Below are 144,179 nucleotides of genomic sequence, written 5' to 3'. Positions count from 1 at the left end.
TAACTTTAAACAGTTACCAACACTAATAAAAGTGTATCACTGAAAATTTCAAATTTATAAAATTACTATCTAGATTTGCAACTTAGAGTGTGACTTCCTTTCTTCAGTTGCTTATTTTGACTGAGAAAAAGAGATACACAGAAGCCCATTCTGATCCTTTAAACATTTAATTTAGCATTGTAAGGTAATTGGCAAGCATTTAAAATGAAAATGGGCATTTTAACCATAATTTTGGTCATTTTGTCTTTATAATGTATTTAAAATTAAATCATCAACAGTTGCAGTTTTGAAGGCTTTTCAAATTGGCACACTATTTACATAGCACATTTTATAGGACAAAGGACCTTTTATATAGATGAATTGGAAATAATTTCTCAGTCAATAAACAAAGACTCTTTTAGTACATAAAATAAGAAAGTACATAAAGATTCATTCTATGGTATCATTATTCACCTCTCTAATATGGATGTAAAGAATACATGTAAATTAATGTTTGCAAAAGTTTTCTTGGTAATTAGCCTATAAAAAATAAGACTAAAGCAGCAACATTAATTGCCTAATCCTCAATGTTAAACTCAGAGTTTGCTTGTGATGTTGACTATGTCTCATTGTACATGTAGATAACAGATTTAAAAGACAAGACTTCCCACTAAACCAATATGGTCTCATCCAAGTATTCAGGAGAGTTAGTGCCCAAAACTTACTAAAACTAGTAAATATTTAGCGATGACCTTGATCAAGATGAACTGTACTCACATATTAACATGTTGAATTGTAGTCCCTCTGTATACCTACTTATTTAGGTTTTTTTAACTTTTTAATTTTTATTGTAAAGGTGTTGTCAGAGGGATTACAGTTATATAAATCAGGTAATGAATAATTTCTTTTTGAACAGTATTATCTCTTCTTTTGTTTCCTCCCAGTTTTTTTCCCTCCCAACCCCTCCCAATGCCACAAGTTGTATAGTTCATTTTCAATATAGTGTCTAGCAAGTATCACTAAGATAAGAAAAAATTGTTATTAAGGAAACTGTGCTATGACATTATTTGAGCATTTGTGTAGTTTTGATTATTTTTTTGTTTACTGTGTCTATGTAGATAGTAGACAAGTTAACTTTTCCTTCTGGAGTACTGGATTTCTAAAAAGCAAAAGAATCATGATTTCTGAATTTTTTGTCTTCACAGAAAAGCAGCATACAGTATCTTCTCAACAATGATTAATTGGATAGCCAAATAATTTTTCTGATAAGAAAAGCAATTTTGTACACATGTCTTATATGTCTTTCCTGAGAATTGATATTTTGAATAATAATTCATCTTCATTTGTAATTTATTATATTCATATACATAAGCACTGCCAAAAATATCCATTTTATATAATAATATGGATAGATTGTTTCGTGTTTAATGTACTTGGGTTTCCATATAAGATTTCCGTAAACATTTAATTCTACCTATAGAACATTTTAATGATTAAGAATATTAATAGATGATGTAATTTTTATGATACTTCTCCTAAAATTACATATTGATAAAGATTATATCAAATATGTCTATTAAGTTCCTTGGTTGATTTACACTAATTTCTTTTTTTGAAATGTAAAAATAAAAATCTCATTTTGACACAAGAAAATACCCAGGATCCTTAGGGACATAAATGTAGTAATTTTTGACAAATTCTATTAATTCTGCTCCATGTTTATATTAAATTTTCACTATTTTTAGGACTGCACTAGCATATTATTTAAGGTAAGTTTGGAGCAATGAGAAAGCACTGGGTTTAGAGTTTGACTTGGCATTTCACTAAGATGTCCTTGTCTGCCTGGCAAGCAGATGACACCAGGCCTCCCTTGAGATTGATTTGCATATTATCTACTATTTCCATGCTGAGAAAGCACAGACATTCTCCTGACTAATAGACATTTGGCAACTTCTATATGCAAAAACACTAAAATAGGCACATAGGCATCTTTCTTTTAAAATTCATTGTGAGGATTGTCCTGAGTCCTTGCCAATAGTTAGATTAAACACTGAGCAAAAGCACAAGAAAATAATCATTTATCATTTCACTTATTATTTTAGGAAACTAAGAATAATTTTACAGTATGACAATATTACAATTACATTTGTTTTTAAGGCAACAGTAGAAAATAACTTGAAAATATTATATATATATATATATATATATTTACCATATATATATTTAGGTGCCATAGATATTTAAGGGAAAATTGCTACAAGGGCTAAATATATTTGCTTGTGCCTGTTACTATAACTGAGAGAGATTCCCAAAGATATAGAGAATAAATCTGTGCCAAAAACAAAGGGAAAAAAAACAAACCTCAGAGAGTACTATTTGAAATGAAGAATTGAGGAATTGAGAGCAGAGAGCAGATGTGGTATAATGTTGAACATCTGTAGAAATTTGAATATTAACTGAAATAATGATAATTACTATTTTAGGATATATATTTTATGTGCAAATCATCTTTCCAAGAACTGTCATTAATAACTCAATGCCAAACAACTTCAAAACATTGGTTATCCTAGTTGTATAGGTGAAGCTTCTTTGCAAAGAGACATGCTAAGAATAAAAGGAGTAATTGCAGGATTCTGGACTGAAACCCTGATTGGTTAATATAGAATAACTCTTTCATCTTAACAATTCTGCTACTAATAACGTGAATCCTCCTCTCCAAGCTCACTTCTCTGTAAGAAATACCTATTCTTCTGTACAGAACTATGTTATTTACAAGACCAATATAGATCTTCTAAGTCCATTATAAGAACAAATAATAAAAGTGGTTGTTTCTAGTTTTATTGGGCTTCCATAAGTGTTTGCTCTTACTTTAATGTGTGTTAGTATGTAATTTCAGTGGATTTGTTAGGGAGCATATGTGAGTGATTGCTTGATCTTTACATTTGTGATTAGTAGTTTGTGTGTGTGTGAGAGAGAGACAGAGAGGGAGAGAGAGAGGGAGAGGGAGAGAGAGAGAAGGAAAGAGAGAAAGAGAGAGAGAGAGCACATTGGTACTTGAACTTAGCCCTTTGCTCTTCTCACTTGTCTTGTCTTACTTCAGGCTGATGCTCTACCATTTGAGCCACTCTTCCACTTCTAGTCTTTTCCCTCATTTTCTCCCACTTTCCCTCACCTGATTCCCCTCTGCCCAAGTTGTAAAGTTCATTTCCAACATAGTTTCTTGTATCACTGTTGCATAGGTTCACCCTTTGTCCTTTGTCTCACCATTCCCCAAATCAGATAAACTTATATAAAAAACAAAGGGTACCTGAATCAAAAACAGTGACAGCAGGGGTAAACCAAAGGGGGGGGGGACAAAGAAAAAACAACTGCATACAGTACACAAAGAATAAAACAACTTCTTGTTTTTATATCTTGTAGTTCATTTCAATTAGCATCATTTATTAAGGCCATATGTAAATGGGATTGAGCCATTGTGATCCTCTTCTAGAACTATCCCTAGATATATATTGATTATTACAAATGAGGGAAACCATGGAGCCCATGTTTCTTTGGGTCTGGCTTACTTCACTTAATATGATTTTTTTCCAAGTCTTTCCATTTTGTATATATACCACATTTTCTTGACCCATTCATCCACTGAGGGGTATCTGAGTTGATTACATATCTTGGTTATGTTAAATAATACTGCAATGAACATAGTTGTGCTGGTAGCTTTAGTGTGAACTTATTTGAGATCATTTGAGTAAATGCCCAGGAGTGGGTTTGCTGGGTCATAGGGAAGCTCTATGTTTAGCCTTTGGAGGAACCTCCAGAGTGGTTGAACACGTTTACATTCTTACCAACAGTGTAATAGTCTTCGCTTTAGCCACATTCCTGTCAGCATTTGTTATTATGATAATGGCCACTTTAACTAGGGTGAGGTAGAACTCAAAGTTGTTTCCATTTGCATTTCTTTTATGTCCAGAGATGTTGAACATTTCTTATATGTTGGCCGTTCTTATTTCCACTTCAGAGAAGTTTCTCTTTAAGTCTTTATCCCACTTAATAATGAGGTGGTTTTTTTCTTTGAGGATTTGTTTTTGTGGTTAATTTTTTGAACTCCAAGTATAGTTTAGATATGAGTCCCTTGTCAGTTGTATAGCTAATGAAATCTCCAAATCTGTGGGCTTTCTATTTATCTTGCTAGCTATGTCCTTTGCCCTGTAAAAGCTCTGAAGTTTATTGCAATCTCTAAGGGATATTCAGTCCCTATATTATACTATTTAGACTTTGTGAACCATGGTTTATATCCCTCTTATTCAACTGTAGTACATAGTAAGCCATAAATACTACAACTAATACATGATTGTCTTTAGACTTTACTTACAAAACCAATGAAGACAAATTAGTCCTATGGAGCAAGTTTGCCAATCTCTGACTTAAATGGTGTTTAAACATAGTAAGACAGAGATATTATATTTAAGTTTTATATTCACTTATTGTATCACTGATACACAGCTAGATAAAAGTATTATACTGAGTCTTATCTATAATGTTACCATTTCAGTTCATTTGTTAGGTGGAGACAGCTGCATTTCAACCTCGTAAATTTTCACTATTGTTTTATTTTAGTTTATTTAGCAAATTTCAATTATATAATAACAAACTCAGCAACTCCAGTGGCAAACACATATTATATATGTTTGATCAAGTTTACACTAACATTAATAGAGAAATACAGCCGTCTTTAATTTATTATTCCCATGCAAATACTTCAAATCCTACATAAGACAACTGCAAAACGAGGATTTCATACACAAGTGTCAAGAACCATTTTGGCAAGTGTAATTCTATGTAAAAGTGAATTTCTGGGGAAGACTATTACATTTAACTGGCAGCTTGACTATGAGCAGATGATACAAATGCAGAAGGTGCTGCATAAATTTCTCATTAAAACAGAAACATGGATTTTTATGTGAAAGCAATTTAATTCCATATTCTGGTATCTACAGTCTGTTTCTCAGTAAATATCAAGTTTGCAAAGAGAAATATATATAAGTTTTGCATGAAAAACTAAAATTATATGTTTGAAAAACACTTCTGAAACAAACACTGAATGTTTCTACATGTAAGATGATGTTTTGTATAAACAATATTTATTCTATCTGCATAAATTATATGTAATCTCATTTGGCAGTGATATGGCATTATGTTGGATAATTTCACTTTTTTCTAAATTAATCTTAATTCCAAATCTTGGGCTTCCTAACACTTAAATGTTCTTTATGCCAATGTAACAAAATTTGCACATGGACTAACTTACTTTTCCTGATCCTCTAAATCAAAATTTCCTTATTTATATACACAAACATACTCACTATGAAATGTGAGTTCTAATTAACATTAGAACACTCCTCAACATCTCAGATTTCCTCTCAATTGCTTTGATCTATTTCTACAATTTTAAGAAGTGTTATTCTCACCATAAAATCACGTCTTTCAACTGGTCATCATTATTACCTCCTATAGCTTCTATTTTTAACTCATCATCAACTAATATCCTTCTATGTATTTCAAACACTCAAAGTAATATAACCATATTAATTTAGCTGTAACAGTTATGTAGATGCTGCCTCTGTTTTATGTCATGACTTTTAGTTATAGTGACTATCCATTTCCCTTACTTAAGACACAAGGACCATCTCCAAATTATCTTTACACATGTAGTATATGACTGTGGTAGGTCATATGGCAAAGGAGGGTTAAGTTTAAAGATAGAGTTAAGATTGGTAGCCATCTCTTTAAAAATTAGAGAGCATGGCCTTTATTATCTGGCTTGTGCCCCACTATCTGATTTCAAGTCATTAAATAAGAAGATATGATTGAAGATGAATGGTCAAAGATAGAGATTTGTTTCCTTTAAAGATGGGGGAGGTGAATGATGAGGCCAAAAATATCAAAAGAACAAATCCTCCTAGATGTGACTGGAAGGGCCATAACTCACAAAACTATAAGTTAAGGAATTTCTGTTTTTAGATCACTAAATTTGTGGTAAATTTATGGTAATTCATTTGAGTTGGAAGAAAGAATGAATATGGCAATTGACTTTTTCTTTATTTCTGAGATTTAAGTTTCTATGGCTACTTATACAGAACTGTGGAAAATATTCTATTAATGAAATTTGTGAAAGGTCACCAAGTAAATTAAAGTTTCAAGAGCCAGGATACAGAATTGGATACAATAACCAGATACTTTCATTTTTGATAAACCTGACTAGCTCTTAGAATTTGTTTATAAAGTGAAAAACGTTGTACACGGTGATACCCTCTAGTTGCTAAACCTGCTTCCTCTATTACATTTTCTTCTAAATTTTAGAAATAGTGAAAAAATAAACATTGAAAAAGTGATGTAGTATGTATAAAGGGAATAGAAAGGTGAGGGTTATTTATGAACGTGATTCCATTTATATACTTTTATAAAGCTTAGTTTTCTCCCTTTATCCTGCTTTTGAATTTGGAAAAATATCATGAGATAAATAAAACATATTCAAGAGTGCAAATCTTGTCAAAATATCTTTTTGTTTCTCTGAGACCTAATCATGGACTCCTAGGAGTGAGAGGTAGAGTTCCGTCAAATACCATTGGAAAAATAAAGCACAAGAGGCCATTTTATTTTTTAAACCCTCTGAAGTCATGACCTTCTACTTTCTTAGCATCTTTTTGAAGCTTCAAAGAAATGCTTTCTGTGTATGTTCTTCTCTAACTGCTCTGATGGGAACACTAGTCTCTATTTATTCCAGCTCTTCTAAAAGCAGGAGCACCTTTGACTCTATTTAAAAAAATAATGAACAATCAAAGATTTTCATATGCACACTTTCCTTCTGTGAAGTTTACAGGGACAAGCAGGTAAACTGGCAATCTCTCACAACAAAGACTTAGAAGGTGATTGGGAAAATAATCTTTTACTTTTCATACACATTCTTGCTATGTGAATTTTTAACTTTTGTGTAATCATGACTGCACATAGAGTTTGCGGCCTATTTTTTCACATCTTTAAGCTTCTCTAAGTTTCAAATAACTTGTGGACTTATTCCTTATACTTGTCCATTCTAATTATAAGGCATGATAATTTATCTTCTAACTAAAAATAGAGACATCACAATTAATACGGCTAGAACATTGCCAGAGCAAGAGAAATTAAGGAAAAAGTAATTTTAGAAAATGAAAAAGGTTGCTTGAATGTACGTCCACTATGTTTTCATAAACTTAGTGTCGAAATTTTAGAAGATGATGGATAGTTTATAAGTAGTTATTTTCTTAACTTCATTGTCAAACCATCAAAAGTGAATGCCTTAATAGCATCAACCATAGACTCATCATTTACCCTATCATACCCCAAGTTCGTATCCCTAAAACTATCAAGATTGCCATTTCTATAACTTTTTTAACCAAAAACCAAAAATGATTAATAATCTATATCTGCTTTAATTTCATGTAAACAGAAGCATTTTGTACAAGTAATTACCTGATAAAATAATATGGGGGCTCATTTATAAAATTAGTTTTTTTGAGTGTTTATGCCCTGCCTAGAATTAAATTCTATTAAATCCTATTAAATAATTTTTAATCCTATTTAATAACTTCTTAGATTTTTAATATTTTAATAGAACTAATTGTACCTACCTCACAATCTCTGAGAAGACTAGATAAGTTACTATATATATATATGTTCCAGTAGTTACTGACCTCATAGGTTGTAAACACTATATATAAATACTAAGTTTTAAGGTTGTCCAGTTTTGTGTATCAATGAATATGGTTAATACCATGATTAATGAGACCCAAATTCAGAGGGAAAGGCCTGGGAGCAGACAATTAATAAACTAGTAAATCAACAATTGATATCAGGTTAATATAAAATGAGTAGGTCTGGGCTGGGAAGGTGGCTCAGTGGTAGAGTGCTTGTCTTACATACATGAAATTCGATTGGGTTCAATTCCTCAGCACCACTTAAGCAGAAAAAGCTGGAAGTGGTGCTGTGGCTCAAGTGGTAGAGCACTAGCCTTGAGCTGAAGAGCTGAGGGACAGCACCTAGGCCCAGGGTTCAGGCCCCATGACTCTCCCCCCACTCCTCCCTTCCCCCGCCTCACAAAAAAAATGAGTAGGTCTGAGTGAAGGAAAGCCTAATCAAACAATTTTGGTGGAATGTTTAGGGAGGTTGTGAAACAATGATAGCTTATCTTGCATGCAGACTAAGGACATGATAGCAAATGTATTCCAAATAAAAGGAAAAAAATGAAGTCAAATACTCTTTGAGATAGTGGGCTGAAAGGAGATATATAAAATACTCAAAGGGACTCTGTTACTAATATAATATAGTGTCCCTTCCTATTGATTGTTTTAGTTACTTGTAGACAATTATGGTTCACAAACATTAGATAGCAAAAAGAAAGAGAGACACTGAGACAGAGACAAGGGGAAGGACATTCATTGAATGTGACTCATTCCATGGTAAGGACCTGCTGTGGTTGGGAACAAGCTATGGAAAGCTCTGTTCTGTGCTTGCCAAACATGTGTGGCCATGGAATTTTCCCCAGTGGAGCAAAGGAAGTGGTGGCCAGCAAAGATGTTGTCTTGAGGAACTGAAAAGGTAGAAATCAGTTCAGGGCTGTCAAAGTCTCTAAGGGTATCTGTGCAGTTGGATGAGGAGACTCTGCATGTGAGATTCAAGGGTAGATTTTTGTCAAAGGACTAAACTTCAGTTACTTAAGTAAGAGTCCATCAGGTCTACTAGAGAACAGTTGCAGTGGGACTGAGAGCAGAACTGAGATACAACTAATCATATACTTTGTGAAACTTTCTAGTACCAGCCAATTAGGTGGAGGGATATTGATGAGCCTCCTCTATCTTTCAGATAAGACAAAATCGACAAGACTTTAACAACAAAGAAAGTTTTTAGAAAACAATTTCCACAGAAGGCCAGATAGGAAATACTTTTGCCTGTGTGTCATGAATTCAGTTTTCCCGAACCTTTATTCAGAAGATTATCCTCAACTGAAAACTGCAAAATGGAACACTAAGCTCTAAAACTGTTCATAATTATCAGTCTAATAATATAGTGTAAGAATTATGCTGTATTAGAATAAAGCTGAAGCAGTCCATTCTTATAAAGAATAAAACTATTGGAAGAGAAATAAGTCCCACACACAATTAAGCTGCCTACCAGGAAGAAGTCAACATACATTAAAGCATGAAAATATGTTTCATAACTCACTATAATGTATTGTCAACAATGTGGAATGTAACATAGAAAATATGTGTACAAAAGCAGCTAAATGTGACCCATAATCAAAAAAATGAAGAAGCCAATATAAACAGATGCCTATATTATCCAGATGTTGAAATTAGCAGACAGGAATTTTAAGCATCTATTCTAAATATGTACAAGGACTTAAAAAGAAGGATGGTCATATTGAATGAACATATGGGAAATCTCTTGTCAAGAAAAAAATTACTATTTACATAGTTCTGATTTGAAATTTGAGATAGAAAATATACCAAAAATTTCAATGGAAGGGACTGCGCTGAGATTAGAGACAAAGGTTCAAAGGTATAAGAAAAACAATCTATAAATATTATCTTAAAAACATCACAACTGATTAAACATACTGAAAATGAATGGAGGCAACATGGTAAATAGGTCACTTATCAATCAGTCAATATACCTGAAATTTGGGTTTCAGGAGAGGAAAACTTCATATTATAGAATCATAATACGTATTCAAGGAACTTTTTAAATCATATTTTTATTATCGTTAAGTATATGTACAAAGGAGATGCCAATTAACAAAAAGTTTAGGTATATAATGCATCTTGATCAGTGTCACCCCTTCAACATTCTCACCCACCTAACCCACTTGTTGCTCACTTTTCTTAATCTTGTAGGGTATATATCAGAGTTCTTGACTTCATCTCCCCTTCTCTTCAGTCCTCTATACCTCTCTCTTTTGTCTCACTGCAGTCCTTTTTGAGGAACTTATGGGAAAGATATAATTCTCAAATAATGTGAAAAATATTTGTAACAGAGATGTGCTTCCTGGTGAACTTCACACAGGAATGGTACAAAAGAAGGCATGTGTGGAAATATCATAACAAAACTTCTGAAAAGCAAAACTCAGAAAACTTGTTAAAAATCAGAGAAAAATACCTATCAGAGGGAAACCATGATACAAATGATAGCTCAAAATTTAACGATGATGGGAAAAGCTGGGCTAACTATTTTGAAGGATGAGATCTGAGGACTGTGGTTTAAATCTAGTCCAAGTAGGCAAATCTGTGAGACTCTTATCTCCAATTAAGAACCACAAAGACAGAAATGAAAGTATGGCTCAACTGACAGAGTACCAACCTTGAGTGAAAAAGCTGAGGAACAATAATACCGAGGCCCTGAGTTCAAATTCAAGTCTCAGTACCAACAACACACACACACACACACACACACACACACACACACATACACACACACACACACAATGAAGACCAAAATGTAAGATTATGGGTAATGTGAAATTTTCACAACCCCAAGGAAAGAAATGATAGATCTATGAATTCAAAATTTTATATCTTCAGATGACATCCTGAGAATTGATGTAATTTAATAATTAAGATTAATGGGAGGCAAAATAGTTTAATGTCTTAAGTTCTATACTGTGAAAAGATTTTTAAGAAGAAAGAAAACTTGATGGAAAATAATATCTAAATGAAGGAATAAAGAACAGTGAATATGAAAATATATACTCAAATATTAATTGCTTATTAATATTTCAACAGTTATATCATCTTGTCTTCTTTTCATATCTTAAAAAATAGAATTATACGAAGCCAGCTAAGATCAAGTCCCCCAAAACCTTTCTTTTCCATTCATTGAAACCAAAATTTCTGAACAAAACACAGAGGAACTCCCTGTGGAATCTATAAATAATAAGAAGCTGCATTGGATGAAGGGGAAAGTTAAGGTTTGATAAAAACAATGTCCATAGGAGTGAGATATCCACTGAACTTTCATTCTCTAATCTCTATTGAGTCTTGACCTCAGGGCAGAATATCCATATCAGCATAATTAGGTAAAAGTTTTAAGCACCAATTTTATGGCCAAAGGAATTTGGCCAAGAAATCTCTGTTAACTACAAAAATAAATGGAGCAGTATCTATTATTGATTTGATATTTCTTTTCTATTTTCCCCTCCCAGATTTGACATAAAATCAACCCTTCTCCCAACAGTTTTCCCATTAACATTCTAACCTTCTCTTTTAAGGAACAGAAGAACGAATGAAACCCAGAGAATGTAAAAAGATGATCTTACAAAGACAACAGAGACTGCAGTGAAATTGAAAAAAGAAACAATAGAGAAAATGAATCAAAGGAGAAAATGCCTTGCTAAGTAAATAAATGGGCAAAATTAAGGAGAAGTACAATTACTATTATGTAGAAGGAAAGAACAAGATGTCTGGGTGTACATCTATAATCCCATCACTTAAGAGACTAAGGGAGGAAGATCATGAATTTGGGGCCAGCCTGAACTACATAGAGTGATCCCGTTTACAAATAACTGGAAAAATGGAAAAAAAGTGGAAGATACTTTTTATATGGTGAAGAAATAATGTGGAAATACTATACATTTATGTCCACAATTTAACAACATAGATGATATAAATCAATTTTATAAAAGATAAACTATCACAATTTTTCAAGAAACAGTAACAGATATCTTCAACTTATTAAATTGGAATTTTTATTTAAAAGATTTGAATAAAGTAAAACTGTAGGGCCAGATGCATTTATTGGGAAATCCTACAACTCATGTTAGTGATATAAATTCTACACCATAACTTACAGAAAAAGAAGTTGGCGGCATATACCCCAGTTTGATTTATGTGATACTAAACAAGACAAAACTATTTCAATAAAACTACTAACAATCCTATCTATAAATACAGGTATTTAAGAAACTGTATTACTAAAACAACTATTATGAGAGAAGAATATATCACCAAAAATTAAATATTTCAGGAGATCATGTCTGACTTAGTAGTCAAGTAAAATTTGTGAATAAATTTCATGATATCAAAGTCTATAGGTTTCTTTCAATTGATGGATAAAAGTTAATCTTTCACATGCATTCATGATAAAAATTTTTATTTGAATTTTATTTTTCTCTATAATACCAAATTTTTTTGACATTTTTTTAAATTGTGAAAATACCGTATAGAGGGGTTACAATTACATGGGCAAGATAATGAGTACATTTTTTTTGCCAGTTCTGGGGCTTGAACTCAGGGTCTGAGTGCTGTCCCTCAGCTCTTCAGCTCATGGGTAGCACTCTACCACTTGATCACAGTGCCATTTCTGGCTTTTTCTGCTTATGTGGTGCTGAGGAATTGAACCCAGGGCCTCGTGCATGAAAGGCAAGCACTCTACCACTGAGCTACATTCCCAGCCCCATGAGTACATTTCTTATCAAGCATTGTTGTCTCCTCCTTTGTTTCCCCTTCCCATCTCTTCCCATCTCCCACCCCTTCCACTTCCCCACCTCTCCATTGAAAAGGTGATGTACAAACTAGTTACAGTTACATAAATCAGGTAATAAGTACATTTGTTTTTTAACAGTGTCACCCATTCCTCATTTTCTCCCAGGTTTTCCCTCCCCACCCCACCCCTTACCACAAGATGTATAGTTCATTTTCAACATAGTCTCTACTGAGTATCACTACTGCTTTTGTTCCACTGTTTCTGTGCTTCTTTACCCTCATAAAAACAGATAAACTTACAGTTAAGACAATGTACATAAAAAGAGCAGCGAAGGATGGGAAAAAAACACACAAAAATCAAAATAGCAGAAAACCTTTGGATTCCATTTCTTGGAGTTCATTTTGAGAAATATCATTTTGTATGATAATATACACATAGCTATTGAGTCTTGGAGATCCTCTATTAAGAATATCTTCTTTTGTTCTCATTGCGAATGCCTACAGTCCTGTGTAATTTATCATGTCCAAGTGTATGTTTTGTCTTTTACCATTCAGTGTGTTTACTTGTAGATTTTTTGTATAACTTTTTATTGTAAAAATACTGTACAGAGGGGTTACAGTTACATGAATAAGGTAATGGTACATTTCCTATCGAGCATTGTTACCTCCTCCTTTGTTTTTCCCCTACCATCCCTTCCCTCTCCACCTCCCCAACTCCCCTCCCTCCGCCCCCACAAAGTTGTAAAGTTCATTTTCAAAATAGTGTCTTGTTTTCACTGTGCCTGACATCTTATATATACATTTTTCTAATTTGGGGAGGGAAAAGGAAATAACAAAATGCTAAAATAAAGACCCATTGTAACAATGAGATGTATTGTAGATTTAAAGGCATATTCTAGTTACCACAAATGAAAACCATGCAATCTGTGTTTTCTCAAATCTAGCTTACATTGCTTAAGAAAAATTTAAATTTACAAGTCTTTCCATTTTCTTATGATTGGTACAATGTCTTTCTTCCTGATAGATGTGTAAAATTCCATTGTGCATATTTTCTTGATTTATTCATTCATCGAGGAGCATCTAGGCTGGTTCCATTTCTTGGCTATGGTAAACAATGCTGCAATGAACATGGTTGTGCTGATAGTTTTAGTGTGGACTTGTTTGTGTTTCATTGGATAAATGCTTAGAAGTGGAATTGCTGGGTCATAGGGAAGGTCTCTGGTCTTTTGAGGAACCTCCATATTGCTTTCCAGAGTGGTTTAACAAATTTACATTTCCATCAAAGTACAATAGACTAGAATAAACTCTATGGAGAGTGCAACTAAGATAATATTTTAGAAAAAGCCAAAACCCAACAAAATAAGTACTGAGAATTGGATAACTGCAAGGGGGTGGGGCAAGGAGAGAAGGGTAGAAGAAGGAATAGGGGAAATGAATAGAATTGAAGCAAGAATTCTTTTTTTATGACGTAGAACTGAGAAAAATAAGGGAATGGATATGTCAAAGTGGGTAAAGATGTTGAAGGGATGATGATGCCGAACATGATGTAGTGTATACATAAATGACAAAAATTGAGTACATAACCTTCAAATTAAGAAAAGTGAGGGAAGGTGTGAGGTCGGAGATGTAAATGAGAATGGTAAATGGGTGACATCGATCAAAAGGTACTGTATTCATAAACTGATGTTAAGTGACAACGCCTTTGTACAACTACTTAAAATATATATAAAAGCAATAAAATAATAAAAAAGAAGAAACAATAAAGAGTGCAGTCAAACACTTGTTACTTCCCTGTGACAATCCACAAATGGGAAAATAACAAGAACTCTCAATCATTTCTATTGGTGAAGCGAAATGATGTAGCCAATTTGAAAATGAGTTTGGAAATTTCACTTAGATCTAATTGTACACCAATCAATAATAGAACATACATCAAATCAAAAACTTTATGGATATGTTCATAAAAATATGATTCAATTGGAAATCATCCAAACATCCTTCATTGAGGTTAAGCAGTTAGTGGTACATGTGTATGGCAGAGTACTGCACAGAGATAAAAAGGAAAAAAAAATATCAGCTTGGTGAATAATTAATAAATTATTAAATGTATTATAATAAATAAAAGACTCAAAGACTATACTTGGAATGCTTTGCTTATATTATTTTCTTGACAATATTGTAGAACATTTAAAAATCATTTGCTGTCAAGGACTTTGAATAGGGTTGGAGACTGTAAGGTAGGAGGGAATGAGGAGGCTTATAAAACTGTTTTGTATCTTGATTTGTATTTATTTGTATTTACCTCAATACAAGCAGCTGTCAGAATCATAGGACTCTGGAATCAAATACAATGAAAAGAGGTGTTATATCATGGGGGAAGAACATACAAAAGAAACAATAAAGAAAACATGATACTTTATAAATACAACATATACAAACAACAGCAGGAAAGAAAACTACTTGTTTCCCTATCTTGGGGCTCATTTCACTTAGTATCATCTTACATGTTCATATGTACATAGCTTTTGACCTTTTCTGTATAGTCTTGTTTGTGATGGTTTAGGTATATGCCCCAAAGTGGGATTGCTGGGTCATATAGGAACTCTATGTAAGAGTCTTTTGAGGAACCTCCATACTACTTTCCAGAGTGGTTGAACAAGTTTACACTCCCACCAACAATGCAGTAGGGTTCCCTTTTGGTCACAACCCCTCCAGCATCTGTTGTTATTAGAGTTCTTGATTATAGCCATTCTAATTGGGGTGAGGTGGTATCTCAATGTTGTTTTGATTTGCATTTCTTTTTTTTTAAATTTTATTTTATTTGTGAACATGCTGTACAGAGGAGTTACAATTACATGAGCAGGATAATGCGTACATTTCTTACCAAGCATTGCAGCCTCCTCCTTTGTTTACCCTTCACATCCCTTCCCAGCTTCCCCCCTCCCCCCCAATCCCAATCCTTCTCCCCCCCTTCCCCCCTCCCCCCCCCCACCGACGTTGTAAAGCTCGTTTTGGACATGACAACTTGTACTTCTCATTGTTGCAACAGGTCCACCTGTATCCTTAAACAACTGGTTTTTCCCCATCTCCTCCACAAGTTATACTGACATCAAATATAGTGAAAGCAGGGGTTATACTGTGGGGGAGGGACATACAAAGCAACAAAGAGATAATCTTATAAATGCGTTAGAAACACAGGCATGAAAGAAAAAAACATTAAAATACACATCTAAGGGTTCATTTTCCTGACATCACATTATCTGACCTTTTCCGCTTGACTCATACATATACTAGATATTACAAATAAGGGAAACCATGGATGATTTGCATTTCTTTTATGGCTAGAGAGGTTGAGCATTTCTTCATGTGTCTATTGGCCATTCTTATTTCCTCTTGAGAGAAGTTTCTCTTTAAATATTTAGCCCACTTATTAATTGGGAAGTTGTTTCTTTGAGGATTTGTTGTTGGGGGAATTTTGTATATACATTTTTCTAATTTGGGGAGGGAAAAGGAAATAACAAAATGCTGAAATAATATACAGGTTGACCTATTGCAATAACATAATGTACAAGACATTATGTTGTGGAGGAAAGGGACGCTAGGGAAAAAATCAAAAGAGGAGGTAACAATGCTTGATAGGAAATGTATTCATTACCTTACTCATACATCTGTAACCCCTCTGTACAGTATTTTTACCATATAAATATATACAAAAATAAGAAAAGAAAATAAAAATAATGAGGGCACAGATCCTAAAAAAAAACTAAAACTCTATATGAAAATGTGATCCTCACCTACATAATTAAACATGAATAAAACCTAATAGAAAGACTTCATTGATAAACACCTTAATGTTAAGAAGCTAGGGAAATAATTAAATTGCACTTAAAATAGTAGAAGAAAGTGATGATAAATACTAGATTAAAACAATAAAAATAGGCAAACAAAAGAAGAGCAATTATACCAAAAACTGATTTTGAAGATTAGTATATCAGTAAGATCAGTAAGAAGGGAGGGAGAGAATATAAGTACCATTTTGAAAAATAAATCAGAAAAGAATGCCACATATCAGAGAGATATTAAAGGATGAAAGCAAGTATCAGAAACATGTTTGTTGCAGTAAAATTTTAAAACTAAAATGAAATTATATTTTTGAAATACGTAGTTTACTGAAGCTGACACGAGAAAAAGAAAATGTGAATCAGCTTCATTCATAAACAAATTCAATAAATTTTATCACAAAATAAACTTCAGCGTCAGATAGACTGATCAATTTTAACATTAAATACAGAAGACCCATTGCAATAATGAGATGTACAAGACGTTATGTCGAAAAATGAACTTTGCCACTTTGGCAGGGGGAGGGAGGAGGGAGGGGTGGAGATGGGAAGAGATGGGAAGGGGAAACAAAGGAGGAGGCAACAATGCTTGATAAGAAATGTAGTCATTACCTTGCCCATGTATTTGTAACCCCTCTGTATGACATTTTCACGATAAAAAAAATTAACATGCCTATTAGAAAAATACTAAGTATGTTTTAGAAAATGAAAGCAGCGTGTTAAAATTAATTTTATGAGGTGAATAATCCTTATACCATATCTAGCCATAAAATTATAAGAAAATAGTATTATTGTATGGGCCAGATGCTGTGGGTCTATCTGTAATCTCAGTTACTGAGACATGGAGCTCAAAAAGTATCATATCAAGGCCAGACCAGGCAAAAAGTTAATGAGATCCATCTCAATAAGTAAGTCAGGCATGGTGTGTTGTGTCTGTAATAACAACTATGTAGGCTGGATAAATAGGAGGATAACTGTTTGAGACTGTATGTGCCTATCTGAAATATAACCTAATGTAAAAATGGCTGGAGAATTAGCTCAAGTGGTAGAGCACTTGCCTAGCAAGCTCAAGGCACTGAGCTCAAACCAACACCAATGGGAAAAAAAAGAAAAGAAAATCATGTTATAGAACAATACCCTTAAGAAAAATGGATGCATAAATTCTTAAACAATGTTTTCACATGAAGTACAGTAATGTATAAAGAGAAGACGGTATCATGACATAATGAAATTTATGATTTGATCTCCATAACTCATCATAACAAAACAAAGGGACTATCTGAAAAGAGTAAGAAAAAACTATTTTCAACAAATTCGTCATTTAAGTGAGATAACAAAGAACAGTTTAATAATGATATTTTGAGCTATGGCTTTTTATACATAATTCTTTTTCTGGCTTTAAAAATTTGTTCCTAGCCTAGTGTTCTGAGATTTTTAAAATAAATTTGTTTATTAATAAAAGCATAAAACAGTAAACCCCTGATGCCCTTTAAATTAAAAACGGCAGGGAGAAACACTCAAGTCAAACAGTTTTTTTGTTTTCAATTCTAGGTTAATATAATCTAGTAGAGCCATCTGCAATTAAAAAAAAAGATTAAGTTGGAAGCACTATTGTTATGATAACAAGCTAGTAAAATACCAAATGTTGGATACTTGTTATTAAGACTTTTGAACACTTACATCAGGTCTAGTTAAGAAATGAAAATTTAAATTTAACTCAATTAATTTAAGTTCAAAACTACTTTCCTACTGTCTAGTATGTCATGATTGTGGAAGCAAATATCGGTTTTTAAACCCAAATTTCCCTTCTTGCATATTGTATATACATTTTTCTAATTCAGGAGGGGAAGGGAAATAACAAAATGCTGAAATAAGGATACAGGCTGACCCATTGTAACAATGAGGTGTACAAAACACTACATTGAAAATGAACTTTACAACTCGCTGGGGGAGCAAGAGAGAAGTTGAGGAGGTGAGGAGGGAAGAGATATTAAGGGATAAACAAAGGAGGGGATAACAATGCTCGATAGTTACTCATGTAACTGTACCCCTGCTGTACAGTATCTTTACAATAAAAGATATATATTTTAAAAAGTGTCATACAACTTTTTTTTTCTATCATGATAATTTCTAAAGCATTTTCCTATATATCTATCTAGGGCACAGAAAACAAACAAAAAGATTAAATGTTATTTGTACATAGGTATTTCCACACACAACATATATCACTGATGTATGCATGTGGGTATTTGGTGCTATGTTTGTGGTTAATTGAATTTACTCAGAATATTGGATTTTCTTTAGAAAAACCAAACTATTTCCTTTGACTTCATGTCTCCCTCATTCTCAGCTATATCTGTCTTCAATGAACCTGCTAAAGAAACATGAATTTAAGATGAATTTAAAAACAAAATTCATTTCAAGAGAAGTGATTTGCACATTTGGTATAACTGTTCTTGTGGTTTGACTATGGAACATTCCCTGTGAGCTCATGCATTAATCTCCTGGACTCTGTTGGGTTCTGCCATATGGAGTGTTTCTACAGACTTTATAGGGGGTCAAGGGTGAGTTAGCCAGAAGAAGTAGGCCAATGAGAGGGCATGTTTTGAGGGCATGTATCTTGTTTCATGTCCCTCTGTCTCTCTCCTTCCTATCCTTGTTGAGGTGCAAAGCCTTTACCATCTCTTCTTCTACCATGACGTTCTGCCTCACCATGGGTCTGGAATCAGCAGAGGCAGGAAAACTGAACTGTCAGGTTTGTGCTCAGAACACTAACCCTACTGCTGGTAACACTGGTTTCATTCCAGTGACATGTTTGTTAAAAAAGAAAAGTGGAAAAAAATTAAACCTATTTGTTTAAAAAGTAAATAAATCAGGAACAACAAATATATTCCTATTAGGGGACTGAGATTGGAAGAATAATGGTTAATGAGACCCACTCCATCCCAACCAGCTAAGAGCTGGACGTGGAGGCACATGACAGTCATGTTGTATAAGAGATGTTAAGTAGAAGCATCAAAGTCTAGAACAGCTTTGAAACAAAACAATAGAGACCCTGGTGGAAGAAATAATGAATGATAAAAGGCCTGGAGATGTGGCTCAAGTGTTACAACAATGGCATCACAAACACAAATCTGTGAGTTTAAGCTCAAACTTTGCCAAAAAAAAAAAAAAGAAAGAAAGAAAGAAAGAAAAGTTAAAAGAATTGAAGTAATTCATGAAATTCTGTTACTGTTTTGATTTTCGTTTTCTACATTTTGTTATAAAATATCCTTAAATTATACAAAGCACGTCTGTAAAAATCTATAATATGTCTTTTCCTGCTTATTGTATAATGAAAGTGAATGCTTCAAAACATATGTTACACAGACTAACTTCAAATGCCTGCATCAAAACTTCACATTTTGTATCAGGTTTCCAAAAGGTCAATGGTCTTCTGGAAATCATCAACACCCGCTGAGTTTCTTGTCTCGATGTGCTTAATACTCAATGCTGTCAAAGGTGGCCTTTAGAGAGTTCTGACCTATCAATAAACGGGCCAATCAGCTGGAGCCTTGGAGGAGGAAGTCACTTGATGGGCAGGTCTGAAACAGAAAAAAAAGAAATCCTTTCTCTTCCTCTTTCTTTGAAAGATTCTTTATATGTCAATTTTCCACTTTCACTTGAAAAAACAATGAACAAAGAAGTGAATACAATAAATTCAGCAATTATAGTCATTATCCTCACTCATAAATTAAAAGTCTTTAGAACTTACCTCTCAGTCTAGTCTGTTTTACATTATTCATTAATTTGAAGTGATAGAAAGGAAGCATTAGAACAGGAAAAAAGAGGGGAGTTGATTTGCATTTTGTGTTCTTTAATCATATTGAAGATGTCACTGTCACCATTTAAAAATACCTCGGTTATCAAAACACATTACCTAAGGTGGTAGGTACCTTAAGGAAAATATTCTCTATATAAGAAGATAGTGGCTTTGTTTTGAGACTGTGTTTCATATACTGCGAAGGCTGGTTGTAATTTTGCTATATAGCATAGTCAAACTCAGACAATCCTACCTTGGCTGCTCTAGTGCTTGGATTACAGGTATGTACTATCAAGACTAGTTTAAAGCTGGTACTTTGACAACCATCTTTACCTTAATCATCCTTGGTTTATTTTCTTTAAAAAACATTTCTTCTCTTGCTAAATAGTTTTTTATTGTTTAAATTTCTTTCTTTTTTTTTTTTTTTAATATATGTGTCCTGTCCTTTGGGACCTCAGAACTGTGTTTCCAGTTTCCTCTAGGCTCTTGTGTACAAGGTGTGCCTTGTTCAGCCAGCTCTGAGCTCTTCTGCTTTTTGGATCCGTTTTTTTTTTTTTTTGCAATCTATTTCTTTCTTTGTTTGTTTGTTTGTTAGTTTATTTTATTGTGAAAATACCGTACAGAGGGGTACAATTACATGGGCAAGATAATGAGTACATTTCTTATCAAGCATTGTTGCCTCCTCCTTTGTTTCCCCTTCCCATCCTTTCCCACTCCTCCTCCCCCCTCACTAAACATGTAAAGTTCGTTTTTCGACATAACCACTTGTACATCTCATTGTTGCAATGGGTCTACCTGTATCCCTATTTAAACTATTTTTTTCCCTTCCCCTCCACAAATTATACCAACATCAAATACAGTGAAAGCAGGGGTTATACTGTGGGGGAGGGACATACAAAGCAACAAAGAAATCATCTTATAAATATGTTAGAAATAATCGCATGAAAGAAAAAAACATTTCAATACTTACCTTGGGGTTCATTCCCCTAACATCAACTCATCTGACCTTTTCTGCTTGTCTCAGACATATACTTGTTATTGCAAATAATGGAAACCATGGGACCTATGTTTCTTTGTGCCTGGCTTACTTCACTTAATAAAATTTTTTCCAAGTCTTTCCATTTCCTAACAAATGGGTCAATGTCATTCTTTCTGATGGAGGCATGGAATTCCACTGTGTATATATACCACATTTTCTTGATCCATTCATCTACTGAGGGGCATCTGGGTTGGTTCCATATCTTAGCTATGCTTTAATATTGTTGAGAGCAATATAATAAAAAAGAATTACCTTGAAGGACAGATGGAGACACAACCTCCAATAGAAGCAGGGAGCCATTGAGGACTTGAGCAAAGTAGAGGATACAGTTCTGTCAGATTGCTTGAGTCTGTTGAAATCTGCTCTCATGGGTCAGATTCTGGTTGTCTAACACATTTGCTAAAAAGAATACTGTGTTCCTGTACTGACAAACTGAGGAATGAAGACAGTGGAAGAGGTGCTTGAGGTTTGAAGGAGGGAAAAGATTTCAAATAATGGTATTGTAAGGGAAGGGAAGGGGAACAACAGAATGGTGAGACAAAGGACAAGGGGGAAACAATGCAACAGCGATATACACAAGACAATACGTTGGAAATGATCTGTACAACTTGTGGGGGGATTGGGAGGAGGAAAAGTAGGAGAAAATTGAGGGAAGGGGTAACAAGGTTGACAAAAATGTACTTATCACCTTACTTATGTAACTGAAACCTCTCTGTATATCACCTTGACAATAAAAAAGTAAAATTAAAAGAAAATTCAACATATAAAAAGAAAATATGATATTGGATTGGTTAATATTTTTCAGCAGTTATTTAAACACTTTGTTTGGCTCATCTGTATTTCCTTTCCACAAATCCAGTGAGGGACAAAAGTTATGTCTGTATGGGTCAATTAGATGTCCTTTTTCTCATTATTCATTCTTTCATGCCACTCCGAATAAAATAAAACTCATAAGCTGGGAAGGTTTTTACATGCCTGTAATCCCAGTACTCAGGAAACTGAGGAAGAAGAATTACATATTACATGCCAGCCTGAGCCAATCACAACAACTTACTTCCTCCCAAATCAAAGACACCACGCAGCCTTGGGTTTGCTTCATCGTTCTCTGCCTTATTGATGTCTGATTTCCCAGCTGGCTTCTCACATACACCTGGGTACATGCCTGGCTTGATGTAAGTAACCACTCTTTAATGATCTGTTATTTAAACTTCCTTATAAAATAATTTAAGAGATAAATGTGTAAATAATAAATAAATAAACACACACACACACACACACACACACACACACATACACACCACATTGTTTTGTTGTTGGCAATATCAGAATTTGAATTTAGTACCTTACATTTGCCAGGCAGCCAGTCTACCATTTGAGCAATACCCTCAAACTCATTTTGTTTTAGATATTTTTCAGGTAGAGACTTTGTATTTGTTGTTGTTGCTGCTTTTGGTTATACCAGAGTTTAAACTCAGAACCTCGCACTTTCATGGCTTACTTTTGTTTGCTCAGCTGGTGCTTTTCTACTTAAGCCATGATCCTAGAGCAACGTTTACTAGTTATTTTGGAGGTAAAGTCATGTAGACTTTCCTGGACTGCCTTTGAACTGTGATCCTCTTGGAGCACTGGCTCCTGAGTAGCTGAAATTGCAGGCATGAACCTCTGTAGCTCAGCTATGGTCTTGTTTTTGCCAGCACTGACCTCAAACCACCATCCTTTCTGCCTATGATTCCCATGTAGCTGGGATTACAGGCAAGAAGCATCACACCCAATCCCAAACATTCTCAATCTCATTCCTTAGCCTCTTCTTAATTTGTTTAAACAATTATCATTTTCTGATATATCATATCAAATAACACATAATTTTTGTTCCATCAGTCTATCTTCTAAAGAAGTATGTAGATAAATGAAAAGAATTTTAATTTCCATTCCTTGAGCATCTTTCAAATCTTTGTACATTAAAGAGCACAGCCTCAAACGTTCAATAATTAAACAAATACAAAATCCCTACCTGAGATATAACTAAAACAAAAGAAGGTGAGCGGATGGGAAGGGGAAACAAAGAGGAGGCAACAATGCTTGATAAGAAATGTACTTGTTATCTTGCCCATGTAATTGTAACTCCTCTGTACGGTATTCTCACAAAAAAAAAAAAAGAGGGTCAGGGTGTTGCTCAATTGGTAGACTGGCTGCCTGGCAAGTGTACGGTCCTAAAGTAAAATTCTGGTATTGCCTAAAATTCTCAGACTTTTTCTATCACAATACCTAATTAATTATTTTGAAAAGAAATAGCTCATTTTGTGTTGCATCTTATTTGTATATAGTATACAACTGTATACGATGCTTCATGTCTATATGTCTATGTGTGTGTGTGTGTGTGTGTGTGTGTGTGTGTGTGTGTGTGCGTGTGTGTGTATTGATGAGGTAATGCATTTTATTAAAAACATATCACATCAAATGTGTTTATTAGCCGGACGTAGGTGGCTCGTGTCTGTAATCCTAGCTACTCAGGAGGCTGAGATCTGAGGATATGGTTTAAAGCCAGCCCAGGCAGGAAACTATTATCTTAAGTAAACCACCAGAAACCCAGAAGTGGTGCTATAGCTCAATTGGTAGAGGGCTACCTTTGAGCTGAAGAGCTGAGGGACAGCACTCAGGCCCCATGACCAACCAAAAAAATGTGTTTACTAGGAACCTAACACTACCTATCCATGTTTTGATGATATTATTCTATTTAACATTCATTTTACTTATTTTCAAATGAAAATATGTTGAATAAATATGGTGATGCTCTTCATTCTATTTCTTATCTATTTTAATTTTCTTGTAATTTTATCTGTGAATCATCTCATGTTTATGTTTGAATTAATATGTGAATGAACTTGGGAATGTTATGAACATCTACAATTTCTGAGAACCAGTGATAAATTTTTTTATTCACGAAATATAATCAGTTTATAGAAAAAAATTGAACAGGAGCTAAATTTTAAAAAAAAGCTGCGTGATGTTTTCCATGCATTGAAAACACAAAGGGCTAAGTGAATGGATAGATTATTAGATACTGGAATGAAGGAACTAAAGTAGTACAAGCCTCAGCTGGTAAAAATTTCACAATTTCCTTCTTGTCCCTGCAGAATTTGGCATAATTACAGATGTATAGTGTTCACAAACTTTAATACAGTCCACTAAAAATTTAATTCTAGTTCTGAATCTCTATGCTTTTAGAAGTTTATATTTTAATATTGACTAGATTACTTATTTTCTTTTAGAATAGTACTCCTTTTGTTTTTTATTAGTGTATATTAATTGTACAAAGACATTTCATTGAGATACTTTCATACATGTATATAACATCTTTGATTTGTCTAGTTATTTTCCAGAAAGAAAAATATAGGTTGTTTCTCTACCAAGGAGCTCTCAATTTAGTGGCCTCAAGTGACCTCAAGTAAATCCCAGGCCAGAGATGGAGGGCAGTATGTTACAGCAATTGCGTGAGCCAGAGCATCTGTAATTTTTGTGACAGTTTCCTGAGCCTTGCCTCCCACTGGGCACCCAGAAAGAGACCATGACATCTGTGTATGCAGTAAGCTGTGTTAGAGAATCCAGACTTCAGAACTGCAACACGGAAGATCTACATTTTGTTTCAGAGGAAGCTGTCTCTACCCCTCAACTCTTTAGAAAAACCTGCCTTTTGGCTCTGAGACACCCTGTTTCTACTTTTCAAGATGGTTGTCTGGTTTAGAAACTGAAAGCCACAATTAAAAGTGCCAACTCTCCATTGTAGGTACATATTAGAAATATTCCCTTGATTCCCTTGATTAGAATATTCCCTAAATTCTGTCGTGAGAACATTTTTTTCTGTTGTTACTTTCATAAACAGCCTGCTCTTCTGTAAGAGAAGTTGAGAAGGTCTCTTGCACAGACTAAGATTGAATAGGAGATTTAAAATAGTAAATCTGGGCTTGTTCATTTCAAATTATTTGATTAAGTAATTCATTCCCCGAAGAAAAGTTCTAAAAAGCATTTGTTCTACAATTTAGATCATCTTACTGTTATTAAGGCAATCTATAACTCAAAATAAAGCAATGTATTCATATTAAAATTCAATGTCCCTGTCAGTTCTCGCACTTAAATGGAAACCATAGCAATTTGAGGACATTAAGTACTTTAATGTTGCACTGGTCTTACATTTCCTTGGTGACTGATAAATTTCTCTGTATTTCCAGTGACACCTTAAGAATCTTTGGAAAGAGATATTGTCCCTTCAGAGGACAAAGGGGATTATTGCTTAATATTGAATGTAATATGCTTTTAATACCTAATGTGTCACATTGAACTGCATCATCATTCTAATAATGATGGAAATAAAACAAATTGAAATCATTGGCATATATTTTGAACCAGACACAATGTTAATAGGTTTGTTTTCTTTGTTCTATTTTATACTTATTTTGTTTTGCTTTTAATTTGTTTTGGTGTGTTATTTTAGCTATTCAAACTATGGTTTAATAACAAGGTTTTTAGATAAATAGCAGAACAGCCTCAACTTTCTGGAAAAATCATGTACTGTATTACAAAAAGGCTAAGAAATAGACTTCAGTTGGGCGCCAGTGGCTCATGCCTGTAATCCTAGCTACTCAGGAGGCTGAGATCTGAAGATCTCAGTTCAAAGCCAGCCTGGGCAGAAAAGTCCGTAAAACTCTTATCTCCAATAAACCACCAGAAAACTGGAAGTGGCGCTGTAGCTCAAGTGGTAGAGCACTAGCCTTGAGCTGAAGAGCTGAGGGACAGAGCTCAGGCCCAGAGTTCAAGCCCCATGACCAAAAAAAAAAAAAGAAAAGAAAGAAATAGACTTCAAGAATGTAGGTAGAAGTCAAGTGGTGGTTGTTTGCATAGAAAGCATGAAACAATGAGTTCAAATACATATGAATATATATACGCGTACATACATATGCAAAATATACCTCTATATACATATGTATGATGTGTATATATGTATACACGTATCTATGTATATATATACACATCATATATACAACTACATATATGCATGTATGTGATGTGTGCATATACATATATACATATAAACATGTATACATATATACACATATCATATATGGGTTAAGATATACATATATTGCTAAGCAACCAAGCAACCAAAGAGAGAAAATGTAATCTGCTTCTAGAAAGTACAATTTTTAGCATGAAGGCATAGCCTACACTGAGGACCTCTATATATGTGCAAAAATTTATCTTGACGTACCTGACATATATTTCTAAGGAAACAAGGAACTAAGACTTACAAAGTAAATTTCTCTGTTTCTGGATTTCTTGATGCTTTACAATAATTTTGTGTCAGGATGTGGGAGACATTGAACACTTTTCAATTAATCTGCAGCAGAGATCCTGTTTCATTAAAGTTCACTTGTGTGAATTGCTTTGGTGTTAATACTTGCTAACAGATTGAGCTATGGGTGCAGCAGATTTTAATGAAACTCATTCCAAACAAATCCAAATTCCCAAAGCATGAATTAGAAGGTGATGAATTACTTCATGAAAATAATCTTTATAAAACCATTTACTAAAAAGTTAATCTATGTAGGTATATCTTCTCTTAGTTTTAGGATAAATTTGATTTTACCTAATGTTATGTGCATATACAGCAACATTTAGAAAAATGTATCTTTAATTCAATGAATTTATTAATCTTTGTAGATAATGAAATTTACAGTATCATTCATTGGTCCTTAGAAAAATGTTTGATACTAATCCCTACTTTTGTATCTGAATAAAACTGAAAGTTAGGTATCTTCTGAAACTTACTCAATATTCCTTTTTTCTCACTTCCTCTTTTATATTCTTATATATCATTTTCCCTGATTGCTCTATGTTGGTTATTCAGACACCTGTATACTTTAAGGAAATATGTACTTTTAATTTGGTAGCAAATACATTTAGAATTATTAAAATTATGATGATCTAATTTGAACATTTCCTCAGGATTCCAGGGTTCCTTTATTTTTTTTCAAAAAAAAAATTTTTATTGTGAGAATACCGTACAGAGGAGTTACAATTACATGAGCAAGATAACGAGTACATTTCTTATCAAGCATTGTTGCCTCCTCTTTGTTTCCCCTTCCCATCCCTTCCCATACTTCCCCCTCCGCCCACCCGACCCTCTCCCCACCCCCTACCCAAGTTGTAAAGTTTGTTTTCGACATAACGACTTGTACATCTCATTGTTGCAATGGGTCCACCTCTATCCCTATTTAAACAATTTGTTTTTTCCCTTCCCTCCACAAATTATTCCGCCATCAAATACAGTGAAAGCAGGGGTTATACCGTGGGGGAGGACATACAAAGCAACAAAGAAATCATCTTATAAATATGTTAGAAACAATTGCATGAAAGGAAAAAAAGAAACATTTGAATACTTATCTTGGGGTTCATTCCCCTAACATCAACTTATCTGACCTTTTCTGCTTGACTCAGACATATACTAGTTATTGCAAGCAAAGGAAACCATGGAATCTATGTTTCTTTGGGCCTGGCTTACTTCACTTAATAAAAATTTTTCCAAGTCTTTCCATTTCCTAACAAATGGGGCAATGTCATTCTTGTCTTTGTATTTTCCACCATTGTTGCTCTTGTAAATTACTCTTTTCCTGCTTATAATCCTTCTACAGTGTCATATTTCATCCTAAATTTCATATAATACATTAATGTAATAATTATATTAATCAATCAACTATAACAAAAATTTGATTCAACTGAAAAAAATTCTTATTTATAATTGAATTCTATCATTTATTTTGATATGTATTTATATGCTTTTGACTTCTATTCCATTGAGATTTTTAAAGATAAATATTTCACTTTTCCTTTTAAAGTAGTAGTCATTCTTGTGATTAATAGAATGCACATTTTCATATAAAATATGCATATATTTATGCTTATATTTTTATTAAAAATGTGTAACTTGATCCTTTTCTTTAGGTTCCAAGTATTTGCTAAGCTACCCTTGAATCTCAAGTCTCTTTTGTCTCCTGATTAGTTGGAATTACAGGTATGTGCCACAGTACCTGGCTAATGGCTTCTTATACTTATTGCCAGAATTGAGAATTACCTTCCCTTTACATTTTTTAAATTAATAAGCCATGTTCAGAAATATCTGATTTTAAAATCTTATGTTCAGTATATTTGAATGAGGTACTATTAATATTTAGATTTTTGTTCTTGTTGGTTGTATTCTTTCCCTTTTAGTACATAAAGCCCAAACTGACAAAACATTTTCTTATAGTCTTCAGGGACTCCTACTAAGGAACACAGTTTTCTTTTTGGTTCTTCAATTTAATGTTTCAACTATTTTACATACTAATCCTATTTGCTTCCATTTATTGCATATCACCCATAGAGTTAAAACTTTAGCCCAAATAAAGAGGGAACTTATTGATCTCTTTTTAATACCCTAATGTTGATAAGAAGTTGTCTATCTTCAACAGGAATAAATTCACATTTCTACCAGCTCAGATTATTGTTTTTTTAGCTACTGATTTGTCCAATGGAGTAAAGCCAATTGTGAAAATGACTTATTTCAGCTCTATAGAAGAACTAAATTACTTATTCTAGGTCTTTCCTTATTCCTACTACAATGATGCTGAAAAACATGAAAATGTAATTAAAATAAAAAACATTTATCTTCACTTATCTGAATCTGTAAAAAAAATGCCAATGACTATGTACCATTATGTGATTTATTAAATTAATAAATTTTCTGCAGGATGAATAGCAAAGGATAGATGAAGTAAACTAGAAGACATTTCAAAGAATAATTCCAAATTTGAAGCAAAACAAAAAAATTAAATGGAAAATATGTAGGAGATCACTAGGAATTTGAGGGCCAAGTGAACTACCATCTTAGATATGTAATTGTAGTTTGAGGAAGAAGAGGAGAAAGATAGGGTACATTAACAGTATTTGAAGAAATAATATTCTAGGTCATACATTCAAATGTTTTAAGAATCTAATCATAATGAAGTAATATGTTACAAATAAACATAGGATGCTTGTCAAACAAAACAGGAGCAAATGCTTATCAATGAACAGGCTGTAAAATGCTTACCACCTTCTTAAGAAATGTCTAGCAGTTGAAATGTATGAAAATCAGAAAGTGATAGAATAAAATCACTATGAAAATAGATGTGCCAATTAAGACTTTATATTGAAACAACTTTATGTGAGATAAGCTTATATTCAGACCACAATGTTGACAGAATGAATCTTTCAGATTTTTTTCAGCTAAAGGAAAATGATTACATTAATACAGGAATGAAAAATGAAAGAAAAAATATGTAAATAAATATAAATGAAGATGCTCTTGTTAACCAATACATTCAATGACTCATGCATAAAAATGTTCAATACAGAATGTGAAAAGTAATTTAAATTTTTTCAATTTAGTATTTTTTCATGCACAACATGAACATGTTTGTAATTAGTTGAATATAAACATTAATTTGTAAAATATTATTTTAATGAGTTAATATTGAATTAATGAAAACTAAATAATAATGAAAATCAAAATAGAATCTATATTTGATTATTGCAACAGACACTAAAATAGACAAAGATGTAAAATAGACACACAAAAAGAGAAACAGGATAGAAATTAAAATGTCATTTATGTAATATAAAATATCAAATATTAAAATTTTTATTGAACTGTACATTAAAAGTTTGTATTGCTTCTTAAAACACTAAATATAAGAATTCAGAGTGTTTGAAAATGAGAGAAATTTTAGAACATACTATGAGACCAAAATTACACAAATTGGTACAGCTATACTAACCAGACAGCACAAAATTAATATAAGAAATATTGGACATAATGGTATACTACATAATAAGAGATTGCAAGCACCAGGTGAATGCAAAGATTATAAATAGATATGGCCCTGGAATTTTAATATACATGTTTATAACATAAAGAAAAGGAAATACCAGTCAAATTTATAAATATTTTGGGGGTTATTAAATGACACATGCAGTGAACTTCGCACAAACAATAAAAGTACATTTATGAGTCCCTGGGTTCTATCACCAGCACTACAAAAACAATAACAAGAATAGAAAAAATATATAAAACCAAACAATTAAAATATGAACTAACAATCTTACAGAACTATGCCCTAAAAGACAAAAAGTATATTTATTTTGTGAGCATATAATATAGCTTTTATGTATACATTGAACCATAATATAATATAAAAATTCAAAAAATTAAATAATATTTAGGTTATTTTCTGATCATAGAAGAATTTAACTAAAAATAAATAATGTACACATAATTATAAAGTCTCTGTTACAAAATAAACCATACACTCTCCAAACCCATGGATCAAAGGAAAAAATTCTTGAGAGAAATTAGAAAATATTTTAACCAAAAGATATTGAAGACATTTACATAACCATTTATGGGAAATAGCCAAAATGAGACTAATTTATATCCCTAATACATTAAACTTATAGCCACAAGTATATGTAAGAAGAGAACAAAGATTGAAATTAAATGGTTTAGGTTATTTTAAGATGCTAGGGAAGTTTAGGTGACCAAGTTATAGAGTTTAAATAAAAGAGACAATAAAGACAAAAGGACTAAAAGAAGAAAATACACTGAGGACAATAATGAAGTGAAAATATCTTTTTTTCTTTCCATATATATATTTTTTTATAAAAATCCTGTACAGAGGGCTTACAGTTACATGAGTAGGGTAAAGAGTACATTTCCTATTGAGCATTGTTGCCTCCTCCTTTGTTTTTCCCCTACCATCCCTTCCCTCCCCCCACCCTAACTTCTTCTCCCTCCAACTTCTCCCCCCCCTCTTCACCTACCCCCATCCCCTGTTCATTTTCAACATAGTGTCTTGTATATTTCTTGGTTACAATGGGCCAACCTGTATCCTTATTTAAGCATTTTGTTATATCCCTTCCTCTCCCCAAATTATAAAAATGTATATTCAAGATGTAGGACACCAGAATTAGGTAAGTGAAAACAGGGGTTATACTGTGGGGGAAGAACATACAAAAGAAACAAGATAATCACATAGTGCATTATAAGTACGTTAAAACCAATAGCAAGAAAGAAAAAAACACTGTCTTGGGGTTCATTTCACTTAACACCAGCTTATATGGTCATATGTACATAGCTTTTGACCTTTTTTGATAGCTTTTGACCTTTTTTGCTTGTCCTAGGCATGTAATAATTATTGCAAATAAGGGAAACCATGGGACCTATGTTTCTTTGGGCCTGGCTTAGTTCACTTAGTATATTTTTTTCCAAGTTTTTCCATATACCTTACGGACATAGTCACTACATCTGATGAGCTTTGAGCAAAACATACTAAAAAAGAAAATATACATAAAACAACATATATTTTAAATTTTGTAATGTATTACTAAAATCCTCTCAGAATAAAACCTTGTGGCACTGTGAAATACTTTCCAATATTTAAGAAAAAATCAAGTCAAACATAGAATTGTTGTTCTATTTTTATATGTGTGTTTGTTAGTGATAGTGTGTATATGTGTGTGCTCATTTTATGACATATGCATTGTCTCCATATGAATATTTAATCTGGTAATTTCTGTATTTCTAAGCAATTGTCTTTCACCCAAGCAAAACCCAGATGTTCATTAAATTCCTGCAGAAAAAGCTGTGTCTTCATTTGTAAACCCACGAGTCTCTTGTGGACAATTGGTTTTAAATGATTTTTGTTTCAAAAGCACTCCAATTTTTTTTTTAAAAGAAGAAACAAGGGTATATGTGTTTTGCTATTTTTACTTCAGTTTCTATTTGTTCTACTTTTTCTTTAACAGAAGCATTCCTGTGTCCAAAATTATTTCATTGTATCTGCAAATGGAAGACAATCATTTCTTTTGGGATTTGAGTTCATGACATATTTCTTTCTTTATAGGTAGTGTACAGGAATTAAAATGGCAAAACTTGAAAATATTTAAGTCATCATAGAAATTCTAGTTGCAATGGTATCAAAAATTGTATTCCAGTTCAACTACTTATTTACAGATTAATAAATCCTGGTTCAGATAGAAGTATAATCAATTTGTAAACTATAAACAATTTGTAATTTAAAAAATTGTCAAGAGGAGTAAAGTCTTAAATTTAGGAATCTAGACTACTTTTTTTTTACTTCCCTGTGCTTCCTCTATGACCATCACTTTACTTGTAAGCAATGACTGTGTTTTAGTATAGAAGGCTGTATGTGTGTTGACACACTAAGATTTGTATGTAACGATACTACTGCTACAACTATAGTCAAGTGATATTCTGATAATTGAGTCATTGAAATTTGTCTTTCAAGCTTTCTTCCTTGGAGAATATCGTCTTCCTGTCTTTTTTGTAAAATGGAATCTCCAAGGAGATTTTTAGGTTGTCTAACATGCACATAAAATGATTTAAATATTATTTTTAAATATAAGTATATCATTAGGGAGAACAAGGTTAATGAGAAAATGCTCAGAGTTTCTTAGTGCCAGGATCACTGCAATCTAGCTCTTTCTGCAAGGTGCCAATTTAGTGCAGATTTATATTTAGCTTATCACAAGAAGCATTCTCAAGACTTTTCAGCTTTTACAAGTTCAGTATCTCTCAATACCAAAGCTTATATTGCCAAACCTACTTCCTTCCGATATATACAGCGAGAGGTTTGGAGAATGGTATGCTCCGCATAAAATGCAGTTGGAGCACTAAAATAAAAATACTTGTTATTATAGAAACTCATCAATAAATTAGGACAAGACAAAAGCACATCAAATGTATCTGGCATCTGATCTTCTTATTGTTGACAATAATTAATATTAACTATAATGAATAAATTGTGGATATTTCAGCAGCATTTTATTTCCAAGAATGCTGAATGAGACTATCACTAAGAACACATGTGCCTATACTTTTTATTTAGAAATTCATTCCACTTTCCAGGTTTTAGATAAAATATTTTGGAACTACATATATTAATTTTGCATTTTGTATAACTAATTGTATTGTGAAAGGAAAAACTGAGAAATTAATTTATAACACTTATTAAAACTTTTAGGAATAGATTCTACATTTTAGGGAAAACAGGTGTCCTTTGTCCTTCTAAATCTGATGTACCTCACTTCACATGATCTTTATTTCCATCCATTTCCCTGAAAATCTCATAATTTCATTGTTTCTTAAGGATGAACAATACTCCATTTTGTATATATTCTATCCATTCATCAGTTTTTGGTCATCTAGGTTGCTAGTTACTGCTAGTGATGGTGAATAGGGCTGTAATAAACATGAGTGTGTTAGTGTCTTTCCTGTATCCCCATTTAAATTTCTTTAAACATGTAGTTGTATTTTTAATTTTTTGCCGAATGTCTACCTTGTTTTCCCTTGTGGTTGCACTAATTTACACTACCACCAATAGTGTACAAAGCTTCCTTTTCCCTTATCCTCACAAGCATTTGTTGTTCGTGTTTTTGATCCTGGTCATTTTGTCTGCAATGAGATGAAATCGCAGTATCATTTTGATTTGTGTTTTCTATGTTAAACATTCATTCACATATCTTTTTGAATAGCATATTAGTGTGAGTAGTTATATAATAAACTTTCATTGAAGGATTGAGTGAATGAGTGAATGAATGAATGAGGCAAAATTATGAAGGACAAGATAAGGTGACATGAAAGGGAAAATCAGAGGTTAATATATCAGTAAAATAAGAGGTTTATATACACCACCAACAAAAACCCCGACTTCCTGGTTTTGAACTGTGTAACACATTTAACACTATTGGATAATATATTATAGTTAAGAATAACCTAGAAAAGCTATGTTAAAGATAGATGCATCTTGTAAATACATTTTTCTAATTTGAGGAGGGGAGGGGAAATAACAAAATGCTGAAACAAGGATACAGGTTGACCTCTTGTAGCAATAAGTACAAAACACTATATTGAAAACGAGCTTTACAACTTTAGGGGAGAAAGGGTAGAGGGAAGTTATGGTAGGGGCAAAACAAAGGAGGGGGTAACAGTGCTCGATAGGAAATGCACTCATTGCCTTACTCATGTAACTGTAACCCCTCTGTACAGTATCTTTACAATAAAAAATTTAAAAAGAAAGATGAACAAATATTATTGACTTAAAACAAAACTGTTATTTATACATTTATCTGTTCATTTATTTATGTTTTTGTCTGTAATGGAGTTTGTCTTTCTTTGTTGGCTGGTGCTCTACCATTTGATCTATACCTCCAGCCTGGCTTGTGCTGGTTGTTTTGGAGATGAAGTTTTGTGAACTTTTCTATCAGGTTGTCTTAGTCTTCAACCTCTTGAGTAGCTAATATGACAAGTGCAAGCCACCAGTGCCCGACTGAAAGTTTTTATTCTTGTTTGTGCTATCTGCTCATGGTGTATTTATTGAAAACTTACTGTGTCTAAATTTGGAGAAAGAGGCTATGTTCCAAAGGTTCAAAGCTAGACTTCTTAGCAGCAGAGAAACCAAAACAGATGAACAAACTCTTTGCATCTATGCAAGCAATAAATACTAAGTAGACATAATAGTCTTAAAAACCTTTATTTTCAATGAATAGTTTTACAGACTTTGCTTTGACAGAACAATTGATAGAGAAATATTTTTAACAATCAAATGAAAAGATAAAATATTTAAAAACATTAAATATGCATTCACTTTTTAAAAATTCTGATTTCTTTTGGCTTTGGATAATTGGAAACAAATGGATTTTGTAAGGAAAAGGGGCAGTGAGCTTATTATAGTAAATTCAGATTAAGAATAAAGTGCAATCTGAGAAAGTTTTGTGGAAGAAAAAATACAGACTTCTATGAAGATGTCTAGGACTTGCTATTGTATTTAATTTTAAAGAAAAAAAAGAGATCAGACACACAGCCTAAGGTAATGCATTTGGGGAACTGAGATTGTGTGTTAGCCTTCATATACATAAATCTAAGAGAGCAAGATAAAACAAATAACATTTAAAACACGTGGAAGCATTTGAACAACTTTACCCCCAGTGAAAATCCTATCAGAGTAGACATGAGGTAAGACAAATGAGGCTTCTCTCTCTGCTTTGAATAGCAATATGAAATTAAGGATGGGATAATTTGCTATTCATGGAAGTGATTTTTGCTTTGAAATTTACTCATCTGCTCAGAGACGTTAGACAGGTAATGCACTCTGTAATGTGGTCTTTAAAATGCACAGTGTGACTGGCATGGTTTAAACACAACGTCTAGTTGCAATATCACCCCAAATTATCCTAGCGGGGAAAGCCAAGGCAAACCATCAATTTTGGCTCCACATGTATTCTAGATACAGAAAAAGGGATAAAATTGGCTTCTTTTGTGCTCTTGACTCCTTGTCTTTATGAACAGGGAAATTGTGTAGTTGGAGATTTTAGTTCACAGAGAGCCTGGTAAGAGGAAAGCTGTAGGACTTAGGCACTTCCCAAGGAAAACCTGGGCTGCAAAAGGATCCAACAGTCCTCCTGCTTAAGAGGATGGGTGGAGATAATAAGGTAGGAAGAGATTGTTTTAAATAGTATGCTCCAAGTATCTGACCTCTAGGAGAGGAGAGGGAAAACCTGAATATAACATGCTTCTAGGAAAGATTAAGTTGACTCTTCAAATAGTGGTTGCTCAAAAGTTTATCAATAAATTTTCAAGAGTTAATAAGGAGAGATTTTTTCAGTTTTCCATCTCTGTAACCCTGTGATCTTCAAGACGCCGGTTAAAGAACCCTCAGATTCTTTTCCCTGCAAAGCAGAGCTAGTGTCTGAAGATCAGAGAATAAGATCAGAAGATCACATGAGGTCTCTCCTCACCTGAGGATGTGTGGTTTTATGATCCACAGAGGCTTTTTATCTTTGTTGGGGGAAAAAGTCATATGAACTATAATGACTTCTTAATCTTTTGAAATTGGACCACTTACTTCCTCCCTATATGTCTAACACTGTTGTGCAATGGTAGCTAGCTCTGTCCTGAGTTGGGGAGATTTAAGGACCCCCTAATCAGTAGTGGCTGTTAGGTATTTATTTCTCAGGATGTATATAAGTATTAAATGTACTACTGTATCAGAATTCTTAACCAGCCAAATAGTTAACTTATTAAATATTCAACAAGTATTCAATAAGTCGTAGCCTGATGGGTATACGGGTATTCACCGTTGAACTGATCCACTTTCTTAATGATGTTGTCAGTCTTCCTCATCATCTGCTTAAGTTTCATATAATAATTTCCTGATGATAGTGAACATTTTCCTAATTTTTTCCGTGTTTGACCTCCATTGTGCATTTTATTTCTATCAACTTTACTTCTTCTCTATTCAATAACAACATTTCTTGTACTCAAGTTAAGCATCACTCACCAGATGCTGTGAGAAACCTGTGCAAGAGCTCTCCTTGGATTTCTGATGCCTGCTTTGCTTTCCTAATGTCAGAGGTCACACAGACCTCTCTATTGAGAGGTAATGGAGATTTCTGCCTCTGCTATCTCCAGTAAAACATGTCCTTCACCTTACAAGTGTCTTGCTGTCTTTAGTGGGGCTCTTAGTTGTCATACTTTCTGCTTAAAATTGAAAATATTCAGAATATAAGAGCCAAATGAAAATACTATCCTTAACATGATTACTACAGTTTGATTTAAGGAGGAGGCAAGTGGACAAAGCCCTGATGATACAGATGGAGAAAACAAGACTGAAGAGGAGAATAGACTGGGGCTGAGCCAATGCTGCTGTTTCCATTACCCTTCCAAATTTTTCATTTGGAAAACTGAATAAAGGTAGAGAAATCAGTTGTGTTCTTAAGGACTCAAGTTTTCAAGGCCTAAATCCTATCAAAAAATTATTTTTACTTTATAAGAACTAACATAATCACTTTTTATTACAATCCAAGTGTAAACTCTTCCCTACATTTTTAGTGGAGTTATATATTAGAGTAAGTGGAAAACAAGTTTGTGTTCATCATATAAATTTAGCAAACATACTATTTGGTGTTAATGAAAATCTGACCCTAGGGAAAGATGCTGTAAATGCAGGATTCTTTCTCCAGACAAAATAAAAGAATAGTTATTGTAAAAGCAGCCACATATGCATGTCTGAATATAAAGGGATTCATTTGTGATCATAGATGTTAAATGAATATTTGTCATAGTTCTTGTATTATGATCATCTTCTTTAGAATGTGTGATTTGTGCCATCATTGTTTTTGTTTCTCTCTCATGAAATTTTGCCCTCTAAGTGTATTTTTGTCATTGCATAGATGATACTGCTGGTGATCACCAAGCAATTTTGGGATATGAATTCATTAAAATATTTTAATAAAGATGGAGAATATTTCATTTTTAAGTGTGTCCTAAGGGTTCCATAGGGACCAGTAGCAAACAATGAACTAGCAGAGGAGAAACTCAACATAATGTCAAACAGTGCAACAATACAAATAAATTACACAGGCTTCATCTTTGGTTATAAGGAGACACAAAATCTTGAGCATCAGTCTGGCTATGTGGCCATGGGAATTGTGTGTTCATGGGCCCTATGTGGGAAAGGTGAAGATCAGCTTTGTAATTTAATTAGAATATGTAGTGCATTTTCAGCCATTAGTAACATGCATGAGTTGTTTCCAAAACTCTCAAGGACTCTTCTTGACCTTTGACAGTAATAACAGGTAGACTAAAACTGGATGCTTATGCTGAGTGAGGAATATGCTAGCACTTTGCATGAGATATCTCATTTACTCTTAGAAATCTCCCAAAATACAAGTTATAATATAAACCTCATATTATAAAATGACCTTTTTCAAAATTGAAGCCTAAAGATTCTATCTTTAGATAACAAGAACACTTAGAGATGGGATTTCAGCTCTTGACTGTGTAATTTGTCCATCCTCAAATCCACTGACCCTACATCTTTCTCTATAAGAAATCAAATACACAGATTTAGATGTAGGTATATATGTTTTTAAATATGGTATATTGATCAAATAAGTAGTATGCTGATCTTTTATTTTTTTATAAACTTCAAAAAGATATATAAGGGGGTTATAATTTAATTCATCCATCTAAGTTTTCAGTGATTCTTGATAAGAATCACCCCTTCTATTATCTTCTCTACCTGTTTGTTTCCTATCCCCCCACTCATAACTCATATCCCACTTCCTTGATCACATGTACACTGAGTATTCTTGCCGTATGTATTTTCATTCATCCACCCTTTCCCACCCATTCCTCATCCTTACAATCTTGTTTCAGTTTCCTAATATTTTTGAGAGTTTTTTATTGTCAACGTGATATAGAGGTGTTACAGGTACATAAGTAAGGTAATAAGTACATTTCTTATCAAAATTATTACCCCTTCCCTCATTTTTCTCCTACTTTTTCCTTCCCCCCAAGTTGTACAGATCATTTCCAACATATTGTCTTGTGTATATCGCTGTTGCATTGGTTCCCCTCTTGTCCTTTGTCTCACCATTCTGTTGTTCCCCTTCCCTCCCCTAATTCAGATAAACGTATATACAATAACTGGGTAACAAAATCAAATACAGTGACAATAGGGGATATACCATAGGGGGAAGAACATATAAAAGAAATAAGAAATCTCATAGTACATTAAAAATAACAACAAGAGGTAAAAACCTTTTAGAGTTAAGAAATAAGAATAGCCAATCTTCGATGTTCAACATCTCTGGCAATAAAAGAAATGCAAATCAAAACAACATTGAGATTCCATCTCATCCCAGTTAATATAGCTATAATCAAGAAATCTAATAACAACAGATGCTGGAGGGGATGTGGCCAAAAGGGAATGTGACTACGCTGTTGGTAGGAGTGTAAACTTGTTCAACCACTCTGGAAAGCAGTATGGAGGGTCCTCAAAAGACTCCACATAGAGCTCCCTTATGACCCAGCAATCCCACTTCTGGGCATTTACCCAAATTACCACAAATAAGGCCATACTAAAGCTACCAGCACAACTATGTTTATCGCAGCATTATTTACCATAGCTAAGATATGGAACCAACCCAATGCCCCTCAGTAGATGAATGGATCAAGAAAATGTGTGTGCGTGTATGAATTCTATGCTTTCATCAGAAAGAATAATACCACCTCATTTGTAAGGAAATGGAAAACCTTGGAAAAAATCATATTAAGTGAAGTAAGCCAGACCCTATGGTTTCCCTTCTTTGCAACAAATAGTATACATCTAGGATAATCTTAGGAGATGAGCAGAATAGCTCAATAGCTACATACATCTGACCATATAAGATGATGTTAAGCTAGTATTTATTTTATTAACTGTTATCTGTTTGAAAGGTTTGCTCCATGGATTTCATTTCTGTATGTATTATACTTGTCAAATAAATCATGTATATAAGCATAAGGTTCTATGTTTATTATAGGGAAGGTTTTTTTTTATCTAAGATCATCATATGGTTGAAAGCATAAATTATTTATCATTCTGGTCCTAGAAAACTTTTAATGCTTTTGAAAATTTTATTTATATTACTATAGGTATGTTATAAACAGAGAAAGGTTCTAAATGAATCATTTGTATTCATGAGGTGAAAAGTTCTTGAGAAATGCCTTTCTCTGCTTTTTTACTCTTTTTGTTGTTGTTTCCTCAATCTCTAGAGAAGCCAATGTCCTTCTGAAATGAGTGTGCATTCATGATTATGTCACTCCCTGGCAGCCTTGTTTTAAATTCACGTTTCCTATTTGAACATCTTCCTTTGCCTCCATACTTAGTCTGTGCTCTGTTCAATGCTATTCTGGATCTCAGTAGAAAACATATATGCATTCTCTAAATTAGCCATTAATGTAGCTACAGAAATTGCTGATAAGCAATCCCATAACATTTTGAAGGCCTCTTTATTTTAAAGGTAACATTTGTTACATTGAATTAAAGCTTTCATGAAGGGAGTAGAAAAATCCCTCATTTTTCTTATTTTTAAACTCAGGATTATCAGACTATCTTTGTGATATTAGTTATGTAGATTTTGAATTGCGTTTTCATTTTGTAATATTGTGAGATGAAAATAAACATCCTCAACTAGTGTCATCATATTCACCTTTACTTTAAACTGGGGATTTTTTCTCCTCTCATATTTGTTTCTCCAATTCATATTTGATATTTTCCATATGGTATTTTCTAAGTTCTATGTGAAAACATTATTCTGTCTTTAGGATAAAAGATATTCAAGCTTTGCCAAAAACTAAAAGAAGAATATTCTCAGGCTGCCATTTGTCTAGCACCACTCACTTCTAATATCATTAAAGCCCTTCAACAAAGGACATACAATCTCAAAAACATTGATGCGCTATCAATTTATGTTTTAAAAAATGAACAGTACACTCAGTGAATCTACAGTCAGATATTTGATTTTTTCCTTCCTGCAAGTGCCTCATTATTTCTAAATCTGTCTCTGGATTGAAGATATGCAGTGAAAGCAGAATTTTCTACCTTGTCTATGGATGATAAGAACTAATGGAAATAATAGAGACTTATGAAAGAAAGATGCAGAGAATATAAGTTGAATTCAGCTTAGGACTGGTAGGATTGTTACTTTGTTAGCTATATCTGATTCTAATGCAATGCAATTTTAGTTCCTCTGTCAATGATGAATATGTTCCCTTTCCAGCTTTCAAATGACAACAGAGTAATGCTGACCCAGAATAGCATACATATGATGCTGATTCATGACAGCAAGCTCTGTACCCTGACCCTCTTGATCACACAGAGAGAAGGCATGAAGGACAAAGGACTCAAGTCAGCCTTTGAACAATCTATTTCCAAAACATCTATTATATAGTACGACCAAAAAAAAACTTGATTGTAGAGACAAACATAGAATATTCATACTCAGTATTGGAATAAAGGTAATATAGATTTTCCTCTCTATACGAATGGATAAATGTTGGATATTATGCATTAACTTTACATTATGAATGTGTGATAAATTACTTTAAAATTGATTTTAATATTCAGTTCTTCTATCCAGGTTTGTCAAACTATGAATCACATTAATTCTGTAGGCTTATTTGAGCTACTTAATTTACAATCTTTGTATTTTTTCAGAACAATCAAATTAATATTTCAACAGAAAGTATCGAACATTTATTCTGACAGATTCATATCTTATGATGTTAAACCTTAAGTGATGAGTGATGAGTAGGTCTTTTACTTTTTACTTACTAGAAACAGATAAATGTATTTTACACTGACCTAGTGTTTTGCAGAACAATTTGCCTCTTGTGGATTTACCTTATCACTTTAAAAAAGTAAGTTTAGTATCTTCACACATGTGTGTATTGTCTGGTCTTCAGAATAGTATGGAGTTGAAAAGAAAAAAATTAATAATGGGTCTCTGTAAGACAATGGAATCTTCTGTATTTGTTAACTGAATGATAGGTGAGCTATTTCCAATTCCAACTGCAGTCAGTTTAATTTATTCAGTTTTATGCTGAGCACAAATCTTTAGCTCCATCATTTTGTAATATCACTATATGTCTTTGGTGACTCTATCCTGCCACCAAATAAGCATGAAGGATAATTATTCTAGAGATTTATTGATATGTTGATGCAAGGCAGTTGAACCAAAGCCCCACTTTTGAAAATATAAATGCAGACTGGAGAAAACACAGAAATAATTCTAAGCAAGAATCATCAGTTTGAACTCTGGGTATACATTATTTAAAAATATGCTTTAATTTATTCAATTTCCATGCAAATCAGCTTTATAAAATCAGAATTGGTATAAGGAAAACAAGAGCACACAACAAATACTAGCACTTCTAAATTGTTGTTTTATATCTTTGGATTTTGAAATAAACTCATTTGAAACCATTTCAGCCAGCTCATATTAAAATGTTATGGGATGACAGAATACTTTAAAAAGTATGTCACTAAATTGTAATTACTAAAATATACTTCCCCACTGACTTTTCTTCTTGTGGCATTCGCAATGGAAGAAATAGTGGATGGTTATAATCTAAAGATAGGCATAATTTAATCATTTATGAAAACAAACTTGTATCAATTAAAAGCAAAGCCTGACCTATGACCTTAGTAGGATGTACTAATTTTATTACTTATAAAATCCAGTGTTGAATTGCACTGATCTCTTGCCAATGTATTTCAATTTACTTAAAAAATGTTAATTTTCTCAGATTAATGAATAAATGAGCATATGTTATTATAAATACATCTGTATTTCATTTAGGTTTCCTTAGTTTGTACGTAATATCCTTTCTCTGATGCTGGATTTCATCCAAGAGACAGTATTATGTTCAGTTGTCTTCTATCTGTAGCCGCCTGCCTGTATTAGTTTCTTGGACACTCCATGATTAGATGACCTTGGTGGTTTCACATGTAGATAGGTTCTAGTTAGAAATAGAATGTTTTCCTTATGTTAAACTCAGGTTATAAGTTTGAGGGAGGACAATCGTAAAAAATAGGTCTTTTATCACATTATTCCAAAGGTACATATTATTAATGTGATTTATAATTGTTAACTATGATCATCTTGCGCAGGTGGTATTTCTCAGATATGTACATCAACAAGTTAGTCATTTATTAGTCTTTCCATGCTGTGCATTCTAGAAAGAAGTTACTAGGTCATTGTGCACAGCTCACTTTTTATGTTTTTATTTTCTTTATATTAGTTGTATTGGGGTTTTAGATTTGTTAGTCAGAGGCTCTGCTACTTGAACTATATCTCAGTTCCTTATTGCTTTAGTTAATATTCAGATAGGTACTTTGTTTCTTTTTTTCTGCTTTGCTTTTGCTTTTTCAGCTTTGGGCCATATTTATCTACTCTATTCCTCCCACATAACTATGAACACAAGTACACACCACCATATTTGGTTGAAGTTTTTGAGATGGGATCACACTCAACTTTTTTGCCATCTGGCTTCAAACTGCTAGCTTCCAAATCTCTGCCTCCCAAATTGCTGAGGTTAAAGCTGTGAGTCACTGTACATAGGCATGTTCTCCCTGCTTTAAGAGGGAATATGAATATTAATATAAAATTATTCTATAGGAGATATCTGTCTCTTCTTCCACGTGTTACATTTGGTTTGTATAATTATTTAAATTTATGTAAACTTGTGGATTTATTTATTATTCAGTTGATCTATTACTGCTTTGTTCATTTTATCCTGTCAATTCTTTCTAAATTTGGCCATTGAGAAATTTCACATAGATGCGCTGTGCCTTTGACACACACCCAGCCATCATGTAGTTTATAGTACCTTCTGACTTTCTGCAACATCCATCAGTATTATTTTAAGTAGTTGTTCCCACTCCTAGAATCAGCCATTGCAATAAGAATCTATTTTCTTTTAGTGGAAAAGGGTATTGTAAAGAAAATCAAATTCTTCTGGGTGCTTGGTGTGCTCGTTGCTATGAGGTTTTCTTAGATTTAAAGATACTTTTGTGTGAACAAAACAAGGAAATAAATAATGTGTTAACAAGCTCATGTATAGACACATTCAAATGTTTCTGCTTATAATTAACTTGGATGTGTTTTATAATAGACCTTAACACATATTGATGCTTCCAACTCTAATTTGTCATGAATCAGGGTCGCTCCTCCCCATGACTATGTGTACGAAACTCAGCTCCAAACATCTGCCATCCATTTAATTGACTGTAGAATATCCATATCCATGTCCAGCTGTATCTAAACTGATAGCCCACAGTCTCTTTGCACCAGAATAATATTTTTATGTACTTTTTTCTTTACTGATTCAACTGCTTGCCAAATGACTTAGAAGGTATCCTTTGTTCCATACTTCTTTTCATAAAGTTGTTTCATATTCTTGTTTTATTGCTTGACCACACTTTCCCTTTGTTGTAAGATTTAACTAACCTCCAAAATATTTTTATATTTTCAATTCACAGTACTAGAGTTTGAATTTAAGACCTCATACTCACTAGACAAGTGCTGTATTACCTGAGCCATGCCTCCAGCCCTTTTAGCTGTAGAGTCTCCTACATTTTGCCTTTACCAACCTCTGACTAGGACCCTGCTAACTATGCCTAGCATATAGTTACATTCACAGACATGAGTCACCATGTCCAGTATTAACGTTGACTTTGTTCTGTAAAGTTCTATGGATTTTGACAAATGAATAATATCATATCCATATTATTACAGTGTGCTACAGGCTGGCTTCACTAGCCCAAATTTATTTCATGTGATTCTCTTAATTCAACATTCTTGGCATCTCTGTTTTTTCACTGAATTCTCTTTCCCCAAATGTCATATAATAGAAAACAAACAGTATACATCAAATTGGTCTCTTTGGATTAGTAATGTTCATTTAAGATTCTATTGTGTCATTCTGTGGCTTTATCACTCATTTCTCTTTACTGCTGTAAAGCTGCTCATTTTATGGTGGTATAGCTTGTTTCTTCATTCACCTCTTGAAATATATTTTGTTTCCCCAGCTCTGTAGTAATTTTAAAAATGGCAGTAATAATAAGGAGTTTATGTACAGACAATTTTTCTGTGTAGAGAAGTTTTAGATGAAAACATTAGCCAAGAGTGTTATTGTTAAGTCAGATGGTAAACCTACTCTTAGCTTTTATAAAATAAATTTTTAACAGTGTATCCCCCTGTCATTTTCTCCCACTTCTTTTTCCTCTTAACTACCCTTCCAACAATTTGTAAAGTTTATTTCCAACATTGTGTCTAGTGAAGGTCACTGTTGAATTGATTTACCATTTGTCCTACCATTTCTGTGATTCCCTTCCCTTCCCCAAATTAGATAAATTAATATATAAACCAAAGGGTACAGAAATCGAGAACAGTGACAAGGAATAAACCAAAGGGTAAAAATAGAAAAAAAAAACTGCAAACATTACTATAAAAACCTTTGTTTCACCAACTAATTGGGAAAAATATTTACCAGCAATATATCAGACAAGGGGTTAACATCCTGTATATACAGGCAACTCAAGAAACTAATCCCTCCCAAACCTAACAAACCAATTACTAAATGGGCAAGGGAACTAAAGAGGGACTTCTCAAATGAAGAAATAAAAATGTCAAAGAAACACATGAGGAAATGTTCATCATCCCTGGTGGTGAAGGAAATGCAAATAAAGACAACTCTGAGATACCACCTTACCCCAGTCAGAATGTCCCACATCCACAAATCAGCCAATGACAAATGCTGGAGGGGATGTGGAGAACGAGGAACCCTATTACACTGCTGGTGGGAATGTACACTTATACAACCACTTTGGAAAGCAGTCTGGAGGGTCCTTAGAAAGCTAAAGATTGACCTCCCTTACAACCCAGTCATACCACTTCTAGGCATCTACCCTGAACAACAGGAACCAATATACAAGGACACGTGCACCTCCATGCTTATTGCAGCACTGTTGGCAATAGCTAGGATATGGAAACAACCTAGATGCCCCACCACAGATGAATGGATCCAAAAATTGTGGTATCTATACACAATGGAATATTATGCAGCCATTAGAAATGACAAAATAATGGCATTTGCAGGGAAATGGATGGAGCTAGAAGGAATCATGTTGAGCGAGGTAAGCCAAGAACGAAGAGACAAACAGTACATGGTCTCCCTGATAAGTGGATGCTAAATCCAAAATGTTAGGTGATACGACAAAACTAACAGGATTTAAGAAACAAAGAACTCCCACTCATCTGGTTGAACCACTACCAAATATCCCCACACTGCTGATCACATATATGGTATATAACATGTGAGCACCGTTATATATTACAGACTGTGATAGACAATTTGCTCCAGGAAAGTTAGAATGAACTTGTGACTTTAAATGAGCATCATTATTCCACAATACTGTGAATTTCTGGAAATTATGTAATCACTTAATCACAATCAAAAAAAAAAAAGAACCTGGGGAAGGGAGGGAGGGAGGGGATGGTAGGGGGAAAACAATGGAGGGGGTAACAATGTTCAAGAGGAAGTGTACTCATTACCTCACTCATGTAACTGTAACCCTCTGTATAGTATCTTCACAATAAAAAAATTAAAAAAAACCTTTGTTTCCATTTCTTGGAGTTCATTTTGATAAACATCATTTTATATGGTCATATGCACATAGCTATTGAGGTATTGTGGTCCTCTGCAAGAATATCTTAGACATACTCTAGTTTATACAGATGAGGGATACCATGTAGCCTAGTTTCTTTAGTAACAATGCATGAGACAAAGGCCTCATATCTAAAATATACTTAGAGCTCAATAAATTAAACCCTCCAAAAACAAATCTTCAAAGAAACAACAGCCCCATTAGTAAGAAGGCTAAAGACTTAAAGAGAGATTTTTTTGATGAAGAAATAGGAATGGCCAATAGACACATGAAGAAATGTTCAACATCTCTGCCATTAAAGAAATGCAAATCAAAATGATTTTGAGATTCCACTTCACAAATTTAGAATGGTCATTATGAAGATAACTAACAATAACAGATGCTAGCAGGGATGTGGCCAAAAGGGAACACTACTGTTGGTGTGGATGTAAACTTGTTCAGCCACTCTGAAAACAGTATGGAGGTTCCTCCAAAGACTAAAAATAAAGTTTTCTTATGATTTAGCAATCCTACTCTTGGGCATTTGCTGAAATGACTACAAAGCAGCCCACGCTAATGCCACCAGCACAACCATGTTCATTACAGCATTATTTATGTTAGCTGAGATATGGAATCAACCCAGGTGCCCCTCAGTGGATGAATGGATCAAGAAAATGTGGTATAAATGGAATTCTATACCTCCATCAGAAAGAATGACATTGTCCCATTTGTTAGGAAATAGAAAGACTTGGAAAAATTATATTAAGTGAAGTAAACCAGGCCCAAAGAAACATAGGTTCCATGGTTTCCCTTATTTGCAATAGCTAGTATATGTCTGAGACAAGCAGAAAAGGTCAGATAAGTTGATGTTAGGTGAAATGAACCACAAGATAAGGACTCAAATGTTTTTTTCTTTCTTGCTATTGTTTCTAACATATTTATAAGATGATTTCTTTGTTGCTTTGTATGGCTCTCCCCCACCGTATAACTCCTGTTTTCACTGTATTTGATGATGGTATAATTCGGGGAGGGGAAGGGAAAAAACAAATTGCTTAAATAGGGATACAGGTGGACCCATTGCAACAATGAGACGTATAAGATGTTATGTGGAAAAATGAATTTTACAACTTTGGTGCAGGGTGCGGGGGGAATGGGAGGTCAGGGATGGGAAGGGAAAACAAAGGAGGAGGCAACAATGCTTGCTAAGAAATGTACTCATTACCTTGCTCATGTAATTGTAACCCCTCTGTACGGTATTCTCACAATAAAAAAAACTTAAAAATAAAAAAAAGGAATGGAATGCACAATGGAATTCTATGCTTCTATCAGAAAGAATGACGTTGCCCCATTCATAAGGAAATGGAAAGACTGAAAAATTATATTAAGTGAAGTACTCTTACTTTTTAAGCAACTGCCAAAGTCTCTTACAAAGAACTGAACATCCAGCATTCCTATCAGAAATGAGTGAAAATTCCTTCTCTACATTTTGAATTATTATAGGTATTGTCGGTGGTTTGTTTTAGCCATTTTAGTAGATATTTAAGGATATCCTGTTGTTGTTTTGATTTGTAGTTCCTAATTAAAAGTGACATTTAGTTTCATCAGTCATACAGTCACTTACCATCTGGAAACCTTTAGTGAGGTATCTGATTAGACCGATGGTCACTTATAATTGTGGGTTTTTTATTCTCTTATTGCTGAGTGTAGGGAGTTCTGCATTATTTTTAGATACTGGCCTTATATCTTATGTGTGTTTTGAAAAGATCTCTCACAGTCTGTAGCTTATTTTTCTTCATTATCTTAACACTGACTTTTTCAGAGAAAAACTTTTGATTTTTATGAATCATGCTTGGAATAGTCTCTGTGAAAACGTAGTGTTCCGTAATAACATGCCATTTATTCAGTAAGTAGGTATCATAATAATTTTTTTTGATGAAATGAACCAGAAAGTTCCAGAAAGAATATGGAGAAATTAGCTCTTACTGCATTGCCAGGGAATATAAAATGTAGTCAACCATGTGAAAACTGTGTGTTCTTCAAGAGATGAAACGTAGAAATAAATATGATTTAGTAATGTTTCTACAGATAAATGTGTAGATAACATATAGAATATGCATGCAATGGAGTAGTATTCAGTTACAAAAAGGAATGAAGTACTGATACATGCAACAATATGAAGAAGCACTGAAAACACAAGAGACGGTGCCCATATTCTGAGTTTAATCCCTAGTACAGTCACAACAATAAATTAAAATAGAAATGGAAAGGCAGTTGACTACTATAATGAAAGCCATATTTAAGAGACTCTATGTTGAAAATTAACTATACAACTTGTTGCAGAGGGGGATCAGGAGGGAAATAACTAGGAGAAAATGAAGGAAGAATTGACCCTGCTCAAAAAGAAATGTACTCATTACTTGACCTATGTAACTGTAATGCCCCTATACATTACATTTACAATAAAAATAAATAAATAAATCAAATAAAAAGTATCTTTGGAGCCAAGCAGGGTACACCTAGCAATTCCAGCAACTATGAAGCAAGGTTGGAGGATCATAAGTTTGAGGCTAGACTCTGCTACATAGTGAACTCAGTCAAAAAACAGTATATTGTCATTTTGAAAAGTTTACATATTATTCTACTGATTGATTAAATTAGTACCATAACAATAAAGGTTTCTAATTCTAATTATTGAAGAATATGACTTTTATAAATTACTTTTATGAAAGTCAAGCCAGTTCAAAGTGGAATTCTTTCAACTATCTTAATAAGAAAAGAACATTATGTATTTTATGTTCAGAGTAGTCAAAAGACATATTAATTTCACTTCCATTGGAAATGTGGAAAAATATTTTTAGGTTGCTGGAGGCATCCTCAGTCTGGAATGAATAAACCATTAAGAATTAGCTTTAGTATTTATTTTCCTCTAGCCACATCAGACCATTTTCCTCACTTAGTATATATCATTGAATCATCTAAAACACTGCATTTTATCATTTGGATGCACAGGTGTGTGCATTAGAAAACAGTGGAATAGAAGTTACTCATGACAAATCCTGCAGGCATTGGAAATGGTTCTAAGCACCATCCTCAGCATAGCCCCACAGAACTGCAGCCCTTCCTATAAGGTGAAAGATACCTCATTAGTGAATTGGTCTTAGTCATTTAATTCATTGCCTGTTACTTTTCAAAAGCCATGCAGATGATCTTTGTTAATTAACACAATGTTGACAGAGAAAGATTGATAGTGTTCTAAAGGGGACGATCTCACCATGTATGGAGAACAGTGAGGATTTTTTCATGAATGCCTAAGAATGTCTACATTAGCTTTGATAATAGGAGTGATAACATCTAGATACATCTGACATTCTTAACAATGAAGATCTCAGGACTCCTTTTTTTTAAAAGAAATATCTTCTATAGATTTTTTTAATATTCCAAATTACTTTTACCATGTTGGGTCTAAAGAAAGCTTCACAGAGCTCACTTACCTCACTTAACTTTGTAATGTGTTGTCCTTGGGAGAATTCCATGAGCGACATTGGTTTTGCTTGCTTCCTGCTCAGTGCTCCTTTTTTTTCCTCTCATTGATTTTCTACCTTGACCTAATTTAAACCACAAGGCCATTAACAAAATGGTAGACTGGTTTCCTTGTTACGATCTCCATAGTCAATGTATTTAGGAGCTATCTGCTCTGATCTGAGAGCTGAATAAAGTCAAGGACATTTTTTCCTCACTTTCCTCTTGTATCCAGGTATCATGATAGAAAATGAAAATGTAATCAAGTCCATAATGTTCCAGTACTATTTAGAACAATAGTCATTTCTTTCTCTCATGTATATCTGTTCTTGCTCCACACTCTCAAATGTTTGAGCTTTCAATCACTTACTGACATTCTTCTCTTCCTTTACTAGAGAATAAAAGAAAAATTGAAAAATTGTAGGTAAACACCATTTTCTTGATCAAGCTACACTTGAAAAATATGGCTTATATTTCTGAGCAAACAGATATTTTCCATTGACATTTGCACATCTATGGCTTTACCCACCAAATTGCATGTGCTCCTTGAATAAAAACTGATTCCACAAGAAGAAAGAGCTGAAGCTGGAACAATATTTGGAGCCAAGTTATAAAATAAGATAAGCTTTGTTGTCTAGTCTTATATTCTTTTCACCTGACAGAAGCACCCAATATAGAATTTTGCACCCTCACCATTACATTTCAGTGATGTGGAAACTGTGCTGACTTAGTTGGATATGAGGTGATGATTTCTATTTATGTATTTAAGCCTTCATCATACAGAGGCAGAGTGACTCTCTCTTTGACCACATAGCATGCAACAATTCAATTGATTTCTCACAAGGCATTACAAAGAAAATGATGCAAGGTAGAAAAATAACAACCAACACATCAAGAGTGACGGCAAGCTCTCAGTTTGTGTTGATTAGCCAAAAGCAGAACAGAACTTACTGAACATAAAGGATTGAGAAGAAAAGATGGAACACCATTTATCCACAATATCTCTCCACACTGTTGAATTAAATAACAAAATCCTGATGTACATGCCACATAGGCAGGAGTAAGCAATGATGAATTGTCCGGTGGAGGATTGTAGGCAATTACAACAGGTGTTGTCAGTAGAACCTGTTTCCTGCTTCTAACACAGCTGCACATGCTCCTGGCACACATTTTGAATCTGTGTCCCTCAAACTCAATATTTTCATATAGCTTGGCTGTAGATCCTGGCATAACTTTGCATAAATCATCAATTTTATTCCAGCAATAAAAGGCCCAAGTGTTAACAGCAAGCATGCAGATGCACGTTTGCCTAGCCAAACACACTTCCTGGACCACCAAAACACCGCAGCTGCAGTCATTGTGTGCCATTACCAGTGACAATCTGTAAATCTTAATCTGTTAAATGATGGCACTGTCACAAGTTGATCCAAGGTAAACATTTGCTATTTCAATTAGCAGTAGACAGATCTATACAAATATGTTCCTTTCTATACCTTAATGTGAAAGTATTTACTTAAAAATGAATAATTTATAACTGATTTAACAATTATTTTGGTAACTCTTTCCTTGTGTTCTTTGCTCATAAAAATGTTTTATTTGGGAAATAGAAATTTATTTTGAGTTCAGTGACTTCTGTTAGGTCCTGTTTTAATGTATTTGTTGAACCATAGTTCTTGAAGGCACAATTTGGGAGTTATATTGCTTTTTCTACTTGAAATGACTCATATCTGCTCATATTCTATTAAATAACACTTTAAAGAACAGAATCTAATAATATAAATCAATGAAATTTTACTATATATATATATATACACATATACTGTGTTAGATTTTGATAAGTAGAGAAACAATAATTCAGACACTACTCTTATACTAGTTTAGAAGTATTTGTTAAGTAATTTGACACCAAGATAGCTGAAAAAGAATATTAGTAAACTGCAGAAAAAGTCTTTATAAATAAGTCTTTAGTACTCATTTACACAGGTATACTTTATTATTATTTAATAACATGAAGATCTATTATAACTTCATACTTCTTATAAATATTTATGAACCTGGTATATATTACTTAAACCTGGGATACAGTTCTACCTCCTGAGCCTTGTATTCATTTTAGAATCTGCCATGATTATTAATGGAACTTTGATATAGATAAAATGCTGTTTTTATAGGTGTGCCTATAGCCTACCTACAAAAAACTAAATCAGTGGAGATTTAGATTTGTTTTAATTATCTGATTCTGACTTAATTGTATCTAACAAAACTGTGACCCTAGCTGCTGTGGTTTAGGTTTGACCAGGACTGAGGGTTCTGTTTCTAAAGTCACTCAATTCCTTTAGGCTAGAGGCTGTTGGACGTGCATGGGCTTTCAATTATGGCGGATGGGATGGACAGCCTCCTCCAGGACAGTGGTCCATGATAGAGAAATCAATGGCATAATGCTTCATTTAGGAATCTAGCTGAGCACTGTCACTATGGCCCTCCTTATTCATTAAAAGTGAGTCACTAGTTCTAGCCCACTCTCAAAGACGTGACAGAAATTTTGTCATATCAACTCACACTAATAACTAAAGACATGTTGGCAACTCATAAATGGGATAACTGTCTTTCAGAAAGCTTTTGATAGCAAATTTACATGAAACTTCATTATGTCTTCAGCAAAGTCAACCCAGGAGAAGAATATAAATCATAGGAAGATAAATTTAAAAGTATAAGTATCTAGAGGAAAGAATGATTTGGGGCTACTTGGGAACTTACAACCATATATACTAACAAGAATAAAGGATATTTATCCAACTATTACATAACTACACCCAGAGTTCATAATAGTCATAAGGAAATAAACTTACAATTAAACTAAGCTATTTGTAATAGCAAATAATAACAAACAGCATGCTAGAAGTCAAAACCTTTCAAGAAATTGTATTTTGTGACTTTCAGAAATATTTCTATAATTAAAGGGTTAATAATAAAGATAAAGGTGAGTATATGATAACAGCCACATGTGGTAGTAAACACTAAAAATATTCACTATTCAATCCTCCATAGATCCCTGGCAGTCAACAATACTGAAAGACAAAGCCAGTATCTGCTCAATTACCTGAAGGAATATAGCTTAAGATAAATTTGCAAACTATATCATCATAAACCTAATGCTTTGTTCCATACCTGGGTTGATATTGTGATTGGGGATATTTGTTATTCTAATTTCACCATGCCAACTCATATGAATAACTAAGACATGTGGAAACTCATAAGAGAAATAATTGCTTCAGAAAAATGTTGGTATCAAAATCACACAGAATTTCATCATGTCTTTAGCAAATTAGGCCCCAAAAACGAATACATAATTAACATTGCTTTCAGACTTCTTTATATATGGTTCACTCTCTATACCTGATGCCTGTCCTTGTTTTGAGATGCTGTATGCAGAGGCCTATTTTGTTCATTTCTCAGAGTTGGCCACTAACACCTTGGATCAGAATGGCAGTAATCAATTTTGAGACTGGAATGTTTATTTGTCCCTAAGATTCCCTTAAGATTTGAGACATCTCTACTTATATGCATACATAAAATAAATTAGTAAATGTTTATTAAAAATGGGAGCAATAAAGCCAGGCACCTGTGACTCACGCCTGTAGTCCTACCTACTTAAGAGATTGAGATCTGTGGATCACAGTTCAAAGCCAGCCTGGGCAGGAAAGTCCATGAGACTCTTATCTCCAATAAACCACCAGGAAAGTGGAAGTGGTGCTGTCTTTGAAGTGGTAGAGCTCTAACCTTGAGCTGAAGAGCTGAGGGACAGCACCCAGGCCCAGAGTTCAAGCCCCATGACCAACAACAACAACAACAAAAGGAACAATATTATTCTGTGTGCCATGGGGATTACAAAAAGTCTGTGAAAGCCAAAATCATAGGCAAATTGACAAGCAAGCCCTTGACAATGTAAGGTTAGCTAGCTATCGAGTCATCATGAACAATGTGTTAAGAGCTACAGAAAACAAAAGGTAGGACACTTGTGTAATCAGTACTCTTCATGTTTTTTAAAAGTAGGTCAGTGTATGTATGATAGTCAACCTTAAGATCATATTATAACTTCTTTGTAAAAAATCTGTGATTACTGGGACAAATGGAGCTCAGTATTTAACTTTGCCTTTTTCACCCTTAGTATTTTATTCATCATTGATAGCTCAGAATGACTAAGGGTTTAACTGCTCCAAATCAAGTGTAAGTAAGTACCTGCCAATTATGTACATCATAAACATTAAACAGATTTGCCATGTCTCTGATTATATTATGAATATTTTCCTATTTTCATCAGCTTCAAACAGCTGTCCAGTGAGCATAATGTAACTGTATTGGTGAGAAATTAAAACTATAATTGTTGCAGATGCTGTGGAAGAGGCCATGTGAGGATATTAGACACTGTGAAACAAATGATTGTTCTAAAATGGCTTTTTGGTATCTGTATTTTTATTGTGCTTAATTTTTAGTGTGCTTAATTTTAATACCTAGGTAAACTGATGTAACTGTGTATGCTGAATCTGTTAGAAAATAATAAATCAAATATTTTTTATTCTTTGTTGAATTGTCCTTCACATTTTTTTTCAAGAGCTCATTTGTTTGGTCTCCTATGATAATTCTTCTCTATATACTTGAGGCACATGTTCATGTTCACATGTTCATGTGAAACTGGCAATGAATAAGATGGTTACAGAAAAAATCGATTCCTCCAAAATGTTCATTAACCTTCATTTCCAATTTATCAATGCAATTATATGATACATACAAATGTTAAGCTAATACAAATATGAATGTCTATTGGCAAATATGCCTGAAATTTCTAACCTATTTAAACATTAAGAATTCTTTTCTTAAAAAGGTAGACTTGTTTGTGTTCTTCCAAGGAGAAAAAAATACAGTGTCATATATTTATTTCAGTCAGCAAGAACTTTCCGAACAGAACACAGTGGAACTGAAGGCGTGATGAAGTATTCAGTCTTAAAAGTTCCTAGACAATTTGAAAATGTCAGGATACACATTATTCTGTTTATATTAAACAACCTGTCATCCCAGGGCATTTCAGAAAGATAATGGTAAGTTTCTGTTTGGTATTTCTAATGTTGCCTCTGCATTTAACTCATAATGCACTTCCTTCTCAACCAGAGTCTGCATTAATATATAAATATGTTCTTTAAAAATTTGCACTGTCCTTTAGTCACATGATGTTATTAATGTTGACATCAAGAACAAGCTAATACCAGTGTCCTACAACTCAAACAATAGTAGATAAAAAATGAAAGACACACTTAAAATGACATGAAGGAAGGTTAATGCAAAGATTAAATGGTCTCATAGGACATGCACCATCTAAACATTGGCAGTGTGAGAAGACATATGTTAGCTATACTGAAAATATCTCATCTGATAATATAAACAGCCTTGTTTCAACTGAAGCCTTGGATGCTCATTTTTTAATTAGTCCCTTAGAAGGTCATAAATGTTTTGCTCTAATTGGGACATGTTACTATCTAAGCACTGTGGAAGGAAACAGAGCTCTTTAGAACATGACACCTATACTCGTTAAACTGTGATGACTGGTGTTCAGTAGAGACTCAAGGTAAACCAAGATAGCTACCCAGCAAATAAAGCAATATAGTAGGCTTGAAATGTTTCTGAGAAATAGTATTAAAATGAATGTGTATATGTGGTCAGTGACTGGACTTTTAGGAAAATGATATGTATGTCATAAATCAGGGAATATCTTCTCAGAGAAGGTATCTTCTCCTAATGGGTAATAGATATCCTGAATCATTTTGTAGGTAAAATACCCCAAAAGTAGTTAAGATATTATCAATAGCATTTGGAAGACGATAGATATATCTATAACAAAGCAGGGGAGATAAACAAGAGAGAAAAGGAAGTGAAAACCAGGATTCAAATCTGGTTCCAAAATTGAAGTTGTTTTGATAGCTTGTTCTAGGCATGGAAGAACATAGAGCCCAGGAGTGGATTTTTGCCCTAATTAGAGCACAAAATTATCTTCAGCTTTCACTTAATGCTAAGAATTTGGGAGTTGCAGACTTCAAAGCAAAAACTATTCAAAGAAAGGATTTTAGATTTTCTCCCTTTGCTGTGCAAAGATTTCATGTTTTCCTTTGTAGGCAGCAAAAATAAATCTCATCTAATAATTATATCCATAAACTAGCTCTCAAATAGTTTTTAGAATGAAGATACTCTCTGTGTAATAAATAAAAGTGATAAATAAAATTCAGATGATCAATAAACTTAATAATCTAGGGAGTCTGTGAGAATTAGAACAATGTCTTCTCAGTTGAGTGACTCCTCAAACAAGACTACAAATATTACTGAGTAGAAGGAATTTGACTGCTGAGGATGAATGTTGAGATTACATATGAAAAACAATGAAAGTGGATGATTCTGAAGCTCATTGGTGGAGTGCTTGTCTAGCATGTACTTGAACCCAGATGCCCTGAAAGGAAGAAAAAAAGGGAGGGAAGAAGGGAGGGAGGGAGAGAAAGAAAAAGAGAGAGGGAGAGAAGGAAGTAGGAAATGGAAAGAGGAGGAAAATTTCAAATAAATCTCAGATTAAATAAAATCACCTTTGGGAAAAAATACTTAATTCTATATAAAATGCAAGTGCTTTCTATCAAATTTGAAACCTAGAAGTAAATTTCGGATCATATGCTGAAATTGGAGATACTTAGTATGCATAAAATCATAAAACTAAAGAACATTAGAAATTAAAAATAACAAAGCTAAAATCTCAAGATGATGGAGTAATGATACTGATAACAATACCAATCATAATATTTAATGCTTATGTAGTGCATACACATATGTTCCTCATTTTTTATTTAAACAAAATCACTTTTTAAATCTTTTATTTCCATATTTGCTGCACATTTTTTTGTTTGCTTTGTTTTGTTTGTTGGTGGTACTTGGGTTTTATGTGTTTTGGGGATTCATCAGAGAGGTTAATGTACATTCTGTGTGCTATGTGCAATGCTCCAGAGAAACTACATGAAATGATTGATGTAATCCTTCAGATCCCTTACTAGAATTAGCAAGGGAACTTTTATCTGGTAGCTAATGGCTCCAAACCCAGTACCAAAACAAAAATACCTATGCAATAAGAAAATTATTTAAAAGATACTACTTATACAAGCAATAAAAACATAAAGTAATAAATTAATAAAAATATGAATACTTTATGGAGGCAGTTATAAAATATTAATAAAGTTTAAATACACTGTGTAAATCACTTAGCAAAATGTACATAGATCTCTTTGTATTTTCACAGCAAGGCATCTCTGGAATCCAAACTGATAATATTATGATAATAATGAGAACTGGAGAGGTTCAAACCTGTTATCTCAGAAATCTAGGGGCTGAAGGCAGGGGAATGGAGAATCCAAGGCTAACTCATGTTTCATAATTTCCCAAAAAATATATAAAAATCTTCTCCACAAATAAATATGTATATTAAAAATATTCCAATCACAAATGTGGATAAAACATAAATAGGGTCTCTACAGAAAAGTAAATTCAGTAAAAATGACAAAATAGCAAAAGATTTTGAATGTTCTAGTATATTGCCCCAGAAAATAAGAAAAAACACTGAAATATAAGTTTCAGCAAATCAAATTAAAACAAACCTTTAAAAGTGAGAACTCATAAGATGCAATCCTCTCACTAAAAAACTAGACAAATGATGTATAGTTATGCAGTATATTAAAATAATGTCAAATATATGCTATTGCATATAATGGAGTAGATATGTATATATGGAATTTATGTGTATGTATCTATGTCCACATACTCACATGTCTTTCTATAACTATACATCTATATATCTACACATCTCTATATAACTTTATATATATATATATATATATATATATATATCCAACTAAAGAAGTTAAATACACTCTGCAGTTATCAAACAGAACAGATAATAAGAGGATGTTTGATTAATGCTTCAGAGATTTTATTGTGTTTTTCTATGGGATACTTATGTAGAAGAAAGAAGAGTTGTTACTCTCTCATGTAATACTGGTTCTTACATTCTTATAAAAAGAAGCTGGCCATTTTTCACAGTGCGATCACCTACTACATTCAGGCTTACACTCCCTACCCTCAGTATGTAAAAATGTAGCCAAACTTGCCACCGTGTGAATAGACATTTTCTGTTATGGTCATATAAGTGAACTTCAAATTCATACCACATTTATTTGTTAATGTTTAAAACTGTTAGAAATAGTTCTAATTTATATGAGTGGATGTCATTTGTTCACTATTTTTATGCCATTATTCTTTCAGTAATTAGACTTATGGCTACAAACAATAACAACAGAGTGAGATATGTAGGCACAACTGTAATCCCAGTTACGCAGAAGGTAAAGGTCAGAATATCGCTGTCTGAGATAAGCTGTAGGCAAAACATGAGACCATATCTGAAAACTTACTAATGGGGACTGCTGAGAGAATGGGTCAAGTGATAATGTACTTGCCTAGTAAGGTTCAAGGTCCTGAGTCAAACCCCAGACTGTGGAGAAAGAAAGATGGGGAGAGACAAAGACAGACAGACAGACAGACAGACACACACACACACACACACACACACACACACACACACACACACACACACACACACACAGAACAACCTGTAGGGCCTCAACATACTATTGATATCTAATAACATTTTCTCCATAGAAGGTTTTTAATTCAACATTGCTTTGTAGCTGTCTGTGAACTTTCTCAATAGATTTCAATTACCCTAAGTTTTTTCTCTCAATTTTGTCATTCAATTCCAAGCTCCCAACAACAACACAAAACTATCTCATGTACTTTATGTTGTACTTCACTCTTTGTAATGGTTTATATGTATTCAAGGACTAGGTTTTGCATATTTGGGCACTAATTTAATAAGTCAATCTACATGCCATATTGGCTGTTTTCAAGCTCGTGAAAATGAATTGCCATTTAATGAGTAAGTTCAGATTCTGCTACACAGAAACATCTGGAAATTGCTTTCTGAGTCTCTTCTCCATTGTTAGAAGTCTGCATTTTGGTTTTTATCTTTATTCTCAAAACTATATAAATCAATAATGAAACATTATTATTTCTCCAAATCTTACAACAGTCTTTAGAAAAGCATATAAGACCTTAAAAAAATCATTCCTTATTCTTTTAAACTTTGACTTACATAGTTTGGTTGCAATTGCAATAGTCTGAGTGTAAAATATTGGTTTATATCCTTAAGTGCTTAAGGAAAATATATTAAAGACAAAGTTATCTTGTTGGCTGTGTACAGAGTTGTCCATAATAATTTCCCATCTATTTAGAAATAATAAAGTGGGCTGGGAAGGTGGCTCAGGGGTAGAGTGCTTGCCTTGTATGCATGAGGCCCTGGGTTCGATTCCTCAGCACCACATAAGCAGAAAAAAGCCGGAAGTGGCACTATGGTTCAACTGGTAGAGCGCTAACCTTGAGCGGAAGAGCTGAGGGACAGCACCTAGGCCCAGAGTTCAGGCCTCAAGACTGACAAAAAAAAATAAGTAATAAAGTTATGCACTGGTGACTCATGACTGTAATTCTAGCTACTCAAGGGGCTAAGATCTGAGGATCACAGTTCAAAGCCAGCCTAGGCAAGAAAGTCTCTGAGACTCTCATCTCCAATTAAGTTCTAATAAAAGCCAGAAATGAAGCTGAGGGTCAAGTGATAGAGTGAGAAAAACATCTGAGTTCAAGACCCAGGACTGGCATACATACAACTGCAGAAATAATAAAACAGCTAATATAAATAGAAATAAAGTTCAAACTTCTGATTATACTATACAAGTATAATACTAGCATATAGTAAGTACTCTGTACTTGTAGACTTGGTATCTTTTGATTCTATCAACTATGAATATAAAATATACTTAAATGTCTCTGTTCATCTGTCCTGAAGATGTACAGGCTCTCAGGAGGGGGTCACTGCTGCATAAACAAGGCAATATCACAATTATAAACACATCCTTTACATTGTATTAAGTATTATGAGAAATGTGAATATTTTTAAAGTATATATGTGTATATGTATAGATTACACACAAATATTGTACCATTTTATACAAGGGACTGAAAATGTATAGCTTTTGATTGTGCATGGAGTAAGAGGAAGAAAGTAGAAGGAGGGCTGGGAAGGTGGCTCAGTGGTAGAGCGCTTGCCTTGCATGCTCAAGGCCCTGGGTTCGATTCCTCAGCACCACATAAGCAAAAAGAAAAAAGCCGGAAGTGGCGCTGTGGCTCAAGTGGTAGAGCACTAGCCTTGAGCTGAAGAGCTGAGGGACAGTGCCCAGGCCCAGAGTTCAGGCCCCACGACCGGACCCAAAAAAAAAAAAAAAAAAAAAAAGAAAGTAGAAGGAAGCTGGACCCAGTGCTCTATACAGACTAAGTCTATATGTTATTTGCTGATTGCTTATGTCCCTTAACCAGTGTGTATCTTGAATCTCTGCCTCCTACAGTGACAGTATTTGGAGATACCGATTTTAAGGAATAACTCAGGTTAATGAGGTCACAAGAGTAGTGTGCTGGGTTGGTAGTTGTTTCTTGTGAAAGGAGGAGGGGAATGCAGAGAGGTCTCTCTCATTCTCCAAGCATGCTCTATGGAAAAAGCCAAGTGAGCACACCATCAAAAAGTGGCCATCTCCAAAGCTGTCTTTCTCCCCAACATTGCCTCCTGTGTTGTTTCATAGGTTTAAGTATTTTCCAAAGCATTTTTTATTAAATAAATAAAATGGGTAGTGAAATATGACTTAAAAACTGGGCAGTAGCATACAAGATGAATGAGCAAACATAAATAGGAATAATAATTAGATCTTTATGATAGTATTTAGAGTGTGAAGATGTTATGAATCTTAAGTAGAGACACTTTGATGGGCTGGTAGGGACGAAACACAAGAAGGTTGTAAAATCAGCAACCAAATAGGATCTCTGTGTGGCTTATATCCCATTAATTAACAAAATTGAGCTGCTAGCTGTTAGATATATTGATCATACTAAAAAAAAAAAAAAACCTCTGTTAGTTCTTTATTTGATGTTGACACTGTTCTACATTTTTTATCATCATAACTTGAATCTGAATTTCCCAAATATTTTCTTTCATTAGCAAGCCCTGAGCTTTGACTATTTTTATTTGTAGTTTGGAGAGAAAATTTTCAAAGAATTTACAGTATGTAAAATATCTATTGACCACAAAATTGACATATGACTCTAAATCATGTTAACATTGCTCTGTCTAACAAACCTCAGATCTACAAAAGATACATTTATTTATTTGACTTTACATTTGTATTTTCCTGGATAAGATACATTGTTTGCAATAGAACTGAAGTGGTTTAACTGATGTAATAATTTTGGCACTTAAAAAGTGTTTTTCAAAGACAAATAAGCTGATGTAAAACGGAATTGTCTGATATGAGTTAAAGGAAACCATTTTTTTAATACTTGAAAAAAAGTTTGCATGAGAATTCATCATTACCATTATCACTAGGCAGTGTGTTGAGAACCAGAAAAGCCAGATATTATTCACTCTGAAAGCTTGGAGGGCATGCTATACATCACTGTATTCCTTTTTAATAGACTTTAATGTGGGGATCTGGGCAAGAAGAATAGAAATTACAAGGATATCTCATATGTTCAAATTTTTCTCATATGGAGAAGAAAATATAAATAGAACTACTTACATTATATTGTTTAGTGTGTTATCAAGAATATGAGAATTTTTACAGCTGAAGTTCCATGAGCTGTGCTGGCCTGATCATACAATGAAAATTCAAATATCATTTCCTTTCTGGAATCAACTACTTCACACACAGACATATTGTCTTTCCAAAATTAATCACACTGGAGACTAATAATACAGTTTGGAAATAGATGGAGTTAGGAAAGAATGATCAGAAGTTAAGGAATAGGATACTTAACAGTTTAAATCCTACTTCTTTTTTTTTAAGGTCAGTGTTTCTTTACCCTTCTGACATTTAAGAATCACCTAGAAAGCTTGTGGTACTCACAGCCTACAGACCACACCACACATAAACTAAATCAGAGTCATCAGAGAAAGGTACAAATTACTAATTTGTAAGTTTCCTCAATGATTTTAATATGCAGCCAAAATTGAAGAGCAAACCCTTGATCGTGATGATGTCATGTATTGCATCAGAATATGAAATGTATTGCATCAGAATATTAAATGATTCATCTAAAGCTACAGTCCTAACTTTCACATTCATGTAAGTGTCAGGAGCTCTGAACCATTCACCCAGTCGCTTTGACTCTCCTGCCCTTCATTTGCTTCCTCTGAAAGTTCATTTCCTTTTGTTAGGACTTTTTCACACTTAGTGCAATTGAGATGCAGAAGAAAAATTGCCCACCTTTAACACATAAGGATTCTTCTGCTGCTTAGGTTTCAATTACATTTTTGAAGAAGTGATTCAACCTAAATAAATGAATGAAATAATTAGCAATGAGTGTCAGCTTGAGGTCTGAAAATTTAATTCCAAATGTATTTAATTTTAAGCATGTGGCAATTGATATAAATGGTTGATAGTCACCACTGTTGGATGTCTATATGTCATACACCAGATTGCTGAGGACTCTTCTCTGTGAATATTAATTTCTGAGTTAAGACTTTGAATGGGAATGTGAGCCACCATAGAAAAAAGTGTGAAAGGGAAATCAAATAGGCTCTGCTCTGTTTTTATAATATGAATTGCATAGAAATTTACACTTAGTGGATAGTACTGAAGAAATCATAATGTCAACCTTGATTCAAGCATTTTCTAAATGCCTGGCAGTATGTCCAAGGGCTTCAATTTCATTAATTCATTTATATTTACATTTTACAGAAGAAGATATCAACATTTATAGACTTTAACTTTTCTCCAAGCCATTCCTAGCAGATTTCAAATATAAACCCAGTTGTTATTCTAAAGTAATTCATAACGAAAGCTATAATACGTGAACAATTAATTGATATTATCAGTTGGTGTGAAAATAGTTTATAAGCACAGTTTGTGGCTTATACACATGAGGAAAACAAAGAACTTTCAAATATTATCATTTTGTAACATTTTCAGTTGAGCTGTTTATCAAGGATATTAAACATTTACTCACAAGGATAGTGTTAGATTCTGGGAGAAACAGGATACGATATAAACTCTTCCCTCAATTGGCTTACAGCTGGATGGAGGGAAAAACGTTTAGAAAGAACACTGTTTTCCATAAAATGAGAATTAATACAGTAAAGATAGAGTAGTTGAAAACATAGACCTTGAGCGTGTAATGTTATTTAATGCACTGGATTCCAGTGGTAAAGAAACACATGGCTACAATTTTGGTTCTCCATAAATGTAGTGTTATCTGGGGACAATTGCTGTTTTCAGATATAACAACATCACACAAAACAAACATACACACATAGGACACATACATATATATTTTAAAAACATATTCAGATGATAAACTTGGTCATTTCACTTAATTTATACAACTAGTTCTAGAGTTTCTTTAGTATCATTTTAACCACATTTAATTTATTTATGACAAATGTTGTCTATAGTTAATGTAAGGCTCTTTGAACAGATGTATACACATTTTCTACCCTCAAGAATATTTTTATTATCCTAACTATAAAGAGACCCTCCCTTATGAAATGTACAAGTGATTCTAGTGCTTGGAGACATGATTTAGTCATAAAATTATTTCCAAGGATGTGAAAGGCCCTGGTCAGTACCTCTGCAACAAATAAAAATGGAGATCTCTTGGAATTTTAACCAATCATAGTAAAATAATAATGTATTTAGTAATTGAGAAAAATTAGTCTTTTGTTAGAAACTGATAGGAGGCAGATGTCAGCAACAGATTTCATGCTACTTCTAGAGTTTTGTTAGGTATCAGCAAGTCATCATGAACAAAAATGTCTTCTCTTTAATTTTTTTCAAATAGAAAGAGTACTAATATCAATTAAGAATATGGAATGTAATGTGATAAATTAAGAACAAGTAATAACTAGTAAGATATGCAAAAATAACTCTTAAATCAGTTTCAACTGTTATTTTTATGGAAAAAATTCCAGGGATTACACATTAATACATAACACTGAGCGATCGATTGTTTCTGAAATATATGGAAATAACAGCATGAGAGACTATCGGCAATTGAAAGGTAACCATAGATCTAGGCATTCTGGTGTATTAAACAATTGCTTGCATTGTTTCCTAGTCATTGGAAAAGTGCTATGTTCTTTAGAAAAGAACTCACTCATCACTTAAAAGCTCCTTTTTCTAAGATTTCCTCATTACTTATAATTTTCCACTTCCAATCTCGACATTGTATATAGATATGATGATGATCATGACCACACAGCTTCCATTTCAGCCAGTTATGCGCAAACTCTTGAAGGTGAAACACTCCTGGTGTTACATGTGCTGTTTAAGTTATATAAGCACTGCCATGGGCTTTTATGGCCCAGATATAAAACCGCAGCCATGAAGAAAATAAGACTTTTCAACATAAACTCCATATTAAAATATACTAAATCACCCAGATTTGTACTCATAGATTACTCTCCTAGCAGCAGGGTCCACAGAACCATTAATTTGCCTTCTCACTACAGCTACATGTTTGCCAAATGGAAATGGAAACCATTTCCTGAGAAGAGTGTCATCCTTTCTGACAATGTAATTTAGTCTTCCCAAGCTCATTACTATTTATTGTTAATTTGTTCATCAGGGAACTCTTCACCTTTAGTATTAGCTTAAAAGCAAAGCTGGTCATCTTGAACAGTCTTCATTTTAGAAGGTGTAATCTGTTTCTCCTCTTGCCAAATATTTGTTTATACAAATCGAACAAATGGGTCATGATTGACATTGTATTGCTTCTGAAGCTAGGTCAAAACATTATATTAGCTACTGCTTGCCTTTCTTTTTCTAGGTTTCCTTATTCAGGAAGAAGATAGTCTTCATTTTATGAAAGTGCTCATCAACTCTGTGCAATCCATATGGAAAGAAAGTGAGTACAGTAGTACTCTGCACTAAGTCCAGCCCTGTATCATTACCCACCCTGGATCTGGTCGGCTGTCCAAGACAAGCTTTCAGATGATACCTTCCTCAGTTTAACACCTTGTCTGCAAATCCATGACAGAGTATGAGAAAGAACTGCCCAGTGAAGGGATTATTTAGACTCTGGTAAAGATTGATTGATTGATTGATTGATTTGCCAGTACTGAGACTTGAACTCAGAGCCTGGGCACTGTCCTTGAGATTTCAAGTCTAGCACTCTACCACTTGAGCCCCAGTGCCTCTTTTGTTTTTTTTTTCTGTTTATGTGGTACTAAAGAATATAACCAGGGCTTCTTTCATGCTGGGCAAGAACTGTACCACGAAGCCACATTCCCCACCCTTATTTATTGTTTATTTTCACACTGAATTTTGGAATAATTTGTACAGTAACATAGACATATACATCTCTTGTCCCTCAGTAGTAATACATTCTCTGCTCCCCATATGTATGGGTATGTGGAGGGGTGACCTGAAGGAACTGAGCAGTAGACAGTGGAGAGATCTGAGGATGAGGGCATTGTTTCTGTTGTGTCCCCACCCTGGAATACTTTTCCCTCCCATAGCTTAATATGGCTGTTTTTTCCTCTCGATTTGAATAGTTTGCATATCATCTTAGTAATATATTCTCTGACCACACTATTTAAACTTTGAAAAAGTGAAAATTTCTATATCTATTCCATCTATTATTTTCTTCCTTAATTATCCATTATTCAATAGTATTTACAGAGCTTGCTTCTTTATAGTGATTGTAGTCTCCCTCCTACAGACTATAATGACATTCAGAGAAGAGTTTTGATTCTGTCATTAAGTGCTATCTTAAAAGTGTTTTCTAGAAGTAGGATCTGGTCTAAGCATCCAGTCTCAGGATTTCTCTGGAACTGGGATATTGTCTTAGGATCTAGTCTCAGGATCCCTCAACTGCTTTCTCAATAGTGAATGAGTGAGTTGTTCTCTTATAATAACTCGAGAAAAATGGAATTTACTAAAGAAGGTGTCTCCTCTATCTGCATCTTTGCATAGACCCTAAGAGTAAGAAATAAAGGCTGAAAGATTGCAAGGGTCACATCATTGTAGACAGTAGACATTCTTAGACTATCAAGACTTTCCGTTCAAGAACAAAGGGCAAAAGTGACAAACAGAGACACAAAGAAAAAGAAACATACATTTAAAAATTGTAATTTGTGTCTCACCCAAATTTTTAATCAACTAAATGTATTTACTTGTGTATAGGAGCATGCGTGTGTGATGTGTGTGTGTGTGTGTGTGTGTGTGTGTGTGTGTCTGCATGTGTATGGTCAAAAGTTCTGATCTAACCTTGATATTTCACTCATCCTGGAATTCTAATCAAAATAATTCCTAGCACCTTTCTGACATAACTAATGGAATCTTTCATCTTTTCTTCAATTATTTCTTCCTTTCGACCTTTCTTTCTTTTAATCATCACTCATGCTACACGCAGAGTAACTTTTTAACTAATTCTAATATTTTCCTCATCACTCTCTTTATTTTACACATGTCCTGTTGCTTTTGGGATAAAGACAAAAATACTCAACATTTATTCTAGGGCCTCTTTTCTATATTCTGTGAAGCAAAATATAGACAAACTACTAAATCTATGTTCCAAACTGTAGCAAACATTTTTTAGGTGCTAGCCTGTATATTCTGTGTTCATTTAAGTTTGCCTTTACCATAACTTTCTTTGCTTACAGTGTAAGTTATTGGGATATTTGGGTATAGAGAATATATTTTTACAAAGTATCTTAAATCTTTTAGGAGAATCATCTGAGTATATGGCTCATGTAATACTGTGCTTGCCTTGAATTCAAACCCTAGGACCACCAAATATCATTTACAAGATAAATTGGATGATAAAATCATGCTTGTGAAACATTATTTCCAATGGACCCAGTTTATTCTATGTGTGTGCTCAAATCTCACTCTCCTATAGTCCAGTGATTACTGAAATGAAGTCATTTAATTTAAGCTCCTTCTCATTGTTTGGTTTGCATTCAATACACTGAAGCAGCAAGTAGTTGAACTGAATCAAGAAATGTTACAGGGTGAGTTGGGCTCAATGTATTTTTGAGGTTTGTTTTTCAATAAGTGACTAAAAGTAATATTTTAGGAATAGTTAATCCATAGTAAATAAGAATGTGACTATTGTTCTTTATATTTCTAACTACATTTTATAAAAAGTGAATGGTTGTCTATGCACATGAATACTAAGATTTTAAAACACTATTACAGTGCTTAAAATCTAAATGAAGGGCATGTAGACTGAGAGAAAAAAAGAAGTGAAATTTTGTATAGCTCTTCTTTTTTAAATTTTAAGTGTTCCTGAAATGTTTCCTGAAAAACAAGAAATGCTTCACTGTATCTGAAAAGAAGCTGATTGACAGTTTTTGCTTTTGACAGGTCTCTCCACTTTGCACAAACAAAATGTTACATTTTAAAATAAAAAGTTATTTCCAAATGTATATCTCCTCAAATGAATCTTTAATTAAAATATATGATGCCTTATGAAAATTCATGAGTTTATATTCCAAGGAATAAGTGCATTTATTAGTTTAAATTTTGAGACAAACCTGTCATGTAAATAGTTACCTGTAATAATATGGAAGGGACAATCAAGACTCAAAAGTTCTAGTCTATGATCTTTCTAAGCCATGAGGAAAAGAGAGTATTTCAACTTTATATCCTTTTCAGCCTCAAGGCGAACAAACATTTGCCAGGAAATATGAACTATTCACAGCTATAAAGTTTGAAACAACTCATAAACTTCTCTAGGTGTAAACCAAACATAAAAAGAAGGGAAAAAGTCTTAGAAGTACCATATCTCAGTGATAGGAGTGGCTTCACTTTTTAACTAAATGGAACTAATTCTTGCAAAAACCTCACCTTTGAATTTATGGAATATTTTGTTTGCACTGATGATGATACAATTCTAGGAGGATATTAGGAACACATATTTTTAAACAGAGAATGTTGGGTTCATTTTATTGCTCTTACTCTCCATTGTTTGATGAGAATCTGTTTTATATTTTATTAGCTTATTTGGAGAGGGGGTTACTGTTACATTTCCACATGTTAACCGTGGATTGTAAGCAATCTCACCACCATTCTTCAGGTCATTATTTCAGAAATGATTTTATACATGTTTCATCTATCTGTATTCATAGTTTCAAACAATTTGTTTCTGTTTTCATCCTCTTTGTTATCCTAACCCTGCCCCCAACCAGAAGGTATTTCTCTTTATTCTGCCCTATTTCCCTTATGTTCCTTAAAAAAATGGAGAAATGTTAACATTAAAAGAAAATTGTTCATTTTGACCTTGCTTCATTCCCAATGTTTTAATCCTCCACATCACCACAGGTTATCAAAAATACATGTGCACATACATGCATGCACGTGCACGTGCACACACACACAAATGTACACATACACATACTTATGCCATAATGGCCTTTTTACTATAATTTAACTCTAGTTTGAACATTCCCTAAGCTGAGGACTGTGTGTATGTGTGCACATATGTGTGTAGCTGTGCCTCTCCTGGCGGTTTAGAGTGGCTATTTGACAAAGACAAAGCAACAAATAGAAACTAGGAAGAAAAATAAATCATGAATAATTTATGAAAAATTTAGAAAGAAGGTATAATCTGAAATAATTTAGCATTTATTACTCTGCTCTATGATGTTGTTCTAATTCACACTCTCATTTAGTTGGTTATGTCATAAATAAAACTACATCAGTTCATGCATTGGGAGAACAAATGGCAGAAATAATTCAGCACAGTGCTGGGGCTGTAGTTTAGGGTGGAATACTTGTAATACTTGTGCAAAGCTTTCTGTTTGCTTCCCAGGACTCAGAAAGAAAAGGAAGAGGAAACAATGGAAGGAAGGAAGGAAGGATAAAATGATTTCCATTACCTAGCAGTCTATGAGGGCCCACTTGGCTGAAGCATATTTAATTTTGGTAGACTCAATTAAACAACCATTTTCATGCTCTTTGCATGATTTTACCTCCCCAACAGCAAAGAACAACAGTTTAAATTTCTCCACCCTCTTAACAACACTTGCCACTTGCTATTCTTTGTTAGTAGCTATTCTGATAAATGTGAGGTAAGAGCATAATGGTTTACTTGCAGATCCTTCATTATCCATGGCAATGAGCATCTTCTTTGGAGGGTTGGTAATTCAAGTCCTTGGCTCACTTTTTATCACACTGTTTAGAATACTATATATTAACATGCTTTCTTGTAGTAAAGTAGGGTATTCACTCCTTCCATTTTGTCAATATCTCTTTTCTAATACAGCTCCATTCCCCAATGTTTTTGATGTCACAAATTGCAGCTTTATGGATTAGATACCAACTATTATAGATTTGTAATTGTTTTTCTTGCAATTTGCCTTTTAAAATCTGTAAGAAATTTTAAAAGTTGAATCTAAATTGCAATATTGTTTCAGTGAATACTCAATATCATATATCTAAATTTAGTGGAGAATTTTGTATGTATTTGTGTCTTGCAGTTGTTCTTTTAATTTTATTGTAACTTGGTAGTCCTTTTTGCATTAAAGTCTAGTGGTAATAAAATCCATCAACTCTTAGATTTTTCCCTCTTATTTTGTAAAGGACAGTGCTTCATCTACGGAGTTTTCAATTGCTCTTTTAATATTTTTCAGTACCTTAAATAAATCATCACATTGCCTGTGGACTGCAGGATCCTGCTACAAAATTTTATTTTCTTATGTGAATTTTAAATAACCTATTACTTTTTACTGGTTCCCCCTCAAGGTTCTTTCACATTAGTTTTCAACAATTTGCTTGTATGACTCAATGTGAAACTCCTAGGTTTTAACCTATTTAGAGTTGTCCTTTTTGGATTTGTATATCCAGGTCTTACTCTAATTAGGAAGGTTCAAGACATCAATTCTTTTAAATTATCTTTTCTCCCATATTCTCCTTATTATTCATGGATTCTTATCATGTGAATTTAGAATACTCGAGATGTCTGTAAGTCCAATAGACTCTTTTCATTTACTTCATACTTTCAAAGAAACAATACAAAACTCAAGAATAAACTCTTCCCCTATAGAAGCCCCAAGTATGACAGTTAATAGAAAAGCATTTGAAAATAGCTCATAGAAGTAAAATGAAAAGAAAAAAATACAAAGATCTAGAAGTCTTAAAAACAGTATGTAAACAAATTGAAACACACCAAAAAAAACGGGAATTATATACAAAAAGAATCCAATAAGAAATTCTGGAGCTGAAAAAAATATGATTGAATTAGAAAGAAAAGTCACTAGATGGACTCAGCAACAAATTTCAGCAGGAAATTAAAGAATCAGCAAAGTTGGAGACAGGATATATGAAGAGACTAAACCAAGAAACAGAAGAAAAATAATAAAGAAAAGGAAATAGAGCTAAATCCTTACGAATGTTTCATTATCCATGACTGGCTCCTTTTTCCACATAAGGAGAATAATTAATTCTCACTAATATTAATGTAGAAATAATGAGTAAATATAAGAGGCAAAGGAATCAACACAATATTTTGCAACAGTACTTTGTAAAATTTACCCTACCATAATTCTCAGCCCAAATTTTATTACAAGTCTATAATTTTATTATAATAGTACTCCATAGTATTTTACTATTAATGCAATGACATAGACTCTTTGCATTTTTTTAATCAATTGACTAACCTTGGAGAATATAGATTTTATGTCAGAAAAGAAGAAAGAATGGAGGTATAAAATATATTAAATTAAGGAAAAATATTACTTTGAGTGCCTAATCAACCAAAAATAAATAACATTCCATTTTTTCTTTTCAAACATTTATCATGGTTAACAAGAAAAAATATAATAAAATTAAATTATAAAACTCAATACTGCTTTTCACATTAACTGATAGACCACATTTTTGCCTTCCAATAAAATAGTAGCTACTAATTCAAACTGCAAAATACATAAAAATAGAAAGTCTATTGAATCCCTATTTGTTCAGTTTCTTTTTATCCATTCCACTCTGTCCCAACATTCAGAGAAATTCAGCAAAACATCTAAATATAAACCAAATACATCTCAAATATATATTTACTGTGTAACAGATAAGAGACTGAGAAGTAGAGAAAAAATTAAGAGACAAATTGGTAGAGCCATTTACTCACAGAGACAGGAATCAAAAAGAAATGATCTAAATTCTGATTGTTGCTTACTAAGGATTAGAATAGGGTTTCTTTGTGGTTTTATTTATGTTTGATTGTTTGGTTCTATTTCATTGCCCACTACATTCCTGTATATAAAGATTAAAAAAAACTAAATGCTAATAACCTTGAAATTGTATTAAAATAATTGGATTTATAAGAGACTTGAATACAAGTATTTGGTATTTCAGAATTTTCTGTTGATCTGTGTCTATGCAAGTTCCCACTCAATTAATTGTTTGACATAATAATAGCTGACAGTCATTCCTTCCAGAAATTGTCAACATATGCTTAATGCTGACACAGCTGAGAAAATGATAAACAGACAATCCCTGTCCTCTTTCCAATTGTTTCTAGGTTAAAAGTCAGCTCCTGCTGCAAAAAAATACATCACTTATTCTGAGCCAAATATGAATGGTCAAGGTATGCTCAACAGACTTTATCCTGTTGTGATAAAATATCCAACATGAACAGTTTAAGAGGCTTAAAATATGTTTTATATCATTCTTTCAAAGTCTTCAGTTCACAGAATTCTACTGATTCTGGACCTATAGTGAGACAGCAATGTAAAGGGCATACAGGAAGAGGAAGTGACAGGATATAGATTCAAAGGACACCCCCAAGTGAACTATTTCCTCCAACTAGGCTCTACTCCCTATTTTTCATCAACTTTCAATAATGTTATCACATTATGAATTTATGAAGGATGGAACCATTGGTTAGATCAAAACCCTCATGATGTACACACATTCCACAAGCCCATCACCTGGCAACCAAACTTGTAATATATGACCCTAAGGAGGGACATTTCCCACATAATGTGTAACACTGTTTCAAATGAATTGTGTAATTCAATGCAGAAGAGATTACATAAACCTTTGCAATGCATGACCAAATTCATAGGTGAGGTTATTGGAAAGGCAGAGAGCTGAGGCTACAGTAGAGCCGGAACATTTGTCCTCTATATTCTTTTTTTGTTTGTCAGTCGTGGGGCTTGAACTCTGGGCCTGGGCACTGACCCTAAGCTCTTCAGCTCAAGGATAGTGCTCTACCACTTGAGCCACAGTGCCCCTTCTGGTTTTCTGGTGGTTAACTGAAGATAAGAATCTCCTGGACTTTCCTGCCCAGGCTGGCTTCCAACAATGATCCTCTGATCTCAGCCTCCTAGAGCTAGGATTACAGGCGTGAGCCACCAGCACCCAGCTTCTCTATGTTCTTGTACATGTTACCTTGTAACATTTTTTTGCTCTAAGGTTGGTTGAAGTCAGAAGTCTACTAAGTTTAATAATACATTACCAGGGTTTCATCTAGTGTCATAAGGCAGACAGAAGTTAGAAGTAAATGACTATAAGTTAAAGTAACTAAAAATATACCTAAAGATAATTTTGATCTATAGCATTCCATCTACAATCATAGTGTTCTAGTCAGTACTGTCAGCCAGTCTGTGTGCCTTCAACACTGATGTCTTCTCTACAGAACTTTAAATTCCTTTAAGTAAGTTTAGTGTTTTGAAACTTCTTTTATTTGACATTCTGAAACTTGCTAGCTAGAGATGAACTAGATCTGTTGAGTTCAAATGTATTTTTTACAGACTAAAAAATTGTTTAGTTTGAATAAATGATCCATTAAAATACCTGTTTTTAAATTAAACTGGCTTTATACCAAACATAACAATATTGAGACCTAAATAAAGACAAAGTTGTGGAGAAATAAGTTATGATCCAAAGTTATTATTACTAGTTAGTAGTGAATGAAGTGGATAGGAAGATATTCTCATACAATGTTGCATTTACTAGATGTTATCAAGAAAACCAATGATAGATCCATCTAGTTTAAAAAGTCTTAAACGAATAAACTTGAGAGGGAAAAGCACCTAGACTTAGAAAATTAGGAATATACAACTAACCACTCACAAAATCAAAATAAAACAAGCACATATGAACATATGAAAGATTTAGGAGGATTCCTAAATGAGTCAATCTCTTTACAAATCAAAGCAGAATATATATTGTTGGAGCTCAGATACAAATATGATACTATTCACTCCTCCTAAAGCCCGGATCTATCAAAGAGTAACACAATTGCCTTTAAATCTAATGTAAGCTTTATAAACAGAAAAAAAGATTGGTCTTTTATCAAGAAAAATAGACTAAAAATCAAACAACATAATCACTATCTAATCCATGCATTGTCTTCCAGCACAATTATTTTTTCCTAAGAGTTATTCACTCCACTTGTAAAAAATGTCTACTGCCTCCTACCTTTGTCCTTTTTTGAGCTTAATATTTTGTGTTGCTTTCCAGCTAATAGACACACTAATGAATTTTCCTTTTTTTGTTCCAGTTGTTAGTTTATATTTGAAAATGTGAAGATTTGAATCTTTTATCCATTTAAGATCAATATCAAGCATATTAAAATATTTAATAAATAAACTGATATTCAATTATCTTTAGTTTATCCTAAATTTAATAAGCTTTCCTTGAGAAAAGTGACATCTGCTTAACTTACCTGAAATGTTCTAATTCTTCTAGCTCATCTATTTTTCTCTTTTAAATACAAGTTAACATATTCCCTTATTGCAAAGTAAACTTTAAGTCATATAGCTAAATTGATTCTACTTTTTAAAAATACTCTTTGTTCCATTTTTTTCTGGCTATAAATAAACTGATCGAAATGCATCAATAGATATTTAACATCAAGATTGCAAGTTATATTTTGACTACTTTTGCTTAATAACAACTTTGGAGGTAATATATTTTTCTTTTTATTTCTTCCTTTTCTATTTTTTCTATAGTTCTTGACATTTTAAACAACTTTATGAATTGATTGCATTAACATAATTAAAGCACCTTCCCAAACTACAAAATCGCAGGCAGTTAGAGCCTACTTCACATGAACCTAGTGCATACTTTGAAGACATATTATGCAGTGTACTAAGCTTCCACATAGGACTATCTTTACTTTGATAGAAACATATCAATATATGAAAGATGTTAGGTAGGGGTAGCTGTGCATGTGGTAGACTCATAATAACACTCAGGACACCTTGGGACATAATATCATCTTGAAAATGATGTATGCTAACAAGCAGAGAATGTTGTATAAGACTCATTTTCTAAAGCTTCTATTGGGGTTTCATTATACAGGAATAGTTGACTGACTGAATTATCAATGTAAATTGACCTTCAAATCCACTGATTGCCCAAAACCTGCAGTCCCAACATTGAAGCACAGAATGTATTTCATAACAATGCCAGGGCTTTTCCTAAAACTGTCACATGTGGCCAAAACCATCATGAATACACTGTTACTATATGGAAAATTCGAGGCCCTAGAGACATGGGGATTACTTCCTAATTGCTGATGTAAATGGTAGAGTTCTTTGTGGAGAAGATCAGATTGCTTACCCATACAACCCTATCTTCTGTGATACTTTTTTAAGAAACATATTTACGCTCAGGAGAGTGAGACTTAAGGAAGGACTGACAAATTGAGAGACAAATGGTGGGTGAAGCTAGTCATAATGCTCAATGTATATATGTGAAAAAGGAACCGGTAACTGGGTGGGGAAGAATGAGGAAAGGGGACATTAATCAAGATATACTGCACTCATAAATTGACACGTGCAATGGAAACTCTCTTGGACCGCTACTTAAAGATATTAAAAAATAAAATGCTAAAAAATATTCTAATTAAAGGAATTATTTACATTATGATCTATACTTATCTGCTCTTCAAACCAGTTATAACTCACTTCATAATTCCAACTGCCTAATACATACACATTAATATTATGGTATTTTACAAATAAAGACAAAATACGGAAGTGTGTTTTTACTCTTTAGATCACATAAATGCTAGATGACCGAGCTAAGAGTTAATTAGACCTGTCTAAATCTGGTACATGAATTATATGACATAAATATCAAACTTCTAAACAAGACAAAAATGAAACAATAACCCTAAAGTTCAATGAATTTAAGATGTACTTTTCATTGTATATATGTTGCATCTTAATACGTTGAGCATATGTACATGAACACAAACACCACTCTCAGATTTTGCACTGAAGTTTTAATGATTTTTCTGAGAGAAGTTTCACTAAATGTGCCAATTGTTACGTTTTATCAAACAGAGCCTCTGTGAGAATATCACTAATTTCCACTGTTTTAGTCACTACTTAGGCCTTATGGGGTAAGGATGGGAATTCTTTTTCTTTTTGGTATGGTCGTGGGGCCTGAACTCTGGGCCTGGGCGCTGTCCCTCAGCTTTTCAGCTCAAGGCTAGCGCTCTACCACTTGAGCCACAGCGCCACTTTCGTTTTTTTTTTCTTTTTTGTTTATGTGTTGCTGAGGAATTGAACCCAGGGCCTCATGCATGCAAGGCAAGCACTGTACCACTGAGCCACCTTCCAAGCCCAGGATGGGAATTCTTTTACTTCTCTCCTCCTAGGTTCAATGACTGGAACTCATGGATCATCATCACATCATCATCATCATCATAAAAACAGACTAACCAATGAAAAATAATTTTAATTACAAATGTGTGTATGGAAGTTAGAAAAGGAAAATGTGTTTTAAGAATATTGCAAGAGGGGCTGGGAAGGTGGCTCAGTGGTAGAGCGCTTGCCTTGCATGCATGAGGCCCTGGGTTCAATTCCTCAGCACCACATAAACAAAAAAGAAAAAAAAAAAACGAAAGTGGCGCTGTGGCTCAAGTGGTAGAGCACTAGCCTTGAGCTGAAGAGCTGAGGGACAGTGCCCAGGCCCAGAGTTCAGGCACCATGACCGGACCCCCCCCCCACACACACACAAAATAAAAGAATATTGCAAGATACCAGAGGTTGATGAGCAAAGTTTAGGTCATGCTAAACCAATGAAAAACTATTTTTAGCTTTGAAAAGGAAATAAACTATGAGATTATTGAGAGGAAGAGATTTATGGCAAATAAGAGCTGTCTTGTTCACATGAATTTTTTAGGTTGTAAGATTTGGTTCCTGTAGTTGCCCTATTCTTGATTGGAAGATAACATTGCAAGTGGAAATTTCCTTTATAAATGTCAATTTACTTTGCTCAAGGTGAAATTTATTTGTAGGCAGTTGTAAAGATTTAGGTTTTTTTTTTTGAATAATCTAATTCTCAATTACCTTTAGTTCAAAATAGTTCTCATTCTAAATGATGTATTTTAGGGCATGTATGCTGATATCCATCAATTCCAAATCATCCCATATGCCCCTACATTCTACAGTTTATAACACAGCCCAAACAATTTTGACTTCTAATGTGATCTATTTCATACTATGCTATGTGTATATAGTTCTTTCCAAAAATATAGACACTTTAATGACCATTACTTTATTTATAATGTAAACCATATCAAGTTACCATATAACTTGAAATTCTTGTTTCCTTATTAGATTAAATTTCCTGATTGAGCAGGTTTCACAGGCTCTATCCTTGGTAGCTATTGTTGTCTTCCCAACCTGAGGTGTTCTTTATTCTTTCTATTCCCCTGTGCATTAGCCATCATCTCCATCTTTGAAAGTAGCAAAGTCTCTCTAGAATGAATAACACCCTGGGCTTGAGACATGCTCTTTACATTCTCTTCACATCAATAATACCTATTTATCAATGACATCTCAATATTTATCCTATCTCTGTTACTATGGAACCAGAGTGTCAGTCCCCATGTCCAAACATATATTAGATAGGGCCACTTACCCCAATGTGCCAAATAAGGAGATGTGAAAGGCAAACAAAGAGGTTTTAGACACAGTGTGAGAACTCCACAGGAAGAGGCAAAACAAGCACTTCACTCAGTCTTTCAGGGACAGACAAAATCTTTAAACAGTAGAAGAGGTAGGGAAAGGGCAAGGAATTCTCCGTGGTTACATAATCCCAGTCACATGTTAGGCATCAGAGACCATTATCTTATTTGGTTTCAGGGAGGAATTCCAGAAAGGAGAAGTTGTTGCTATCTTTACTTGTGAGGAAAAAAAAAATCGCTCAAGTTAGGATAATCTCTGTGGCCTATATGGTCTATTTTAAAGAGGTTCTACAGTTCCTTTCCCAAGATATCCATTTCTCTATCTTTCCTTATAAACATGTTATTGAATTATGAATTTGATTATGAATCTCAAGCCATGGTTGGCTATGAGCAAATACAGATACAGAACTAGAAATCAAAACTTTCTCTTGCTTTTAGTGAAATGATGTTCACAGGTTAAGAGCTAATGCTTTTCCACAAAAGTAGTTTCTAAGTATTCATATAAATGGAATCCTGTAAGAAGAGTATCGCTGGGGGTATTGACAGATCACATCTGATCATTTACTAATTTGAGAAGGTTAAGTGGAGATGCGAATGATGGTGAAACAGGGAATGGAAATACTTACAGTATGTCCATATGGAGAAGATGACAAGTCTGGTGACATCATGAGAAAACTGTCTTTGTGATATTGTTAAGAGCTCCAAAATCACACGAATGAAAGAAAAATGTGGATTTGGATTAATTGGTGTATATACTCAAGCAGTCTTTTTCAAAGATTGTTAATCTTGGATTTTGTTCTGCTGGGCCTGCTTGGATGTTGCTTTGCTCTTGCTTACAAGAGATAAGTAGGGCACAGGCCAAGGGAGCAAAATGAATTGAATATGGCAATAATTTCATTCTCTACTGCGATTTCATGCTGTGACTAGAGACTTCTGAGTGCTACACTGCTTGTCTGGAAGAGCTTTGTAAAAATTGGTGGTTGATAAACCATCCATTGTAATATACCTATAAATCCTGGAATATTATAGCTATTTTTTGATGTTATTGGCCCTGATCAGGTAGGAAATTAGGTAAACTGAGCTAGCAGACATCTATAGGCCTAAGTGAAAAGGGATTTTTTTTAAAGTATCCTTTAGTGACATAACATTTCTATGCATTTGTCTACAATTTATTTGTATTATACTATTATAAAACAATTAATTATAAACAATGTTTCCTAAATTAAGATTTCTTTGAGGAGAGAAAGCAAGCATCAATCTTCAGCTGTTAGTTTTTAATGCCTACAAAGTAGAATGTCAATAGTCGTTAAGAAAATGATTGACTGGTAGAATGAAAGACAGAACATTCTTTCTTCTATTTTTGCCTCTATAAGATAAACAAAAAATAACATCCCAGGATGTTTTATTCTATCTTCAGGAAGTGTGTACATGTACTTTTGGTAAAGTTGTCTTCTGCAGCTACTTCATTCACCATAGGTAGTTACTGAGTATGAGTCTAAAAGCATGCAAGAACTCAGAGTGAGCTGACAGAAGCAGCTCAGATAAATGTGTGTAAACCCATGCAAATTAGCTTCAGTTATATAGTTATCTTGCTAAGCAACCTTGCTCGCATATGTTAGATTTCACATTAAGTGTTTAAAAGCAGAAGCCAAACCTCTGTCCCTTAATTCTAAAATTAAAAAATTCATAGTTTAGATATTAACTATAGCCTATAGGTTAATCTGAATGTACATAAACTTATGATAATGATGTAATTAACTGTAACAGAATCATTTTTATTGGAGAACAAAACAAGCTTGCTGATCATTATGCTGGTTCTAAGCTCTCACAACTTAATGAATGCTAAAATATTAAAATCTCATCCAGTTTACCATAGAGCCATAATTTATATGAATAAATGCAGAATAATCCTTTGGACTTAAGAGGTAATTTATGAGCAATATTCTCACAGAGGAAGATGATAATTCACTCTCAATTAGCCCAGCTTGATTTAAATCATTGATTGCCTCATGTTTAATAATAATTTAGTAATAATGAAATTAATAGTTTCTTCTATTTTGGGATAAAGGTATTAAAGAATTCAGTGTGCATTTTAATTTTGAACAAGAGCTTTAAACTTACCTTCTCTCAACTTTTCCTTTTGGGATTGGCCTTTCCTCCCAAGGTTCTTTTTTTAACTCTAGGATGAATCTGACTACCTTAAAGATTTTGAGTAGTTATTTTGGCTCCCTGTAATAAGCTTGTGCCCTAAATTCTTCTCAATATACTTTCCCATTCTTGTCCAGAGACATTTTTATGGATGTCTGATTCTTTAAAAATTATAGTCACAATATTAACCCTCAGAGATTTTAATATTATGTGGGTAAAACTAATTATTCCTTATGATTTAGTGATTCAAAATAAAAAAGCTCATAAATACTTTTTATGACAATATAATATCTGAAATGTGTTATCATCATGATTAATTAATCAGTTATTATCCCAATTCTGCTAAAATGTGCTTATGGAATAATTTATATATTCAATAATTTCACCAAATGAGGAAAATTTATCAATGGTAGCAACATTTAATGAGATTGGAATCTTTCCAGCTACACTGTGTACGTTAATATGATGTTTCCTTTTTTCCCAAGTGTTGAGTACCTATTTAGCCGACATAGATGTAATATGTTAACTCTGTGACAAAGGTTATCTTGATTGGCTTCACATTTCCATTGGGTTTGGAAAGGAGGTGAAAATGTTAGCATAACCCTGTATCTCATAGGGAAAAACAACATCACATTTGATCAGCAATGTCATCATCAGTATCAACATTTGCCACAGACTTTGCACTTTCCTGGTAGTTTTGAAAGTCTCAGTACTTCACTCCATATAGGTGAAGAGAAAGGGGAAAGACAGTCAATAGTATTAGCAATCCTGTCAAGGACAATATAATAAACAAAATGTATGTTTTCTAACAATACTAATGAAACTACAGTGTTGAAGGAAAAGGTAATAGAGAGATATTAGTCAAAGGATATAAAGTTTCAGTGATGTTAGATGAGTAAAGTTTTGAGATTATCTGAATGGCATCATGCTCTGTAGTAATGTTACAAAAATATATTAGACATTTTCTTATAGTGAATGTTCTTATCATACACAAAAGTAATAAGGATTGCTGGGTAAAGGTAGCTCATGCCTGTAATCCTAGTTACTGAGTAGGCTGAGATCTGAGGATTGTGGTTTAAACTCAGCCAAAGCCGGGAAAGACCTTGAGACTTGGCTCTCCAATTAACTACCACAAATTTCAAAGTAGAGATACAGCTTAAATGTTAGAGTGGCTGCCTTGAGCAAAAAAGCTAATGAACAGAACAAAGCCTGAATTCAAGCCCAGGCCCAGCACATAAAAATAAAATAATCATAGTCAAGATCACAGAAAGAAATCTTTTGAATTGAGAGATAAAAATGTCCAAAATATGAAATTTATGGAGAGAATAGTGATTGTTTGTCCCATGGATGAGAAGAAGAGTTGCCTGCAAATAGGCATGAGTTCTTTTTGGGTATTGAAAGGAGAGTGGATTGTAGTGAAAGATGCATAATTATGCAAATTTTATTCAATATGATTCAACTATTCACTAAAATGAATAATGCTACTACAGAAAAACTGAAATATAAACATAATAATTCTTCAGTGAAATATTTTTTAATTTTACATTCAATATTTCACATATTATACTATCATAATAAGCAAGCATTCTGTCATGTTGGAAGAGCTTTTGTGTGTTCACATTTAAGTTGAGTATGTAAAATTACTAAGCATAACTCTAGTGAAACCTCTAGATCTTTGTATCAAATATTTCTCAGACTTTCTCTCTCTTTTCATACTCATTTATTATAAAGATGGTGAACAGGGGAGTTTTCTCTCTGTCAGTTGTGGGGTTTGAACTTGAAGCCTGAGTGGTGTGCCTAAGTTTTTTCGCTCAAGGCTAGTGTTCGACCACTTTGAGCCACAGTACCACTTCTGGTTTTCTGGTTGTTAATTGGCAATAAGAGACTCAGAGACTTTCTTGCCCTGGCTGGCTTTGAACTGCAATCCTCAGATCTGAGCATCCTGAGTAGTTACGATTACCGGTGTGAGCAACTGGCACCTAGCTAATACAAAATAATCTTCCAGTAGGAAGAAAGTTGTCTATTTCCACAAGCCAGGAAACACACACACACACATACAATGCATGTACACAAAAGCCTCCCCACCCAATGACATACTATATATACATATATATATATATATATATATATATATATATATATATATGGCTGCAAGGAAAGGGGCAAGTTAGTACTCTATGGAGAGCACTACTAAAAGGAAAGATAGCAGCTAGCCAAAAGTTAAAAGAACATCCTCTACATCTCTGAAAGGAATAAAAATAACTGTGCATGGGCTGTGAAGGTGGCTCAGTGATAGAGTGCTTGCTTTGCATGCATGAAGCCCTGGGTTCTATTCCTCAGCATAGCATAAACAAAAAAAGCCCGAAGTGGTGCTGTGGATCAAGTGGTAGAGCGCTAGCCTTGAGCTGAAGAATTCAGGGACAGCGCCCAGGCCCAGAGTTCAAGCCCCACGACTGGGAAAACAACAACAACAACAACAACAACACAACAACAACAAAAACCTGTGCTTGGGGGGAGCTCAGAACCACCACCACATAAACCTTCTATAACCATCTCTGCCTGTTTTTTTCCATTTATTTTATTTTATTTTCCTTATGGAAAAAGAAAATCACCCGTGAAGTAGATACCGTGTGAGCAAAACAACTGCAAACACCTTAGCTTGGATCAGAAAACCTTGCCTAGTAGATAACAGGTCCAGTATCTCTACCATACCACCCATGGCACAAAGGTTTGGGTGGCACAGCTGGGTATAAATCTACAGAGTAAACTGGGCTTACTAGGGGAAGGCTAATGCATAGACCACAACAGACACAACTACATCTGCCTACTGGTTGTATCTTTCAGCTAAGCAGGCTGATTAAAGATTCTACACAGCTGCAGACCCATGAAGAATGAAGCTTCTCAGCCTTACTCTTAGACAAAGTAAGCACACTAGATTGAGCATGCTGGCTGACTAGATCTCAGCATCTGAGACTCTACCGTAAGATAGGGGTCTAGAGGTTCTCAAGCTGGCTAGAAAGAGCCCTAAACAAGCTATTTACTTCCCTCTCAAAATGAAATATTAAATTTGAGGACTAAATGTAAAAGAGAAAAGCTTGCTATAGACCAACTCGAGAGGCCACTAGATTCCTTGAGTAGGGCAATACATAGGCTTCAAGAGTGGCAGAATGCTTTCTGTCCCATTAGATGTGTTTAGAAACAACCACTCTTTCAAGAATAGCAAAATGCCGGAGAATCGTTAACTACTTCCTCATCTCACCACAGAAGCTGCATGTGACCCAGAGTCTTAAATGAAACACCAGCAACCCAATTAATAAATAGGCAAACAAGACAGAGACTTCTCAGAAGAAGAAATCAAACTGGGCAAGAAACACTGAAGAAATGCCCAACATCTCTGGGAATAAAGAAAATACAAATCAAAGCTATGATGTGATTCCATCTTAACCCAGTTAGAATGGCTATCATCAAGAATAATAAGATTATTTCTTTGTTGCTTTGTATGTCCCTCCCGCACGATATAACCCCTGCTTTCACTGTTATGATGTTGGTGTAATTTGTGGAGGGGAAGGGAAAAACAAAACGTTAAAACAGGAATACAGGTGGACCCATTACAACAATGAGATGTACAAGACGTTATGCCGAAAATGAACTTTACAACTTTGGTGGGGGGGGGGGAAGGAGGACTTTGTGGGGGGGCAGGGGGAGGATGAGTAGGGATGGGAAGGGGAAACAAAGGAGGAGGCTACAATGCTTGATAAGAAATGTACTCATTATCTTGCCCATGTAATTGTAACCCCTCTGTATGGTATGTTCACAAAAATAAAAAAGAATAAAACAACAGATGCTGGCACGGATTTAGGGGAAGAGGAACCCTATTACACTGTGGGTGAGAATGTAAACTAGCACAAACATTTTGGAAAACAGTATGAGGATTCTTCAACAAATTGTGATTATCAATACCACTCTTGGGTATTTATCCAAAAGCTTATGAACTAGGATGCAGTAAAGCTGTTTGCACAAACCATATTCATTGTGGCATTATTCTCCAAAGCCTAGGTATAGAATCAAACCAGATACCCCTCAATGGACAAATAGATCAAGAAAATGTGGTATATATTCATAATGGTATTTCACTCATTATTTAATATCCAGGATAATATTACATTATTTGTGAAGAAATGGATATACCTGGGGAAAAATTCATGTTAAATGAAGTCAGGCCCAGATAGACAAAGGATGAATGTTTTCTCAGGTATGGGAAGCTAGATCTAATTTATAAATGTATAGGTCAACACTTGGAAGTTGCATACAAGTGTAAATAATATATTAACTAAAATATGCTATTTTCAGGGGGAGAATTCAAATGGCATAATCCCTTAAAAAAGCTAACTCTCAGTCCAAGAAAAATAATGCCAAGAAATGGGTATTTGAAAGGTGAGGAGTAGGATAAAGGAGAGGAGGAGGAGTAGATGAATGAAGAAAGGATGATGATGAATTCATTCATAAATTTCAATGCATATCTTAAAAAACTAAAAAAATTGAATGGAGTGGTAGGGTTGTACGTAATAGGGAAGAATGAGGAGAGGGGTGACATCAATCAAGAAGCACTGCATCTCATAAACTGGCTTGTTGAGTGGTAACTCATTTGTACAATAACTTAACAATAATAAAATGAAAATAAATAAACACTGCAATCTACACTCAGGCAATATCGGGTTAACTCAGAACTCTGAGCAGAGAACTGCAGACAGAAAACTAAGGACCAGAAATTAGAATAAAACATCCACTGTCATAATATGGTTCATAAGATTACACTCTTATGAACAAGAAGGAAATAGTGACATTTATAAGCTCTATATGTTTTTATATTATTTTCTCACTAAAATTTTCCAATTTCTTGTTGACAAACTAGTCTACTGATGGTTTATTGTTCTACCTTCTTTTATTATTCTTAATTTTTCTTTCTCTTTGTAATTCTTCTTCCAAAATCATTGGACTTTCTATTAGTGTTTTGTTTATCTGAAATCCTAGTAGTTAATTCCCCTTCTCCCTATCTTTCTGCTTTCTTATTTCTTTCTTTATATCACTTTTTATTATCTAATTATTAAATAACCTCGAGATAAGTTCTATCTTACAGAGCATCTTAGGGATGCTCTTCCTCTTAAAAAGTATAATATGGCCTAGTATTTTGCTTCGTGTAAATATATTGTTTTGAATTTACTATTGCTGAATTATACCATTATGACAAGGGTGAGAAATAAAATACCAATGGAAAGATAAACTGGGATTTTTTTTGATTGGTAAACAAATAATTTCCCAGAATATCCATTAAACCACTGAGCTACATTGAAAATAACAACCTACAGCCATTTATGAAGCAAATATGAAAGAACTCTCTTATTATAATTAGTGCCAAATTGAGGATATCTAATGAACAAAATTTCTAAGGTAATGCAGTCCAGTATATTGGTGAGTATTTGTCAGCTAAGAACACATTTTGGACTGGTTGTGATAAAAATTGACCTAAGGACCATAAATGTTTTCTTCAAAGGTTAAAGGATTTATGAGGAAATTTTAGGAATAATGAGTTGGGTCAAATCTGTTTATTGATTTCAGCAGATTTGGTCTGGGAGCCAAAAGGGTGGATGTTACGGACCCTGTGCTACATATACTACCCAGAAATTCAGACATTTCTTTATGGTAGCTAAGCTTACGCAGATTACCCAAAGTTGTTCTGGTTAACGTGTGAACAATAGATTAAACATTTTGAGTATTCTCTATGAAAACAGTTTTTAATAATTTGAATTATGTCTAGTTGAAAGTGAAATTTTATATTTAATTGTATTTTGGTGAGGGTACTAGGAATTCAACTGAGTGAAATTATAAAGGATGCTACGTTCCATATTTTATAAGTCTACTTGTAATTTTCTTACCTCAAGCTTATATTGTTTCTATCAATTTAGCAAAATTACTAAATACATAAAACCTTGAATAGGCAATATTTTTTGATTTAGACATATATTAGCCAGCATGTGTTGTGCTCTTATAATCACATTGTTTCTTACAATCATTTATGGTTATTTATTTCCTTGTGTGTATTCTCTATGGACATGTCATTACTGTCAATGTCCTCTGTAAAAGCAAATATCTTTCAGATTATTTAGTGAAATAATTCAAACTTAATTTTTGGTAGAATATTATAGCATATATGAATGTGCTTTACTAATGCATAAAGAAAATTTATAATATTTAGAATTTGTTATTCCAAGGAAGTAAAACAAATAAATGAAGAAAATGTTTCCCTATAACAAAAAAACACGTTAAACCTATTTTCTTTGATTAAGCTAAAAACTAACAAAATGTGAAACAATGAAGATTTATAGCATGGGTGACAAATACTGAAGTAGATAAATGAGTCAATTTAACCAACATTTTACCTAGATCACATTAAGGTTTATATTCATCAATAACATTCAATAAGTTTAAGATAGACCATAATTCAGAGCTATGCTTTCAATATATGTGTAAAAGCTAAAAAAGGGGATACTCTCATTGTTTCATTCAGAAATTAGGACAAAACTCACTCTATTTCAAAGTTGAAATGATAAATTTCAATCTTGGACTTATGTTTCTTTAGTCTCTTTTTATAATTTTTGATGTTAATGAATGTTTATTCATAAATTCAGAGAGCATAGGAGCTTTTTCATTCTGACTTCATAGTTTGGGAATTTGCTTAATATAAGTCTGTGGATATGGACAACATAGGTTATTTGCAAGCAAGTTTTAGTCTGAGGTCTCACATTATTCAATCATATTCTTTTTCTTTTAAGTTATTATTATAAAGATGATGTACAGTACAGAGGGGCTACAATTACATACGTTAGGTATTGAGTACATTTCTTTAGGAATAGTGTCATCCCAACCCTCATTTTCTCCCAGTTTTTCCCTCCCCAACCCTCCCCCCAAGTTGCATAGTTAATTTCCAACATAGGATCTAATGAATATTAGTGCCAAATTAGTTTACCCTTTGATCTACCATTTCTGTGATTCCCTGTCCCTTTCCCAAATCAGGTGAACTTATATACAAGGCAAAGGTTACAGAAATCAAAAACAGTGACAAAAGTGAAAAACTAAATAAAAAAGAGCCACAAACAGTATACTAAAAATCCCTTTGTTTCCATTTCTTTCAGTTCATTTCAATAAGCATCTTTTTTATCATATGTACATTATTATTGAGCCCTTGTGATCCTCTCCTTTGGTTTCATTGTGTGAGTATTTAGAGTCCTGTTTAATTACTCATGTCCAAGTGTAATTTTTTGTCTTTTACGATCCATTAGGTTTACTTGTAGATTTATAGGAACATTCTGATTATTACAGATGAGGGAAATCATGCAACCTATGTTTATTTGGATATGGCTTACTTTGCTTAATATAATTTTTCCAGGCTTTGCATTTTCTAATGAATGGGACAATAACATTCTTTCTGATGGAAGTATAAAATTCCATTGATTATATATACATAAATATATATATACATATATATCACATATACCACATTTTCTTGATCCATTCATTCACTGAAGAGCATCTCGGTTGATTTCATATCTTAGTTATGGTAAACAATGCTTCAATGAACATGGTTTTGCTGGTGGCTTTAGTGTGTTCTGGTTTGTGGTCAATTAGATAAATGTCTAGGTGTGGGATTGCTGGGACAAAGAGATTCACTATGTTTAATCTTTTGAGAAACCTCTATACTGCTGTTTAAACAAGTTTACAATCCCTGTGACAGTATAGTAGCTTTCCCTTTTTGCCACATCGTGGCCAGCACCTATTATTGTTAGTTTTTTTGATAATGGCCAGAATGGGTTGAGGTAGAATCTCAATGTTGTCTTGATTTGAATTTCTTTTATGACCAGAGAACATCTTTTCATGTGTCTATTGACCATTCTTAAATCTTATTTTGAGAAGTCGCTCTTTAATTTTATTGTCAAGGTGATGTACAGAGGGGTTACAGTTACATATGTAAGTTAGTGAGTACATTACTTGTTGAACTTGTTACCCTTTCACTCATTTTTCTCCCTCTTTCTCTTCCCTCCAATTTCCCCCACCCCCAAGTTGTACAGTTCATTTCCAACATTGTCTTGTGAGTATTGCTGTTGCATTGGTTTGTCCTTTGTCATTTGTCTCACCATTTATTTATTTCCCTCTGTTCTCTAATTTAGATAAACACATAAACAATACCCAGAGTACTAAAATCAAATAGAGTGACAGGGCTGGGAAGGTGGCTCAGTGGTAGAGTACTTGCCTTGCATGCATGAGGCCCTGGGTTTGATTCCTCAGCAACATATAAGCAGAAAAATCCAGAACTGGTGCTATGGCTCAAGTGGTAGAGTGCTAACCTTGAGCTGAAGAGCTGAGGGACAGTGCCCAGTCCCAGAATTCAGGCTACCTGACTGACAAAATAAATAAATAAATAAAGTAACAACAAGGGATAAACCATAGAGAAAAAACATACAAGAGAAAATAAATCACATAGTACATTAAAACAACAACAAAGAAAAACCTCTTGTTTCCATATTTTCAAGTTCATTTCACTTAGCATCATCTTAAATGATCATATGTACATAGCTATTGGGCTATTTTGCTTATCTGCTAGGACTATCCTCAAAATATACTAATCATTACAAATGAGGGAAACCATGGATGAAGAAAATGTGGTGTGTGTGTGTGTGTGTGTGTGTGTGTGTGTGTGTGTGTGTGTGTGTGTGTGTGTATAATTTATATATATGTATATATGCATCAGAAAGAATGACATTTCTCCCTTCATAAGGAAATGGAAAGATTTGGAAAAAAAATCATAGTAAGTGAAGTCAGCCAGACAGAGAGAAGCATAGATTCCATGGTTTCTCTCTTTAATCTTATTTTAATATATATATTTTATTGTAAAGATAGCGTACAAAGGGTTACATTTACATGAGTAAGGTAATGAATGTATTTCCTATTGAACATTGTTAACACCTCCTTTGTTTTTCCCCTGCTATCCCTTCCCTCCTCTTTAGTATTAATTGGGTTGTTGCTTCTTTGAGGATTTATTTTTGGTGGGTTTAGTTTTTTGGGCTCTAACTATAGTTTGGATATGATAGTAAAGATCTCCCATTGAGTGGGTTTTCTATTTATCTTGCTAGCTACCTCATTTCACATGGTTGGTGTTATCCGTGAATTCCATGGTAAATAATCACAGTGGATACATACCCAGTATCCAAGGTAGATGTCCCAACTACAAGTATCCTTTGCACAGTGATAGTTCTAGGTGTTTGTCAGAAAGAAAGAAAAAGATGCAGAAAGGAAAGGAAAAAGCCCTGAAATTAACTCCATATTTCCACGTAACTTTAAGAAACCAGATTTGATGGTATCAAAATACTTTTAAATATGAGTGCTGTATCAGTTTAGTTCCTCATGGATCTTCACTTCTCCAGATCTTTTTACATGAACCGGCAATGGTCAGCGAACACACCCACTCATCTGTGTTCTAATGGAGCATCCACACTGTGTAGCCTAACAAATAAACGTACAATAGCAAAGGAAACTGAGATGGCACAGGCCCTTATACAAAAGTGCTATTAAAAAATGACAATGGTGCTGAATGCAAGAGGTAAATTGAATCTATAGTAGAATATTGGGGGAGAACACCTATTAACTTAGATTATCATTAAGAAATTATTCAGAAAGAAAAATAATATGATTAAAACTGAAACCTAAGGAAAAGAAAATCATCATCTAGCAAGTCCCTTAATGAAGGTGGGAAGAATATATATATTCTCCTGAGTAGAAAAAAACAAAAACAAAAACACCCCCAAACTTTTGAAGTCTTTTGTGACCTGAAAGATCTCATGGTGCCTTGAATATAATGATCACATATTAAAATAGTGTAAGATTAACTTGGAGAGATTGGCAGGAGATGATCCCACAAGATCCATCACTCCTCCCCCTCCCCAAAGTTGTAAAGTTCATTTCCAACACAGTGTCTTGTGAGTATCATTGTTTCAATTGTCATTCCGTGTGCTTGTTTCAGCATTTTGTTATTCCCCTTCCTCCCCTCAAATTAGATAAATGTATATACAAGATGCAGGGCACCAAAATCAAGTACAGTGACAACAGGGGATATACCATAGGGGGAAGAACATACATAGAAAACAAATCACATAGTACATTAAAAACAACCACAAGACCTCTTTTTTTTTTATTGTGAACATACTGTACAGAGGGGTTACAATTACATGGGCAAGATAATGAGTACATTTCCTATCAAGCATTGTAGCCTCCTCCTTTGTTTACCCTTCACATCCCTTCCAAGCCTCCTCCCCCCACACCAAAGTTGTAAATTTTCTTTTTGACATGACAACTTGTACTTCTCATTGCTGCAATAGGTCCACCTGTATCCTTATTTAAACGACTTGTTTTCCCCTTCCCCTCCACAAATTATACCGACATCAAATACAGTGAAAGCAGGGGTTATACTGTGGGGGAGGGACATACAAAGCAACAAAGAAATAATTTTATAAATGCGTTAGAAACAAATGCATGAAAGAAAAAAAACATTTAAATATATATCTAAGGGTTCATTTTCCTAACATCACCTTATCTGACATTTTCTGCTTGACTCATACATATACTAGATATTGCAAATAAGGGAAACCATGGGACCTATGTTTCTTTGGGCCTGGTTTACTTCACTTAATATAATTTTTTCCAAGTCTTTCCATTTCCTAACAAATGGGGCAATGTCATTCTGATGGAGGCATAGAATTCCATTGTATATATATACCACATTTTCGTGATCCATTCATCTACTGAGGGGCATCTGGGTTGGTTCCATATCTTAGCTATGGTAAATAATGCTGCAATAAACATAGTTGTGCTGGTAGCTTTAGTGTGGTCTTGTTTGTAAACATTTGGGTAAATGTCCCAAAGTGGGATTGCTGGGTCATAGGGGAGTTCTATTTGAAGTCTTTAGAGGAACCTCCATACTACTTTCCAAAGTGGTTGAACAAGTTTACACTCCCACCAACAATGAATAACACAAAACCTCTTGTGTCCATTAGACAGAATATTTTATTTGTGGGATAAAAAGCTGTTAAACCCATTTAAATGAGATAATATTTTTTTTTGTCGATTATGGGACTTGAACTCTGGGCCTGGGTGTTGTCCCTCAACTCTTAAGCTCAAGGCTGGCGCTCTACCACTTGAGCCACAATGTCATTTCTGGATTTGTGAGTGGCTTGTTTGAGATAAGAATCTCAGGAACTTTCCTGCCTGAGCTGGCTTTGAACTGCAATCCTCAGATCTCAGCCTCCTGAGTAGCTTACAGGCTTGAGTCACCAGCACCAGGCAAATACACTTTTTTAAAAAGATCACTGTGGTTTAGAAAGACTACTGAATGAGTATATAAAGTTAATATGCAGGGTTGTTTTCTGGAAGAATATTGTGGGGGCCAGCCATCAAAAGTAATGGCTTATTTCATGGTACTGATACGTAGGAGTTGGCAGTATCTTAGAAATAGGACTCAAAGGCCGGGCGCTGGTGGCTCACGCCTGTAATCCTAGCTACTCAGGAGGCTGAGATCTGAGGATCACGGTTCAAAGCCAGCCCGGGCAGGAGAAACCGTGAGACTCCTATCTCCAATAAACCACCAGAAAACCGGAAGTGGCGCTGTAGCTCAAGTGGTAGAGCGCTCGCCTTGAGCTGAAGAGCTGAGGGACCGCGCCCAGGCCCAGAGTTCAAGCTCCACTACTGACAAAAAAAAAAAAAAGAAATAGGACTCAAAGACCTTGGTGGCATATGGAAATTCGGTAATTATAGATGTGAAGAGGAAGCCTTAAGTTTCTGAGTAACAAGGTAGATTATAATATGAATACTTAAGGAGGAAGGAGATTAAGTATTCAGTTAGGGAAGCTTAAGTTTGGATTTATGTCAGACATTGAAACAACAAAATTTGTTGGTGCTTTAAAGCTTGATTTAGGAAGATAACTTTAGTTTAGATATGGACATTTTAGAAAAAGTGATGTACAGTATTTAAAGATGCATATATTTTTTCAATTTTTTTTATTAAAAATATCTAAGGTTCTTGCTGGAAAGCAACTTACATACCCAAATAGAAAAATGAATCTATACTCGTGAAACCTACAATAGGGTGTTAACATAAATATATATTTATCTACTTATTATGAGTCATCTGAAATAAATAGGAATAAATAATAGGAACTTCTAATCGTTGGTTTTTAATGATAGGGTTGTATCTACTACATTCTCTACAGTCATAGAAAATAAATCAGTCAATCCAAGTTACTATGTAACAGTAAAGCTTTACTTATAAACACCAGACTTTCTCACAGGCAGTGGCTTCCTAATCAGTGGCTTCAGAATTTGTGATTCTGAAAGACAATAATTTAGTAATATTGAAGAATATATAATTGTTGACAAAGGATACTTATTAGAGAAAGTTGTATATGTGTTGTGTGTATATGTGCATGTGTATAAGAGAGAAGGGAAAGAAAGAAAAGAAAAAGAAAGAAAGAGAGAGAGAGAGAAAGAAAGAAAAAGAGAGAAAGAGAAAGAGAGAAAGAGAGGAAGGAAGGAAAGAAGGAAGGAAGGAAGGAAGGAAGGAAGGAAGGAAGGAAGGAAGGAAGGAAGGAAGAAAGGAAAGAAGAAAGGAAGGAAGAGGAAAAAAGGAAAAGAGAAAGAAAAAATCAAGGAAGGAATAAAAAGAAAGAAATTGCTTTTCTTTTCAAATGAAGAATTAACGGAGTCTAACAAAGAGGTGTGGGAGTGAGGAATTTGTTTCTTTTTTATTTCTTACATTATGTGAAGTTGAAAAGATTAAATGTAACTTTTACTTCTGTATTCATATATTACAAACAAAAAGTTTTCTAAAATTATATCTTTAAAACTATGTTTATAATTTTACTTGAAATTAACTGACAATAAAATCAGCTGTTACCAAATGCTTTCATTTGAACTGTAAAATGAGATTTTTCAAGTTTTAAAGACTCACAACTGATAAAAGGATTTTATTATATCCAATTTTTATTTCTTGCCATATTATATTTATAGTAGACACACAGCAATTGAATAAAAATATATTGCCCATAATTTATAGTAACCACCAAAGTTATCATTTAAGTTTAGACATGCAAAAGAAGAAATCACAAGAAGACTTTAAAGAACTATGTATTTTTCTTCATAATGTCAGAGGTATCAACCACTGGCAATTACATAATTTACTAAGCTACCAAAATCAGATTCTGGTGTCTCCTGTAGCTTTGTAGTTTGAAACAGTATTATTTATCTTTATTTTGCCTGTGGGGTCTGATTTTCTAATCCTAAATCAATTGTTTAAATTCATTTTCCTCTGGTAGTTTAACTCTCATTTTCCAGTGTTTTCCCTGTATGCACTTAAGATTCATAAATTTAAATTACAAATAGCAGGCATTAGTTGTCTTATTATATCTTTGTTTTTAATATGTATTATGCACCATGCATTTGTTTACTTCCATGCATGCATTCCCCATTTAATCCTGGCATAACCTTGTAAGGTAAGAATTCTTACTTTATGACTATGGACAGGAAAAGCAAAACTTATATACGTTAAGTAATTGGCTCAAGATTCACTGTTAGAGATAAGTGAAAAAAATGAACAAGAACTCCTTAATTCCAAAGGCATTCTGGGATGAGTCATAGATGATTCAGTCAATAGGAATCATGCTATTTAAAACTTGATGGACCTTTAAAATGCTGCCTCATCATCTGGGGTTCTCTCTCTCAGTTTTCACAGCAGCTGTTGCAAGCAGTTCCTGTGCTATCTCCACTTTCATGCTGAGATATCCTTGTCTTTCACAGAGCAAATAAAAATTACCAGGCAGGAGGTATTAAAATTTCTGTTTATCTTCATGCAAACAACTTATTTTCATTACCATTCAATATTATTTCTTTCTATTTTGCCTAAATAGATATGTCTTTTTTTTCTCTTAGCACTAAATCTTTTATTCCAACTTTAGATCTTAACTCTTCCTAACTTCCAAAAACATTGTTTCTGTCTACTTGATTCATCGCTCATCCTTGGTTTTAATCCTATAATTTAAGTGAAAATCCTAGCTTTATATACAAATTCTTAGCCTATCCACATCTAGAATTAAAACTCAGCTGGCAGAAGCAAGCACACCTCATTGAGGAAGAATAATGAAAATTACTTGACAAAATCAATATATCCTTCATCATTGTTAAACTTCACTTTCAAGGTAGTTTGGAGGTGATGTTTGCTGGCAGTTGTATTCTGATATCTACATCAGAGATATATAGATCCAACTTCTAATGGAGTACAAATTTTTTTTTTTTTTTTTTTTTGGGTCCGGTCGTGGGGCCTGAACTCTGGGCCTGGGCGCTGTCCCTCAGCTCTTCAGCTCAAGGCTAGCGCTCTACCACTTGAGCCACAGCGCCACTTCCGGCTTTTTTCTTTTTGCTTAATGTGGTGCTGAGGAATCGAACCCAGGGCCTCAGGCATGCAAGGCAAGCACTCTACCACTGAGCCACCTTCCCAGCCCCTGGAGTACAAATTTAAGAGCTTTTACTTTTCCTCTTCAATGCTTTCACTTGTGGGTAAAATCAAATTCTACATATTTTAATATTTCCTTGTGGTGCTGGGGTTGAATTCCAGGACTAGGATATATTAGGCAAGTACTTCACCACTGACCTGAATCCTCAAGCCTATTTGGACATTTTAATAGCTCTTTTTCCTTGTTTTGCTTTTTGCTATGTAAGTCACCATTAGCCATTAATTTTATAGAAATAGACAGATTAATTTTTTTGGGGGGGTGGTGGGGGCCCCATTGTGGGGCCTGAACTCTGGGCCTGGGCGCTGTCCCTCAGGTCTTCAGCTCAAGGCTAGTCCACTTGAGCCACAGCGCCACTTCCGGCTTTTTTCTTTTTGCTTATGTGTTGCTGAGGAATCGAACCCAGGGCCTCATGCATGGAAAACAAGCGCTCTACCACTGAGCCACTTTCCCAGCCCAGATTAATTGTTTTAAGTAAAGCTTGACTGTGAAAATTTAATGATATATGTAAGAATTTTGTCATTTTCTGTTTAGATCTTTGATAAATTTCTTTTTAGAAACAGGTATGTTTTAATATTATAGCATTATCAAAATTTATGAGATAGCATTATTCAAATAAAACAATCACTTGAAATTTATTTGGTCTTCTTACAATTTGTCATTCAGCTCAGAGCTGTGGCTCACACCTGTAATTTTAGCTACTCAGGAGGCTGAGATCTGAGGATCATGGTTCAAAACAAGCCTGGGCAGTAAGTCTGTGAAACTTTTTTTTTTGGGGGGGAGGGGTCCGGTCGTGGGGCCTGAACTCTGGGCCTGGGCACTGTCCCTCAGCTCTTCAGCTCAAGGCTAGCGCTCTACCACTTGAGCCACAGCGCCACTTCCGGCTTTTTTTCTTTTTGCTTATGTGGTGCTGAGGAATCGTACCCAGGGCTTCAGGCATGCAAGGCAAGGGCTCTACCACTGAGCCACCTTCCCAGCCTGAAGTCCGTGAAACTCTTAACTCCAATTAACCACCAGAAAACTGGATGTGGCACCGTGGTTCAAGTGGTAGAGCTCTAGCCTTGAGCTAAAGATATCAGGGACAGTGCCCAGGCCGAGTTCAAGCCCCATGACTAACAAAAATATAAATAAATAAATAACATTGATTTAATTGTATTTCATACTAATACCAATTGTCTGAAAAATATGCACTTTTCAGTTTTTAAAATAATTTTTATTTATTGCTATTGTAGAATTGATATACAGAGGGGTTCAATTCCATGAATCATGTAAAGAGTAATGAAGAAAATTCTGTTTTGAGCCATGTCCTCCTTTCCTTTGCTCTCTTCCAGTCTTTCCCTCCTATCCCCACCCTCAAAATATGCAATCATTTCCCAGTATTTAGTGAAAACCACTGTTGTATTTGTTCTCCCTTGTTCCACCTTTTCCGTGCCCCACTTACTCTTCCAAATACAAACCAACTAACAAGACAAAAGGAAAAGAAAACAAAAATAGCAACAATGGAAACTAAAAAATGTCCCTTGTTTCCTTTGCTTGGAGTTTATAGAATATTATTTTCATAGAATATTATTTTAAATGATATTATTTAATAAAACATTATTTTTGAGGATCATCTGTACATTCCCAACAAGCCTCTGTCACCCACTCCTATGCATGTCCTCCCTTGGCCTTGGTATATGAATGTCTAGAATCCTTATTATATATTTATATATTTAACATGTCCCAGTGTCCCTGTGTGTGTGTGTGTGTGTGTGTGTGTATTAACACACTTTCAATGTATTTACTTGTAGATCTATAGGAACATTCTAGTTATCATTCTGCCTATGTTTCTTTGGCTCTGGCTTATTTTGCTTAAAAATATGGTACATATATACAATGGAATTCCACTCATCTATCAGGAAGAAGGAAATTATATTCTTGATTATATTATATTATTACATAAATATAATATATAATATGTATTATATATTATGCATAATATATAATACAATATATTTATATTAATTATATATTAATATATAATGTATATAAATCATATTATTGATTATATGTTGTTATATTTAATATGTATTATTTGTCATTATATTATAATTATTATATTAATTATATTAATAATATAAATTATATTAAGCAATTTTCATTTTTAGTATGAAATGAATTCCATTTTATTATGGTTGGTGACTGTAGATATTTGTGACTAATTGTTACGCAGGAATTATCTACTCAATGAATAGGGTAAGGAAGAGATTTTATAAAGTTGTTTTAATGGCTCATGAATATTTATATCATATTACATGTAACAACCACCCTAGCTTGCCTGAAATCATATTTTCCCCATGAAATCTTCAGCGATACCACCTGCCAAATTGTCATCACTTTCTTTATTGTCCTTGCATTTCAAATACACTCTCTCTCTCTCTTAATAGTCTTCTAAAATTTTCTTAGTTTTCATTAATAACTTGAATATTTGGCATGCAGTGAAAATGATCTTCACATTTGTAGAAAGTGGGAAAACTAAGATAAATGGTGATTGAAATTAAATATTCATTTTGAATATGTAAACCTCCAATATAGGTACTGAAAAATTGTTCCAGTGTGTGCTCTGAGAACTTATTAGATGATAAATTTAATCTAAGATGGTAAACCTCTATTATAGGGAATGATTTCAGCCTTAAGTAAGTTACTTTCAGTTCTATTTTGTTTGAAACCCAAGGATAAATCTATTTAAAGACATTTAAGATTTTAGATGGTTCAATAATAAAGACAAATTTTATTAAAATAGATAAAGTATACAAAATTGTCAAATAATTTAAATTGGTCAGATTGAGAGCTCCCCAAGAAATGGAAGTATTTAGAAATCTAATCATCATCTGCATCAGACTGTGTCTGACAAATAAAATGTCAACGGTAAAAGTTTTAACGAGACTCAAGCTTATATATTTTCAAGGGCTAGAGTACAGGTGCTACAGCTGATCTCAATCAGCTTTGAGATGTAGAATGTTTGTGAAATGACTACTTGCTTAAATGTTAACGGTCTAAATGCCATGGTGACAAAAGGACACGTTCCTTGGATCATGCTTAATTGATTTCCAAGTGAAATATGAGCTTATAAGTGATGAGTGCTGTCTCTAAAGACACTGAATAAATAATGTTGTTATTGAGGCTATGACCCTTCTCCAAAACCCATTTCTCTCTTCTGGATAATAGAGTTGAAAAATAAATGACAGTGATGCTGTATGTTCAATATCTTTCTATCCAGACATAAGCATGTGATTAAATTATGAAGAGTAGGATATGAATAGAAATCTGCTTCATTTCCTTTAGACAAATGGCTTTTTAGCAAAATGAAAAAAATACAAAGGAGCTAAGGATAGCACATCCGGTCTAAAACTTTGCATCATAGATGGTCCATTTCTAACTTTCTGAAAGCTCTACTTTATCATCAATTTGACCCTCATAGCTTTGTACATTGCCTTCTTGGAATCTGCTGGCAAGAGTGTTAACCCTTCTACGTGTCATCTGGCCTCTCAGGGTATCCTTCAAAATTTGATCCATGGAAACCTTTACAAATCTATAGCTGTTATATTTCATACATATATACAAATACACACATATGTCAAATATACATATATAATATAATTAATATATTAAACAATGTATTATATTTTATATATTTAAATATACATATATAATATGTACATAATATAACTATATTTTATGATATATGATTTATATAAAATATGATGTATTATAATGTATAACATAATGGTACATATTACATAATTTATATTTTTATATTTATATATAATAATATTATAACTTATAATGATTTATATTATATATTCAATACATATATTTTATATCATTATACATAGCATATATTTAATATATACTTTTTAAATTATACAGTATATATAATATAATGTGTTATATACATTACATTATACATTATATACTATTACATAATATATATCAATATACATAATTTTAACATATATTGTATAATATATTTCATATATAATATTAATAAATATTGTATATATGTTATATAGTATACAGTTTAGTATATATATATATATATATATGTATGCTAAGGAATTATCATGAGTACATCAGCAAGGTCTACTCTCAACTTGAGCAGTACTATGCCCCCTCAGATCACTACTCCAATGCTGAATGCCTGGGTGGCTGAACCCAGGAAAAACTTCCCTCATTGACTTAAACCTCTGAGAACAAGTCAACAATAAATCATTTCCTTTATTTTGTTCTATGTCACATACTTTAGTACACTGATATAGTACTATGGGTAAAATACAGTGAATTTGTTTGTATTTCCTTAGGGTTTATTAAAGTATTCCTGATTCCTTGTTGATTTTGTGACATGATATCATATCATACTTCTCACTTGTTGTAGGTTATACTCTATTCTCCCTCACCATATCCATACATATTTAGTATTTATATTTATGTTATATTTCTTCAGACTCCGTTGTAACCCACAGATTCTAGTAAGAAGAAATAGCTAATAAGGTGTATATTGGAGATAAAATAAACAAAGAATGAAAGTATTGACCCTTGAAATCGACTCTATGTTTCTACTCTTTCAGTTTTACATCCTTATAGTCTACTCTATAGTTACACTGTCTTCAAGGTTATATTACAAACATTACATATCAAAGTTACAAAAAGCTGAAATCATGTTTGTGCAAGCTTTCTACCACTACAAATACCAATGTTAGTATTTGCTCAGGATTTTAGATGTTCAGCCCATAGTCACTTAGTTGTACTGCTTTGGAGCAGCCAAAGTACACACACATACACACACACACACACACACACACACACACACACACACACACACACACACACACACACACACACACACACAAGTGTGGGGGAAGCAGGCAGAGAGAGATATAGACAGAGAGTGATAGAGAGAGAGGTAAAAAGAGAAACAGAAACATGGAGAAAGGGAGACAGAGAGAGAGAGAGAATGGGAAGAGAGGGAGGAAGAGAGAAACAGATGGAGGAGGGAAAGAAAGAGGAAGAGAGAGAGACAGACAGAGAGAAAGACAGAGAGATAGAGAAACAGAGACACCAGGTCTCCATCATCCACTTCAAGGACATGTCACCAATGGTCTTTCTTTCTTTAGATCTCACTTCTCAAAAGTCCTACCTCTCAATGATACTAAGGTTTAGGCACACTGATTTCAGAGGACATTCAATCTGTCAGAACACATACGATTTTTATTACTATGACTTGGAAAGATAGCTAAACATAGCCAGCCTTAAATGGTTTCAGAATTTCCTTAAATTAGTGCTTACATTTGGTGTAATATTTTGAAAAAAATGAATATCTATAATTTTTAATGTTTTTTATTGTGAAAATACTGTACAGAGGGGATACAGTTACATGAGCAAGGTAATGAGTACATTTCTTATTGTTGTCTCCTCCTTTGTTTTCCCCTACCATCCCTTCCCTTCCTCCCACTTCCACAACCCTCCCCAACACTCCCCCGGCCTAAATTGTAAAATTTGTTGGTCAATATAGTGTCTTCTACATCTCATTGTTGCAATGGGTCAACCTGTATCCCTAGTTAAACATTTTGTTTTTTTCCTTCCCCTCCCCAAATTATACCAGCATTAAATACAGTGAAAATAGGGGTTATACCATGGGGGAGGGACATACAAAGCAGCAAAAATTCCTGTAATTTTGAATTGTGCATTCTTTGACAATGGAATACACAAATCTAGTCCATAAGATAGTTGGTCCATTGCAAACACAGATCTCACAGCTGTTCATATAGCAGGCATCTAAATCAGCTTATATGTGGAAAGATGGAATCCTTAGGCAGTATTAACAGATCTCTGAAAAGAAATTCTGTCTGTATTTTAGCTCTGTAAACAGTTAGGAAGTCTGATTCTTAAGAGAGAACAGTTTGATACAAACCAGAAATTTTGAGATGCCACAAATAGATTCATCCTCCTTTCAATGTAACACCCATAAATTCTACCTCCATGTAAAAGCTAAGAAAATCATTAGCCAAATAATAAAACTTAAATATCTACATTAAGAATAATGTTTTTTTCACTTATGACTGAGTTTGAGAATCATGTGTTTTACTCTAATGAGACCAAACATCTTGAAATGTTTTGTAAATTGAAAATGAAAAAAAAAGAAACAGGTAATTATTCTTAGAATGGTAATATTAGTTCCCAAAATATTTTCTTCTAATTAGAATGCTACAGATGAATACTTAGAACAGTTGAAAGCAAAATGAAAACATTTGTAAACAGTGAATTTTAATTTTATAATTTCCTTTAAAAAAGAAAATATGAATAAAATAAATTGGATATTTCTCTTGTGCTATTATTAGCCAAAGACTTTAAAGAAAATTATGTCATAATGAAATAATAAGCCACAGAAACAAAAACTTTAGTAATGAAATAAACATAAAATTGGAGATGCTCAGGAAACATTCAAAGATTTAACATGAAATGTTTCTATATTATAAGCAGAGTAACTAAATCTGAGTTTATGTGATACCAATATGATAGAAAGTCTACTAATTTTACTTCAAAAAATATTTAAATTTATGTCTAAATTTGAAAAAACATAATAAATATAATAGTGTACATAAATTGCAACAATCTTAAGTGATATAAATGAAAAAATTAAGCAAATTATAAAAAAGTCATAATAATTCTGATTTACTACAAAATTAAAATGGATCATCATCTAGCATATTTTTCCAAATAGTTTATTAATTTGTTTTATCAGAGTTTACTAATTATTTAAAGGAGTTATAATAAGAAATTTAAAAACAAGGTTTTTATCGTAGTATTAATTTAAGCTTTTTCACTATTCGTTATCCCTAGCTTTGAGAAATTTCCCTAAACAAGAATTTACAAATACATTATCTCTCAATATCTCTTGGGCCCCTAGTAGGAAGTTGAAGATTGGACAGAAAAGCTGAATAGGAAAATGAAACAAAATGAAAGGCAAAGGAAACAGGAAATGAGAGGAGAGGAGAGGGAAAGAGAGTAAAACACAAGTGGAGGAGAAGAGGAGAGGGGAGGAAAAGACAAAGCAAATATTTTTGTCAGATGCATTTTTCTTTTTCTACCTATATCAAGAAAAATGGGGCTGGGAAGGTGGCTCAGTGGTAGAATGCTTGCCTTGCATGCATGAGGCCCTGGGCTTGATTCCTCAGCACCACATAAGCAGAAAAAGCTGGAAGTGGTGCTGTGGCTCACGTGGTAGAGCACTAGCCTTGAGCTGAAGAGCTAAGGGACAATGCCCAGGCCCAGAGTTCAGGACCCACGACCGTCAAAAAAAAAAAAAAAAAAAGAAAGAAAAAAAGAAAAAAGAAAAATGGCTCATAAAATCCTGTAATTTGCTGGGCATGATGATTGAGATCTGAAGATCTGAAGATTGCTGTTCCTGGGCAGGAAAGTCTGTGAGACTCTTATTCCAATTAACCACCAGAAAACCAGAAGTAGCACCATGGCTCAAGTAGTAGAGTGCTAACCTGTAGCCAAAGAGCTCAGGGACAGTGCCCAGGCCCAGAGTTCAAGACCTATGACCAACAAATAAAACAATCAAAAAACTGTAATTTGAAATTTTACTAGATTCTGTGTAATATCATCTACAGCAGAGTTGACCTGAAATTATTTTCCAAATATTCCTTTACAGAGAAAATGGACAGTCAACCTCAGTCCAGAAATCATGCTAAATGCATATACATGTGTCTGTATGCTGTGGAGAAGAGAATGTATCAAGAAGTAAAGAATAATTAACTTGTAAAATTAATTATATAGTTATATAATAGTTACTTATGCAGTCCTTAATATAGCTGAAAAATTCTACATACATTAATATATAAAATTCAAATAAGGGAGCAAATGCTCACCAGTTATAATTACAAATACATGCAGACATGTGCATATATGGAGACAGAGAGAGAGATCTGACTGCCCAAAGCCTTCATGAAGTAAAGTCACTTTGCAGCCCCCTACTACTGATGTAGTCTTTTATACCATTTATATTACTCTTCTTTTGATTTCCTTTTCCTCATGGAAAAATTCAGCTCTTAAGTAATGAAACATATATACGTAAATATATAAATATATATATGCATATATTAGTGATATTGGAGACCCAAAGGAGAAATAAAATCCAATTAAGTGGGAAATTATTTAATCTTGGTCAGCAGTTTATATTAGAATGTTTGCTATTATGGTAAGCAATGAAAAATATTTCCCTTAGTTGGATATGGTAGCACCCATCTGTCATTCTAGCTACTAAGGAGGCCGAGATTGGGAGAATAAGAATTTGAGTCCATCTTGAACAAAAATCCAAGCAACAGAACAGCCATTAATCCAGGAATTACACTACAGGGACTCTTGTCAAAGAAAAGTACATTGAAGAGACCTTGGCAGTGTTATAATTATTGTAGCAATATTCATAATAACCAAGAAATGACAGCAACCTAGGTGTGCTTTGACTGCTGAATGTATAAAAATTTACATAGACTCAATGGAGTACTATTCAGCCATAACAAGAAATCTTGTCACTTGTAACAACACGGATAGAACTGAAGATTGCATGTTAAATGAAATAAGTTAGGCTCTTACTCTTATGGCAAATCTGAAGACATTGATGTCCTATGGGTTGAGAGTAAATGTGAAAAGTCAGTGGGGGAATGGGTTGTGGCAGGCTGATCAATATGTATTAAGCTACAGTTAGAGAGGAGTGAGAAGCTATGTGCTACTGTGTTGGAAGATCAAAGTTTATAAAACAACCACCACTGGATATAAAGTGTCTGGTAGACATCAGCAAATTATGTCCCAATCTCATCTACAGATAATTTATCCAGAAAAACAAACAAACAAATAAAAAAACAACACACTACTTAACGGATATTGTATATGTGTAATTAATGGGTATCTGTAGAAAAAAAAAAACCTACCAAATAGCTGTGGACCCACACTGTTCTCAAAGTCCCATACTGGGACTCAAAGTTAATCATATTTTAGGACATAAAGCATGTCTTAAATGCAAAAAAATGAATTGATCTCTTCTATCTTCTCAGATCAAAGGAGATACCACTGAATATTAGTATGCAAAACTAACATCTAGGAAATAAATATAAAGTATCAGTGAGTGAGAGAGAGAGAATGGATCTCATGAAAGAAAGAATAGGCATTTACAAATCTTTAGCCAACCTAACTAAAAGTAAGAAAGAGAAGACCTGAATTAATTAAATCAGTTAGAAAAGGGACATTACGGCATATACTACAGAAATCCAGAGCATTGTTAGGAATTACATTGAAAAGTTATACAAGAGTATATTGGAAAAACGTTTCCAGATACAACTAAAGAACTGTGTAGTGATTGTCTTTTTCAAAACAAAGCAGCACAACATTGCCAGACTAAGTGAAAGAAACTCTTACCTTCCCTTTTAATGCAGTCCTGAGTGTTTAACAAATACCAAGACTTAGCACAGCACTAGGATGTTTTATTTCCTTGTAGAATTAATATAATCACCCACATTTTATTTGATTTCTGGTCTCTGTTTTGATTCACTTATACATATAAATATTTCTGGCCAACACTGGGTGTAGAATCTGTTTTGGTTTGTTCTGTTTCTTTGATGGTCTTCTTCCAATTATTAGTAAAAAATGCACCTACTATTCCCATGTTCTTCTATGGAATGTGTTCTTGCCTTTCTCTAAATGTTGGTTTTGAGCGACGTTTGCAATCTCTCTAGATATGGCACACTCCTAGCCTTTGTGGATAAATTTAATTGTCCACAATTAAATTTAGTAAGCAGCCCTAGGGATAGAAATCAGTGTAGTGATATGCTGATGAAAACTTGGTAAATTAATTCTAGATCTTATGCATTTCACAAAAATTCATTCAAATTTCTTAATAAGCAGATGATTCCTTTAATGTTGGACATTCTATGTGGGAAATAAAGGTGCTGAAATACTTTTGAAAAATAAGACCTGATTTTATTAAAGAGAAATTAAAAATCAAAATTCAGGCTAAACTTACAGAAATACTGGCATTTATCACCTAATTAAAATGAGAGAAAAACATATTCTCAAAATGAGAATCAGATACATCATGTTCAGAACAGGAAAATTCACCATAATTCTGCTTTAGAAGGTTTATTATCAGAACATATTAAGAGGAATAAGGAAAAGGCCATGTCAACAGATGATGGGTTAATGATTTTACCATCCACATTTTTTCCTCATGCAAACATCTGGTAAATAGAAATTTTATATGAAAATTTCGCGTATCATACATGCTAATTCTACAAATGCTAGGTAGAAAGTCATAGACTGCAGATTACCACTGAGAAACTACTTAAACTCTAAGGGAGGCTTTCATGGCAATTTTCAGGTAATATATTTTATAATGACAGAGAAAGACAAATGACATATCAAGTCCTTTCCCTTTAGAAGCATTAGGTTCTTCAGAATATAATACAAGAGAAAGCATGCAGAATCCTCAATATGTGCCCTCACTTAGAAAACTGCATAGTAATCTAACTGCAGGTGTAACTCCCAAAATAAGAAGTTAAATAAGGTATGCTGTTTTAAAATTGCTTGACTTATCTATAAAAACACATATCGTGTTTGTAATTAGAGAAAATAATAAAATGATTTCTGTTTCACAGAGTTGATTTCCTCCTTTCGGTGTCCCATGGCTTCATGCAGCCTCTTAGGTCATTACCTATGTTGCCTCTTCTTTTTAGAAGTGTGTGTGTGTGTGTGTGTGTGTGTGTGTGTGTGTGTGTGTGTGTGTGTGTGTGTTTAATATGCTTTATCCGGTTAAACACCTGAATCAGAATTACCCGCTTCATTTATAGTCTCATTTGTGATAAACCCAGTATTTTTAGATTCTACTTATTTTTCATTCCAGCTTTTGAGGGAGCAGAGTTCTTCTGTAAAATTTCTTAATCACTTTTATCCGCAAACCTTCACCTAAAACACAGACCTACCCAACTGTAAGACCCTATCACCCAGAAATAGGGTTCTTACCCCAGAGGGAAAAGTGTTGGTAGGTTAAGTTCATGGTCAACCCCTCTAGTAGGCCACAATTGAGGTAAATGCCTTATGGTCCTATAGAAATAATCATCACAATTTATCCAAAAGATATGTCAGCACTTATGACATTCCTTCTCATCTTCTAGTCACTGCATTCATTCATTCCACCTCCTAGAACAGGACTTGGTAGACTTAACTTAGTTCCTCTTAGTGCTTCAGGTAAATATTTCATTGTCCTGGCCTACACAATATGTTTCTCACTACAAAATTCTCTCTCTCTCTTTCTCTCTGTCTCTGTCTCTGTCTCTCTGTCTCTCTCTCTCTGTCTCTCTTTCTCTCTCTGATTCTCATAGCTATCATTTACATGTCTTATCTTACACACACATGCAATCATGCCTCAATAAAAGCAAACCCACTCAGATTTTAAAGGAATGCCCTCTTGATCCTATGTACCTTTCGACCCTTTGTGTTGACCTGTCTGCTTCATTTCCTGCTCCTTACACTCATTAACAACATGAAAATTACGCAGCTCTGTCTGAACTGCAGATGTAATATTATTATTATCCTGTCAAACAAGTTTTGACCCTATAGCCTAAAGAATGATATCTATGTCCTTCAGAGACACATTGATAATCTGAAGTCTTTCCTCTCATGACTTTTTCTGCTTGTTTTTTCTCACATATTACTCCCCTGGTTTACAGAAATTCTATTCACTTCCTACTTCCTTCCACCATATCTTCTGTGTTGTTAGTCCAGCCTGTTTAGATCAACTTAATTTTTTCCTTATATTGCTATTTCCCTTTAACTAAATAACATTTATTCAATCTCGGAGATTCATCCAGGTGAATCAACTTTGCTACTTTATAAATGTTGTGTAAGAACAGTCTCTGGGAGGGGGCTGTAGAACTTGCTGAATCATGAACTCCATATACACTGGATTTCTGTTTTAATCCTCCTAGGAAACCTACTGAATATGTTAAAAATACACTGGACTAGTGGCTCATGCCTGTAATCCTCGCTACTCAAGGAAACTAAGATCTGAGGATCCCAGTACTAAGCCAGCCTGGGTGAGAAAGCTTGTGAGACTCTTATCTCCAAATGGCCATGAAAAAGCTGGAATTGTAGGCGTGGCTCAAGTGGTAAAAGACTAGCCTTGAGTGAGAAAGCTAAAGAATAGCACCCAGGCTGTGAGTACAAGCCCCAGGACTGGCAAAAAAAAAAATAAATAAATAGATTATTTAAAATCTTCCTAACCTCTCTAAATAATAACTTTCCCATTTTAAAAAGGATTTAATTAAAAGCTTCCATAGATTCTTTCATTGTGATAAGTCTCTTAAAGTTTAGCATAGTGTCTAGCTCATACAAGCATATGAGAATATTATAGGGATAATTACATGAGGGTGACCATATTAATCTGAAGGTCAATTGTATTTTTGACTGCCAGACAACAGAAATATATGCCTTACCCTCTACTCTTCTGTCTTAATAACAATGTGATGCTGCCACACTAAGCAATGAAATCTAATCTACCTATGAAGAACATATGAGATTTGGTTGTATATGACCAAATACATACTTCCTCTATTGGAGAAATCAGCTGGAGACTCTACAATAACATGCAGGTGATAGAAGTGATAGATCAAATATATATGTATATATATATATATATATATATATATATATATATATATAATACATACATGCATACATATGGAGAGAGAAAAGAAATGAAAAAAGAATATAAAATGAGAGGAATGGGACAGAACAGAATCAGTCTCATATAAAATTTACAACTTATTTAGCTATATTTTCCATATATTATAACTATGGCTGATCAGAAGGCAAAGCAAGGAAGAATTATGAAGTTACACTCTTTTGTTTTCTCCAGACCTATCAACTTACACCTCAAGTGATGCAATCAAAATTCCCAGAGTAACTTCTAAAGCACCTTTTTGTAATATATGACTAAAGTTCAAGGTAAGTAACCTGGCTTTAAACTTAGACTTGAGGTGTTCAGGTTTCAGCAATGTCAAGTCCCATAGAAGGTGGGGGGGAAGGAAGAAAAATACAGAGACAATAACGTTTGCTTCAATGTGAAAAATGTGAGAGGCATGAAATGTTCTTTGCAGAATGACTTAACAAGTCAGATGTAATGAAAGGGAAAAATGAAACTATTGATGCTAGCAAGAAAAGGAACAATGCACTAATTATTCTCTGTGCTAAACATTTATTGAGCTTTGTACTTGGGTGGATGTGCACAGGTAAAAGATTCTGCCACTAAATTTAAATAAGTCACCAGGGGTTTCAGTGTTGTATAATCAAGAATAACGAATGGAACAAAGCTCCACATCTTTTTTTATTCTTAGTGTTTTCATTTTGGTTAAAAATATTGCTGGGGATTCTTTTGAATTATCTTAACATTTAATCGAGAAAAGATTGTCATCATTTCAATCAAAAGTAGAAGTGGGGAAGGACCAATAGAAATATTATTCCTTTAGTGTTAGGAAAAAATAACATAATCTCAAAATCCTACATCAGATTGAATTTCTAAGTCTATCTGCCCCATTTTATTCAACCTTCCTGTGCACTTACTATATCCCAAAGTTGGCAATGATAACTGGTGCTAGAATCACAGAAAACTCACTCTTATTGTATAAAGAAGCAAAAAATTTAACCAGTTAAAGAAAAGGTGATGATTAATATAATAAAGTCATGAATTATGTTTGTTTGTAGGTTTATAGGTACATTCTAGTTACTACAAATGAAGGAAACCATACAGCCTATGTTTTATTGGCTTTGGATACTTCACTTAATATAATTTTTGCAAGTTTTTCCATTTCCTTACAAGAAAGGTACTCTTCTCCTAAGGTGATTCCATCCTTGAGGATGGAATAATTTGTTTCATGAATGTATGTGTGTGTGTGTGTGTGTGTGTGTGTGTGTGTGTGTGTGTGTGTGTTAAGAAATTACTTAGAATCTGTATATAGTTATTCCAAATATCTTCTAATGATGTTTGGAAGTTCCTGAGTTTTTCTCTCATTTCTTATATTTGTGGTAGAAAAGCCAGAACAAATGAGTTTATACCATAATGAAAATAATTGTCACGGATTTTAAGTAATACTATATCAAAAGCATATCTATATGATGAGTTAAAGATAATTTTCTTGAAATTGAGTTTCTGAGGGAAGCAATGGTCACACCTATAATTCTAGCTACTTGGGATGCCAAGATCTGGGGATCCCAGATCTAAGCTAGACTGAGTGAGGAAGTCTGTGAGACTCTTATCTCCAATTAACCAAAAAACCCTGAAGTAGAGTTGTAACACAAGTGGTGAGTGCTAGTCTTCAGCCCAAAACTCAAGGACAGTGTGTAAGCACTGAGTTCAAACCACAGTACTGCCCCCTCCCAAGAAAAGAGTTCTGCTACAAAAGAAATTTAAATATATGCTTAATGAACAAAAATGGAATATATCGATATTTAACCATATAAAATCAAATGTGATATTCTTCAATTATAGTATCTATATTTTATATATTACATATGAAACTTATGGTCTTCAAATTACAAGATAAACAGAAAATGTGGAGATGGAGCTGCTATTTTACTACCTCATTAATTAGAATTGACCTGGAGGAATTGGGTACTTAAATCATGACGGTATGAATAATTAATTCTAAATAAACATCATTTTCTTTCTTTTAGGTATTCAGTTTAATTAAATGCTATCAAAACTTTTACAAAAGGAGATCTTACCAAGGCAGTTTTGATGACTACAAACATCTATTTTTCATCTGATAACTTACAATATAATCCTCTACAGAAATTTCATAGAGAATTTAAAATTTCCTATTTACCTTTCTTGCATCATGGAATTTTAGGTTAATTCTGTTGCTTGAGATGGCAAGAACAAATCTTGCAATAAATTTAAATACCTTCTCTTACAAAAGGTAGTTAAATTGTCTTATAATGTTAAGGCATGGCAAATACATAATGTAGGGCAGAATAGTGAATAAAGATCTGGAAGAAATGAGCAGAAAATGTCAACATTTTAAGTAAGTATGAATTACATCTTATACTAGTAGTTCACGAAGCACATTAATACGAACACTTGGAAATTCTTGAGTTATTCATATTTTCATCACTACATGAATAAAAACTGAATGGATAAAGAGGCTTTTGTATTGGCATAGAAATATACTTCCAGGGTTTTTCATATAAGTCAGTATTTAAAACAGTCAAAAAAATTTAAAAAGCAAATTACAAGTCACCTTTTCTATGCTTTAGTCTCTTTCAAATCATATATTTTGAAAGCAGGCCTCTGAAACAATAAATTCTCCTTCAGAATGAATGTATTGGAACCGCAGCTAGTAATTTTGTCTTAGACTCAAACACAATACAATTTTCTGTGTTTTTTTAAAAATCTACAATTTAAATCCCACCAGCTTCAAATCAAACACAGATGCTGAACTCAGATGGACAAATGAAAAATAATTATGTTACAATTTATAACTTCCAAAGGCCTACCATTCCTGTTTCATGTGTTTGTTGAGGATTGGGGTACGTTTATTAAGCAGAAACACAACCCAAAAACTTAAAGTTATTTTTTCCCCATATACTAGTTCTCTTGTTGTGTCAACACAAAATACAACCACACTTTGCCTTTTGCCTGACTCCCAATATTACCACTAAGGTGCTACGCTAAAGTATTTGGGTGGAAAAGTCTTCTGGACTTTTTGTGCTTCTTTTTGTTGTGGTACAAAAATATATTATGATATCAACAATATTAACTGTATAGATACCTGTTCTTTTTACCCAAACTACTTATGCTACAAAGTTGGTTAAAAATGTTAGGAATTCTCAAACTATTAATGATAAAAAATGTAATAGGTTCTGAACAGTACTTTTTTTTTGTCTTTAAGCTCCAGTTATTACTAACATAAACACTGAATGACTGACCCTTTTTGCTTTTACTTTGGACATCAACTTAATGATGAAATGGAAGCATATGACTGCTTTTACACTACAACCCCCATGACTGGCCTCTGACTCTCTGAAGCAGGTACACTTAAGGATCGTAATGGTGACAGTGAATATCACTGGAGACAATTTTCCTTGTCTTTGGAAATTTTGGAATGGGGTAAGTGTTAAACTGAAATGTGAAGACAGGGAAAACAATCTAAGATAATCAATGTTTCAGAAGGCTTTTAGGTGCTTTGAGTTTGCATTGAATATTGAATGACAAAACAAGTACATTAAGGAGACCTGTAGGTCAGAACTTTTTGACCTTTCCCCATTCAGCAGTGAGATTAAACAGCCTACCAATTGGATAGCAACTAGAGAAAATCATCCATATTCTATCAACACACTGAACAGATTGTTACTTTAATATCATTTTCAGTAAATCCCTAAATTATTATCTAGTAGCATTTTAGGATCCTTTCAACCTACTACTAATTTTCTACGCCAATATATTTAAGGAAAGGAATTATCATTTTATATGAATTATAGGTCTGGCCAAAATATACAAAGAGGCTGAACATGCTTTAAATTATCTGAAAATAAACCACTTAATTATTTTCATTCAAAAGAAGATAAATGCTATCCTTGACAAATATGTAGTTGTTTCTGGATGGTTATAAACAAGGATGCTTACAAATTTGCAAATAAAGAGTATTCAGCAATCTTTCCTTGTGTATTTACCACAGAATAAAAGATAAATGACAGTGAACTGAGAAGAATGCCCAGGAGAAAACCTATATTAGATAATCTGAATTTGACCCTATTCCAAATAGATATATTGCCAAGAACCTTTCAAGATAATTTCCATCAGCTGCAAAGGAAATGAGATTATAGCTTGTACAGTGATGGCTTTGATCTCACATTCCATTGATATTAAATAAAGTGTACTGTTTTGCAAGGCAGATAGTATTTTTAGGTATTTCTCATGAATTTTGGACAATTATATGCATACAAGTACCTTTTCCTGTCAAGCATCTTGGGAGCAAAATTGGTACATGGCCAAGGATCCCAGAACTATGGCAACAATAGCAGTTCTTTGTCTTTGCCCTTTCCTAAAATAGAGTCGTTTAAGAACAATTGGTATTACGTTCAAAATTTCTTTTGGTTCTTTTTAGAAAAATGTTGAATTAATCCTAATAATACCTAAGAATACTATATTTCTATTACCAGGTTTTTGTGTTCTTAATTTTAAAACTATTCATATTCTAACTGGCCTCCTTCCCTCATGTGCTCTGCATAGTCTAACCTACTGTCAAGACTTTCTACTTTGTTTTTTATTTGTTTTCCTTCTAATTGGTAGGCTTTGATGGCTTCCAATTCTTTGTTGGAACTTTTTTTAGATCTTGCATGAACTTCTTTACTTCCTTAATTTGGTGTTCAGTGTTTATTCTCAAATTACTGAGTTGATTGGTTATGGTGTCCTTGGACTTTCTTTCCTTCTGTTGGGCTCCATTCTGCATTCCCTTTGTGGTCTCCCTGAATTCTTCCAGCTCTCTGTTTATGGATTCCATGAATGCCTCTATTGATCTTGTCTATTCTCATCCCGCCCTTGCAATTCCTGTATTACACTTTGATTAGCTTCCTCTCGTTCATGCAATTCCTGTAGTTCTCTTTGACTGTTCTCAGCCTGCTCACACAATTCCTGTTTCTCTTTGACTGTTCTCAGCCTGCTCACACAATTCCTTTATTTCTCTTTGACTGTTTTCAACCTGCTCTCACAATTCCTGTATTCGTCTTTGAGTAGTTCCCTCACGCTCATGAGATTCCTTTATTGATCTTTGGCTTGCCTCCTCTCACTCCCTATCATGCTCACACTGAGTCCTTTGCAGGTTTTCAATCTTTTCATTCACCATATTCACCAGTATTGTTTGTAGAGCTTTTTGGGAATTCTCCTCTAGATTATTCATTATCTGTTCTGTCACCTGATTATTATGAATGGGAGTTGAGATACCTGGAGTTGCCATTTTCCTTGTGCTTTTCCAACTTGTTCTGCCCATTTGGTATGAAAGTAACACCAATTTTGGGCTAGAACACTATTTTAAGGCAAACATCAACCTGTAGTTGCACAGTCAAAATGGCTGCAGATAAAATCTAGTTCAACAGATACAATCTATTCAATGTCAAACAACTATGGATTAATGGGCTAAGAATAGCAAAGGAGAATTTGGCAAACCAGAAATTATTAGGTTTAGGGAGAAATGTGGGAAAAACTGGAATTAGGGGAATGTGGCGAGGTAAAAGAAGAGTGAATTTAACCAAGTCCTAATCTCAGCAAGGGAAATGGATTGGACAGAATAATAGGAGAGAGATTTTAAAAAAAGAGAAAAAAAAGAAAAAATGGAAAAACAAAAATTTAAATTTAAAGAGTAAAACTTTTAAAACTTATGTAAATTTAAGAAATGATATTGAGAGAAGAAAAGGATAGGATGAGAGGAGGGGAGGGATAGAAAGGAGACATGGAAAACTAAAAAGTAAAAATTCTTAAAATTAGCTACTTGAAAATTATATAGGTATAAAGAGATAATACTGATACTAAAGAAGTTAAACCTAAGAGGTTGTGAATTGAGTAATAAATTTCTGGATTAAGTATGTACACAATGGGGATAAGATTGAATACTTGATTATGGGTATATATCTGGGGATGAGCAGAACAGCAATTAATTCACACAAAAAAAGAAAAATTAAAAAATGAAAAGAATAAAAAAGACCAAAAGATCAAAAGATATTTTTTAAAAAGCACACACACACATATACACCTAAAATAAAAATTATGAGAGAAAAAAGATTAGTAGAAAACAATTTTAAAAAAAAACAAAAAATTTTTAAAAAGGTACAAAAAAGTTCTTTGATTGTTTTTTTTGGGGGGGGATGGGAAGATCCTGTATCTCTCCTGTGTCCATAACCAGTCTCTTGGTGGAGTCTCTGGTCTGCTTGTGGTGTTTGGTTTTCCTGTGGCTTGATTGGTTTTTTAAGTCAGTTTGTTTGAGCAGGGAGAAAAATGCTCTGCATTACCCAGGATTTTGTGATCCTTCTCCCAGGCTAGTTCAGTGGGAGGGAGATCTGCTCTGAGTATCACAAAGGAGATGGCTGTTTCCTCTAGATTGGAGATGCTGTGATGTGGCTAGGTTCTGGGTAGGGTTGAGGCCTTTCAGCAAACAATAGCTTTTCTGTGAGGGGCTAGCTCCTGAGACACTCATGGAGCCCAACCTGGAGCCATTCTCAGGGTTTATGTTTACTGAATTTCAATTGATTGTCTAGGCTGCTGTAGGGAGTGGCAGCCTCTGGCTCTGTTTACTCACTGAAGAAAGTCACTCCTGCAGGGGTGGAATTACCTATGCCTGGGAGGGTGACTTTGCCTTGGATGGAGCTGAGCCTGGCAGGTCAGGTCAGGTTCCTGTGACCTGCTAAATGACTCTTTTGTTTTCTTCCAAGGCCTGAGTTGGAGCTAGCTGCTCAGCTGGGCCTTTGTCAGTATCAAAGATGGAGATCTCCGGAGGTGAGGAGGGGCAGCCTTCCCTCCTCAGCTCACTGAGAAGGTGTGAGGATATCAGGGTTCTACTCATGCCAGAGTCTTGGTTCCTGGGTCGTCTCTGGTCTGCGATCCTGAGCTGCAGGATGAAGATATCTGCGCCTTGTTATTTCTTGCTGGTGTTGAGTAGAATCCACTCACCTGCCATGTCTGGTGCCTTTGTCCTGGACACTCTCTGTAGGTGTGGTGGCTATGGCCGCCACTGTTGCCGCTGCAGCCGCAGCTACCAGCAAGTGCTCAGATCTGTCTCCTTGCCTGGATTTTCCCTCTCTGGCCAAACTCTCTGTACTGTGATGGCACACTTGGTGTTATTCTCTAGCCTTGATCTGTTCATCTACTGAGGGGCATCAGGGTTGCTTCCATATCTTAGCTATGGTGAATAAGGGTGCGATAAACATAGTTGTGCTGGTAGCTTTAGTATGCCCTTGTTTGTGATTGTTTGGGTAAATGCTTAAAAATGGGATTTCTGGGTCATAGGAGAGCCTTTTGAGGAACCTCCATACTGCTTTCCAAAGTGGGTGAACAAGTTTACACTCCCACCAACAATGCAGTAGTAGGGTTCTCTTTTCACCACATCCCCTCCAGCATCTGTTGTTATTAGCTTTCTTGATTACAGTCCTTCTAATTGGGGTGAAGTGGAATCTCAGTGTTGTTTTGATTTGCATTTCTTTTATGGCTAGAGAAGTTGAGCATTTCTTTTTTTTATTGTGAAAATACCATACATGGGAAAGATAATGAGTACATTTATTATCAAGCATTGTTGTCTCTTCCTTTGTTTCCCCTTCCCATCCCTTCCCATCTCCTCCCCCTCCCCCTTTTACCCCCACTTCCCCCAGCCAAAGTTGTAAAGTTCGTTTTTCGAGATAACAATTCGTACATCTCATTGTTGCAATGGGTCCACCTGTATCTCTATTTAAATGATTTGTTTTTTCCCTTCCCCACCCAAATTTTATCAACATCAAATACAGTGAAAGCAGGGGTTATACCATGGGGGAGGGACATACAAAGGTACAAAGATATCATCATAAATAAGTTATACACAATTACATGGAAGCAAAAACATTTGAATACTTATCCTGGGGTTCATTTCACCTAATATCAACTTATCTGACCTTTTCTGCTTGTCTTAGACATATACTAGTTATTGCAAATAAGGGAAACCATGGGGCCTATGTTTCCTTGGGCTTGGCTTACTTCACTTAATATCATTTTTTCCAAGTCTTTCCATTTCCTAACAAATGGGGCAATGTCATTCTTTCTGATGGAGGCATAGAATTCCATTGTGTATATATACCACATTTTCTTGATCCATTCATCTACTGAAGGGCATCTGGTTTTGTTCCATATCTTAGCTATGGTTAAATAATGCTGCAATAAACATAGTTGTGCTGGTAGCTTTAGTGTGGTCTTGTTTGTGATCATTTGGATAAATGCCCAAAAGTGGGATTGCTGGGTCATAGGGGAGCTCTATGTGGAGTCTTTTGAGGAACCTCTATACTACTTTCCAAAGTGGTTGAACGTGCTTACACTCCCACCAACAATACAATAAGGTTCCCTTATGTCCACATCCCCTCCAACATCTGCTGTTATTAGAGTTCTTGATTATAGCGATTCTAACTGGGGTGAGGTGGTATCTCAATGTTTTGATTTGTATTTCTTTTATGGCTAGAGAGAAGTTGAGCATTTCTTCACATTATTGGCCATTCTTATTTCCTCTTCAGAGAAGTTTCTCTTTAAGTCTTTAGCCCACTTATTTATCCGGCAGTTCTTTCTTTGAGGATTTGTGGTTGGGGGATTTAGTTTTTTGAGTTCTAAGTATATTTTAGATATGAGACCCTTGTCCATTGTATGGCTAGTGAAGATCTTCTCCCAATCCATGGGCTTTCTATTTATCTTGCTATCTAATACAATATTGTTTTATCCATTCATCCTTTGAGGGGCACCTGAGTTGGTTCCATACCTTTGCTATGATAAAAAACAAAAAACAACAACAAAAAAAAACATTGTGATGATCATGATTGTGCTGTGGCCCTGTTTGTGGTCTACTGGATAAATTCCCAGTTGTGGAATTGCTAGATCATAGGATAGCTCTGTGTTTAGTTTTTTGAGGAGCCTCTATATTGCTTTCAAGAATCGTTAAACAAGTGTGCATTCCCAAATATAGAGTTCCCTTTTGGCCATATCAATGCCTGAATTTGTTTTTGATAATTTTCTTAATACTGGGTATTCTAAGGAGGGGATGTATAATCTCAGTGTTGTTCTGATTTTTATTTCCTTTAAGGTCAGAGATGTTGAACATTTCTTCATGCGACTATTGGCCATTTTTACTTCTTCTGTTGAGAAATCTCTCTTTAAGTCATTACATAATTTATTAATTGAGTTGTTCTTTCTTTGAGGGTTTATTCTTTGGGGGATTAATGTTTCAGCTCTAAGTATATTATGGATATTGGGCCCTTGTGTGGTGTATTGCTGGTAAAAATTTTCTCCCATTCTATGGGCTTTGTATTCAGCTTATTATGTTTTTATGCTATGAAGAAACTTTTAAGTTTGACACAACCACATTTATCCAGTCTTTCTTTGATTTGGTGTGGCTCTCATTCTTTACTTAGTAAGTTTTAACCTGTGCCTAGGATCCCTAGTGTTTAACCTGCCCTTTCCTGTAGTATTTTTATGGACTCTAGCCTTACATTGAGATCTTTGATCTATTTTGAATTGATTCATGTGCAAGGTCATATACAAGAATCTAGCTTCAGTTTTCTGCATGTGTATAGCCAATTTTCCCAGAACCATTTGTTGAAGAGGCTTTCTTTTAACCTGATTTTAGCTCTTTTATCAAATATTAGATGGCTGTAGGTCTGCGGGTATTCTTTTCTATTGGTCCTCAGGCTTATTCTTATCTCAGAGCTAAATTCTAACAAAAGACTTTACATATCAAGGCTCTTTTAGTATTGAAAAATATCTCTTGAGAAGTATATCCACAACAGAGGATCTTGTATATACGTGTGTGTGTTATTTGAGTGTGTAGGTCAGTATTCTACTTCTCAAAGGATGTTTCACATTATGTCTTCTAATGTGTAATATTCTAATTATGTATTTATACTTGAAGGCAGAAAAAAGAATGTTTTTCTACTATTTTCCATTTTAAAGTTCTTCCTTTCAAAATAATGTTTTAAAACTTTTTTCTTAAAAAGTAACTGTTGTAGTTCTTTAAAGTGACATTCATTCCAGGATTGATTGAAAAACCATTTATTTGATTTTGTTGCCATCTACTGAAGCCTCATCTAGTAAAATGTTTTGCTTATATTTTATTAAAAATAGTTCACTGTAATATTATTTCTAACATTTACATTCTTGTAAATTCCACAAATACTACTTGCCAGCATCCTTTAGCATTTTTTATCTAATATAACAAATATCAGCTTTCACAGAGAGGCAAAACATTTCATAACTTCTGCCAATTTAGTTTTTATTTGAAGTTGACTCATGAGATTTTTAAGTTTACCATTCTAAAAGCCTGAGTTCAACTATTGTCTGATTTCCAGTCTTCTTTATGGATTAAGAAGCTTTTTCTCTAAATAGATACATAACAGAACATTTTATTTGTTGGTTGCTTGAATAAACAGAAGAAAATCAGTCATTATTATAAATATAAGCTTTAAGAGTATTTTTGTCATTTTTCATACGTTTCATTTTTTTATTGTGTATATATGAGGTTGCCTGAATGTCACTCACTGAATATTTTAGCATTTTCTTTATTTCTGCCCAGAACTAAGGAGCACTTTTGAAATGTGTCCCCACTAATAATAACATTTATAAAAAACATTGTCTTTCTCATGGTTTGGAGATTTGTTAGAAGAAGTAAAACTACAGATAGATTGAATAGTTGTTACTGAATGAGTATTTACAACCAAATTTGATAGAAACTTCTAGTACCTAATTTACAACATTTACCACCTGCAACTTCTAATCTCCATTTCTATAATATATAATTTTAAGCATAACATATAAATGGTGCAACATAGTTCATAGCTTTTTAATTGGCCCTTTTCTCAGAAATTTTACTTAAATCGATGCACCAATAGTGTGTTTCATTTAATTGTCAAATATTAATCTACTGTATGTATGTTCTAAAGATTTTGAGGTTTTTTTTTTTTTTTTTTTACTTTTTTGCTTTCATCAACTAAATGGCATCTGAATTGTTTTCATTTAGTGAATATCACAAATTAAAGTCATATGAGCAGTCATGTGTAGGTTTTTGTGAGAACATCACTTTTATTCTTTGGGATAAATGCTCCATAATGTAATTGTTTGCACTTGGAGTGATAGCTGCCTATTCATTCCGTTTATTTTTACCAAATTGAAAAACTGTTTTTAAGAGTGCTATTCGTAGGTTTTTGTGAGAACATCACTTTTATTCTTTGGGATAAATGCTCCATAATGTAATTGTTTGCACTTGGAGTGATAGCTGCCTATTCATTCCGTTTATTTTTACCAAATTGAAAAACTGTTTTTAAGAGTGCTATTCCAATTTATCATCCCACTAGTATTCCAGATTGTGCATATCTTTACCAGAATTTGATATTTGTTGTTTATATTTTAAGCTTTATAGTAAATATGTATTCATCCATAGACTGCTCCACTCTGTACTCTCTTAGCCGGAAATTTTGGAGAACAAAATTCTTGAATAAAAACTTTGAATAAAAAAATTTGAATAAGTCCCATATAGAATTTATGTTAGGCATCATCTCTTTGGTATAAAAATGTAACATTCTTACCCCTACTTTTAAATATATTTTCCTTTCTTTCTTACTTAAGAAATACTTTCATTGCCCTTTCCTTTTCAGCCATGCCTCTCCACCATGCACGGCAGGGGCAGCAGTTTGGTAAATAAATTTATTTTCCTGCCTGAATAGCACGTGGCATTCTCTTCATCAGCTACCTAATGAAACCTACCTATTTAATATACCTTACATATGCTGCTGTGATTCAGATGGGGGTTTTGAGTTGGAAATGTTAGAATTTCCTAACCACCCCTTTTCTGAGAACTGAACTGTGTTGAGACACCATGGGAGACTTTTCACCAATACCATTGCTGGCCTTCACGTCCATGCCCATAACACTACTCTACTCTGGTGAGTGAAACTAATCTCTTTGGTTCCCTGTTTCTCAGTCTCTCTGTCCAGACATGGTGCCACACCAGAATGCTCCTATGGCCTTTAGACAAAAGGCTAGTTACCTCAGGAGGGTTTTGGGGGCTTGGCCATTTCTCTCTAGAGTGCTCTGGGAGAAAGTAGGGATGACGCTTCTGCCTGGTCAGCTCTCCTTCACTCACCAGACTGACTCTCCTACACATTTAATGGGGTGCTGCAAGTCACCGCTGAACTGTGAGCCCCTTTGAAATGTCTTCTGTACTCCCTTGAAAGCCAGAAGGCCTACTTTTTAAATACATTTTTTATTGTAAAAATACTGTACAGAGGGATTACAGTTACATGAGCAAGGTTAATGGGTACATTTCTTATCAAACATTGTTATCTCTTTCTTTGTTTTTCCCCTATCATCCTTTCCCTCCCACTTCCACAACTACAATCCACGCCTCCCTCCACAACATACATTGTAAAGTTCGTGTTTCAACATAGTGTCTTGTACATCTCATTGTTACAATGGGTCAACCAGTATCCCAATATAAGCATTTTATTTTTTCCCTTCCCCTCCCTAAGATAGAGAAGTGTATATACAAAATGCAGGGCACTGACATCAAATACAGTGAAAACAGGAGCTATACTGTGGGGAAGGAACATAAAAAGAAACAACAAAAAAAAAACACTGTACATTATAAATACGTTAAAAACAATAGCAAGAAAGAAAAAAAAAACACTTGTGTCCCTATCTTGGGGGTCATTTCACTTAACCTAATCCTATATGGTCATATGTACGTAGCTTTTGACCTTTTATGCTTGTCCCAAACATATACTAGTTATTGCAAATAAGGGAAACCATGGGACCTATGTTTCTTTGAGCCTGACTTAGTTCACTTAATATAATTTTTTCCAAATCTTTCCATTTCCTAACAAATGGGGTCATGTCATTCTTTCTGATGGAGGCATACAATTCCATTGTGTATATATACCACATTTTCTTGATCCATTCATCTACTGAGGGGCATCTGGGTTGGTTCCGAAACTTAGCTATGGTAAATAATAATGCAATAAACGTAGTTGTGCTGGTAGCTTTAGTATGGTCTGGATTATGATCGTTTGGGTAAATGCCCAAAAGTGGGATATCTAGGTCATAGGGAAGCTCTATGTGGAGTCTTTTGAGGAACATCCATACTGCTTTCCAAAGTGGTTGAACAAGTTTACATTCCCACCAACAATGCAATAGGGCTCTGTTTAGCCACATACCCTCTAGCATCTGTTGTTATTAGAGTTCTTGATTATAGCCATTCTAACTGGGGTGAGGTAGATTCTCAATGTTGTTTTGATTTGCATTTCTTTTATGGCTAGAGAGGTTGATCATTTCTTAATTTGTCTATTGGCCATTCTTATTTCCTCTTCAGAGAAGTTTCAAGAACATACCTGAGGACCAATGGAATAGAATTGAAAACCCAGAAATGAACACACAGACATATAGCCACCTAATCCTTGATAAGGGAGCTAAAAAAATAGAATGGAAGAAAGACATCCTCTTCAGTAAATGGTGCTGGCAAAATTGGTTAAATACCTGTAGAAAACTAATGTTAGGTCCTTATATATCACCCAGAACTTCAAATGCATCAAAGAGCTTGAAGTAAAAGAAAAACAGACACCCTGAAAACATATAGGAAGGAATAGGAGAAACCCTAGGTCTCCCAAGCACAGTCCGAAATTTTTTCAATAGAGACCCAGAAACACAACAAATCAAAGAAAGGTTGGACAAATGGGATTGAATGAAGCTGCAGAGCTTCTGCTTGGCAAAGAACATAGTAAGATCAATAGAAAGCCCACGGATTGGGAGATCTTCACTAGCCACACAATGGACAAGGGTCTCATAGCTAAAATATACTTGAAACTCAAAAAGTTAAATCCCCCACAACAAATCCTCAAAGAAACCACTGCCTGATAAATAAGTGGGCTAAAGACTTACAGAGTGCCTAATTTTTATGCCATTCTCAGATTTGACAATTTTTGCCACTGCAATGGTAAATGTTCAGATGTCTGTTTACTTTCAGGCTCTCTTTGCTCTCTCTTTGCCAATCATGTCCAACTTTCCCTATCTCTCCCTTTCTCTTTTCTACAACATTTTGGTTTGTGCCCTGAAGAGTGTGACCCAGGTGGGTCCCGAGGACCCCACTAGGTTCACTCTCAAAGGCTAGCCACTTTAAGTTTGAAAATTGATCACAGTTTCCATTTGTTCAGGTTTTCTTTTTTCTTTTTCAGGAATTCACTATCTTGAGTTCACCATCTTGGCCACATGGGTTTAGTCTCATCTGACCCTTAACTTTCCACCAAGCTTACTACTCCTCCACCCTTTTCACAGGCTCTGGTAACTGAGGCCCAACCATCTGATGTGCTTTGTTAGCAAAGATGTCTAAACATTGTTGTCAAAAATTTTAGGTTTTGAGTTTTGCCTTCTGTTTGGTGTTGTGAATTCTACTACTAATCTTGTGGTTCTAGATATTGGGCAAAGTAATGTCATCTTACTGCTGTAATTCCAAGAGTCTATGGCCATTATTCATTTTGGGTGCTATAAAAATGTGTACAGTGTGTGTATGGGTGTGTGTGTATACGTGCACACATGTGTGCACACCTATATATGTATGTCTTTGTCTGTTTAAACTTGTTATTTGACATTGTAACCAATTATTTGGCTTACATTGTCAGAGATTCCTGAAGTTTGTTCAGTTTGGATTCATAGTTCAGTGCCAGCCAGTCTACATGCAATCTAGATCCAGTCCTTCTCTTCCACTCTGGAAGACAGGCCTCACTCCTGCCTAGACAATCTGACTACCTCCACTATGGTAAAAGTAGATTGGAGTCTTGCTTGTCTCCATCACACACAGTTGATTTCCTGGTGAAAGATTGCTTTGGATTTGCAAAAGCTAAGGCTATTTCTATAACTTTGGTTAACTTAAGCACTGTTAGGATTACCAGAAAGAAATCAATACTATATCTGTGCTAAAATTCTCATCGCATCTAATGAGTTTTGTCATTACAGAATATTTGTTGGTCAATTCTTGATAAGGAGCTGATATGCTCTACTTATTTTGTTTGATCTCTTTAATTGGAGATAATAAAGGGTTTTTGTGGCAAAGATTGCAGTTCAAAGCCAGCCCTGGTGGAAAAATCCCTAAGACTCCATCTCCCAACTAACTGCAAAAAGCCATGCTGGAAGCATGGCTCAAGACTCTTATCTCTCATTAACCAACAAACACTGGAAGTGGTGTTATAACTCAAAGTGGTAGAGAGCTAGCCTTGAGCAGAAGTACCCAGGGACAGTGCCCAGGCCCTGAGTTCAATGAATACCAACTGGGATAAGCCATCCCAGTGACTTGGACCCTGATATGGGCCCAAGCTGGTATGATTCCATTTTGAGCTTTGCCTTTGATTTAAGATTTTAGACTCCATTTTTTGAAAGATGGTGACAAAAAACTTTTAAACAATGTTCAAACTAGAAAAACAACCTTAGTCACAGGGCCACATCTTAGCTCCAATGGGCCTAGTTCCTGAATGAAAAAAATGCATCCTTACCAACCTAACCCACCCTGATTGTTCAGTTAAAGACTGACCAATAAAGCAGATAGGTTGTAATCTTGCTCAACTGGCAATACCACCTGCTTGCTGTAAACCCTACCTTCTGCCCACCAAATTCACACAACAATTCCAACCAAAATGATAGGCTAGTTTAAACAACTAGTATAAGATAGACTGTAACTTCATTGGCCACCTGCGTGTGGCCTAACATGACTACGCAATCCTTTCTTTGTGTTGGGAACCCATTGCTACCTGAATGTGGCCAGGCTTGACCACATGGATTTTGCCTTTAAAAACCCTAGCTTGTAGACCATTCGGGGTTGAGTTTCAGCTCCCAAGTCTGTGCTGCATCCCTGGCCAGTCAGCTATCCACCTCCCCAATAAAGTCATCTTTTTACATGAGGTTGTCTCTGAGAGGTGGACTCTTTTTCCTATAACACCAACAACGAGCACCTAGACTCAGCCAGTCTGGGGAACAAAGGACCATCAGGAGAAGTAAGAGGAGATGATGTCACATCAGCCACTTTGTGCCTGCCCTTTCACAATTAACCAGAGCTGGGAGGTCAATAGAAGTAAGAAGCCTGCCCATCTATTGTCAATATCTTTCTACCTTTTAACTGGACAGGAATTTACTTTCTTGCCTTTGCTACCTGATGTTCTCCCTACCTAGTCGCCAGATGTCAGAAGTAGCTGGGGACATTTCCACCAACTTCAGGACAGCCTGGAATGCAGGAGATAATTTTCTGCCCCAAACCCTTCCTCTTGTTATTTGTTTGCTCTCTAGTTTTGTTTTGTTTTGTGTTTTCGCTCAGCCCCTCTCTACCTCATGAGACTTCCTCCAGACTTCATCCAAGAGACTTGCCTCCTCCAGACTTCATCTAAGATTCAAGTGACAGCTGCTGCCTACTGCCTTCTCCCAGAGGGGAGCACATCTCAGCTTTTCCCCTACCGTCAAAGCCCTTTGCCAGCAGGAAGTAGCCAGAGAGAATCTTCACCCTTTTTTCATAGTTACCAAAATGCTGGAATGTAAGGTCTGCACAGGGATACCTTCCCACCTCTTTGCTAAGTTTCCACCCAGTATCTGTTACCTAGGTAACTGGCAGACCTAAAAGCAGTTACCTTCCCCTCCTGCTAGGACACATACTGGTCCACCTCTGGTCACATGCCTACCATCTGACCTTAGGAGGGTCCCAGAACCTGAAGTCACATCCGGATCCAGTGTGGCCAACCTTTCCCCCACCTGGCCACACCTCTTCCTGTCCCTGGCCTAGATAAGTCCTGGACTAGGGGTGGGTTGCCCTTACTTTTCAGCCATGCCTCTCCACCATGCATGGTGGGGGCAGCAGTTTGGTAAATAAACCTCTTTTTCCTGCCTTGAAAAAAATACTTTCATAGTTTATACTTTACATTTGAATCATTAATCATTTTCAGTTGACTTCTGTATGAGATATAAAACTTACTGGAAGGCTTACATTTTTGTTGATGTTAGTTGATTACTCCAGCATCATTACTTGAAAAAAGTTATCTTGCCCTCTATTGAATTGCTTTTGGACCAATCTCAAATATCTGACAGAAGTATTTGTATGAAATTATTTCTGGATTTGTAGTTCATGAGTCTATGTGTCCTTCATCCTTGTAGAAATAACACAACCTTGATCACTGTATCACTCTATCAAGTCTTGAAATTAGTTAGACTGATACTCCCACTTCCTTCTTGAGTTACCATAGCTAAGACCTCTTAGAGTTTTTTTCCTCTTGAATTGTACAAAAAATACTGCTGAATATGTTCTAGGGAGAAGTTAAATCTGGCATTTTACTATGTTTAAATATTCCAGTGTACTGAAAACATTACAGGATGGAATAGGAGAAACCCTAGGTCTCCTTGGAGCAGGCCAAAATTTTCTTAATAGAAACCCAGAAACACAACAAATCAAAGAAAGGTTGGACAAATGGGATTGCATGAAGTGGCATGGCAAAGGACATAGCTAGCAAGATCAATAGAAAGCCTATAGATTGGGAGAAAATCTTCACTAGCCGTAAAATGGACAAGGGTCTCATATCTAAAATATACCTGGAACTCAAAAAATTAAATCCCCCAACAACAAATCCTCAAAGAAACAACTGCCCAATAAATAAGTGGGCTAAAGACTTAAAGAGAAACTTCTCTGAAGAAGAAAGAAGGATGGCCAATAGACACATGAAGAAATGCTCAACCTCCCTAGTCATAAAAGAAATGCAAATCAAAACAACATTGGGATACCACCTCTCCCCAGTTAGAATGGCAAAAATCAAGAACTCTAATAACAACAGATGCTGGAGGGGATGTGGACAGAAGGGAACCTGACTTCATTGTTGGTGGGAGTGTAAACTTGTTCAACCACTTTGGAAATTAGTGTGGAGGTTCCTCAAAAGACTCCACATAGAGCTCCCCTATGACCCAGCAATCCCACTTTTGGGCATTTACCCAAATGTTTACAAAGAAGACCACACTAAAGCTACCAGTGCAACTATGTTTATTGCAGCATTATTTACCATAGCTGAGATATGGAACCAAACCAGATGACCCTAAGTAGATGAGTGGATTAAGAAAATGTGGTATATATACACAATGGAATTCTATGCCTCCATCAGAAAGAATGACATTGCTCCATTTGTTAGGAAATGGAAAGACTTGGAAAAAATGATATTAAGTGAAGTAAGCCAAGCCCAAAGAAACATAGGTCCCATGATTTCCCTTATTTGCAATATCTAGTATATGTATGAGTCAAGCAGAAAAGGTCAGATAATGTGATGTTAGGAAAATGAACCCTAAGATATGTATTTAAATGTTTTTTTTCTTTCGTGCATTTGTTTCTAATGCATTTATAAGATTATTTCTTTGTTGCTTTGTATGTCCCTCCCCCACAGTATAACCCCTGCTTTCACTGTATTTGATGTCGGTATAATTTGTGGAGGGGAAGGGGAAAAACCAAGTCATTTAAATAAGGATACAGGTGGACCTGTTGCAGCAATGAGAAGTACAAGTTGTCATGTCGAAAACAAACTTTACAACTTTGGTGGGGGGGGGATTATGGGGAGGAGTGGAGGGGGGGGAGGCTGGGAAGGGATGTGAAGGGTAAACAAAGGAGGAGGCTACAATGTTTGATAGGGAATGTACTCATTATCTTGCCCATGTAATTGTAACCCCTCTGTACAGTATGTTCACAATAAAATATATTCCAGTGTATAACTATGATATGACCATAATATTTTATTCTTTTTTAAATTTTTTTTGTGAACATACTGTACAGAGGGGTTACAATTACATGGGCAGGATAATGCGTACATTTCTTATCAAGCATTGCAGCCTCCTCCTTTGTTTACCCTTCACATCCCTTCCCAGCCTCCGCCCCCCACCCAATCCTCCCCCCTCTCCTCCTACCCCCCCCCACAACCAACGTTGTAAAGCTCGTTTTCGACATGACCAATTGTACTTCTCATTGTTGCAACAGGTCCACCTGTATCCTTAAACAACTTGTTTTTTTTTTTTATCATTTTGTGCCACTATTTTTTATTAAATCAGTGGAATATGTTTATTGAATTTCCAGTATATGTTATTAGTGTTATGATCTTTTAACACACACCTTATGTAATCCTCATAAAGTGCATTAAATTTATTACACCTTCTAACTTGTAGATGAGAACATTTTAATGAAATAATAGTAATTACTATTAAGTCATGATTTGTTTTAATTTCACATTCTATGCTTTCTATGTATCAATATTTTTTCAGATGAAATTTATACTTCTAACATACCCAGGATGTGTACCAGTTATTTGAAGTAAATTATTGCCTCTAGTAATCGTTTCTCTAGTCTAGAGTTCTTTTGCTTCACCATACAGAGCAAACCTACCCATAAATTACTATTGCTTAGTCATTTTCAACACTCAAATTAGTTTATCCTTCTACTTGGTCCCAGTTATGCTTCTACTGCTTTGTAATCAAACTTTGTCTCTAATAAGTGATATGAAATTTGTAAGCCATTGAGCATCAGGTTCTCTAATAGTCTATATTTTCCTTCCACCTATATGCTGAGACTATCAAAGACAAGGGGAAGTTTTTCATTTCCCTTTTGTGTCCAATCAGCCTTATAAGGCACTAGCAAATCAACTGAGTAATGATAAAATAAAAAGAATGCTTTTAGTTATAATCTCCATTTAATTTCTGAGTTCATCAAGTCATATTTGTGTCTAGCATTTTAGCATTTCCATGTGTCTCTTTTTTTGTGTACACAGGTGTATTTCGAGACCAAATCTGAGAAATTTTTAAAGCAGTTTTAGTTATTTAAATATGTACTCATTATCTGACTTATGTTACTGTAATCCCTTTGTACATCTCCTTTACAATAAAATTTAAATTAAAAAAGAACTCAACTAAGATATCAGATTTGTGCCAGGTGTCAGTGGCTCATGCCTGTAATCCTAGCTACTCAGAAGGCTGAGATCTGAGGACTGCAGTTCAAAGCCAGCCCCGGCAGGAAAAGCTGTGAAACACTTATCTCCAATAAACCACCAGAAAATAGGAAGTGGTGCTGTGGCTCAAGTGGTAGAGCACCAGCCTTGAGCTGACAAGCTGAGGGACAGCACTCAAGCCCAGAGTTCAAGCCCCATAACTGACAAAAAAAGAGATCAGATTTGTAACAAAACTGAATTCCAATGGCTGTTGAACACAGCTACACCACCATGAATTTTGTTGTAATTTTCAGTAATCAAAGTTGCACATATAGTAACATGAAAAGTACTGGACATTGTCTGTGTCCTTAAACTTCATGCCCTTTTATATGCTGAATGTACAGGAAAACAGTGCCTGATTGCCTACAATGTATACACATTGGCTCAAACACTTCATAATTTAGGAAGTGAAAACTAACACCAAATCTACTTTGGAAGACGTACGTATTTTATATTTAACCATCTTTTATAGCAATAGTAGTTGTTCTCAAGTTTGAATTTTAGCTGGAGAAAAGGTAAACTAATTGATATATTTCTCATGATTGTTATATATATTCTATGCAATTGCTATAATTGTTTTTTGTATATTTTTGGTTTATAACATATCAACAAAAAGGTCAGTGCCCACACTAGAATTATCATACTACATTTTATGGGGGAATTAACTTCATAGGAATATTTCTGCTAATATGTATGACCTTGTTGGAGAGATTGTAGAGAATCTGTTTTCTAATTAGCTATTTTCAAATTGATATATTACTGCCATGTGGCTTTCTACAAAAATGTTCAGTAAAGGTGAAAGTTAATGATACTTTGACCATGCCTAGGCACTGGAATAATCACGAATGCCATTTATAATCCAGGCACTGGTGGCTCATATTAGTACCTGGGTTTTCTATCTTCTGCCTCAGTGCCAAGCCACAGTGGGAACTCTTTAAGTATCTCTTTCCATTGATAATGTGCTCCTTTAGTCAGATTTTCATATCATTCCACTTTCCTAAATCATTTCTGTTTCTGCATTATATAAAATGTTTTCCTCCCACTTTACTGATTTTAAAAATGATTGTGACTCCCACTCACTTGACCTATGGAGTTTAAATTTGTGAATTCTTCCTTGGAGACTGCATTATCAAACCTTTGTTGACAGAAGATTAAAAGAGGTTTTATGCTTGGTGAACTTCATTTTGAATGCATTTAATTACAAGAAAATGACTTTTAGTTCATCCCAAGGCTAAGTGTGCTTGGGAAACCAGGGAGAGTGATAGAGGAGGAGGAGGTAAAATGCAAACTCTGTCACAGAGTAGCACCTTGGGAAATCAAGGTGAGACAAAATTAGACACTGCATAGTCGGTGCAAGCACTGTGAGCTTGTTACCCTTGATTTGAGAGGCTGCTGCACAAGTAAATTAGTGAAAATAGAATTTCCATGAAGATTTCTAAAAGCAAAGGTAGGATAGGAATTGTAAGCATATTTGATCTTCTCTCTCAGTTTTATTAGACAATCCCCTCCTATTATAAGTAGTATTAGTACATCTTTCATATCATAGCAACCAATTGGATGTTGTAGTGACTAGGGATGGGATGGTGTGAAAATATGGTCAAGAGATGTAGAGTAATGTACAACAAGAAGAGCTAAATTGTACCTATAGAGAAATTAAAATGGAGACAGAGAGAACAGGAAAGCACGAGTTGTTTTTATAGAGGTCAGAGAAGCTTCTATAAATAGAATATTGGAGGGGAGCATGAACAGTTGGATAATAGAATGTCCAGTTCAGGATAGGCACACTTTAAATTAGTATATAACTAATAGCCTACATTTTTTTTCTCATACTTTTACCCTATTGCCTACCCTATTGCCTGGGACAGAGACTCCCTATGGATAAAAGATATGGAACATAGCTAATATACTAAGATATCCTAACTAAAGCAAAGGATTAGCCAATAGCCAGGCCAATTCCTGAATATAAAAATGAGTCCTGCTCACAAAACTTGCTAGAGCATTGCCATAATTATATAAGCAATTTATGTTTCTGGCTGTCATACACAGATTTGTGTGTGTGTGTGTTTAATTACATCAGGTATTTGCAGCCCTCCACCACATGTGTACTGACATAGAAATAGGAAGATAAAAAATTCTATTTCTAGTATCTCCTTTTTTTGGAGCTAGAAAACTTTATTACTGACTGAAACAATTTACCTCATAATTCATTGATGAGTGCTCCAATGTATTCATTAACAAATCAAAAGTCACTGGATTAACCTTGAACAATATCTTATTCAGTTTCTGTCCCTGTAAAAGAGTGAATGAAACTGGATACTTAGTCACTGAAAGAGGTTTATTCTGATTTCTGATTCTGAAAGTCCCCAAAGATAAAGCCAGCATCATTTGAGTTTTGTTCAAGTTCTCCTGCCATGTATTTCAGAAAAACAGAAGGAAAAGCAGGTACATGCTAGGAAAGGATCAGAATAATCTGGACATTAACAACTTGCTCTTGTGAGTATTAGTCCACACCACTGGAAACAAATCCATTCATTTAATCTGTATTAATCCCTATTAAAGGCCCATCTCCCAACACCATTCCACTGACAAACAAATTTGAGTGTGTGTTTTGGTGTGGCAAGAACACATTCAAACCATAACTTGCACTAATAATCTGAGAAGGAAATGATGAAGAAGAGTTAGTCACAATTGGCTTGCATTTAATATAACACTATGATTGAATATTTGCTAGTGTGGGAATCATTTTTATTTCTTAATCACATTCTTCAGCACACAATTTAAAATAAAATACACCAATTTTTGGTGTATACTTTGGTTAATTTTGAAAACTGCCTATGTCTATACAACTATTAACTTAAAATGGAATGTTTCAATGACCAAAAATAGTATCCCTTTGATTTTCCTTTAAGAGATGGCTCTAGACAAAACAGTCGTCTGCTTTCTCCCACTACTTATTTAGTTAAACTCTTTTAGAATTTTCTATCAATCTAGTTATATGGTATATATTGCTTAGTTTTTATGCCTTCTTTCATTCAATAGCCTCTTGAAACTTTCACATTTTCCGTCAGCACAATACTCCTTTGTTAATTGTGGAGTATTTTATTTTAGCTGCATACTATTGAATTTTATCCACCTACTCTACTACAACTGTCCATTTTCACTTGATACATTAGTGAACAGTTGAGTTAAACATTAAGCTTCAATCAGGGAACAGAAATAATGCAGTAATTTATACACCATAAGTTTAATTTATACACAATAAGTGAATTACACAATAAGTAATTTATACACAATAAGTTTAACTATAGCTCTGGATAGTGGTTGGATAGTAAAAAGTAGAAACTTGCAAGAAATGTAAGAACCACAGATTCTGGATGTAGCTCAAGAATACTCAACTGTTAAGAATACGTGAGTTTCACTGAATGATGAAGAAGACACTGAGGTGGTAGTGAAATGTGAAAACATAGCCTTCAGTATGACACATCCGGGGATGGTACATGCAAACTAATTGCAAGTCCATTCAAGGGTTATAGTTCAAGCTGTGTTCATGGAGCACTCCATTGAAATCACTAAATTACTGAACTGAACATTTTTAGAACTTTGAATCTCCACTGCCTGCCCTCTAAAAGAATGCATGGATGCCAGAGGTGCTGTTAATTTCAGGGTCCTGATGCCAGAGAAACTCAACTTCCAAAAATGCTAAGGACTACTGAAATTGGATGTTTCTGGAGTTTGGTTAGAAGAGCATTCTGGAATCTAGAGGGGAGTATGCTCTCTTTGTCCTTGTGTTCTCTTCCTAAATTCTTTACTGAAAATCTTAACCTTACACCATATCTAAAAGGATCAATATTTAAAATCTTCAGCTCCATTTCACAGAGCAGAGGATGAATAGTGTAGAGATGAAGAAAAATGGTACCTCATACAGGTTATCCCTATTGGATTTCCTGAATAAACTTAACATATGTGTCTGTGTCCAAGGTCTTATGTAGATTTAACCTTTTAAATATCCTGGGTAAATGCCCCCAAAGAGGGATGTCTGAGCCTTATGAGGTGTAGGTATAATTTTATTAGATGCTAATGCAATGTTTTTCAATACATGGAGTTGTTCATCATTTTTAGGTGAACTGTTCAACTAAACTTGAAGTAGTAGATCATTTTGATTTGACATTTCCTGCTATTTATGTAGTTGAGATCTTTTTCAAACGTGTATATTAAACATTTGTCTATATTCTGTTAAGAAACATCATTTAAAACTTTCATTCTTTATGTAACTTAAATATATGTCCTTTTTAGGAGATCCGTATTGCAAATATTTTATCTGAGTCTTTCTTGACTTTTCATTTACTTACCACATCTTCTAGCTAGCATGCTTCATTTCAATAAGTTCTAATTTATTAAAGTTTTACAGTATTCATCTATCTTTTATGCTGTATACGTTAAGACTTTTTTTTATCTACCCAAAGAATGTGAATTTTTTCTGTTGAATTTACCTCAAGAGAGCCTTAGAGCTATGAATCATTTGGAGTTAATTTAACAATTTATTTCCCTTTCTCCCCTCTCTGAATTTCATGAAAACAAGAACAATCTCATTCAATAACACATGTTCTCTACACGAAACTGTGTTTCTACCTGGTAAGCCTTTTCCTTTTTCCTGTTTGTCCTCCCTTCCTACCCTTTTATATTTATTTCTTTGTATAATGGTAGATAAGACAGTATTTGTACTGGTAAAAAATTGCCAAGTATGGAAGAAGTTTTAACAGAATGTGTACATTTTCAGAGTATGATAAAGTTTAGTTGCATATATTTCATACAAAAGTTGAGCAACGGTTCAAATTTAAGATAGAATAATAGTACCTTATCCAATAATTATTCCTTTGAGCTTATTTTTCCTAAGTTTTGTTTTGGCCTTAGAATGAAGGTTATTGCTAAAGAAATGATATAGTTTTGACTTTTTCAATGAAGAAAAGGTCTATAATTTATATAGTCTATAGTCTATTTCACCTATTAGATAGTACTTGTCCTTAAATTGTCATTTTTAATGTGTAATCCTTTAAATGCAAGCAAAGTAGATATGTAGATATGCTGGCTAATTTTTTGTTTCAATTAATTACATTTTGTATTTATGCTTGTTTTCTCATGTCTGGCCTGTTTGAATTATGTTAGCCTGGAGGGATTGCATAAAGCTGTATATTAAAGTAATTCAAAATTTGGTAGCAATTGTTTATATCAAGGTATTATTTTAGGTACAACAGACACAGCAATGAAGAAAATGAACTCTTATCTCCACTGCTCATATAGTATTGCATCATTTTCTTCAGCGAAATGGCTTAAAGTGGTTATTATCTTCTTAAGGAGAGGAGAAAAGACATATTTGAAATAACCAAAGCTGTAAGGTAATGTAAAGAATCCAAAGATTCTTCATGTTGATGTCTGTAATCTTTATCTTCATTTATACCTTAATATGCAACAGAGCTGTGTTACTGAGAATTTAATGTTAATACAAACCAGTCAGTCTGAGTAGGTTCTAAATTTTGAACATTTCTAACCAGATTCTGAATTTCAAACCAGGTTCTGAATTTCAAACATTCTTCCATCTTGTGGCCTGGCTGGAGTGGTGTTGATTTATTAGGACTTTTCAGGATTTTTTTCTTTAAATTTCATTTTAAGAGTAACAAAAATGTATGTAATCACAAAATTTAATACAGGCAGAAGAACTTAATTCCTCACATTAAAGACTGGACATGTCTTTAGGCTTACATTCAAAATTTTAAAAGTTTTAAAACATTGTGTCTCAATGCTTATGATTACCTAAAACAAAACAAAACAATGCATGTCATATCTGAGTAGTAAGTTTGTAGCACCTTATAGTGTCAGCTATTATCAGGTCTCACATTTCTTATAGCCCCACAATTTATATCTGAAGCCTGCATCTTTCTAGTAGCCTTCATGCCTCACCTTCTGCCTACATCAATCTATTCTCACAGGAAGAAACTTGAAATACTCTCATAAAACATAGCTCAAAGCTGTCATTTCTCTGCTCTATACTCTCCAAGGTCTTCCCATTCACTATCACTGGCATCACACTGGATCTTCTGGTCTCATTTATCTCTTTTCCTTTATCTCCTACTGCTTTCCCTTGGCTCCGGACACACTGGAATCTCTATTATAATTCATGTAATGCTAGGCACAGGCTCTTTCAGCTCAGCCCTCAGGATGACTCTGTCTTTTTTTCAATGTAGTTCTCCCTTGCTCTTTTAAATCATGGCTCATTGGTCATTTTTTCCAGTAAACCTCCTCTTTGCCTCATTTACAAGGTTGTAGCCACCCTCCACCAAGATTTCCTATCCTTCATCACTGTTTTTCCCCATGGCACTAATCATCTTAGTACCTAGTCCACTTAAAGCTAGGTTTAAGACTTGTTATTCTAATAGAAAGTAAGTCCTAAAGAAACTAGATTTTAGTTCATTTGTGTTCACTTTTTCCCCAGTTCCTAGGATACTAACAGATAGTGTCTTGAAATTTTTCTTATGTTTGCTTATATATCAATATAATATATTGATAAGTAAATAAAAGACCACTCTCCAAAACACAACACAACACACACAAACATACACACGCCAAAAAATGACTTGACTTAAAACCAACATGTAAAATTTGTGTACCTTCGTTTTTCATTTTCTCTATTTTTTGAAACCATTTTCAGTTATGATTCATCCTGCTCAATAGGAAATGTAGTCATTACCTTGCTCATCTAACTGTAACCCCTCTGTACAGAATTTTTACAATAAAAAAAGTTAAAAAAAAGAGAGGGTTTTTGGATGCCAGGTGACCCTATACAAGTCCTGTCATCAAAGAGAAATGATTGAGTTTATCTTGATATATTCCTCTGACATTAATTTGTTAACAGATAATGTTTTGTATTTTTTTTAACTCAGGCCATGCTTTTTTTTTTTTTTTTTTTGCTTTTTTTCCTGTTTTAAAAGTTCCTGTGTTCTGTGGAGCTGGCAATCAATCATCTTAGGTTTGCTGGCAGGAGACTGACTACTTGGCTCCTGTAGGAAATGTACCTTATGTTTTATGTTTTTCCCTTACTATTTTGTACTGCTTTGGGATTTCTTTTTTTCTCCTCTTGTGTGTGTGTGTGTGTGTGTGTGTGTGTGTGTGTGTGTGTGTGTGTGTGTGTGTGTGTGTGTGTGTGTGTGTATGTGTGTGTGTGTGTGTGTTTCTTGATTGTTTTATTTTATCAGAATGAGCAAGAGTGGGAGGTATTTATTTCTGGTACTTTCTCCTAGGAAGACTACAACAGCATCTAAATTTTTATTTAGAAAAAATAATCGGTTTTCCTTCATTTCCATCAGCCAGTGGGGATGGGGGAGAGGTCAATGATTAACTAGAGAAAAATTGTTTTTCAGCAGGAATCTTGTATCCAGAGCAAACATTATTAGGAAACTCTTTTCCCTTAAGTCAGCAGTGAATTTCTAATGTAGTTTTCAAAATGAATTGACTTGAGGAGATCTGATTATTTTTCATAATGTGCCAGATTTCTGGTTTTTGCCATCTGCTCAACCAATTGGTAGCAAGTATAGATATAGTTGTGAAGATGAGAGCTGATACTGATTAATTAACCTCTAGGCAAGTTCCCTGGAACCTGATGGCATTGTTCCTATTCTTAGATCAGAGTACAGCTCTTTTGTACATAGAGGCCACAGGGAGTTGAATTCTTCATTCTTTCCTACTTCATAAACAGCCTAACAGAGCTGTGATGGAAAGGTTAATTTAAGGTTAATATTCCAACCAGATTTGATGGAAGAACCAAAAAATTAATTTAGTTTCACATGATTCTGTAATTAGGATGATAAGAACATTACTTTTTATTCTATGGAGCATAGGCATTTCTTTCCTTCATCTTTTTCTTTATGGACCAAAATCTATGAAACAGATGACATGAGAATATGATCACATATATTCACTTCATTTAGAAGAGAAACCATTTAGCCATTCATGCATCTTTTTATTTACTTATTACCTGTGGAACACCAGACTGATTAATCATTAACTATGCACAACAGTGACCAAAATCTGGGTCATTTGATCAAATACACACATGTTACATTTTATTCTATTTGTTGAAACAGGTCAACTCAGTGTGGTTGCATCTAGATCAGTTTCAGCATAGTACACAGTATCTCAGCACACTGTGCCACTGAATCCTATATTGTCATGTGTTTTGTCCTACCTGTAACAATCACCAAGCTAACTACAGCTCTTCATTATGATTCTTTCTTTTTTCAGTTGTTCTTTTTATACAGACATGACTATATACAATTAAAATAATTCATTAACAAACTACAGGTATTTCTTAAATGGGCCTTTAAGAATCAGAGAGTCATTTGCAGTTACTCTTCTAAGACATCCTAGGACAATTCATCAGCCAAACTATGACAAATTTTGAAGACTTTGATAAACAGAGCATTTAAGAATTTGCTAGAGTCCAGTATCAGTAGCTATAATCCTACTGATTCAGGAAGGTGATGTTTGAGGTCAAAATGGTTTAAGGATGACACACCTGAGAATCTCTCATTCTAGATAACTACATTAAAAGCAGGAAGTAGAGGTGTTGCTCAAGTGCTAGAGTAACAGCTTTAACACAAAAGGTGATTGCACAAAAAGAATATAAGAAGAAAAAGAAAGAAGGAAGAAAGAAAGAAAGAAAGAAAGAAAGAAAGAAAGAAAGAAGGAAAAGAAGTAAGGAAAGAAAGAAAGAGAGGAGAGGAAGAGGAAGAAAAGGAGGAGGAGGAGGAGGAGAAGAAGAGGAGGAGCAGGAAGAGGAGGAGGATGAAGAAGAGGAAAAAGTTGAGTCTTTATTGGAGGAAGATAGTTCAATAAAATTAGCATCAATTGCTGTCTTCTATAAAATACTTTTTTTATTCTCTCCCCTGGTCATGTGGGAATTGAGAACTGAGTTATGGTCCATAAAAAAAGAATACAGGTTACACATAATTGACTACATATTTTATTTCTTTTAGTGTCATGCTACAACAACAAAATGACAAGGAATAAATAAAAATGCTCCAAACATTTTGATAGAATATCAAAATATATTAGAAAATCCTGTTTTGGATTTCAGGGTTAATATTACTATTGCCATTTATTTAAATTTTTTATAAGACAGTATTTTCCAGAGTTGCTATAACCTGAAACTTAATAACTTAAAACACTGAATTAATTTTTTTTCTATTTCTGGAGAGTAAAAATCCAAGACTATGTTGGAAGCAGATCTGGCCTTGCCTGAGCTATCTCTTGTTGGTTTACAGATAGTGCCTTATGACGAAGCCCATTTGATCATTTTTATTTTCATTATTATTATTATTATTATTATTATTATTATTATTATTATTATTATTATTATTATTATTAGGTGGTGGTGGGGCTTGAACTCTGGGCTTCGGCGTTTTCCCTGCGCTCTTCAGCTCAAGGTGAGAGCTCTACTACTTGAACCACAGCACTGCTTCCCGTTTTCTACTGGTTTATTGGAGTTAAGAGTCTCTCGGAGTTTCCTGCCTGTGGCTTTTTTTTTTTTTTTAATTTTATTTTATTTTATTTGAGAACATACTGTACAGAGGGGCTACAATTACATGAGCAGGATAATGCATACATTTCTTACCAAGCATTGCAGCCTCCTCCTTTGTTTACCCTTCACCTCCCTTCCCCGCCTCCCCCCTCCCCCCACCCAATTATACCCCCCTCCCCCCCACACACCGGCATTGTAAAGCTGGTTTTGACATGACATTTTGTACTTCTCATTGTTGCAACAGGTCCACCTGAATCCTTAAACGACTTGTTTGTCCCCATCTCCTCCACATGTTATACTGACATTAAATATAGTGAAAGCAGGGGTTACATTGTGGGGGAGGGACATACAAAGCAACAAAGAAATAATCTTATAAATGCGTTAGAAACACATGCATGAAAGAAACGAAAACATTAAAATACATATTTATGGGTTCATTTTCCTAACATCACATTATCTGACCTTTTCCTCTTGACTCATACCTATACTAGATATTGCAAATAAGGGAAACCATGGGACCTATGCTTCTTTGGGCCTGGCTTACTTCACTTAATATAATTTTTTCCAAACCTTTCCATTTCCTAACAAATGGGGAAATGTCATTCTTTCTGATGGAGGCATAGAACTGTGACCTTCAGATCTCAGTCTCCTGAGTAGCAAGGTTTAGAGGCGCGAGCCACCGGTACCTGGCTTATTTTCATTATTCTTTATGCCAGTCCTGGGGCTGGAACTCATTTTGGGAGCTGTCCCTGAGATTCTTTTTATCTTTTTTAGCATTCTACCACTTGAGCCAAAGTGCCACTACTACTTTTTCTTAGTAGTTTGTTGGAGATAAAGAGTCTCACTGACTTTCCTGCCGAGATTGGCTTCCAACCAGGATCCTCAAATCTCCTGAGTAGCTAGGATTACAGGCATGAGCCACCAGTGCCTGGAGTCTTTTGATCAATTTGCACAAGCAGTCCAATGGCTTCCTAGGTTTCCATATTTTTTCCAATTATAAAAAATATTCATGTTGCATTATGGTACAAACTAAGTTTATTTAAATTAATTAATCCGTTCAAGTTTCTATTTCCAAAACAGTAAGATTCTGAGGGGCTGATAATTGGGGCTCTCATACACGGATGTGTTTAACCCATAGCCATGTCAAGTGCAGCAGAGCTCCTTGACCTGAAAGTAGATTGGAAGACATAATTTTTGAGAGACACTAAAATAATGGGATGTTAAAATTAATCATATCCATTGAATTTCAGGAAACTTAATGTCAAATTTTACATAATAACCTGATATGAAAAGTAAAAATGACTTGCTATGTAACCATACTATAATCAATATAAAACATTTCCTCACTTCAAAGATACTATCCAGATCCTTTACCCTACTTCTACTCTAGGTATTCTTTCTACCCTCTAGTTTTACGAATACTTAACATTTCATATAAATGAAATAAAAAATATGATCTTTTATGTAGGGGAATTATTTGACTCAGTGTAATGTTTCCAAGATACATCTGTGTTGTAGCTTCAGTCTGATATGATCAAATTGTATTCAAGTGTATAAACTTATCAACATTCATTTCTTCTTAAAATTTAAATGGATGGATTTTATAGATTTATATTAATACATTTTTATTTAGGAGTCTCATGAAAAAGTGCAAAAAGATACATTTTTCTCTTAAAATTATATCACATTCAGTTTTCCCATGACAAGAAATGAGAGTTATAGCCTAACAATTTGTCTTTGTATTTCAATAATATTTTGAATAATACAATTGTTTACAATGTTACCTCTTTATATGTATACATATGTATATATGTATACATATGTATATATGTATACATATCAAAATTACTTTGATAGTGAGAATAAGTGTATTTGAAATAAAGAAATGACTTCATGATTATATCAATTCTTGGATATGTATGCTTTCCTATAAGTGATGTTATGTCATTACTGATTCAAAGTGAATCTTATCTGTATCATTTAAAGTAAGTCCTATATAACTTTTTAATTATAATCAAGGACTTTCATGTCTAATCTCTACTTGCTCCATAAGCAACATATGCATGCAAAGTAACATTATGATTACCTGTATGAGTTTTTAATTTTGGTATTCCTTCAGTAAGGAACTTCTGAACTTCTATAATTATAAATCTAGATCATAACTATGCAAAAGATATAGTTAGCTTCCTGATGTTTGAAATTAGTTTTATTTAGCTTGTAGCTTATAATGTAAGGGTGATAAAATAAATGTCATTGGAGCTACATTTTAGTTTTTCCTTACTGGCCTTTCTTTATCTAATCACTATGCATGTGATATGGATACCATTATTGATATGTTAGTTTAATATTTTGTTAAACAAGAAGACAATGTTAGACAATAAACACTAATAACAATTAATTGTTTTCTGGAACACCTTTCCCATATTTGCCTTCTGATTTCCTTCCTTCTTTTCTTCCTTCCTTCCTTCTTACATTCCTTCCTTCCTTCCTTTCTTCTTTCCTTCCTCTCTTTGTTTCTTTCTTTCTTTCGTTCTCTTTCTCTTTCTCCCTTTCTCTCTTTCTCCCTTTCTCTCTTTCTTTCTTTCTCTCTTTCTTTCTTTCTCTCTTTCTTTCTTTCTCTCTTTCTTTCTTTCTCTCTCTCTTTCTTTCTTTCTTTCTTTCTTTCTTTCTTTCTTTCTTTCTTTCTTTCTTTCTTTCTTTCTCTCCCTCTCTCTCTCTTTCTTCCTTCCTTCCTTCCTTCCTTCCTTCCTTCCTTCCTTCCTTCCTTCCTTCCTTCCTTTCTTTCTTTCTTTCTTTCTTTCTTTCTTTCTTTCTTTCTTTCTTTCTTTCTTTCTTTCTCTCTTTCTTTTTCTTTCCTGTCTGTCTGTCTTTCTTTCTGTCTCTCTTTGTTTTTTGTTAGTCAAGGAGCTTGATCTCATGACCTAGATGCTGTCCTTGATTTCTTTTGCTTAAGGCTAGCACTCTACCACTTTGAGCCACAGCTCCACTTCTGGTTTTCCCAGTGATTGATTGGAGTTAAGAGTCTTAAGACTTTTCTGCCTGGAATAGTTTTGAACCATGAACCTCAGATCTCAGCCTCCTGAGTATCTACGATTACAGGAACCAGTCACCAGCTATCAGCTTTCAATTTTCAATTTTATTTCTGTCTGTCCTTCATTATCTAAATTTGAATCATAAATCCTTGCATAATCATAAATCCTTATTAAATTACAAAAATCTGTGTTGGTTAGTTGTGCAAAACAGGAAATATATTGACAGATTTGTATGTTTAAGCTTTTCCACTCTTTTTTTTGAAAAAAAAAAACTATCACAATGACTTGCTTATTTATACATTGACCTGGGCCTCAATTGATTAAATAAAGAACACTCATTCTTATGAAGTAGTTTGTTGAAAGGCCCTGCCCTGTGAAATTTCTCATGAAAGGGTGACTTATTCATTCAATCAGCTTCTATAACATGGAATTATGGGTATGAAATTCATAGAAAACACATTAGAAATAGTAAGCAAAAAAGCAGCAAGAGGAAAAAGTCCAAGTGAAAGTGGAGAGACTAGATCACATCAGAAATATGGAAGAACTGGAGGCAAGGTGTGTGTGGCGGAGCACCAACATTTTAGAGAAAACTATCTTTATATTTACTTCATAATCTGAAGCCATTCTCACTACCAGAGAAAACATGCTAGTACATAATACAATTTGATGCGGTAGAGTAAAACTACATAATTGCAGTGACAGACAAGCTTTTACGCCAAACAAATTTGCATGGGTTAAAACTTCTAATGTCATTATTGTAGTCAGGAATTCAATGCATATCTTACAAAATTAATGAGTGAGGGAAGGGGTGTGTTGAAAAGGATGGATGAAAATTTTGAAAGGGGGGGGTCTTTAATTAGGATGTATTATATCCACAAACTTCTTCATTAAATGACAAGTCCATTGTACAACTTCTTATATGTAATAAAAATAAAAATAAAACAAAGGAGGAGGTAACAATGCTTGATAGGAATTGTATTCATTACCTTACTCATGTAACTGTAACTCCTCTGTACAGTATTTTTACAAAAAATATGTGTAGAAAAAAATAAAGAAAATACAATTTGAGTAATTTTATTTAGGATACCATGATAAGTTATATAATTTACCGTTCCATATGATTAAGTATGTTATATAATGCACGTTGCGTTGCAATTTCCCTAGAAAGGAAAATTATAAAGGTGTTTAAAGTTTTTTACACTGTTTTAGAAATGCAAACAGATCTTGCACTCAAAGACGTGGACTTAAACAAATACCTGACATTTTATTGCTATATGAATTTAAATAGGTCTCAGCCCTTTTCTTCTTTTAAATCATGGAGAAAATGATATGAGACCTACAGACCAGGTAGTTTTCTATGAAAATCAGACATGAAATGCTTTGAGAAATTGGGTGCAGTATGATTTATCATTATTCACTCAATATTCTTGGTGTTACTGAGTTAGAAAAGACATAGAAAGTCCTTTATATGTATTTCAGTTCGATGAGAACAAGCACCTTCTCTTTGATTTCCCATAAGCTCTGTTATTCTTTATGGAGTATCCCCTGGGTGGTGTTTATCTGCCCAAAAACAAGTCTGCAAATGTTTGTTTACTGTTTTTCATCGTGCCTAATCATAGTCCATATTGGCAAAGTTTCAGCCAAAACTAATATGCTTATTTTACCTTCTTGCTTTGAAGCTAGGTATCCTGGCATTACTGAGTTTGTCAAATGATCTAGGAGAAAACCCATCTTCCAAATTCTGTACTATAGTTTAACACCTTCTTCTTAAAACATGAATATTACTCAGAATCTTTAAAAAGAGTTCATAAGTGGTGCCTTCTTAATCCCAAGTTGGGGGGGGGTTGAAATTTGTTCCACAAAAAAGTAGAAAGTGTAATGATTCCACACTCTTAATCTTCTTCCTTTTCAGATACCACCAGTTAACTCTGTTCTAAAATAAATATATGTATATATATATATATATACATATATTTATGTATATATATATATACATACATACATACAGATCAGAGGTACTTTAGATTAACATGTGAGGTATTATTTATGTACAGGCAATAGAATCCAGAACCTTTTGTAGGCTAGGTTAAAAACATTACCACTTGAAATATGTCCCAGCCATGTAACAGATTTATTAAGTAAGTGTTCCAATCAGAATTTCATAAAAATATGAAGGAATCAAGGGAAAAAAAGGAAATGAGTTGAGGAAAAGTTTCATTTCACCAGATTCTCAGCTTCTTGGGGAGGGGAGTTTCAGTGTGTAAACCCCCTGTTTTGGCTAAGGGTGAGCAGCTTTGATGCTGTATCTACCACTATCTGAGAGTTATTTAGTGATGCAAATACCTAGGAAATCCTGTGTATGTGGGAAACATGGTGCCAATATTTGTAGGGAATGTTACCCAGGAGTTAAGTATTCAAAGCAGAACAAGGACATGGATACAAAGAGACACACAATATTCACTCATATCTTTTTGTCAGTCCCCAGAAATCTCCTGCGTCAAAAAAATTAAAATGTCAGTGCATGCAATTACTTTAAATATGAAAAGAAATGCTTCTTAAAGTTACCTATCAGTTGTCTTTGATCCACAGACTAGCCTAAGACCTTCTGTTATCATAGATGCAAGCAACCTTTGGGGCTTTAACTTGTAGTTAATTCCTAAATGGTTAATTTTTATATAAATTGCATACTGCTTTTTTAAAATAGTTTTTGTTGGTCAGTAAAACTTCCTGGAAGAGAATACTGCACAAGTTGGTAAATGCTGTAGAAGACACATGCATCCATCTAATTTCCTTATCTTTCTTCCCCTCCATATTTACTTACAACCCACAATAAAGGTTCCTAATAATATACTTAAGAAGAAACAAACAAAAAAATAGATTTGTACTTATCACTCTTACAGAGTGCCTATTACGTGGATACATTTGAGTATTCACCATTTACTTTCCATGAAAATAAATGATAATATCTCAGGATATTTAATGCTAAATAGTCTGACATTTCCTTCGACTCCTGGGGATTATTGAGGCATTAGTAAAGAAAATATTGAATGGCTATTAGGCTATGTGTTAGCCTTGAATAATCAATTTCTTAGTTCTTAAGGAAGCTTCGTATGCTGAGATCCGATAAAATAAATACTCCTAGCTCATATTTCAACATAGACAGTTGTTAGTAGAATGGGAGAAATTTTAGACTAAGTTTCAAAGTGCTGTTTGATTGGCTAAATCAGCCCTTTGTATTTTAAATACAGGCAGTGAATGCCTACAATTTATGATTCAAATAATAAGTTTAAGCACTGTATTATGTAAGAATACAGTTATAAATAGAATTGATTGCGAGGCATATGAATCATGCCTTAACTATTTAGGAGGCTGCTGAGATCCTAGAATCATGGTTCAAAGCTAGCTGAGGCAGGAATGTCCATGAGACTCTTTTCTCTAAATAACCACCAAAAAGCCTGATGTAGAGATGTGTCTCAAAGTGGTAAAGTGCTAGCCTTGAGCACAAAATCTCAGAGATAGAGCCAGGTCCTGAATTCAAGTCCCAGGACTGGTATTACCCTCCACCTGGCCCCCAAAAGATTCATTTTCCACTATTTTTTTTATCTCTTTTTCTTTGTATAATTAGAAGCTACCAAGTCCAGAAGAAAGAATGTCTTCTTGTCTTCAGTGGTGCAAGGCCGGCCTTCAAGCAACAATCATTTAGCTTTAAGTGACCCTCTAGGCAGTGCAGGTATAGTGGAGTTGAAGAGAGAAAACTTAGAGAAGGCTTCATAATTTAAGTCAAAATGAAACCTTCCTCTCTAGAAAAAATACCTGACTATTCTAACATCATGAAATCCCAACAAAATTGAAATATGTAGAGTAAATCAAAGAACACATTAGCTTTCAATAGATTTTTTTTGAAAATATATAGAAAACCCATTTGTAAATAGCCTCTTGGAAGAAGTTGAAAAAAATGGATTTTGCCAATAGAAGAAAATGAGTCATAAAAATAGACTTAGGAGTGCTTTTCAGATATAGTCTTGGCATACAAAACAAAAAGGAAAGAGTGGGAGAAAAGAAATAAGTGCACACAAACATCATTTCTGAAAAGTGGAAAGATAAAAGTTGAGATGGTAGAAATCAGTCATAAGCTTGTTTTTATCTTGTTTTGTTGTTACTTGTATGTCTTCCTAGTGTTTATGGTGAATGTTGAACAACATTGCATGCTCTCCTGCTATTTTTATATTATTTTTTGTTTCTTTTTTCTCAAAGAATCTTACAAGTGATTCATCAGGCCTATGCTAGTAATTTTGTTTGTGTTATACTTTTGATTAACATCCCCTCTCCTCTTAAAATGAGATGTACTCAGTATTTATAATGAAAAGTTACTGAAATTGGGACAAAACACAATGTTGTATTAGTGCAAAGAATGTCTTTAGAATAACCAAAGTTCTCATTTTAACACAGTGGGATGGAAAAATCAATACAGAAGTATATCATAGGAGACAATTGAGAAACTACTTTTTGGCACTAGAGATGACACACAGGAGTGAAGAGAATTTCTTCAATTCTAGAATGTAAAGAGAATGTGTGTCCTAAATGAGGGAAATGGAGCCATTGTTGTGTATGTGAACATTGTAATCCCGCATACACCAGGATTTCTAAGAGCCTGAGCTCCAACCCAAGGGATTTCACCCTGGCATACTTGGTAACAGTTTAAAATCAATAAAAAATAGCCATATACATATGATCTTACTGCTCCAGAAGAATGCTTATAGTCTGAAATTGAAAGTTTATATATATGAATTGAAATATCACAAGTTGCCTTTCTCTTTGAGAAAGCTTGTAGCTGCTAGGCAGAGTAGAAAACCATTCAAATAAGCTGATGCCAGGGCTCTCCATAAACATAACAATAAAAGAACCTCCAGGTATTACCACCACGAAGCATCTCACAGCAGTGTACTCTGGGCACACATTTTGGTGGCTAGCAAAAATCATTATTCTTTTTCAGGTATGGGTGTGGGCATAATAAAAATAAGTGGGAGATATTTCCTTCCCTAAAGTTTAGCTTTCTATTCTATATAATTTTTAAGTT

Source organism: Dipodomys merriami, unplaced genomic scaffold, assembly GCF_024711535.1.
Source record: "Dipodomys merriami isolate MVZ:Mamm:240054 unplaced genomic scaffold, mDipMer1.0.p SCAF_17, whole genome shotgun sequence".
Lineage (NCBI taxonomy): Eukaryota > Metazoa > Chordata > Mammalia > Rodentia > Heteromyidae > Dipodomys > Dipodomys merriami.
Note: the sequence above shows the minus strand (reverse complement) of the source record.